This window comes from Conger conger, chromosome 7 (genome assembly GCF_963514075.1).
Source record: "Conger conger chromosome 7, fConCon1.1, whole genome shotgun sequence".
Classification (NCBI taxonomy): Eukaryota; Metazoa; Chordata; class Actinopteri; order Anguilliformes; family Congridae; genus Conger; species Conger conger.
Window position 1 is genome coordinate 48,330,528 of NC_083766.1, and position 142,487 is coordinate 48,473,014.

General features: G+C 42.4%; 9 protein-coding genes and 2 long non-coding RNA genes across 20 annotated transcripts in view; 5 read left to right on the forward strand and 6 right to left on the reverse strand.

The window, feature by feature from the left end:
* Positions 1–367: 367 nt before the first annotated feature.
* LOC133132296 (uncharacterized) lies at positions 368–2,611 on the forward strand. The gene is made up of 5 exons (XR_009709110.1): positions 368–487; positions 759–858; positions 1,001–1,080; positions 2,163–2,217; positions 2,339–2,611. It is a non-coding gene; the product is annotated as an uncharacterized LOC133132296 (long non-coding RNA).
* A 1,414-nt stretch (positions 2,612–4,025) lies between these two features.
* Positions 4,026–15,272, reverse strand: tbx16l (T-box transcription factor 16, like). The gene is made up of 10 exons (XM_061250204.1): positions 15,048–15,272; positions 12,671–12,835; positions 12,123–12,285; positions 11,442–11,544; positions 10,333–10,497; positions 9,149–9,295; positions 8,664–8,734; positions 8,098–8,177; positions 6,646–6,871; positions 4,026–5,688 (listed from the first exon to the last, which is right to left on the reverse strand). Exons 2-10 carry the CDS (start codon positions 12,753–12,755, stop codon positions 5,037–5,039), a joined length of 1,692 nt encoding a protein of 563 aa, XP_061106188.1. The 5' UTR covers positions 12,756–12,835; positions 15,048–15,272; the 3' UTR covers positions 4,026–5,036.
* Positions 15,273–15,761: 489 nt separating this feature from the next.
* LOC133132683 (uncharacterized) lies at positions 15,762–16,743 on the forward strand. The gene is made up of 2 exons (XR_009709161.1): positions 15,762–15,851; positions 16,390–16,743. It is a non-coding gene; the product is annotated as an uncharacterized LOC133132683 (long non-coding RNA).
* A 1,038-nt stretch (positions 16,744–17,781) lies between these two features.
* Positions 17,782–26,945, reverse strand: eral1 (Era-like 12S mitochondrial rRNA chaperone 1). The gene is made up of 11 exons (XM_061248318.1): positions 26,711–26,945; positions 25,939–26,109; positions 25,458–25,585; positions 25,236–25,313; positions 24,962–25,008; positions 24,784–24,845; positions 24,360–24,472; positions 23,526–23,876; positions 21,691–21,840; positions 21,136–21,216; positions 17,782–19,040 (listed from the first exon to the last, which is right to left on the reverse strand). The coding sequence occupies exons 1-11, from the start codon at positions 26,814–26,816 to the stop codon at positions 18,918–18,920; spliced, it is 1,410 nt and encodes a 469-aa protein (XP_061104302.1). The 5' UTR covers positions 26,817–26,945; the 3' UTR covers positions 17,782–18,917.
* Positions 25,899–69,412, forward strand: fam222ba (family with sequence similarity 222 member Ba). 4 transcript variants are annotated; one of them, XM_061248313.1, is made up of 3 exons: positions 25,899–26,170; positions 58,315–58,442; positions 65,885–69,412. In XM_061248313.1, the coding sequence occupies exons 2-3, from the start codon at positions 58,361–58,363 to the stop codon at positions 67,468–67,470; spliced, it is 1,668 nt and encodes a 555-aa protein (XP_061104297.1). In that variant the 5' UTR covers positions 25,899–26,170; positions 58,315–58,360; the 3' UTR covers positions 67,471–69,412. The 4 variants fall into 4 exon arrangements, with proteins under 4 accessions (XP_061104297.1, XP_061104298.1, XP_061104299.1 ...); XM_061248314.1 differs by having other exon boundaries at positions 25,899–26,161; XM_061248315.1 differs by lacking the exon at positions 25,899–26,170 and adding an exon at positions 36,756–36,869.
* A 6,483-nt stretch (positions 69,413–75,895) lies between these two features.
* Positions 75,896–93,112, reverse strand: trpv1 (transient receptor potential cation channel, subfamily V, member 1). Its single transcript, XM_061248418.1, has 17 exons — positions 93,009–93,112; positions 91,822–92,413; positions 90,190–90,390; positions 89,182–89,321; positions 87,711–87,866; positions 87,440–87,577; positions 83,552–83,850; positions 83,103–83,279; positions 82,709–82,864; positions 82,526–82,621; positions 82,054–82,124; positions 81,682–81,847; positions 81,349–81,415; positions 80,539–80,891; positions 80,022–80,134; positions 77,449–77,534; positions 75,896–76,370 (listed from the first exon to the last, which is right to left on the reverse strand). The coding sequence occupies exons 3-17, from the start codon at positions 90,366–90,368 to the stop codon at positions 76,243–76,245; spliced, it is 2,325 nt and encodes a 774-aa protein (XP_061104402.1). The 5' UTR covers positions 90,369–90,390; positions 91,822–92,413; positions 93,009–93,112; the 3' UTR covers positions 75,896–76,242.
* Positions 93,113–98,853: 5,741 nt separating this feature from the next.
* Positions 98,854–106,149, reverse strand: shpk (sedoheptulokinase). 3 transcript variants are annotated; one of them, XM_061248779.1, is made up of 8 exons: positions 106,083–106,149; positions 105,440–105,598; positions 104,312–104,453; positions 103,124–103,307; positions 102,802–102,954; positions 102,170–102,345; positions 101,870–102,070; positions 98,854–101,336 (listed from the first exon to the last, which is right to left on the reverse strand). In XM_061248779.1, exons 2-8 carry the CDS (start codon positions 105,590–105,592, stop codon positions 100,942–100,944), a joined length of 1,404 nt encoding a protein of 467 aa, XP_061104763.1. In that variant the 5' UTR covers positions 105,593–105,598; positions 106,083–106,149; the 3' UTR covers positions 98,854–100,941. The 3 variants fall into 3 exon arrangements, with proteins under 3 accessions (XP_061104763.1, XP_061104764.1, XP_061104765.1); XM_061248780.1 differs by having other exon boundaries at positions 106,079–106,138; XM_061248781.1 differs by lacking the exon at positions 106,083–106,149 and having other exon boundaries at positions 105,435–105,564.
* A 5,133-nt stretch (positions 106,150–111,282) lies between these two features.
* On the forward strand, positions 111,283–112,746 carry emc6 (ER membrane protein complex subunit 6). Its single transcript, XM_061249152.1, has 2 exons — positions 111,283–111,444; positions 111,666–112,746. Exon 2 carries the CDS (start codon positions 111,684–111,686, stop codon positions 112,014–112,016), a length of 333 nt encoding a protein of 110 aa, XP_061105136.1. The 5' UTR covers positions 111,283–111,444; positions 111,666–111,683; the 3' UTR covers positions 112,017–112,746.
* Positions 112,747–112,964: 218 nt separating this feature from the next.
* Positions 112,965–128,077, reverse strand: p2rx5 (purinergic receptor P2X, ligand-gated ion channel, 5). 5 transcript variants are annotated; one of them, XM_061249146.1, is made up of 12 exons: positions 127,456–128,077; positions 125,717–125,867; positions 122,375–122,446; positions 120,558–120,633; positions 119,965–120,049; positions 119,358–119,438; positions 118,052–118,193; positions 117,444–117,577; positions 115,533–115,626; positions 115,358–115,423; positions 114,948–115,048; positions 112,965–113,944 (listed from the first exon to the last, which is right to left on the reverse strand). In XM_061249146.1, exons 1-12 carry the CDS (start codon positions 127,590–127,592, stop codon positions 113,827–113,829), a joined length of 1,257 nt encoding a protein of 418 aa, XP_061105130.1. In that variant the 5' UTR covers positions 127,593–128,077; the 3' UTR covers positions 112,965–113,826. The 5 variants fall into 5 exon arrangements, with proteins under 5 accessions (XP_061105130.1, XP_061105131.1, XP_061105134.1 ...); XM_061249147.1 differs by having other exon boundaries at positions 114,966–115,048; positions 127,456–128,071; XM_061249150.1 differs by lacking the exon at positions 115,358–115,423 and having other exon boundaries at positions 114,966–115,048; positions 127,456–128,074.
* Positions 128,078–130,575: 2,498 nt separating this feature from the next.
* Positions 130,576–134,533, reverse strand: ubb (ubiquitin B). The gene is made up of 2 exons (XM_061248475.1): positions 134,440–134,533; positions 130,576–133,691 (listed from the first exon to the last, which is right to left on the reverse strand). The coding sequence occupies exon 2, from the start codon at positions 133,683–133,685 to the stop codon at positions 130,716–130,718; it is 2,970 nt and encodes a 989-aa protein (XP_061104459.1). The 5' UTR covers positions 133,686–133,691; positions 134,440–134,533; the 3' UTR covers positions 130,576–130,715.
* Positions 134,534–138,170: 3,637 nt separating this feature from the next.
* The window catches only part of cenpv (centromere protein V), a 6,517-nt gene continuing 2,200 nt past the window's right edge, over positions 138,171–142,487 (forward strand). The window contains exons 1-4 of the mRNA XM_061249010.1: positions 138,171–138,325; positions 141,957–142,055; positions 142,188–142,257; positions 142,397–142,487. The exon at positions 142,397–142,487 is cut by the window's right edge and continues 24 nt beyond it. Of these exons, the coding sequence (XP_061104994.1) occupies positions 138,291–138,325; positions 141,957–142,055; positions 142,188–142,257; positions 142,397–142,487 (295 nt within the window). The 5' untranslated portion in view covers positions 138,171–138,290. The remainder of the gene's footprint in view (positions 138,326–141,956; positions 142,056–142,187; positions 142,258–142,396) is intronic.

Here is a 142,487-nt window from a genome sequence, read left to right on the forward strand (position 1 = left end):
CATGTGACGTCTTTCTGACTGCCTGCTGCTTCTGTTGCCCCCTGCAGGTGTCTCACAGATCTGCACTCAGCCAGGGCCAGCCCCAGCCATCAGAGAAAGATCAGCCTGCTGAAGACCCTGAAACAGACCATCACTGCGAACTTCAGCGACTTCTGTGGGGATGAGCAGCAGGTGAGACACATAACACACACATACATACACACAAAAGCCTATCTTCTTGGATAGACTGAGGGTGTAGTGCTGTAAGTAGCAAATGAAATTAGATGCATAATGTAGCATAGATAATTGCTCTAAAGGCTAACACCTTGAAGCCTAACACCCTCTTTTTCCCCCACCTGTAGGATGCTCATGAGTTTCTCAGTGTTCTCCTGTCCCAGCTTAAAGACGAGGGGCTTTCCACAAGGACAAGGGTGGGGCTGCACCCTGACGCAAGTACCATTGTGGAAAACTTTGAGTTTGAGCTCCTGTCCACCAGGACGTGCCTCAGGTGAGCCTCCCATGTGCAGTTTCTCCCACGCACTCAGTTAAACTGAACAGCCATCTCCATTTTGGCTCGGTTTGGAGATTTCCAACGAACACTATACAACTGACGGGTGGAGCCAAAGCAAAGATGCATAAAACGGTGGCTGACGAGTTCCATTTGAATTTGGCCAATTTGTGAAAGTCATCAAATAAAAACAGCAGGATTCATGAGTAAAATTTATTTCCATCCTCAGCCCTGCCTGTGAGTGTTAATTTTGGTGGTTCCTTCTCCATAGGTGTGGGGAGATGGTGTGTCGAACGGAGCCTTCCAACTGTCTGTCCGTGGATTTAGTCCATCAGGGCTCCATAGAAGATAGTTTGGCACTCTACTTCAAGGTAAGTATCCACCTGGGAGACTTGAAATTAAGTGTTGAATGTGTTGCTATGCTTTGTGGTGTGCGAGGTCTGTCTTGAGTGTCTTACTGTGCTTAGTGGCCTGTGAGCTCTGTGTTGAGTGTGCTACTCTGCTTTGTTGCAGGGCTTTGAGGTAGAGTGTAAGTGCCAGGGGTGCTCTGGGCAGTTGGCCTCAGTGGATCAGAGGTTCCAGTCACTGCCTCGGTAAATGCAGGCAGCCTGCCCCCCTTCCCTTTCAATCTTTCCCTCTTTCATATTGCATATCTGGCCTGGCTAAATTACTAACTTACCTTGACAAATGAAGCATTCCTCTGTGCGTCTGTGCAGCGTGCTGGTCGTGCAGCTGAAACGCTTCAGTATGAACCACCGAGGAAGCCTGGTGAAGCTGCACGACCGGCTCCGCATCTCCCCGCTGCTCAGCCTGCGGGCACACAGTCGGGCCAATGTTAGATTGCCAGGGATGCCCAAGCCTCACCTGACCCATGGGGATTGCTTTGAGACCTCCTCCCCACCAGAGGGTGCTGTTCTCGGTAATTTATGCATGAGACAGGACCAGACTGTCAGTCTCCAGTCCTGGGGTGCCAGGGTCTCCTGGTTTTTGGTGTGTTTCTGCACTTAAGCCCTTACTTAGTTATTGTTCTGCCAAAAAGGTCCACACACCTTGGTACCCTGGTCTATATTGGATGCTAGTAAAGAGGAAACCACAGAAATCTGCTGGCACAGTAACCCTGCAGAACCCCTAACTCAGCGTCAATAATCCAATGCTGAGGCATAAATGTGTATAGTCTGTGGTAGTGAAGATGAGGCAAGAGGTCTGATGGTGTTTTTGGATTTGTTTGGTTTCCCCTGAAGCTGAAAAGAAGAGATCGGCGGAGGGAAGTACACCCAGCATGATAGAGCAGGACAGCTATGCTATGGTGAGGAGAGAGAGAGGGAGAGATGAACAGGAGAATGAGGAGGTCTAGTGAATGAGTAGAACAGTAGTATTAAGTCTGCTCCTTCCTGGGACTACCCCACTAATTCTTCTTAATAATCAGTCATCAACAGGGATTTGAAACTGCCATCCTGCAGTGTTTGGGTGACCTGCTGGTCTTTTCTGTATGCCACATATTGCTTAAGGAATCTGAACACATTGTTTTCCAAAGCCTAAATCAGCCTAAGCAATATTGTTAGCGCTGAGGCATAATAATGGTGGTCTGGGATTGGGTGAAATGGGGTGGGGGGGGGGGGTTAGGGTTTGGGTGTGTACCTCTTCTGACGCCAGATCTCTACCTTATCTCTCCTAGAATGAGTATAGAATCACCAGCGTGCTCTCCCACATTGGATCGAATATGAGACACGGTGAGAAACCGAATATGAGATACACTGGCCCTATATCCTCAATCTGATCCAGAAATTATCAGTATATTAATTATCCCCTATTAAAGGCACATTGAGCAGAAAAATCTGTGTATTTCTGCAGGCCATTACATCAGTGACAGCAGCGACTGCAATGGACGCTGGCTGTCATTCGATGACGAGCGAGTGACCCCGACGGACCAGAAGTCTGTGCTGAAGCGGAGGTCAAACTCAGCCTACATGCTGTTTTACGAAATGGTTAAAATTCAGCAGATTACAAAATAGAAAAGGCTACTTGGGGCAGTCTGTCTTGCATTAAACAGCTCAATGTAATTCTAGCTTTTGTGGTCAATTATCATTTATATCAATTTTGAGTTATCCTTGAAAATATTTTTATCTGTGGGTCCATTATGTCTGTGAGTGTCTGTTTTTGTTTCTATATGAGGTTCACCATTAGTATTCGCTGTATGTCTTTTTGTCTTTGTTCTTTGTATATAATAACATAAATATAAATAATTTAGAATGCTAGTTCAAAACAATAAATATCCATAATCTACCAAACCTTGTTTCGTTTAACTTTTTCCTCAGATAAACCTGAGTTATGCCACCAGTGCTTTCATTCCAGTGGATTTATACACTCACCAAGCACTTTATTAGCTCATAGGGATTGAATGAATGGGCCTGCCCAGTCACATAGGGAATGAATGAGCCTGCCCAGTCACATAGGGAATGAATGAATTAGTCTGCCCAGTCACATAGGGATTGAATGAATGAGCCTGCCCAGTCACATAGGGAATGTATGAATGAATGAGCCTGCCCAGTCACATAGGGAATGAATGAATGACTCTGCCCATCACATAGGGACTGAATGAATTAATGACTCTGCCCAGTCACATAGGGAATGAATGAGCCTGCCCAGTCACATAGGGAATGAATGAGCCTGCCCTGTCACATAGGGAATGAATGAATTAGTCTGCCCAGTCACATAGGGATTGAATGAATGAGCCTGCTCAGTCACATAGGGAATTAATGAATGAATGAGCCCGCCCAGTCACTTAGGGAATGAATTAACCTGCCCAGTCACATAGGGAATGAATGAATGACTCTGCCCCGTCACATAGGGAATGAATGAGCCTGCCCAGTCACATAGGGAATGTATGAATGAATGAGCCTGCCCAGTCACATAGGGAATGAATGAATGACTCTGCCCATCACATAGGGACTGAATGAATTAATGACTCTGCCCAGTCACATAGGGAATGAATGAGCCTGCCCAGTCACATAGGGAATGAATGGGCCTGCCCAGTCACATAGGGAATGAATGAGCCTGCCCAGTCACATAGGGATTGAATGAATGGGCCTGCCCAGTCACATAGGGAATGAATGAATGAGCCTGCCCAGTCACATAGGGAATGAATGAAAAACTGACAGCTTGTGTGCTGCTGTTTCCGCCCCCAGTGGAAAAACGGAGGAAGCCCTGTGGTCCACAGATCACTCAGCCTACCTCATTCACTTTAGACACAGTGTCCTGGAAGTAGTGTAATAGTGACATATTTTATTATGTCACTTCCTGTCAGTCCCTGTCCTCACCCAAATGTATTCACATCGTCTAATTCTTTCATAAGTGCAAGTGCAGCCGAGCCTTTAATCCCCACAGAGGCAATTGGGGACTGAATAATAAGATTTATATAAGAAGATGGTTTATATAAGATGGTATATATAAGAGGATGGTTTATATAAGAAGATGGTTTATGAGAAGAATTATGAAAAAAAACAAAAAAACAATATGTAGCATAGATTGAACATTGGTATGTGAGCAGAAATATTTTTTATTTGCTGTCAAACATGAATGGAGTCCAATGGGACTAACACTTATGGGTGACATCATATCAACTGGCGAAACTAATAGCTCTAAGGCTGGCCCCTTGCTGTTAAGGGAAGGGAAATGGAGGCAGTCACGTTGTTTCAAAAAGTGGATTCCTGTTCAAATTCTAAGCTTTGCATAGTGAACAGGAAGCGGTACTTGTTGTGTGTGCGCAAATGGAAGTCCTTGAGGGTTATCCTACTAGTTTGCAAAAATTCTGGTGGTCGTGCATACGCAGTATTCATCTTTGAATTGTGTGGATGGCCATGACCATGAGTTCACACGCTTGACAAGCTGCACTATAAGGATGCACATATGCGTATCATACAATGTTGCAACTGAAGAGAATTATACTGCAGTCGACATGCCACACGATTGAGCCCTCAAGGCAACTGCCGAGTAAAGGATGTGGTGAGTACACGACTTTTCTGTGCCCGCTGACCGCCAGTTGTGTTTGCATTTGAAATGACAGCCGAGCATTTTACCCACTGGCACCATTTTGGAGTTTATAATAAAGCTCTTCTCACAGCCACAACCCTGGGGGGGCTGTGTTACCAAGGAAGTACTACAAAGAGGTTTCTTTCTATAACCTCAGTAGGACATGCTAAGAATCATTAGATTATATATTTTATACTTAGGATATATTTATACTGTGTATGTTTTCTCTAAGGATAAAAAAAACCTCCATAAAGTCAATGCTTACAATTAATGCTACTGGAGTACTGAAACCTTTTATAAACCTCCATTAACACCTTTCTCATCAGGCAAAGGGATACGCCTTGAGCTGTAACAAACTCAAAGAGCAAAGGAAGGGAAATCTGGTATATACACCTTAAAGTTTCCAATTTACCAAAAAAAAAAGAAAAAGAAAGAAACAGCACAATTGTACTATCAGTTGCTGGGGGTGTCTCAGGGTCTCTAACTACAAAAGCATGTCTCTCTGATACGTCTGTGGTCCTCATTTCCTGGTGAAGTCATTCATGTAGAAGTCGAGCAGGGGCATTTTGTAGGGGTAGTCCGCGGGCAACAGCGGCACTCGGGCGTCTGCGGGGCCGCTGCCCGCCTGCGCACCGGCCGCCGTGCCACTCGGGTATCCCAGCATGCCCTGCAACACCAGGGGCTCGCCGCTGTGGTCGAACGGCGACTGGTACGACTGTGCCGAGGCCTCCTTGCCCAGGAGAAGGGGCGGCCAGGTGGCCTGAGCCGGCGGGAGTTTCCCCGGACTGCCCTCTCGCCTCCCCCGAATCCTGTTGATGATGTCCGCGAGGGGGCGGGGACTGCTGGGGACGCACGGAGCGGTCATCTCCAGGCTCCGCAGGGTGCTTTCGGGGAGGTGGACCCTGCTGACTTTGGGGGGGTACGGGAGAGAGAAGTCGAACCCCGGCTGCCTCTGGAGCTCCCCCTTCGCCGCCGTGCCGGCCTCCAAGATGGCGGGAGGATGGTTGCCAGGGCGCTGCGGCTGGTTGTCAGCTCTGCTGCTCTCAGAATGCAGAGCCTGGGGCGGGTGGGGCGGGTGGAGGAGGTGGGGGAGGCCCCCGCAGCCCAGGCTCTCTGAGCACAGGCCCTGAGGAGGAGGTCGGGAGAGGCCGATGGTTTTGTAGCAGCTAGAGCTGAAAGAACAAAGAGCAAGGCTACAGACTGACAGGCTGAAAGTGCACCCTAGCCATTATGAAACCTAAACAGACACCAAAGCTTAAACATTGCAGCGAAGGGCGACATGCTAGTACTTATGGAAACAATTTATTTTACTAGCTAAACTCATTTTACTAGATATATTCCAAGCCAGCTATGAGCAGCTTGAAATTACCAGCTACAAGCTTGAACTGTTCAATGCATGTTGAGTGTAGAGCTGGCCTGAACTGGTCAACCAGCTACCTTTTTTTTTTTTTTTAAACCTAGCTTGAGCTTTTTTAATCAGCAGGACAGTGTCATGTGACATGAGCAAGCTCTAAATGCTGCTGTTTGTGATTACCTATTTGTTTGCATGTGAGAATGGGTGTTTTTTTATGTAGTCACGGTTCTAGGTAAGGTAATTGCATGCATGCATTAATTGCACATATTTTAATTTGCTTTGGTAAATGGTAAATGGCAGGCATTTATATAGCGCCTTTATCCAAAGCGCTGTACAATTGATGCTTCTCCATTCACCCATTCATACACACACTCACACACCGACAGCAATTGGGGGTTAGGTGTCTTGCTCAGGGACACTTCGACACAGCCCGGGCGGGGGATCGAACCGGCAACCCTCCGACTGCCAGACGACTGCTCTTACTGCCTGAGCCATGTCGCCCCAATGTGCTTTTTCACTTTGCATTCTCATTGTTGTCTTAGTGAAACAAAATTAGGCATAGCATAGGTCAAGAAAGCTGTTGAATGGGAATCAACATTCTGAATACAATAACTGAATACTGGATACATTAATTCTGGTGGAAAGTAGCTACTGCGGTTGGCTTAATTGCACCAGGCATGATTAAGTGACCACCGAAAAGCATTTGCATCCAAAACAATTACATATCTGACCAGTCTGGTCCAGAACAGGTCAGATCCAGAGCTGGTTCCCCTACCTGGTATAAGGTGCGGCAGGGAGCGTATCCTGGTTGCTGAGGTACTTGATGCCCTCTGTCCATTCCTCCACACCACAGGCAGTGTCTGCCGCACAGCGCTTCATGAACGCGGAGATGAAAGGGTTCGGGGCGTTCCCACTCTCCACCCGCGATGCCGAGCTGAGGGCGTCTTCTGAGCTTGAAACGGTGAGGTCCGCTCCATCGCCTGCATCAAACGCCTTCACCGCTAAAGAAGCAATTACAATAACAGCCCAAGAGGGAAAACGCAGCTTAAATTGGCTCCTTGCATTTGTGCAGCACTTTTTGCGTCATGTCTTTAAAGGCTTTGCAAGGCCAACACCTCAGGCCCACTTTCAGCTGGTGGTGGCCAGAACATTTGCCATTTCAGCAGCAGAGACAGGGATTGTTCAGTTGCTTTGACCTGAACAGAATACTATTTGACTGACAAATTTTCATGAATTTACCCAGGGCCCAGGTTGCCACTTCTGCTTTGTGTGAAATGTACAATCCATTGGCTTCAGAAAGTTGTGGAAATGTGTCTCATTCAAAAGAGCCACTCCAAGCAGCCTGACACTTAGGACAGCAGTAATTGGTAAGGAGTGCCCTCTACTGGCTGACCAAAATCCACCTTTTCCCCATCTGAGGAATAACTACCCAGGTCAAATCCACAATACATTATGTATATAGCACCTAGCATAGGATAAATAAACATGAATAAAACATGATAACAAATGACAAAATGGAACTAGACAAAAGCCAGTCTGAATAGATGGATGTGAACTGACCGTGCCTTGTATGTGATGACAAGAATCTTAAACTCAACTCTAAATCTGACAGGGAGCCAGAGCAAAGATGGGCAAGATATGACACCTAATAGGACCTGATCAGAAGCCTAAATGCAGCATTCTGGACCACTTGTAGGTGGTCAAGGGATGACTTGCTGAGAAAAATGTAAAAAGGGAATTACAATCATCTAGAATAATCCAAACAAACAAATGGATAATCATCTCCAACACGGGTTGTGACACAATAGGCTTGAGTTTGGCAATGTTCCTGAACTGGTAAAAACAGACCAACAATTTAATATGCTGATCAAAGCTCAAAGCCTGGTCAAAAATAACACCTAGATTTGTACGGCCAGGCCAAACAGACGAAGAAAGGGAACCAATACACTGTTTAACCTTTGCTAGAAAATAATCCAATTTTGCCCGATATTATGTTTACATAACCCTGAAGAAGTAATTCCATTTGTATCCATCCTATCTGCTGATTTTCCATCAGCAGAGGAAATAATACCAAATATGGTATGCTTTCCAGCATGCTCAGTTGTTCCATGTTCAGCAGTAGTAATGAGGAACTAAAGGTTACCTGTGAGTGTTCTGCAATGCGCCTGTACAGCAAATACATTCAATTAATGGTTGGAGCCCCATATTTAAACAAAATGAGCAGTACCTGTCTGGCTTTTGGGTCCTGATTCAGGTGAACTATCTGCTGGCTGTTTCCTGGAGTTCTGGAATGGCCTCTCCCTCTGCCTGCAATCAATCAATCAATCAATAAATGAATAAACATTTCAGCTGCAATGTCAAAAATCTATACAGGCTTCTACCACACAGCAATATCGCCTAAAATATTCCACCTTCAAATGTGAGATTCAATGTGTCATTTGCAATGTATGAATACAATTTTATACACAAAAGGGAATAAATAATAATGTATTGTTGAGATATCCACCATATTCTCACTTAAATTATATACTTTCCAGTTTACCATCTAGTTGAACTGATCTAAAACAGAGAGCTTATACAGAATCCCACTCTTTGTCACACAGGATGGTTTTTTAATCTAATGTGAAGAAACTCAATGGCTTGAATTAAGATCAGTAATCAGTAGAACAGAATGTGACCTCTTCAAACAGAACAAATTGTGTCATACTGATTACTCCAAAACAGCGAAAGAACTTCCTCACTTTAAACCACTCATCCTTACAGAAATTAAGCAAACTTCCAGGTGTCTGTTACCTTTTACTGTTTAGCCCATGATCACGAAAGCCTTTTGCAAATGGGTTGTTGTCTATCTTAAGTTTTGTTATCTGAAATGCAAACAAAAGAGAATTTGACAGGTGCTCTCAATGAAGCAAAATCATTATAACTTAATAATGCTTAACTGCCAATGCTAACACGATAAGATGAATATGCTGGAAATTAGTAATAGCAATGATGTTATTATGTTTAAGTATAAAGCCTACAAAGTATGAACACACAACAAAGTTTAAACCATTGCTTTATTTGCCACCAGATGGCAGAAGCGATAAGAGAATAGCTTTAGCTCGAACCTATCCCTATTAACTACACTGAAAACCTGTGTCTGAAGCTAAATGCTGAACCCAAATATGAACATATATTTTGCTACCAAACATTCCCGATGGGCACACAGTCTTATTTGAACTCCAGCCCTCTGGCTATATCAGTCAGTTGCATGTGGGTCAAAAGGTAGCGGGCAGTACCTGGGGGTTCTGGTAGGCGGTTGCGGCGATGAACGCGGCCTCGGGAAAGGTGAAACGCAGGTAACCTCTGGAGAGTGGGCTGCAGGGGTCAGGGGTCGGGAGGATGTGCAGGCGGGGCTGATACTTGTGCATGGAGTGCAGAATCACCTGAAACACGGGACGCGGGGGCATCAGTTCCCTGTGGCGTGGGAGAGGAGGAGCGCAGTCGACGCGCTCCCCTGACCGCCTGTGAGTGGGCCGTGCCTTTGAGCCCGAGCTGAGAGTACACGGGTCACAGCTGGCTGGGGGAGCCAGGGCTCTGCAGCAACATTTTATTTGTACTCTTTTTTTGTTTATTTTATTGTATTTTATTCATAATTGTCATTGCCTTCTGAGGCAATGAAATGTGTCCTCTGCATTTATTTAACCTGTCCTAATTAGCAGTGGGCAGCCACAGTGCAGTGCCTGGGGACCAACTCCAGAGCTGAGGCCAGTGCTTTGGTCAAGGGCAACGACAGGAGCACACCGAGGGTTGGCACACGTCAATTTGCTCCTAAAATGGGAGCACTGTACAACCCTCTGGGTCGTCAGGTTTTTTCAGTTATAAAGACATTGCTTGTATGCTGTACACCAAGCCAGGCAGCGAGTGAGAGTTTTGTATCACCATTCTGGGTGAGCCCACTCTTTCACCTCACAACGAGTGTACGTACCAACACACGGAGCTCAGAAACAGGCCTGTAATTTTGTGGATATTTCTCGGGTAACAAAATATTAGGGATCAGTGTCCCCCTCGCCAGACCTGCTCCTGTTCTCCCCAACCAGACTAATCACGCTCAATTCTCTTTGCCCTTTTTCCCCTGCGGTCTCTATGGTATAATGCTGATATACTGGTTTAATCCAAATCTCAGTCCCTTCAGCTCAATGCACATTAAAAGACATTGGGCTATGTTAGGCAATGTGGGCCAAAATGAGTCTATGTAGTAGGGCATTGGCATTTAGCTCTCTCATAAAAGCCCTGTAGCATGTCTTGGTGTGAGAGGGAGGCAGAAGTGGGAAGTAGATTTAGCTGCATGTTACATTCATTCTATGTAGCTGAAAAGAATATCTGGTTTGGTTCATGTTGGTGCACACGGTCCTATGGTCTGTAAATGTGATCTCACAAGGTGAGTGTGTGACTGTGCAGTGTGTGGACCCTTCAGACTAACCAGGCCGTTGGTGTTGAGGGTGTTGTTGGTGAGCTTGAGTTTGTGGAAGGAGACCGGGTACTGCATCCACCTCTCCCCAAGAGCAGGGGAGTCCGGGTGGATGAAGAAGCGGTTGGGGAGGTGGGGTTCCGTCACGCCGTTCACCTCCCATCTGTCCTTGGTCCACTGCAGGAGAGGCTCAATGTCAGTTATCGCTTCGAACACACATATAAACATCCGTCTGTCCCTGTCTAACCTATGCACCTCGGCGGGCCCGATGAGTTTAGAATTACGTTTTTCTCCACACTTTTCAATTCAACATTTCATTCACTGCCGCATACAAAGCAACAGTTGCGGGCTCCAAATTGACTCAGTGAGCATATTAGGTATTTATTAGACCAATTTTTTAGATGAAGTCTTCTGCTGCTGTAGTCCATTTAGAGGTTTGACGTGTTGTGTGTTCAGCGATACTCTTCTGCATGCCACTGTTGCATGTTTGCTGTACTGTCACCCTCCTGCCAGCTTTGACCAGTCTTGCTCTTCGACCTCTCTCATTAACATGTTTCTGCCTGCAGAACTGCAGCTCACTGGATGTTTTTTGTTTTTGCACCATTCCCTGCAAAATCTAGAGACTGTTGTGTGTGCAAATCCCAAGGGTTCACCAGTTTCTGAGATACTAAAACCACCCTGTCTGGCACCAACAATCATTCCACGGTCAAAGTCACTGAACCTCTTGAGCACATCTGCATGCTTTTAATTTCTGCCACATGATTGGCTGATTAACAAGCTGGTGTAGAGGTCAGCCTAATAAGGTGCTCAGTGAGTGTATATAACAGCTGAATAGACTCAGAGCAGGTCATAAGTAGGTCATAGACTATGCAAGAAAGAAGAAAAATTGCCCTCAATTAGGTTGAAATTGGAAATCTATTCCACTAAGCAACATAAGATAATAACTTTTAACAAGTATTAGTGACAAAGTCATCCATGCAATATATGATGCCTATTTCACGGCAAAGCTTTTTATCTGTACTGTTTTTGGTAAATTAATGGCTTATTGCCAGTTTAAAAACATAGTCCACAGATGCAGTCTGATCCCGCTTTATGTGGAAGATTATGTCCTTATACATCACCTTGTATTTATTGTCATCAAAAGGCACCATGTCCATCATCAGCACGTACTTGGTCTTGGGGTTCAGTCCAGTGACGCTGACTTTGCAAGCGGGAAACATCCGCCTGAAAAGCAACACAAAATGTCACACTAGACCTCAGCATAAAGCACATCGACTTCCACAATGCGAATTGAATTTTTTAAATCCAGTTACACCTAGGAAGCTACGTGGGTAGGCATATAACAGGATGTAAGCGTAGACTAAGTGGTGTTATTTAGCCTACTCTCAGTTTTATGACGACGGATACTGCTTTCAAGCTATATCATTTACAGTAGCAAATCACACATTTGAATTATATCCGAACAGCACACATTTTTTGGAATCCATCACTTCTTAAGAGCTGTACCCTATTACTTTGTTGAAGCATATCGTCGACGAACTTGTTTGCCAACGCATCATTATAATGCTTTTTGCATCTCAATTTTAAGCACTATGCCTTGAAATAGAATATCAACGTGTAAAAAAAGGAAAATCATTATGACGCACATAGGTCAGTAAAGCCATAAAAGAAGATTTACTTGGTTTTCCATTCAGGTCTTCAACAAAGCCAGGTTTTATGTGCATAATGGATTTTGTGACCGTTTCATATTGACATTTATTACATTTTAGAATGGTAGAATGTTTAACTCAAGTGAAACGTACCTGCCAGCTTTTGTGATTATCATCTCCGTTCCTATGTCTCGGAATCTGTCCCATAGTTCGCGGCCCTGTAGCGACACCCGTGTCTGCTGAGCGCAAATTTCGGCCTGCGCTTCTGCTTTCATAGCATCCCGACATTGACTCCTGAGAACTGCATCTTTCCATTCTGCGGACCGAAAGGAAATTTCCGTGAGTCAACTTATGGATTACGCGATAGGTTTAGGCCTACTCTCAGCAATTTCACCGGAATCATGGCGGTAATGGAATCACATCGTTACTTCTATCACCTCCTTCCCCCCACCAGAGGAAAAAAAAGAGCATCCGATATTTTATTGTACCCAGTGGAAAAATACATATCCGCATTACGGCTGTGGCCTCTACCACATTATTACTGTAGGAGCAGGAGCACTGCCACTGAGCAAAGAGGCCGTCAGGTCAAGCCATGAATAGCAATGGGAAAAAAATTCATTAAAATGACTCCTGCATAGGCTATGATCTAATCAATAAACAATAAATATTAGCTATTTTCAACTGTCATGAAAAAAGCATACCTGGGGGGCAGGAGGTGTAGCTGTTCTGCTGAGGGTTGAGGGGCAAGGAGTAGTCACAGAATGGCCTCTCTTCATGCAGAAACATGGCCTTGGAGCTAGCTGTGCCAATCCCAGTCTAAGGAACTTCAGATGCTGATGCTGTTGTTACTGGTACTCACTGAGTATCTGATTGGATGGATAAAATGTCATGCCTTCTATCTTGTACATGCAAGATCGTGGTGGTGGCTGTGTGGGGGGGGGGGGGGGGTGACAGCTGGAGGCGGGATACAACAACAACAACTTTCGCTTCCTTTGATCTCTCTTCCCGTCTCTCACAGTTTGGGATTGGCGCTCGAGTAGTGGCCACATCAGAGACGCCGGGCTACTCCACTTCAAAACCCCTCTCACAGGCGCTAATCACCTGAGCAGTTGTCCTGCCATTACTACAGGAAGCCAGCAGGCCCCGGGTCCTTTATTGATAGAGTTCACATGCTGCCTAGACACAAGGCAATGGTGTGTAAATGGAGTGTATATGGAGTGTATTAACTGTTTGCATGACATTTTCTCAAGAACTTTCACTTGCCTTCCCTGTAGTAGAGGTAGGTAGGCATAGCTTTATTGTTTTAAAATAAATGTTGCATTCAGTAAATGGATCAGGGTTTGCTTGAATGTTCAACCAAATTACTGGAGCATTTGTGCATAATGTATTTTTCCAAATGTACAAGTATATGCACTGCGTTACATTTCAATGCATTTCACTCAGAGAATGTTTTTTCCCCACTAAGCATAATTAGGTAGTCAGTTAGCTTTTGCAACTTTGTCTGAGGTTTGGGATATAGGCTCTGTATTTGAGACATTCCCTGCTCAGTATAATCCATATAAATTGTTTAATAGTTAAAAAAAAACAACTCTGCTTAATTTTTACAAACTGCATTTCCAGTCAAATGCAAATATCAAAGTGAAGACTAGTTGTAAAGTGAAGAGTCTTTGCATTCGACGTGGCAATGTAAAATAAAGAGTAGGCTTCCTACAAACAGGGACACTGGGATTTTGTAAATGTTAGTTTTCAATAAAGAGGAACACAACAGCTCCTGTGCAGCGCAATGAGTATTTGTGTAAAGTGCTGTGGTTTTCTATCCACTGTGAAATGTCTGTAAATTTACATTTAATTGGCCCATTAAGAGACAGGGGCTTTCACTTCCATTAACTGCAGCTTTAAAACACACTCACACACATTCCACAGTGCTGAGCTGGTTTACCAGAGAAATTTCACTGAAGCAATGCCAATTTAGCAATTTTATTTCTGCAAAGCACAGCAAGAGGGTTTAAAAAAATAATAATAATAATATATATATATATATATATATATATATATATATATATATATATATATATATATATAGATGCCATTTCCTTAGTTCTGTTGAATGTTTATATAATCAATGTTTTTAGGGACATTAACCAATAAACAGCATTTGGTGTCATTCCAAAGACAGCAAACCACTCATAAAGGAGAGAATATCATTAGTAATATGTATAATCTACCATAGTTATTATATAATCATGCATGCATATTATCTGATATGTATAACAGCATTTTCTTTTCTTTTTTACAAAAAGCCAAAATACACTACTGTGTCCATCGTCAGTATTAATGCTGATCTTCATGTGCAATAGCAACAGGATTACAGTTTTTTTAATGTAGAGGGCTGCCCATTTTTAATAAATAAATCTAATACAGTTCTGGTATGCTTTTCCTAAGAAAAGACTAACTTTCATTTGAAGTATCAAACAAAAACCTGAAATGTATTTCCATAAGTGATAAAAAGCTGTATGCTGCTGTGAGGTTGCAGCCGTGAGATAGGCCACTTCTCACATTATCTGTGGGTCCAACCCAAACACCCAAGTCCCCACCCATATGCAGGATCTGGTTCCTTTGGCAACAAGATGGTCTCCTCTGTTAATTGGTATACCGTCTATGAATTGTGTGTGTGTGTGTGTGCCAATTTGTTCCTATTGCAATAGTCGCCATTATGAACATAGTCCATATTACAATACCAAAGAGCCCCTTGAAATGCATTCTGTTTATACAGGGTATGAATATTCAGTTCATGACTGCCAATAACCAGTAAGCGTTTCTTAATTATTGCCGTCATTTTGCTGTGAAGCAGATCATACCAGCAATAGTCATAGCTCCACAGAGCAGTTTTTATTTTTTTAAAACAGATTCATCGCAGCCTGTTTATATTCCATTCTCTGGAGGGTTTTGGTGGTTTGAGATGAGGTTATCGTTAAATGCACTTGAAAATATGGACAAAATCATTGTGTACCAAGAGCTAAATAAGTGAAGCACAGTCTCTTGATCACATATTCATTGGTCTCTTCATTGCCTCTTTACCTTCTGTAATGCAGACCACAGTGCCGATTGTCCACAGGTCAGACTGAAGGTTTTTGAAGGAACGGTTCATCCTCAGGCAGCACTTTAGATTGAACAAATGAGACATGGGAAGATTGTAGTTCATCGAATGTGCTCACAGCCTATGAGAATATTTGAAATACTTAAGCTGGACAGTATTTTTAGAAGCCACTTCTCTCCACGCGCTTCTGCCCAGCAGAGTCCTTTCATGGACGTCTGGCTAAATTATTCAGTGTACAGCGCTAGTCTTTATAACATGCATTGGTCTAACCCCACCCTGTAGTCATACTTCAAAGAGGGGCTCCTTGTATATTGCATGTTAGCCAAGGCAGATCTGTGTCATATCCTGAAATTGCCGATACAGGTTAAAAACAGCAGAAAAATCATTTGAAACCGATTGCTGTTGCTACTATAACCTATCACAACATAGGACTACCTATCACGACATACAACTCCTTGAAGGAGAAGCCCAACATATACCGTCTGAAAATTTGGGGAGCAGAGGGTGCAGGGGGACACCACGTAGCATGAAAAAACGTGATGTTGTGCAACTGCTTAGCCTCAGATATTGGGAAGGCTTATCATTGGTCAGAAACAGGCCAAAGGAAAGTAAATGGGATGCCGAGGTCATCGCAGTATGCAAATGAGGCAACACCGTTAAAAGGAGGACTGGGAGGGTCATGCAATCTGTCGAGGGACCGCGAACAGCATGGAGACACGGCACAATAAAAAGGTGTAATTAAGCCATTCATTAACACTTGCTTCAAGAGGACCACAGACACAAAGGTGAGCACTTAAACCAGTCAATATAACTTCTAAAGCTGTCAAAGGCTTCATTTGAGACTCCTAATTGTGTGTAAGAATGTTATGTCCAAGTTTTTTTGTAATAAGAAGTAGAAGAGAAAGTAAGATTTCCTGGAAGCACGGAGGCAAACCACAAATGACTCAACTAAAACTGCACTTTTCAGGGGAATCCACTGTCACTGCAGTTATACAGGCAGACCATATACATTACTAGCAATAGTGATAGCAGAGGACAGATATAGATAATTAATGGGAAAAGCACTACACAGTAAACGTTACTTACAAGGGCAAGCTCTTTAAGCCAAGTTTCATTTTATTTTTCTTTAAAAAATATTATTTATAGGGTTTTTCATACACATAATCCCAAAGCGATAATCCAAGTTTGTCATGCATGGCTTGCGTTCAAGTTCCAGAATGGTCAGATTACTTTGCTTTTTCAGGGTATCAATTCCACCGTGGACAATCGTGAATTTGCATAACATTAAAATCGACAGTTTGCACACAATTTCTCTTGTCACAGGATGAATCAGGTACCTGGGCCTTTCAAGACCATTCTGTGTTGTACCCTGGACAGGATATCACTGTATACTGTGAGTTCATTACTAAGACACTACAGTATAAATGATGTACTATCCAGGGTCACATTCCCCCATCGGAGCGAGCACTATACCACACCAGCAGAGGCCTCACAGAGAGGGGCGGTGAAACCGTTACCATTACTGAGTTTTTAGCAATGGTAAGGGTTAAACAGCCCCTTCTCCCTCTCATCTGAACCTGCAGAAGTAGGGAAGTACTCAAGATGGATGACACAACTTTAACTGGTCTAAGGAACAATGCTTCAATTGGGTCAAAAATAAACATCTAAAGCTATAAATCACGGTGTTCTGACACTCCATAGTTGAAATTATAATAACTACACACATTTATTAGTCATAAAAAGTTGTATTTGAAAACAAAAATTAAAATGATTACATTGTCAGTTTCCCTGCAATACGCCTGCTGGAACATCTCATGGTTCTTGAGACACTCTTTGCAGCAGTATCCTTTTGCCATTATTTTTGTTATTTTTATGGCAACTGCTGACTGACATGCTCCATACACAGAATACAGGGCCTGATAATATGACCTATTGTGAGCTTGTATTATAAGGTTAGTCCATGTCAAATGCTACACTGCAGAGAGCAATACAAACACAAAAAAATCAATTTATTACTCATACATTGCCTAATGAGTTCCGGGCACAACAGTGCAGAACATAGACAGGACATTCTTGGGAGTTGAAACCTTTCAGTGTATTGTACCGAGTATGTTTATAGAGGGGCAAGGTTTAAGCAATAAGAGGTCATTAAACCAATAAAATCCTCTCCCTCTCATTTGCTTTTAGAGGCGTGTTCAGAGGACATAATGAGTGCAGCGATTCACCCACATGGGTGCTGTACATGAATCAGGATTTTTTTTTTTTTAACATGTAATTAGTTTAATTAAACTTTTAATTAATGCATGTCTTTAGGACATGAAGTATGAGTATCAATTAAAATTAGATGAGGATCACTGGAATGTTTCCCGCAGTACACAATTGGCTGAAATGGCCACCTGAGATCACCATGGTCTGAATATATAAACATTTCTCTCTTGTAAAATTCAGGACCTGATCAAAGTTCTTTAATAAAAGGAAATTGTTATGGCAAGGATGATGGAACCCAATGGCAGTTATCTGTGCGCATATATTCATAGAGATTAAAGATATGCTCCCATCCTGTTACATAAAAACACTGGAAGCTGGATTTTATAGTACCATCTCCCTCACTCACCATTCAGTCTTGTGCAATAAGGTGCATCAAATCCAGTGACAAGGAAAATGTGAATAAACGCTGCAATCCGGGTCACAGAAAAAATCCACCCAAAAACCATGTTAATACGAAGATATTTATTGAGTTTCAGTGTAATTGTTTCGTTTTTTTAAGACCAAAAATTTTATTTATTTATTCGTAGTTTATTTTACAGGCATTCAGACTCCGTATTGTCATAGATACCTACATTTTATATCACAGGGTCCTCCGATTTGTATGATGGCTTTCAAAAGTCCCCTGAGGAGACTGGGGCCTATAGCCTTGGCCGAGGCCTCAACTGAACCATTTGGTTAGTCAAACAAAATGGCCGCTTCTACTCAGCTGCATGAACTGGAATGACACTGGGGTGCTCACAAAGCAGGAACCGCTCTGTACGCTGGCTTTGGGCTGCCTGCTCCAGTTATTCATCAAGATGGCCTTGATGAAGTCTCCATAAACGCTAAAGGACAAAAGTCCTGCTGATCTGTATTATCTGACCCATTTTGTGGGGCAGGTTGCATTCCATTAAGGAGGTAATTCAGTACTCTGGGACTGAGTGTTTACATTATAGCTTTAAAAAGGGGGGGGGGGGGGGGGGGGTGGACAGAGAGCGGGGGAAGGGGAGAAAAAGACAGAGAGGGGGATAGGGATAGACCACTGGGGCTATGGGCTGATCCCAGCTCATGAATGTGCCACAACCAATATATTTATCTGCAGGCACTCTGGTTAGCTGGACACTACTGGTGAGGGGCTGATTCCAAGGGCTGCTGTGGCACAGATAAAATAAAATAAAAACCTTTTTCAAAAGCTCGACCAACCCCTGCCCCCCAGCCCAAACACCCTCCGCCTCTCACACCCAGAATTATCAGCAACTCTGTCAGCCACCGTCCTCTTGACCTACCAGTCCCCGCACTTTAGGGGCTTAAGGTTCACACATCAGACCCACCGGGAAGTTACAGCATCTCTGCTACATCAACTTACTTTTGCAATTCGACACTTGAATTTGCACACACACACAGACACACAGAAGCAAGCGCCTTTGAACTGTTGAACAGTTGTCAGTTCAGTGGCACACACGCACAGAGAGACGGACAGATGTGTACGCACGCACGCACACACGCACACAGGTCTGTGTTAATAAGGATGTCCTCATCAAGTCTCAGAAGAGCCAAAAACAAGGGAGGGAGGAGGTCTTCTGCTCCCCGCCCTCTTCATACTCTTATTTTTTTAAATGCACAGATATCTTCAGCCTGACGTCACACAGGAACACATTAGCCAGATCCTCCCCAGCCTCCCGGGCGATCCGACCAACTATCTCACCGCCCAGTCCAATCACCATTTTCTGCAATCCAAGGGAAAGTCAGTTAATAACAGTGGTTTCCTTCTGGTAATATGGCACCAAATTGATCACAAGGCACACGTTCAGCATAAACAAGCCCTTTGGTTCCTACTGTTGCTTTCGTGCATCAAATTTCACATGTTCCCAGAGGTTCATATTTAAATTGATTTTTCCTAGAAAGATTCGGATTCAAGTCATACTCGAATTAGGTATGCGTAATAAAGTATAACTTTGCGGTAAACTACTGACCTTTTTTTTTCTTTTCTAAATAACCCTGTTGCTTTCATTTTAAATCTAGGGATCTGGGCTACATTGTTTCTTTTCCACTCCTGAGACTCATTACATTACATTATTGGCATTTGGCAGACGCTCTTATCCAGAGCGACGTACAACAAAGTGCATACCCATAACCAGGGATAAGTGCGCTGAAAGACCCTAGAGGGAAGTACAATTTCAACTGCTACCTGTACAACAAAGATAAGGACGAGGGCCAATTTTTTTTTTTTTTTTTTTGGAACAAAGAAACAAACAAACAGAGCAAAAGTGACCAAAGTTAATTATCCAAACACTGCTTACCTAGCCAACTAAAAATACCGATACACAAAGCAAGTCACAGACAACAATTACGGTTCACAGGGAGGTAGGGAGGGATGGGGAGAGGTGCTGCTTGAAGAGGTGTGTCTTCAGCTTGCGCTTGAAGGTAGGGAGAGATTCTACAGTTCTGACCTCAACGGGGAGTTCGTTCCACCACCGTGGAGCCAGAACAGACAGTAGTCGTGAGCGTGAGGTGGAGGTTCGGAGAGCGGGAGGTGCCAAGCGGCCTGTGAAGGCTGAACAAAGAGGTCTGGCAGGGATGTAGGGTCTTAATTTTTTTGTAGATAAGCTGGAGACTCGCATTGGTAACATCACAGTCCTGATTTACTCCACTGTGTAACCAATGAGAGCTATGATCCATAATAGACAAGAGCGTTTGGAGGGTAGGAGCGGTTTGGGTACACTGATCTGCCGATACTTAAACCTTATCAGACAGCCTAAGTAACAGCGGGAGTTGAAAACACACAGGTTATCTGAGGGCTGCAGTAGAACTGTCCCATAACCCCTCACCAAACGGCTGGACCCTGCCGAGTTGTGCTGTGCGAGAACCTAGCTGGGCCTGACTGACAGGGCAATACCCAGCCTCTAATACGTCACATGAGTTTGAACCAAAACCACATGAGTTTGACACCACACAAGACGTCTGTTAGGCATATAGAAATTTGAGCTTTTCGTTTATACGCAAATGATTAGCTACCATGACAACATGAAATAAACATGCCGTTAACTTGCTACACTTCTCATTGATCTTACATCAAATATAAAGCTGTCTGCGTATTTTGCGATAATGGTTACATAAGATAGCACAGCTATCACTAAACTTGTTGCCATGCAGGATAAAAGCTAGCGTTTGCTGAAGTCAGACAATTGTTGCAGGGTGGGCTGGGAGTGCAGATAGCCAAGTAGCCGGTCACACCTTGTGGGATATCAACTAAAAACCTCCCGTAACACTCCCTGCACACAGCTTTGCTGCTCGCTGATATATCCACAGCACACGGTTTACTGACCATCCCTGCGTATGCACGGCTGGGCTGAAGATACAGCGCCAGTGAAAGGAAAGAGGGGGGGCAGTTTTTGGGGCATGGGGTGGGGGGTGAGAGTCTTGGTGGTGGTGAGGGGGGGGCGGGGGTAAAGCAGTTTCTTTTTGGGGTCTACGAGAGGGGATTAAAGATGGCGGTGAAATAGGGGGTCAATTAAGGGGGGCTGCTTAGATTAACATACAAACGGCCCTGGTGGGACAGTGTGAACTGCACTGAACGGGTCCCACACTCAGGCCCGTCTCACAGACTGGTGAGAGAGCGGCAGCTGCAGAAGCTGTGATTGGCTTGACTACATGCGCACTACGGCGAGATGACATCACGGCCCCTGGAGTCACATGACCATTTATCCGCTTCTCTTGGGAAGATGGAACCATAAGACTCTTAGGAAGTGTCCGCACTTCTATTTTGTAATTTGAGCTGAAAACAAATAATGGAGGAACACTACAAAGGGTAGGAGGTCTCACCATGTGACTGTCTTTCTGCATATAGAGCTTTAGCAGTATATCCAGCTGGCCATTTTCTTTCTCTTGCCACAGCTCAATAACCTGAAATATAAAAATATAGAGAGGAAAAATTAAGAAATTTGTACACAGTTACACCAAACCTACTTATGCTATACTCTCATAAAGGTACTGCTTGCCCCTGGGGCAGTACACTATAGGTGCATGTACCTCTAGCCAGCAATCAATAACTAATTTGTACCTTTCTTGCTTGAAAAATGTACTCGCTTGTCATTTTATCCTTAACGAACTAAAAAGTACCTCCACTGTCACTATTTCTGAGCGTGAATGCCCAGACATTTATTTGAGAAACTTGACTAAATTAGCAACTCAACTGCTGTGAAAGAGAGGGTGTAAACTTAAATTTTCCTAGAAAATTTACTAATAATCGCATGCAGTAGTCGGTTGTGTACAATCCCTGTGGTCGTTCCAAAAATCAAGCTGTGTGGTGAGATAGCTCTTTGACAGTTTAGATGTGAGGGGGGCTCCCCAGTGTGTGACAATGCGTTGTACTTTCACCTGAGTGACACTATAGGGAACCTCCTGGGGCAGGTACTCCAGAAGCTTCTCTCTCACAACGTTGGTGCAGATGTCCTGCGGACTCTGGTCTGTCAGCACTCCACTGTGGTACTGCCATGACCCCGGCTTGGCCCCGACCACTAGATACCTCTGTGGGTCCAGAAGGCCGACAGTGTTAGTCACATGCCCTGCCATAACCCAAATGTTTCTTAATGGCCCACACACATATTTTGTCTTTTTTAGCTTTTCATATCATCCTGGAGTTTCGATTTCTGTTCCATACTGATCCAAGTAAAACCATTGCAGATATATAATAGGGTCCAACTGCTATTTTTCCAAGCTGCTTGTCAATGATTTCTCACGTGACATGACCGACGTTTTTGAATAATTATCGAATGACGTTGCTAAATGTTCAGCCCAGGAAGCTGACCGTAGGAGGGAATTGGGCTCAGGGGGCAGGGTTAGGGACTTAAAAAACCTACGTGACTGCACCATGCAGGGAATAAAGCAAGAAAAAATTGTGAGCCTGAAAAGTTGTCCAGGAGGACATGTGTACAATGTATTGCATTAAGTATTATATGAATTTAAAAATGCTCTATGCCAGAAATCAGGCATGGTGCCTGACAATTTTAAGCCCTGACTATGCAAAGGTTTTGTGGGAATTTTCTGATACTAAACCCAGGAAGAGAACAGGAATATGTGTGGGCCTAACTGAATGCTGCTGTAACACTACTGACCTGCGCTCAAGATAGCAAACGTTAGTTAATGTTCAGCAGTATATTCAAACTTTTTTCTGTTTGCCACGAATGTTAGTCAGTTTGAAAAGGTAAGTTGATCATTATTTGTCTGTTTTTTTTTTTTGTGGAAGCGCTGATCTCGGATCAGGCTTACTTGTCTATATCCAAAACTTATTTATTATGTTTGCCTTACCAAAAGATTTTTCATGTATACTGGTGCCAGAACGGAAAAAAGAGACTGGTGATTTTTGTGTTTTGAATGCAAGTGTCGTTCAGACATTACCAATCAGAATCACTATGGTCAGTTCTTCAGTTGGAAGAAGTCCTGTCAAAAGCCCAGAGTCCTGTCAAAAGCACTTTGCAGCTTCAGTTGGATGGTGTTTCTTGTTTCATCATTACTGTAAAACATTTCTGCCCCACGCAATCCATCCATCCATCCATTATCTTAACCCGCTTATCCTGAACAGGGTCGCAGGGGGGCCAGAGCCTATCCCAGCATACATTGGGTGAAAGGCAGGAATACACCCTGGACAGGTCGCCAGTCCATCGCAGGGCACACACACCATTCACTCACACTCATACCTAGGGCAATTTAGACTCTCCGAGTAGCCTAACCTGCATGTCTTTGGACTGTGGGAGGAAACCGGAGTACCCGGAGGAAACCCACGCAAACACGGGGAGAACATGCAAACTCCACACAGAGAGGCCTCGGCCGACGGGGATTCGAACCCAGGACCTCCTTGCTGTGAGGCGGCAGTGCTACCCACTGCACCATCCGTGCTGCCGCCCCACGCAATGTACAGTAAAATGTACATTGCATGGGGCAACATTGGCTCAGACGGCAAGAGCAGTCGTCTGGCAGTCGGAGGGTTGCCGGTTTGATCCCGTCCCTGAGCAAGACACCTAACCCCCATGCTCCTGACGAGCTGGTTGGTGCCTTGCATGGCAGCCAATCGCTGTTGGTGTGTGTGTATGAATGGACGAATGAGCAGCATCCATTGTACAGCGCATCCAGTTGGATAAAGGAGCTATAGAAATGCCAAACATTTACCATTGACCATTCAGGTGATATTCAGAGGGAGGTTTAAGCGAGGGTACCTTCAGAGCCTCCACGTCCTCTACGTCCAGGGCAGACAGCATGAACACATCCCGAAAGTGGGGCCAGCCACGTCTTGATTCCAGCTGCCTCAGCTCCTCTTTGCTCAGCTCCTGAGGCCCGCTGCCGTCAGGGAGGCCCCGGGGGGGCCCGGCTGGTGTCTGAGAGGAGAGGACCGTGGGCTCCTGTGCGCCCGTCTCTGCTCTGTCTGCGGTCACCTTCGAGTTTCGGCTGCCCGTCTCAGGCCCCGACCTGGACCATGAACGCACTCTCATCCTCCTGCCATTGACCATTCCTTCCGTCAAGACCGTGGCAACGTCCAACAGCTTATTTTTAGCCCGCAGCAGATCTACCTGCACGAGATGACAGTTGCTCCATCATCAAAGGGGCAGTTGTAAGTCGCATTTCTCAGCAAATCTCGAGATTTTAATATCACCAGTTTCTTAACACAAATCTCGAGATTTTAATATCACCAGTTTCTTAACACAAATCTCGAGATTTTAATATCACCAGTTTCTTAACAGCAAATCTCGAGATTTTTATATCACCAGTTTCAGTGTATGAGCAGCAAAGGGTGCATACATTTTGGAGACACACAGATCTTGTAGTACCTGATATTTCTTGAAATCAGGGCCTTGCTACTAGTTTGACATGCCAGACTTACTGAGCCTACATTTACCATGTGAACTAGGCTTGATGTTCATAACTGATACTTACTATTCATAACTGATAATTGGACCGTATATGACCTCTGTTGTGTCAATGACCTTCGTTATGCACTCATTGCGTGCCGCTTTGGATAAAAGTGTCTGCCTGATAAATACAATGTAATGTACCTTATTCAGGACAAGGACCGCTGGGATGCATGGATTCTGAGCCAGACATTTCAACACCTCGGTGTTCAGTTTATCGCAGGACCACTTTTCTGACACATCAATAAGGACTACAACTGCAGAGAGGAGAGGTAAGGACAGTGAGGGGTAAGGGCAGCCTGTAGCCTAATGATTAAGGTACATGACTGGGACCCGCAAGGTCAGTGGGGTTTGATCCTTAGTGTAGACACAATCCGCACAGCTGTCTTAGTCTAATCCACTAAATCACTTTGGATAAAAGCGTCAGCTATGACATGACATGACATGACATGACATGACATGACATGACATGTAATGAACCTCCAGGTCTGAAACACAGCCTCTACAGCACACAGATTCTGTCCTTGTCAGAAGTGCTGCATTCGCTGGAAAGTCCCGGCAATCTTACCTAGGTCAGCCTCCTGAACTGAATCAAAAGGATCCACAAGGAGAGTCTTCTCCAGCTGGTACCTGTGAAAAAACAAAAAAAAACAAAAAAAATACACTTTTAGAAAAGTCTCATTTTGAACTTAAATAGGAACTCAGCCACAGTACTAACTCAATATGCACTGTGTATATGAACACACCTTTTTGCCTTCGAAGGGGTAATGAGACCAGGAGTGTCTAGTAAGACCTACAGGGAGAGGCAAAGAGTCAGAGAGAACATATGAAACTACAGTAATCCTCAGCAATACTTGTTTGGACTAAAGGAATTGTGTACTATCACCATATAAAATAAATTGTATCCTATATTGTGTTATATTTTTGTTGAGTCAATGGTAACAAAATGTATTTTGCCCAAGAATTTTATTTTAAAAAGTCAAGTATTTTCTTAAAGCAAAAAAAAAACAAAAAACGTACAATTTGGGTGTTATCTTCTGTGAGGACGCCTTCAGCACTAGACCTAGTTGTATGTACTTTCTTTGACACAGCAAACACCTATGGAAAAATAACATTCATAACTTATTTGGAAAACAGATTCATATGGTTGAGCTTTAAAACATGCTATATAGGACAGTTCAACGTGAAGTGTTCTTAATGGCAAGGCATTACTTTAATGCTCTGTGAGCAATTCACACGTACTTTTCTTCCAAGGATCTGATTGGACAAAGTTGATTTCCCTGCATTTGGGGCACCAATGATGGCCACTTTCAATATCTTTGCATTTTCAGGTTGATCCGGATGGTTAACCAGCAAAGACATTTGCTCAACTGAAAGAGAGAAGAGTTTTACTTGGGTTTACATTGCCTGGGATGATGTCTGCAATACGCTGGAAAGGCACATGCTGATACGGCATTCCTCACCACCCTTCCAAAAATGTTTTTCAGTATAATAAGAACAACATCAAAAAGGCATGAATTGCCGTTGTGACTGCTACAAGAACACACAAATGCGTATACCATTATTGTCTGCAGGGAACGTGTATTGGTAAAAGAGGTGGTGCCGATTAAAACAAGGTGAAATTTAACAATCAATGCAAAACTGTAATACACTGATCTCAATACGAACATCAGTCATGTCCACTCGTAAAGCAGGTCGCGTTTTGCTGAAACACTGAGATTACCGTTGTTAGGCGGAACCGAGGCTGGACGGTGACAAAGGCTGTCATGTGTTTCTACAGTTTTGCCTTGTACCAGCATTTCCGAAACCGCCTCCGATGCAATAAAACAGACGGGAGTGAAGTGAAGATAAATTTGTCCACTGGTCCTCAGACGGCCGAAACCACCACCTGATCCTGAGAAAAAGACATTGACAACCATCTATGCTGGTGACTAGCTACTCCTATGGTATGGCAGGTAACTTAATAACCGGTCACGTAATCTCACCGCTAGCTAGCAAACTATCTATAGACATACACAGACCTTTATAACTGCAACAGAACCAGACTACGTAGCACTCAACACTGGACGTTAGCTAGCGTTAGGCCATCCAACTAGCCAGCCGGCCAATACACGTGCGTATAAGGTAACTCCCTTAATTAACATTAGTTAGTTCAACGTTTTTCAAAAATTCGAACAGCATGGCAAAAGGTTCACCATTATTAATTCGATAACTAGCAAATCTGCTTGGTAGGTAAAGTTACTCGAATAATTTGTCGTCAACAAGCTAACGTTAGAGTTGCGGTTTTAGTCTGGTAGCTAGCTTTTTGGCTAGTCAGTTAGCAATAGCTAATTTCACATGAATTACCTGCATAGATAGCTAGCCTGTCAATGTAATCCCATATCTAATTTCTCAACATTTGCTTCCATTAGGTATATAGACGCTAGTGTATCAACATAACCAAACTGTCTTAAGTTGATTCTATAACGCTAGCGAGCACTACGTTTGGGACTGACCTGTGTTCGGAAACCATGACGCATTTTCAACTGGCGCAGCTTTGTGAAATTTAACAGAACACCGCAGAAAATTTCGAAAAATTAAGCTGCTAAAACGCAAGGCCATGGTTAACGGTTATTACAACCCAATGATGATGCAGGCGAGCCGATCCACCTATTTTACACGGAAGGTTAATTGGGTTGTCATGTTTGTTTACTTCCACATTATCCATAGGGCGCAGACATGTTGCTTTGACTAAAGAACGACTGACTTGGTTAAGAGTGTCCTCTCAGTAAATGTATAAGCAGGTCTAATCTGCAGTGACATCTAGCGGCCAAGAGGCAGCAAGACTCCTTGCTGAGGTTAAAATGCCAAGAGCAGATCCCCGTGGGTACTCTAAAACAGGCACCGTGACAGTAGGTTATACAAATTAAGTTGCAATTTTTGTAAAACTACCATAGTGAAGAAGTATAGGATGCATATCTATAAACAAATCCTAATGCTAGTGTTTATATAGGCAATTGAAATTCATCATTGACCGGTGCTTCAGGCCTTTTAGCTCTGGAACGGTTCTCAGGTCATATGACTGCATGCCTGCAGATACTTTTGTATAATATAGTGGCACATACATTTGGCTCTAAAGTATTGAATAGTGACTGTCATTATTTTCTAGGTAATGCCATTGCAAATACGCAATATGTTAGAAAAATGCATGTATTATAACCTTTCCTATCTTCAGACAGTGCCATAATTGTGTTTTAAAACCTCAAGATTCAAAAGAGATTATAAAGGGAGCTGGTGGTTGGAAATGATCAATGGGTTGAGTGCGTATTGCATTTTTGAAGACCTGTCCTTTTGCTTTTTGTTCTCAATTACTTTTTGACCAAGAAATCTGGGTTTATAATGACATATTATATCATGGGATGCTGTTTGTTTTGAAGAAAGCTAAGTTCATCGTCACATGCTATTTGTTCTGAAGAAGAAAAAAAAAAGAAATGGCACAGAATTTATGAAGGTTTTGCAGGCATGAGTCAGAAAGGATAAGTAGGCACTGCACGCATTAGTTGTTTCTGGGGTAGGAAAAACACATTTTAAACTAAAACTCCTGCTTGTAAAGTACCCATTATTAGTATGCAATGATTAATTCCGGCCCGTCATTAAACCATTATAAGGATGGAATGTTCTGGGCCATTTTGCATGTCTGCAATATCTCTGAGATGCCACAGTTGTCTGCATCGGCTCCTGAAAGCATCGGATTCTCCTCGGCAGTTTAAGTGGCTGACCCATTAGAAGCCAAATAAAGCGCCCTTGATCTCTGGCAATTCCACAGTGCAAAATGGCCTCTGGGCCAGTTGGCTTGTCATGTGATGTCCTAACAAAATTCTGGTGAGGCCATCTTGCAGCCTTTGTCTCACAGCTTTGATGGGTAAGTCCTGTTTGGTTTGTGGTGCGGGGTCATGAGACACACGGTGTGGTATGCGTCAGCGTCTCTTCACCCACACAGGGCTAAGCAGACCGAAGCTCAAGGCCTTTATGCGCAGGGAAGGCTATGATAATGAGAGGATTGAGACGCCATCTCAAAACATGTATTGCAAAGTAACACAACAGAAAATGCAACACAAAGGTGACAAAGGAAACCACTGCAGAGTTCCACAAAAGGGTCCCTATGCAGGCGACATGCAGTATTTTCAAACAAGATATTCAGTTCTAAGAACAAAGCTCTGTGAGGAAAAAAATCGACAATGGAGAGAGCGCGAGAGGCAGGAAGAATGGCTGGTTCCTCTTTCTCTTCACCTATCGAACATCCTGGCTGGCAGTCCTTCAGGGCCTGCACTGAGCTGGACGACCCGCTCCTGTGGGAGGGGCGCAGGATATCAGGTGGCTCGCAATCTGTCATGATCCACCTTTGAAACGGAAAATGAAAGCGACCGCAAAAAACACACTGTAATGCAAATGCAGTGAAAGGAATTCAAAATGAAAGACCCAAGAAAATTGATTCTAGACCTTTGGGACACAAAAATAAGATAAACTAGAAGACTGCCTCCCAATTAAAGGTTTATCTGAAGGATGGCCTTATTTTTCCAACACACACACACACGCACACACACACACCCAAACAGGAGGTGTGTATAAAGGCCCTTAATCACATGGCCAGTGCATGTGTAACATTATTAGAGTGCTTTTTGAGGTAATTTAACCGCATTAGCTTTACCCTTCAAACAAGCAAAATGGCACACTCAAAAATGAAAGGACTACTCTTGCAGGGGGAACCATTTAATCAGCAGGCACAACAGTGATTTCAGGTCGAGATTACAGAGCAGAGCTGGATTAAAAATACAGTCATGAAAAAAGATCACCGCCCCCCCCCCCCCCCCCCCCACCCGCACCCCCCAAGTCCTGTTCCTGTGCAGAGAACAGAATGAATTTAAGCTCTTAAAAAATCAGCAGAGCGTGATTCAATCAGGGATGCTTCCCTTTCTGCATTTCCTACAATGCAGGCCCGCAATCCGCTCCCGACGAGCATTGCTGAGCGGCGTTCCCTTTGTTCGTGACGCCTTTGTCGGCTCCAGAAGAGAGTGGCCGCTGTCACGTCTCATTTTTCCGCGAGCCTCATATCTGCCCATTGTAAAGCCGCAAATAGACCTGCAGTCAAGCAGCTGCCACAGCACCATTCCGAGCTCGCTGCCGGTGAGGAATAACAAAGTTAATGAAACGATAAACACTAGACACGAGTGTGACAGAGACTAGCTGTAGAAGGATCGCTACACTGTACAGAACACTCACTCGTCCATTACAGATGACTGCTTCTCATAATGCAGGCAGTGCAGCTGCTGCATCCTTTATTAGGCTGACAGTGAAGTGCTTAAAAAATAAATAAATATATAAAATCCTGTGCTCACATTTGTTACTGATTCTCAGCCCCCTCCTCCCCCCATCGAAAAAAAGTACAAAAGGGGAAAAAAACTTATATTCAATCCAGACATGCAATCAATATGACTTGTCTGTGAAGTGGATCGATAATGCCTTCCTTTGAAATCATCAATCACACCCGTGTTGAATATAAAAAGCATAATTAGGAACGCTGTTCTTAAACATCCTGTATTGACTTCTTTCAGGGTTGAAGAAAGACACCATTCTGCATCATTAACTTTGTATTATGGTCTGATGGAAGCACTGCGGTGCACTTCCCCCCAGCGTTCCCTGATGCTGTGTGATTGGGATTTCAAGCAGCGCTTTTCGCTAGATGTGCTCCCAGGGAAGAGGTAAAGCGATGCTCTGAGACACAATATGACTAGAGGCACCATTAAATGGCCTGGTTTGGAGAGCTGCCATGTGACTGCTTTGGTTTACCTTGCTCAGTACGGTCGAGATAAAATCATCAGGAGACCAGTAATGTTGAACAATAATGCACATTTATTTGGCGGTGTTCTGGAGGGGTAGTACATGCTGTGCTTTTTTATCGCGAGGAGCATCCCAGCGGATGCCGTCCGGACCAAAGCTGATTGGCAAGTGACAATGTCCAGCACTTGGCCCGTGTTTTACCAGATGTCCAACTGCAGCAGTGGGAACAAGTAACATTGACACAATTTGATCCTTCTTCTCAATATCATTTTGAGAGTTTTGTGTGTAATCAATTCATTTTCTTTTGTAGGGCATTATTCAAAATAACTCACCCAGCGAAAAAACTTAACTACTTATATATTTTAAACGTTCATACATTGCAGAATACATACAAGAGAGTTTTTCTTGTGTCCAGTTAATTGTGTAAAACAATGTGTATTCTATTCATCATACTTTGTATCCCTAATATTCAGTTATAAGGATTATAATTCCCAGACCATAATTTAGTTGTAAATGGATTGTTTTAAGCGTATAAATGGAGTTGGACAGATACAAAGTATACGGAGGATGGGCTGTGTTTCACCTTGCTTTTACCTTCTTATAGGCCCTGTTTTTGGCTCTGATGAATAATGCTGTTACAAAATCATAATAACGTGCTGCAGTGTTCTGCTAATCACAGAACCTGACCTCAGCAAAATATGATCTGACAAGAATGCATATAACCCACTCCAGAGATGCCCTCTCATTTGTATGCTGTCTCTGTCCCTGGCGGATAGAGGTTCATTAATAACACTTACTGTACAATAGCATAATGGCATTCCATGAAAACAATCTACAGTAGGTTCTTTGTTAGCAACGGTAATAATTCTGCCCAGGTATCTCTTTCTTTGTAAGTATGTGTACAGATATTTACCCACTGTGTCATCTTAAAAAATATATAAACTATTTATAGATAAAACATACTTTGTCATACAAGTCTCAGTGTACTGAGCCTATATGTTCCAGCTACAATATGAATCAATACTGTAAAGAGAACAGCTGGGTTGGTGTAATTGTGTAATTTATTTCAGTTGTCATAGAAATATAAGTCCTTGACCAGAGATCCTTGCAGATCTGACTCCACAATCAAGCAGTATATCAAATCACACGCTATATGACAGTATTGACAGTGGGTTTACAGATTGATCTGTGAGACATTTCATTGTGAAACTGGATAATGTCTGAAAGCTGGCTCTACACGTTGGCCTTCGGTATGAATGGCGCATGCTTTGTCAGGAGACACAAGCAACAAAATCACCCGGCATTGGCTTAGCTGTGGTTACCTCGTAATACTTCTTGTGAAGCTTGGAACAGTATTGCGGACACTACAAACCCCAAATTCTCCAGTGTGCTGTGTTGTGGATTTGGTTAACCCTCCTATTATGTTAAGATGTTATGACCAGTTTTAAGTTTGGGGTCAAATTGAGCCCAACAGATGAAATAAACTTATATAAAATATACTTTTTTTTTTGACACATAGTGTGTCGCCTTCTTATTGTCTCCCAAATTACTAGCTTTTGATTAAAAAAAAGCCCATCTCATTTAGAGCCTAAGGAACAGTAAGTCAAAGTGGCACCTGTATAGGAAAGTGCCACCAGAATCATTCAGAAAGACATCTGAAAAAATCTTTTAAATGGTTGTATATTTGATACAGTTACAGGATCAAAATGACACTGCACAACACATCTATAGGCCAAGTTGGCACAGGACTTCACATAGCATTATGTTTATTGCATGTTTACTATTTAATGCCATAAAAAACCATACAGTATCAATATGAAAAGTTAAGTGTTTTATGTCAAATCGACCCCAGAAATAATAAAGTTAATTAAATTGTGCAAACACTTTTATAATCTTAAAATTAATGTGAAGCTCTAGTAGGATACTATTTTAAAATATCACAGTAAGATCAGGATGTTGTTTTATATATTTTTACAATGACCTTGCATGTCGGACAACATATCAAATGAAAATGTAATCTATATACACTCAGGAACCACTTCATCAGATACCTAGGCTTTAATTAGGCTTATTGGTCTTCTGCTGCTGTAGTTCATCCACTTCAAGAAGGTGTGACGTGTGTTCAGAGATGCTCTTCTGCATACCACTGTTGTACCCTTTTTCTCATTAACAAGACCTTTTTGCCACACAAAACTGCTGCTCATTGGATGCTTTTTGTTTTTAAGACTCAAGACTGCTGTATTTGAAAATCCCAAGAGATCAGCAGTTTCTGAGATACTCAAACCACCCTATCAGGCTCCAACAGTGTGTGTGTGTGTGTGTGTGTGTGTGTGTGTGTATATGTATGTATATATATATATATATTCAGTGAGCATTTTATTATGTATTTATTTCACTTATTTTTTAGATGTATTCATTCTTCTGCTGCTGTAGCCTATCCAGTTATGATGTGTGTTCAGCGATGCTCTTCTGCATACCACTGTTGTAATGCGTGGTTGTTAGCATTACTGTCACCTTCCTGTCAGCTTCAATTAGTCTAACTCTGCTACTCTGACCTCTCTCATTAACGCGTTTGTGCCTGCAGAACTGCTGCTCACTTGATGTTTTTTGTTTTTCGCACCCTTTTCTGCACGCTTTAGAGACTGTTGCGCGTTAAAATCCTAGTAGATCAGCCGTTTCTGAGATACTCAAACCACTCTGGCACCAACAATCATTCCACAGTCAAAGTCACTTAGATCACATTTCTTCCCAATTCTGACATTTGGTCTGAACAACAGTTGAATCTCTTGACTATGTCTGCATGCTTCTATACATTTAGTTGGTGCCAATTGATTGGCTGATTAAATTCTTTGGCTCTATACACCACCACAATGGATTTGAAATGAAACTAACAAGATGTGCTTTAACTGCAGACTTTCAGCTTTAATTTGAGGGTATCCAAATCAGGTGAACGGTGTAGGAATTACAACAGTTTGTATATGTGCCTCCCACTTTTTAAGGGACCAAAAGTAATGGGACAAACTAACAATCATAAATCAAACTTTCACTTTTTATTACTTGGTTGCAAATCCTTTGCAGTCAATTACAGCCTGAAGTCTGGAACGCATAGACATCACCAGATGCTGGGTTTCATCCCTGGTGATGCTCTTCCAAGCCTCTACTGCAACTGTCTTCTGTTCCTGCTTGTTCTTGGGGCATTTTCCCTTCAGTTTTGTCTTCAGCAAGTGAAATGCATGTTCAATCGGATTCAGGTCAGGTGATTGACTTGGCCATTGCATAACATTACACTTCTTTGCCTTGAAAAACTCTTTGGTTGCTTTCGCAGTATGCTTCGGGTCATTGTCCATCTGCATTGTGAAGTGCCGTCCAATGAGTTCTGAAGCATTTGGCTGAATATGAGCAGTTAATATTGCCCGAAACACTTCAGAATTCATCCTGCTGCTTTTGTCAGCAGTCACATCATCAATAAATACAAGGGAACCAGTTCCATTGGCAGCCATACATGCCCACGCCATGACACTACCACCACCATGCTTCACTGATGAGGTGGTATGTTTTGGATCATGAGCAGTTCCTTTCCTTCTCCATAATCTTCTCTTCCCATCATTCTGGTACAAGTTGATCTTTGTCTCATCTGTCCATAGGATGTTGTTCCAGAACTGTAAAGGCTTTTTTAGATGTTGTTTGGCAAACTCTAATCTGGTCTTCCTGTTTTTGAGGCTCACCAATGGTTTACATCTTGTGGTGAACCCTCTGTACTCACTCTGGTTAAGTATTCTCTTGATTGTTGACTTTGACACACATACACCTACCTCCTGGAGAGTGTTCTTGATCTGGCCAACTGTTGTGAAGGGGTTTTTCTTCACCAGGGAAAGAACTCTTCTGTCATCCACCACAGTTGTTTTCTGTGATCTTCTGGGTCTTTTGGTGTTGCTGAGCTCACCGGTGCGTTCTTTCTTTTTAAGAATGTTCCAAACAGTTGATTTGGCCACACCTAATGTTTTTGCTATCTCTCTGATGCGTGTGACTGATGTTTAGATTTTTCAGCCTAATGATGCCTTGCTTCACTGATAGTGACAGCTCTTTGGATCTCATATTGAGAGTTGACAGCAACAGATTCCAAATGCAAATAGCACACTTGAAATAAACTCTAGACCTTTTATCTGCTCCTTGTAAATGAGATAATGAGGGAATAACACACACCTGGCCATGGAACAGCTGAGCAGCCAATTGTCCCATTACTTTTGGTCCCTTAAAAAGTGGGAGGCACATATAGAAACTGTTGTAATTCCTACACCGTTCACCTGATTTGGATGTAAATCCCTCAAATTAAAGCTGAAAGTCTGCAGTTAAAGCATATCTTGTTCGTTTATTTATGAACCTGACTGTATATATACTGAATTAATGGCAGTGGCACCTTTGATACATATGCACAGAAAATACTGTAAACTATATATATATATATATATATATATATATATATATATATATATATTATATTTTATTTAAGCTTTTGGTTGATTTGGTATTATTTGTTAGTTTACAGTATTTTCTGTGCACATATATACATATATATATATGTATCTACAGTATATATATATTATATATATGTATGTGTGTGTGTATATATATATATATATATATATATATATATATATATATATTTCCAAAAAAACAGGTTTCACTATTATTGGCACCCCTGGTTTAATACTTTGTGCAACCACCCCTAGCAAAGATGACAGCCAAGAGTATTTTCCCATAATGTGAGATAAGCTTAGAGAACACATTTGAAGGGATTTTTGACCATTCCATGCAGAACTTTTCAGATTCATTGATATCCTTGCGTTTGCTCTCATGGACGCCACTCTTCAGTTCAGACCACAGGATTTTGATGGGATTTAAGTCTGGGACTGAGATGGCCATTGCACTTTGTTTTCACATAACCATTTCTGTGCGGATTTTGATGTATGTTTGGAGCCCTGCTGAACAGTTTACCCATCAGCTTCCTAGCAGATACAGCCAGACTTTCCTACAAAATTTGTACTTGATTTATTTGAACCACTTAAGCAGGGCCAGTGAAGCAAAACATCTCCAAAACATCAATGACCCTCTGCCATATTTGACAGTAGGTATGAGGTATGCATTCCTGTTTTGCCACCAAACATGTAGATGGTGCGTATGGCCAAAATGTTTAATTCATCTGACCAGCACTCTCTTCCAGTTATAATTCCAATGAGGTTCGGCAAGATACTTGGTTTTGTTTTATTGTGCTCAGTAAGGCCTGTCTTCATGCAACCCTTCTAAAGAGTTTGGTGATATGGATGTGCTATTTTATAGTTCTTTTTGAGACTTGGTCCCCAACATGCAACCAATCTCTGCAATCTCAGGATGCTTTGGTTCTTTATGGCCTCCCTCACCATCCCCCTCAAGGGATTTTGCATGGTTGCTATCTCATGAAACAGGTGATGGAATAACACAATTTAGTTAATCTCAGTCTAAAGGAACTATAGCATAAGCTATAGTGATCCCTCTTTTAACACAAGCTTGAAAATGACATACCCAAAATAAAATGGTTACTGTTCTTGAACCCTTTTGACTACAGGCACAATCCTGGTCTCTGGGGTTTGCTTTTGAACAGTCACAATTACTCTAAATATTACTAGGACAAAGTTACAGAAGCTCAAACACAGTGGAAGTTTTTTTTTTGTTTTTTTTTCAATTAAATATTTTCTGTTTTTGAGTGGATACAGATTATTGTGGCTTTGTACAATTAGAAACTATTATGCATTTGGTTCACATGACTCTTGGTTCACTGACATTACCTTGATGTGAGTAGTCTGTGGACTTCCAAAATGTGTTATTACAAAATAAGGAACTGTTGTTGCGCTAGTGGTTTAACACTTTCAAATGGTATATCCTGCTCCCATAGTGAATGAAGATTGCACTAAAAAAATAAATGAATGGAAAAGGGTTAAGTCATATTTCATTGTCAATTTTACTTTGTTTGATTTTATTCACAAAAATTGTTAGGGGTGCCAATAATTTTTACACCTATGGTTTTTTTTAAATCATGAGATGAAAAACATTGAAACATGAGAGGAAATGTATTATGTTAAGTAAAAGATTTTTCCAATATGTTTCAGCATAAAATATAGATGATTTATCTGTGTTTATTATATACAGCCATTTTTATTGCGGATGCCAATAATTCTGGAGGCCACTGTAGATATACATTGTATCATTGAATGCTGCTCTGACATTTGGCAAGCAACTACAGTCAGTGGTATGATCATTTGCTAATTGTAGAAAACTTTGAAATGTGGTTCTGCAAATAGAGGCATATTCAGTTCAAATTTCTAGGTTATCAGTTATAAAATAATCACCAGGAGCCTGTCTAAAAATAGGTGAGTCCACAACCAAAATACCAATACCCAACACCAAATACCACATTTAGAGAAATTAATATTGTTCAGAATACAGTATCATACTTGGGTTCTTATGGAAGATGTTGTATCTGCGTGTGACTGCATATTCAAATAAAAAGGCAAAAGATCGAAATAAACTAAGACCGTTGTGTATTTTACCCAAAAAGCTTTCACTAAAATGCACTCTGTGGTTTTCCATCAGGCGACAGACAGGCACACTCAATCTTGAATTATGCAGAGGGGTGCCGAAATCGTGCCTGATTTTGTTGCGCTTTTTATGACTGCGCATGCGCCGGAAGTTGCTGCCGCAGACAGCAGCAGTGATTCGGCAGTGAACAGCAGAAAATATAGGTGTTTAGCAATAAACCATGATGGTGTTTTAAACTATGCCTTCTGCGGTGGTTTATAGAGGGTAAGTACAGCCGCTCGAAATGTGATTTACAGCATCATATTTGCAGACTATAGCTCTTACCATGTGGAAAGCTGGTGACAGCAACAAAGAAGTAGCTAGCTAGCTTTTTAAACCTGTGCACGACAGCAGCTTGCTAGCTACCGTTAGTTAGCATTGCTGTTCAGCACGCAGTGGTGTAGCTAGCTAGAAACTCAACTGAATTATCTAGAATCACAATGCAGGTACCTTCATAATTATGTGGCTAGGCATTCTTGTAATCTGCCTACTATTGGCTAATATGTTGTAGGGTTTGTCAACCCAAGGCTGACCAGCAGATGTGATTGTAGCCACAATAGCTTTGATGTGTGGTCTGTTTCAGTATTGGTTTAGATGCCATGCTTGGTTTCATGAAGAGTATCATCTGTCTGTATCATCTGTTGGGCAGCTGTCAAGTGGAGTGGCTAGCTAGCATACTTGGTGGCGAGTTAGAACATATGTTAATCAGCTGGATGGTTCACTTTCATTGTTGGTTTATTACTAGTTCTACGTATCTAAATTAACGTTGAGAACTTGCACGAGCAGCACATTTGGACGTTTTAGTCAGGGGGGTCAAATTACATTGCTAGCTCCGTTTGGGCTGATTAAGTGGTGAGCTACATTCGAGTGACACGTTGACATTTGATGGATGGATATTGCCCCATGCAATGATCTTTCCAGAATACAAGATGCAGTGTTTCAAAACATCGTTGAGTTTCATACTGGTGGGAAGATTTGGCAGCATCGGGTGGATATATTTCCTTTTAAACTGGGTCTCGCTCATGTCATATTCTGAATAGTTGAGGTCCAGTAATAGTGACTTCATATGGACAAACCTGGTGGCTCCTTTGGTAAATAATAAAATAACTTGTTATACCATTGGCAAATATTAAAAAGCAATTTACAGGAATTGTGCTCTATATGAACTATAGCCTATTTGACTGAATACACATACATTTACAGCATTTGATTGTACTGTTGTCGCATTATTTGCATCTGAACTAACATTAATTGGATATTTGTTATGTTTCGCATTCAATTTATTTTGCAGTCTGCGACTTGACTAGCCAGTGACAGCTTTTGGTATGTTGAAATTTGAATGTGCTGTCAAGAGGCGTTGTGGTGCATTCATTTTAGACAAACGGTGTTTCCCTTAGAGCCTATGCGTTCTACACCATTCATTCTCCTATCGCAATTAATTTCCTTGGAATCCTGTCGCACGAACTCCATCTAGAGGGGTCGGCAAGGTAACAAAGGGATGACGTCATGGTTTTATATCCGGCTGCATGACCTCGAGTCCGGAATCCTTACCTCTTCTAGCAGTAGTTGAATTTCCGATTGGCTAAAACATACCGGTTGCAGCTTTCTGTGTGATCATAAGCCTATCGCCAAGACCCAATGCGTGACTTCCGGGTTGATGTCAGATTTGTGGGTTGAGTTTGTAGACTATGGGAGGAGGAAAGACTCCTAAGTGTGCCTAAACCAGGGCAGATCTGGTCTGCGGTTATTTTGAGGGCTGGATGTCTGTTGTGGCTGCGATCGGAGGAATTTGGAATAATGCATTATTTAGGTAATGGATCAGAGTTCAATTGCTGAAGTTCTTACACTTTTAAATGCCGATAATTGTTAAGATTCGTGTGTGTTAAGGTTAGATTATTGGCTTGCTTGCTAGCTTCTTTCCTTATGTTGCTCGTCTAACGTTATTCCAGACAGACTGTTTAAGGAGGGACGTAACGGTGTCGGATGTGGGTAAAAAAAAAAACATCCTTTCGTGAAAAATCATTTTGGGGGTAATTTAAAGAAAATGCCCCAAATTGACAGCAGTATCTAAATTCGTAAACTTCTTGTTCTTACTCGCGTATTGCTCTTATCTATTAGCAAGTGTACGTCAACCTCATTCCCAGCAATTCATGCGTTGCAAACTAGCTGCAGTAATAACTGTCTAGTTAGCAAGCGCTAGTTAGCCGCCGATGTTTGGTTTTCCAAATGGTCATACTTTCAAACTGCGCTATCAGTTGTTATGGCATGAATAAACTGCCGTGATGTACCTTGTAGGCTACAACCATTTAAATATTTAGTTTTTACTGGAAAGTGGCGTGACAAACTAGGTGGTGAGTTTGTTGCGGCGCGATTTAGTCCCTTTAGAGAATAACTAAGGATTGTGGAAGTCACCAAGTACAATGTAGCTATATTATGTATCAGGAATTACTTGCTGTAAAAATCCGATCATATGAGATTTCCGATTTAAATTCTTTACACGGATTGTAATACGCGTGCTAGTAATGATGTACTGACTAGTCGTCTGATCGCGGTTAAAGTGTAATGTCGTTTGACCTGAGAATGTTTTTTAATTTTTATTTTTTACAAATGTACGATGATATGCGGTAATGTTATCTTATTTCTGATTTGTGCTACCACGTTGCTAAAATGTGAACCTGACATTTGTTCGTTCGAGTGCAATTTGCCGTCGTTGCGCAGTTATTGTGATGCCCTACATTTTCCAAAGGGTGGATAATTACATTTCTGCACTTGTTCCCCGAGAAACGGTGGCTTCAAATTCTCAGTACGATTGTAGAGAATAAGCCAGTGTTCGTTTCGACGTTTGGGTGTAACGTTTCCTCTCACAATGGAAATTCATTAAATGATTCTGCGTATGGGTTTTCAAAATAAATAAGTTTTTGTTTTGATATTCTGGAGTTTATTTTGTTTGTGATTTACGGGCCCAATATATTACTTTAACTTTCTGCGTTAGACATTTTCATTTATTTAAGTGTCATTAATTCTCTGAGCTATACCTACAACAACGTTTATTGTTGTTAATGTAATCACGAAGTAATCATTCGATTTTCAGTTCTTACTCCTAAACATACGCGTGATTTAACACCCTTAAAGCAATAGTTCTTTAAGACAATTTAAGATGAATGACTTATGCATTTTAATGGTGATTAATGAAAATTAGCTAATGTGTAATAGCTTGCCTTTTAGATTTCTCGTTTTCGATTTTTACTTTTTAGTCGTGGAAAAATGAACCTTGGCATATTTTGAAATCTTTTTACTTTATATAGCCCAGGATATTTAATTAGCCTAAATTTCCAGAATGAACAGTTAAATCATAATGACAGTATGCTGGGTGCATATGGGAAAGTCTTATTTTGAAGGAATGAAATATGCACTGTGTTTTAAGTATAAAGCATCACAATGTTTGGTAACGTCATGGTGCATCGTAATTAGATTTTGGTTCTGTCTATAGGCTCATAACTGTTGTTGAAACCAGTTTATGTTTAATTGATTAACCAGAGCAAAGTGTGACTAGCTCCAGGGACAAACACAATGCGGCCTGTTTAAGTTTTTCTGCAAACTACTGCAGGCTAGCAAAGCACTTCAGTAAATATTAATTAAAGGACATGGATGGTTGTTGTGTGTGCTGGACCTGGTGCAGTAATGTCATTGTGACTAAGTGGCATTTATGCATGGAGGGATCAATAATCTTCTGCTATGTTGTATAGTAGTGTTAGCTGCCTGTTTCATTTTTAGATTGTGGAATCCCTTGTTACAGACTGGAAAACAGTATTTTAAATCTGTGACTTTGATGTCCTGCAATGTAATATTCTGTAATCCTGTCTTTTGTCTGTCTGAAACCAAAACTGCCATTAAACAGACAGGTTGGGTTGAGTTGCTTTATTTTAATTGGATGACAGTTTGGTTTTAAAGGATTTCAAGCCGAGTTCAACTGCCAGAACTCAATGTCCGGGATGTAATGTATACAGTACAGCAACAAAATTAGGATTAAACGACAGCAGATGCTTGGATTTACTTTGGGACCCTGGAGGAATTCTGAATAATAAAGTGAACCAGAATTTCAAAATAGTACATAAAATATGAAATGATATATAACATCCGCACTGAAATATTTTTGCTCGGGCATTGATTCCATGGGAACTCATCAAGACAGTTTTGACAGATTGCTGAGGCCGAGTAATAATTCAATATTAGCGTTCTGGGGCTTTGTTTTTCATTATTTTGTAAAGCTGCTGATTTGTCTGTCACATAGTCAGTTTAATTTGAATACAAGCCTGATCTAATGCTTTACTGACACAAACCACGTCCATCTCTTAAAGTGCTCCATTTTGTAAATGCATGCTTTTATATTGTGATTTCATAGCACCTCTTTCTGATTATTCAAATGTACGTTTTAACTTTTAATGTACAAATGTTCATGTTCATGTTCAAATGTACGTTTTAACAAGCCTGTACGTTTTAACTTCCTTATTTAACAAACCATTTCTTCCTTACAAGTTGTATGCTTCTCAGTTGATGCGTGGGAATGCTCTCAGCGAAAAAACAAAATGTCCATACAACGTTACTGGAATGTTTTGTCAATGTTATAACATTGCCACCATATGGCTGTAACATTATGAGGATGTTGATATCTATGTCAGCTCCTTGTGGCATTGCATAGGCCTCGAAGTCAAAGTTGGTTGAAAGATTCTGAAATGTGAGGCTTTACACATCATTGCATGTGACATTTAGGCCCAGAAATGGTTGTGTGTTCCATACATTGATGGAGGGAAAAAAAAGAGCTAGTTTTTAACCGAAAACAGGTCAGGTTTTACTGTACTATGGGTCAGATGTCTCATGCTGTGTAAGGATCACGTGCGGTTGATTGAGCCATTTCTTCTTTGGTTTGAAGGATGTTTTCAGGCTATGTCTGCTTTATGCTTTGGCATTTTAAGAGCATTTAGCTATTTGCTGGATGTCATTTGCACAAAAGAAAAGGCAAAAATGATAATTTACTACTTCAAGCCCTTCAACTCGCACGCCGCAAGAAACATCAAGCTAAGAGTTTTTCTTTTTGTTGAATTAACGAAAATGCAAAACCAAGACCTGGCAGGGGCAAGCTTTTCTGCAGGGGTTTTCTGATGTTCCATTTCGTATTGGCCGGAGGGGACATACTGTTGTGTGGAAGCCCAGATAGTATTGACTGCGAGCGGTATTTGCTTTTTTCCCCTTATGAAACAGTTAAATTGTACAGTATAGGAAACAAGTTTGAAAGGTTTCCTTTTTTCGTGTGAATTTTTTTTGAGAGGTGGTGAGTGAAAGAGGTATATGTCTGTGTGTCTGTCCATGTGTTTTGTTTATGCCACTCAGTCTGACAGGAACATCAGTGGAGGGGCATAGACTGTTATCTGCTTATGGCATGAGATAAGGAGGAAGAATGGATTGCTGACCCGCTCCTGAACCCTGCTTAATGAGTGGTTGCTAGGCGAATTGCATCTCAATCAGTTTAATCCTTAAGATGTCACTTGCAGGTCTGCACTTTGTGATGGCTAACCGCCTCCATGTACACGTACACACACACACACACACACACAGGGGGTGTGTGAATCAAGGGGAGGGGGGCGTTGCTTGACTGCTGCCCAAGCAACTCTGGAATAGCTTTTGCAGAGCTGGTGGGGCTGTCTGGCTCAATCAGGTCCCCCGAGTCCCAGGGCTGCCACTTCATGCAGTCATGCTATCTTAGAGATCAAGTGATATGTGAGAAAGAGGGGGGGGGGGGGTGAGTGCGATTCCTGCCGTGAACTTCTGAGCCCTTTGCCCCCTCCACCCACCCCCCACCCCCCACCCCCCAATCGCGGTTTGAGAAAGTTTAAGCCTAGAGGATAGAGAGAGAGTTAATGGTTTCATGGACTAATGCTTCAGATCGGTCTCGCGATATTAGAAAGCCAAATGTTTTGAGTAGTTTCCCTACCACTAGGCTTTGTCTGTTTTTGCATATGATAACAAGCTGCAATGGTGGAAATTCTGACAAACGTGTCATTCCCCGGGGAGCAGAACAGGCACCTGACCCATTTAGGAAGGTGAAAAATCAATCATTCATGACGCGTGTTTCAGACCGGCCTGAAACGGAGAATTAACCGCAAATAATTTAGCGAGTTGCTTAAATGTCTCGTCCCGGCGGGTGAAGGGTTCGCCGGTTTCGGCGTAAATCTGTTGGAAGCGGCAAACACCCCTGTTCGCCCCCCTCCCGTGCGAATCACAGCGAGCCGCGGTCTGGTCGTGTGGGCCGGATGAGCTGATGAATTATGCGCCGGGGTAACCTCTCCGCATTGATACCTGCCGCCCTCTTCATTTTAATAAATAACAAGGTGTCCATCAAAATGGACGACTTCCCACCTAAAGCAGAATGGATTGATTGCATTGCCTACAGCGTGGGCATACAGCGCTGAGACTCGCAATTAATTGGGGGTGGGGGTGGAGGTGTGGGGGATGGGGGGTGTAGTCTGTCAGAATGATTGAATTTCAGTCTTCAACTTTACTGCTGTATCAAGGGGTCATTGAATTTAGGGCACGAAAGGCAAGACCAGGCCCATTTGAATGAGACGTCTTCATTAGTGCTTGGGACTCTAGGGGGCTGACTAAAAGATTCATACTTTTTTGGCATTGAAACTTTTAACAGACATTGACACAGGTTTTTTTTTTTTGGTGTGTGAGGGGGCGGGTAGGGGGGGAGTATCACAGGAAGCAGAAATGAAGGTTTGATTGATGGAGTTCATACTTCCTGCTCAGCTTACGTTCTAGATAGACCCCCCCCCCCCCCCCCCCAGTCAGGCCTGTCAGTCAGAAGCGGGTGTAACCGTGGGGTGACTCAAGCTGTCATTACGGGACCTACATTTCTGACTTGCACCTGAATGCAGGGAGTAGCCTGCATACCGTACAGACCTCCCCGGTCAATTACAATTGCATGCAGCTCTAATTTTCTGCCATGTTTTCAATAATCTTTTCACATGAATGACCTTACATGGCGTAGATCTGGATAAATGGGTAAAAACCTTTAGGACCTTGTAGTCCACCTTGAGAAATGTCAGACGGCAAGGTGACGGGCACCCAAAGAGCAGATAGTTTTATCTGAATTTCTCCGTCAGAGGTGCGAGACTCACCGTGAGCATACACGGCAACCGCACCATCCATGCTTATTTCAGTTAGGTGGATGTGCCTACGCTCCACCTTCTAAACTAACACAAATCAGAGATGGTGTTAGTATCTCACTTCAGCCCTGTGTTTTTTGACTTGCGCACAATGGCAGGTCGTGTTACAGTTGTTCGTTTTTAACGCCTCGTTATTTTAACACCCTTAAATCTCATGAATTTGGCAGTAAACGTTACTGCGGGCTTTTGTCACGGGTTAGCGGTTAGCAGTTTACGATATTTGCTGCTCGGGCACTGTATTCATGCTGCTGATAAAAATTACATAACCGTTTCATTGTGCCCTCTTGTCCTGTGCAGGCTTTTGTGGTAATTTATTGTAGGTGCAGTACCATAGGACTTGCCTGCAGCTATCTTCTGCCTTCCTCTTTGACAAACAGTTCACCTCCTCCTTATGTACAGTGTGCACTTGCTAAGCCAGCAAAGACACTTTAGTGTGCCATGCGAGGAATGTAAAATATTTTGTCCTCGTAGTTATGCTGAAGCCTGCCGGTGCCAGGGTTAATCAAGTAGATCTAAGCGGGCTTTTAAAAAAAAAAACGGCTTGGCGGAACATCGAGATCGTCACGGCCGTTTGGGAACGGCTTGCCCTGCGTTGGCAGTTTGGCATTGTTTCGCCTGTCGATGGATGTGGCTTAATGTGATCAAGCCGTGTCTTTGTAGCCGCGTCTTTTGTCAGGTGATCTGCAGACCAGCAGGTTGTTTAAATTCTAAAGCCGGGTTGGCCTTCCACCACAGGCTCCTATCAGTTACAGACAGAGGTATGAACTAAGACCCAACATTTCACCTTCCCCCGCCTCGCATTCCAGCTCTCCGGAGGCTCTAATGGATTAATGCTTTTCTGAGCGGAGCGCTCGATGCCAAATTTCTGTTGTGAATCGGCGTTGTTTGCCTTATCCGAACATCTGGGTCTAAATTTTAGCATCAGGACTCAAAAACAAATTTGGCTTTATGCTGTACGTCTGCGCTGCTCGCAGCCCGTTCCATCTGTGTACACACGTGTGCACGGCACATCTGTTTGGCAAGTGTGTGTGGGCGCTTTTCATATTCGCAAAATGCAGCATCGAGCGGTTGTGCAAATGAGCAGAAAATGGAGAATGGCAAAAAACGATTTAGGTCGCTGTGAGCTGCCATTTGACGGAAATAAGGCAAACTTCAGCTAGGTTCCAGCTGGTGGGAGAACTTTCGATCTGACCTCTGACCTGACGACCTCTGACCATGTTTGTCTTCACACTGAGAATTAAAAAAAAAAAAGATACGGCATGAATGTGTCCTGTACAGTGGACATGCGTATGGCTACCCCCCACCTTTGTTACAGTACAGTGCCCTGTTTTAAAGTGATAGTCGCTGTGTCTGAAACCGCATTTGTTTAAGATAAGAACTATAGAAAGCTTGCAACAGACTGAAAAAACAAGCATGTCTGTTTTCCTTCCTTAATCTTTTCTTTTGCTGAGACACTGGCGTGTTTGTTCTGTTTGGTGCTTTTATTTTCTTTTGAATGTTAAATCTGTTATCTGAGACGGCTAAGCAGCATTGTTTTGGTGGGATTGAGCTGGCGAGGATCAGGGCTTCTGAGGTGAGGAGGCTTTGCTTAGATGTCAGTGTGGGGAGACCTGGTTACTTAACTGTCTGTGGATCCTTTGAGTAGAAGTGTGTGTGTGTGTCTGTGTGTGTGTGTGTGTGTGTGTGTGTGTGTGTGTGTGTGTGTGTGTGTGTGAGAGAACACAACTTGGCCCTAGAAAGGAGGCCTTTATCTGGCCTAACCCTTGTCCTTGTTTGGGACCATTGTTATCAATAGCAAATGCTATCTCCAGTGGTGAAAAATAACCAGATGACATTCTTCCCGTCGTAAAATGTGGCTGCCATTATTGTAAGGGCTGTTGCAAAGGGTACATTTTGACCTTCAAAGGCTGAGTCAGAACACATAATGATTTCAATGGTCATTTGTTTAAAACTTGCAAAGTGGCAATCTGCATAATTCAAGGACTATGCAGCAAAATAATTGCCTGCAACGATTTAGCGTGGTAAAATTAAGGCTGTCGTTGAAAAATGTGCACATTTGAAAAGCAATAATGTGATTAATTGTAATTTAACATTCATTTAGAAGCTTCCATATGTCGCTATGCATACATTTCTTTTAATACTCGAAGACCTATTTTGTAAAGTCTTTATTATCTTTGGTTGCTTATCATCATGGGGTTTTCCCGGTTCATCCTAATGATCCGCACATTTCTAAGGGAATAATGGAAAGATTTACGCTTGGGCAACATTTAAGGTGATTTGGCATTCAAATGTTGCTGAAAGCTTTAGCCTACATTAAGCGACCCGGACTCAGCGATGCCACCTTATCGCACTTCCATGTATTGACACAGAGGCTTTAAAAGTCCCACGTCACAAACAGCCCCTCGCACAAAAGCCCTAATTACCGCTCCGTGTTTCCCACCCCCTCCGTGCTTGGGAGCGTGGACCGGGTGGGGGGGTTGGGGGGTGGCGTTGCACAGCCGTGGAGCGGAGTGACTCGGTACGTGCCACAGGGAAGCCTCGCCGTTTTGTTTGGCCCCCTTTGTTCCACATCTTTCAGCAATCAATGATCACAGTATCTTTTGCCATTTCCCCCCTTTTGTGCGTAGCTGGGGAGCCCTGGAGCGAATAATAAAATCGTCCATTACGTTAGCCGGGGGCCGCGCGTATAAAAGAGTTGTTTATAAGGATCCGTCGAAGGGAAAATGTCAGGTTTTATCTGCCAGCTCATAATCTTGTAGGACTGGACTGGAGATGGGAGAAAATGCCTGTGAGTTATTAAAACGCACGGTTTTGTGATTGAAGGAGAAATGGAATTTGGAGCAGGCACAGTCCTGGCGGTGCCTCCAAAAGCCCTGTGTGTGTTTAGTCCTTGGGCACCATTTATCACCCCATATTTGACATTCCAGGGTCCCGTTGCATGTCTACCGCCCTGCCATGTCAGCCCTGTGTAATTAATTGTAAATAGCCCCGGACCCAAATGGGCGCCAGGTGGTTCGGAAATCTCTGGAGTGTTTGAGAAACTGAGAAGCACAGGTGTGTTTAGCAGCTATCCTGGAGAAATTGACAGCAGCCCAACCCCCCACCCCCTTCCTACTCAGCCTCTTTCCCCTCCCCTACCACTCCCCCCCTCCTTAGATATTACATGTAGAAACAGGTCGAGCTTATCTTCTCAGTTGGGGGAAAAAGTAATTAAATTCTGATATGGTCTGTGAAAAAAATAAATAAAATAAACATTTTTTTTGTATGCTTCCAGTGATGACTTAGCTGCTGTATTTGAATACACGAATCCCTTGGTTCGGTCAGCATTCAGAAACCCATCCATGGCATTATAAAAAGCTTTCCTTTGTCCCTTGTTGCATAGGCATACTCTGTTTTGATTGCTTTCTCCCACCTGCTCGAGTTTAAGACGGGGAGAATAAGTAATGATGTGTTTACACGAGAGCCCATTCAGGTGCTCCTGGACATGGCTAGCACTTCTGTCATATTTATAACCTCCAGAGAAACCCAAGCCTGGCTCAGAGCTGGCCGGGCTCCTCTCATTGTCTGAAATGGTTTTATTTGTATCTAAAAAAAAAAATGGTGCTGCCAATAAGACCAAATTTCTTCTAATGTCACTAAACGAAGTATCTGGATCTTTCCTAGCTAAACTATGGTGTACGCTTGTTGCAAAGTAAATAAAGTTAACTCAATAGAAATTCAATTCAATTTGGTTCAATTCAATATTTAGTTTTATTTGTATAGGCCTTTTTACCAAGGGCATTGTCACAAAGGCGCTTTATAGAGATATGGGCCTGGAAGTAACTATAACAGATACACAGAGTCCTGCAGCAGTTTACTGCTAAAATGAAGTTGCAGGAGGAATGGAGGGGAATTGATTTGACCATGTTTTTTTTTAATCAGGAACGGTGTTGTGATGAATATCACAACATTGTGTAGGAATTCTGAAGGCTCCATCATGGCAAGCTGCATTTGCTTTGGTGAAGTTGCTGGCTGGCCTGCAACATGTTCAGGTTTTCCGTAGAGAGGCAGTGCTCCTAACCGCGCGTGCGTTGCTTTCCTGTTCATAAACCATTCATATAGCTAATTGGGCTACCCGTCATAATAAAACCCTTGAATTCTTTACATCAACAGGTTTCAAATGGACTTGCATTACGGTCATTATGCTCATACATTACATCCATTGGTGCCAGCTTCAGACGGAAGTGGGGTTTCGCTGTGCCAGCAGTAATCTGTAAAGAAGCCGCAACGCCTCTGACGCCGTAGTGCTGTCGCTAAAACGCTTCGCCTTTCTCAGTCTCCGCTATTCGTTAGCCTTCCCGCCAGCTCCCACACGGGCTAGCGTTCGCGCACAAAGGGGAAATTGAAATTCACAAGCAGCACTCTGTCAGGCTGTATTAACAGCTGGCGTGTAGGGGCAGCTGACCACTGAGCGGGCTGGAATGGGCCCCCAAGGTTAGGCATGCCTGCGGAAATTCAAAAACCCCCAAAAAACTGAGTAAATTACCATTTCGAGCCACTTTATTCTCCTGGCTGGAACACCGTAGGCCAGCTCTGCTTAAACATGTCCGGTGAGGATGCGGCGTAATGTTTCTCTTGGAAGATCCACACGAGAGAGCTATGCCCTGCATACTGACGGCCAGTATTAGATTTGATCTACTGTAGCTGGTTAAAGGCAGCAATATTCCTGATGTAATTATCCACTGGGCGTCTTCGCTGTAATTTGCAATCTAGCTCCCCACCGAAAGCTGTGTAAGGAATCCTGGGTAATCGTTCAATCAGCCTTTACAGCTCTTCGAACATAGACAGCCTCTCTCAGCATATGGTCGATACATGGTACGGACCTATGTGGGAGAGACAAATGTGGAACGACCCCACTTCTGCGTTTATGATTTCTTTTAAAGAGAATGACCTTCTAAGAATCGGACACAAGCGGCTGGGGGCGTATTTCACGAAGCGGCATTACTGATTAAGTTGGATGACTGCACCCAGAACCGTATCTCCAAATCTGGAGCATGGACTGAAGTAAAAAGGAGCTGTTCCGGGTTTTACTCGGCGCAGTCATCCAGCTAACTCTGTAATCCTGCTCCATGAAATATCCCCCAAGTTTGTCTGGTCTTTGTCACATTCTTGTTTGAAAACTTGGGACAATGGACAAATGTGTTTCAAGCTTGACAACTTTTGACACTGATGAGCACAGAAACAATTTTTTTCCAACTCTGGATCGGGTGTTTTTCCAGGCCACTCGGCAAAGTGATAAGTGTGTATTTGTATCCGGTGCAGGAGAGTTTACTGGATTCATTTATTAACGGACAATTTGAGGTCGAGATTAATCGGGTAAAGGCATTCCGAAGTTCTGTGAATGTGAACAGATTAAATTTGCTTGCAGGCACGGCCCAGCTGAGCCAGTTTAATTTGGTGTGCTCAATGGGTGCCTTACCCCCGGGCTGCCACTTGACTGATCACTAAAAACAGTGCTCCCTCAACCGTCGTCAAAGGGGGGGAAAAGGTGCAATTTAACATGCACCGAGAAGCAACACTGACTTGTAAATCTGTTTTGTAAAGCAAAACCTAAAAGGCATAACATTAGTTTTAAATCCGAAGCAACGGTGAGAGATCATTCGCTGCTGAAGACTCATGCGTTGCGTTTGTTATGAACGGATTTTAGCCTGAATGTTGTATGGCTGGTTAGGTAGCTGGCTAGATTGGAGCATCTGCTTTGTTAGAGATGGCTTAAATGAAGGTGATTTTCCCTCTATTATGAGTGGCCTTTTAAATCATCCAGTTAAGCGCGGAGGTGCATTCAGTTGGTTTTATTGTCGTTATTTATGGATCTCGGTAGCAGTCTGCGTCCTCTGTTATGCTAACGCCGCTGTAATGTTACCACAGAGATTTATACATAACGTTTTATTTCCATGCGCCGTATTTCGTGGCGCACTCATTAACATTGTCTCCGGAGGTAAACTTCCGCTTCGGTTGTATCAGCCAAGGCTCTGTAGTGCTCCCATTTTGGGAGCATTTGCTCCTGAAAATTGATATGTGCGAACTGTAAAAATATTTTTCCTAATTGGGATGCATTATTGTGTTCCTAAATTGATGAAATTAGGAGCACACGTGCTTCTTGAAAAGAATGTTAGTGCACAGCCCTGTCAGTAAGGGCATGGTATATACACCCCCTACTTTTGTACACTTGGCCCATGAGACACCATGTCTGGGATAATTTAGGGAAATCCTGCCAACGAGGTCTTGCCTCCATCGTGCTGGTAATCACCGACATTGCAGATGATGCTTGTTAGCTAAGGCATCAGTAACCACAGTGGGCGGAGCGCCACAGTAAGGTCACTGCTTGGCCAATGATGCGAAGCCGAGGCCGTTTGCCCCTCCCACTCGGGCAGCAGTTTGTACCCTGTCATCACACTGTGGGTGGAAAACTGCCATATTCCCCTTACCGGCTTTGAAATATGAGCGCACCTTTCCCGTTTCAAAGCCAAAAACTATTAATATCCCCTTCCAAAGGTTACCGTAATTTATTGTAACGTCGTCTTTTGAAGACTGCAGCACCGGGTCCTTGCGATCGTTTATCGTGGTCTCTTCCAGGCGCTTAACTCCGCCCTCGTGGGCAAATGTCGTCCTTGTATGGAGTAGCAGATCGATTCCTCCCCCACCTGCCCCCTGCTAGCAGCGCGACCCCCGAGGTGCCTGTTTTCCACCCATCTGCCCCGCTCAAGACCCGACAGGCCCCATTATCGAACCCTGCATACCCCATCGCTGGACGACCTGGGTCGACACCGCACCACGCCCCGCTCGCACTAAATCACCGGCCTCACGTCACACATGATGAAGCGGTGGCCAGGTTTCAGTGATCTACGAGCGCTCGGAGGATTAATTTACCCCACACTGCCTTCGACTCGGGGGGGTTGACTGGGGCTGCTTTCAGAGACCCCAATTAGCACATCCACGAGACCTCCTGATGTTTTCCACGGGCTGGGAGGAGAAGTCTTGTTTTTTTCTGCCGCAGCGCAAGAAAAACTGGCGCAATTCGCTTTGAAGATCTCAGCTAAGGCTTCCCTAGCTACCGGTTATGTGGGTACCAGACTTGAACGGGCCCATTTTCCCCCCATCTGTGTCCGTTAAAAAGGGGAAAAAAATGCGGTAAGGCCTTAAACATAGGTTTAATGCAGCGTCGCAGTTGCAGGCTGTAGTTTGGTTTTAGTGAAGTAATTCACCAGCTGCTTATATCATAGGTGTTTTTGAAGTGGAGAGATCTAAGTTTGTGTCATGCGGCATTAAGCATTAACTGTGTCTTATTTTTATTCATGTCATACTTCGTCACCCACTTTTAAGTTGCGGTTATGCGTTTGGAACTACCCCCGCTCCGTTAAGGTTGGAATACTTTGTTGACTGCTGTTTGATGTTTGTATCGCTAATGCTAGAAAGTACGTTGATCGGAACATCTGCTCTTGGTTGCAAATACTATTAGGTTTGCGGGCCTTTGATGACAGCCTTTCCTGGTATTTGGGAACAGTATTCCGACTGAGGCCCCGGTTTGATATTCATGAGATGCGGCATTTATCGGCTCTCTGAACAGTTTTTAAGTTAATAACTTTTTTTTTTCTTTTTTTTTTTTTCTCTCCAGGAACCTGCTTTGGCCACCTTGCGCCATTAACCACACTTTGGTTTTCATGTGTCGTTGCGCATTCAGGGGAAGAATTTGCCATCTATGTCCCGGGGTGCGATGGGTCCCACGGCGTACCTCTCCCGCCGAATGCAAAATGCATGGAGGTGCATCTGGGGCCTACTTGTGTGCTTTGGCAGGGAGCGGTTATCCACAAGCTTCTCGGGAGGGCCAGATGTTCCTCTCGGCTTATGGCCGCGAAATGTTTGCTGTCGGGACGCGGCGCGGACTGTGTTTGCCTATTCTCTCTGCACAGGCCTGGATGGAGGGGGGAGGTGACAGGGAGGGAGTTGGTTTGGGGGTTGAGGTTGAGTGAGCCATCTCCTCAAACAGGAGGGGAGCTAACCAGCAACATAACCCCTTTAATTCCCTCCGTGACTCTTCCAACAGTCATCCTGTGTGAAAGTGTTTTCTGTCCATACACTTGTTTTGAAGCAAGCGTTTAGCTTGGAGCGCCATATTACAGATGGCTGCTACTGACACTCAAATGTTTTCTGCTGCCGACATTAGAAACTGGGAAAAACAGTGGTGGTGGGGATGTGGTGGCACCTGTAGAGTTGCATAAACTGTCCCAATCGTCAAGCTTTAGCTTCTTTGAGAGTGTGGTTTTGTGTTCTGGCTTTTAGGCCTGGGTTATAGTAGTAAGAATGTGGAATCATTACCTCCTGCTACATTAGGCTTAAATGTCTTGAGCTGTTGCCCTGACCAACCTCCACCCCTTGGGCAGGCTGACGTTGTTGTGAGGAGGTGGGTGGGGGTTTGGGGGAGTTTTCAGGACCAGGATGGGGCTTGAAGAGTGATGACATGTTGGGGGGGAGTTGAGAGGACCCGGATGGGGGGAGTTGAGAGGACCCGGATGGGGGAGTTGTGAGGACCGGGATGGGGGGAGTTGAGAGGACCCGGATGGGGGAGTTGTGAGGACCAGGATGGGGGGAGTTGAGAGGATCGGGATGGGGGAGTTGTGAGGACCCGGATGGGGGAGTTGTGAGGACCCGGATGGGGGAGTTGTGAGGATCGGGATGGGGGAGTTGTGAGGATCGGGATGGGGCTTGCCGAGTGTGGAAGGTAACCTGAGGGAGGCCAACACCTGGAGAGGGGGGGAGAGGCTGTGTTCCGCTTGCACAAGCATCGCTGCCGGCCGTTTAACTGCAGACAGAGCAGATCCTAATCATGCACTTAAAAAGCGGTTTCTAATTGCGCCATCCATTTGTCAGCAGAATGTCCAATTTGGAATGAGAGAGAGAGGAGAGAGAGAGAGAGAGTGTGAGGGAGACTGACTATGTGGGGGGGGATACAGATGGACGCACCTGTTCATGAATTAAATCAACCCTCTCCCTCCCATTTTTTTCCTCAACCAGAATAATGGCTTTGTGCATTAGCACCAAGCTCTTAACGTGTTTATTGCAACATAGAGCTTGCACAAAACACTACACTGTATTTCTGACAGGTTGTGGGGGATGGCTGGTGTTTTTCCGTCTTTTGCAGCTTCAAAACATCCCTCGCACCCCTCGTTTGTGTGCACGCACATCTAGCGGCGCATTTTCTGATTTTCAGTTTTAGCGGAATTTATTTTCTGCATTGCCGTAATTCCTGGCAAAGTAGCTGTAGAAGGTAATCTCTCTCTCGATCCCCTTTGGCAGGATCGTTCCACCGCTATGTGAAATATTAGGGCTTATGAAACGCAACTATGGTTGCCTTTCAGCGGATTGCAACTTCCTGGTGATTTATTGCCTGGGCAACACCAATCTGAATTGTCAGGTTAAAGCGATTGCGTCTCCTCTCTGCTTGTGGGTGTCAATATCTATCTACATCTATTTTTGTCTCCCTCGTCAAAATGCGTGTTATTTTTCATTTTCAAAGGTCTGGCACACACAGCGCAGGTTCAGAAGTGGTGTGTTTTGTTGTTTATTTGAGGAATGTGAAATTAGGCCACCCGGAAGTAACAATGCAATTAAAACATTTGCTCTACCCCTTACCCCCCCCAGGGCACCCCTGGCTTTTGCCCTTCTGATTTTGTTTGTCACACATAAATTACTTTTCCAGTTCATGCTTAAAGAGTTGGGAGGTGTTCCAAGTGTACTTTGGAGTTTTACGAAAGCCCAAAAGCAGAGCCCTCTCTGTGTCACTGTTGCATTGTCAGACATTCATGGCTAAATATTTAAGGTTTGTGCAGAAATGTTTAGAGATTTACTGCTGCCGCTGTATTTTTTTTTGACATCGCTGAATGAAATGTGGGGGCTGGATGTTTCGAGCCCTGGCAGCAGATCAGAATGCAGGGCCAGCGGGTGGGAGCACCCTCAGGTATGTCCAGTCCTCCCTGCCCTTGCTAGAGATGGAAATAAGTAAATAAATAAATATCACCACCTTCCAAGCTACATCGCCTTTATCTGGGGTCAGCCCGTCAAAGAGCACATTTTCACCAGGAGTAGGCTATACACGTCTGTCCTTTGACACTTGTGAGGCCTGTAATTGGTATTCCTGTCAAGATACTGTTCTGTTGACCGCCCTGGTTTCGTAACCAGTCTCACACTCACACACACACACACACCTCTCCTAGCTGCCACGGTCAGTCAATTACAGAACAGAATCCTGGGTGGCCAGCAGTGGCTGGCTGAGAGTGGGGAATGCCAGAGGGCCAAACCCCCCCCCCCCCCCCCGCTGTTCCCTCACTCTTGAATCGGTGTTACTAATGATGTAGCCGCAGGCAAGATCAGGCCAGGACACAAGTTAATTTATAGACATGCACCACCTTCATGTGTTGCATCTCTGAGCAAGCATGTCCAGGCACCTCTTGTAGAGAGAGAGGAACGGCATGCTGGGTTTAAGGCAGGAGCCGGTAATAAAAAATCTAAAAAACATCCATCAAGAACGAGCCTCGTGAAAGATGAGAAGGCGCACTACAGGGATTTTCTGCATCTGTCGGGCCCGTGTGCTTCCAGGAGACTCTCGACTTAATTGTGCAGAAATGCGGTTTGTCAGCGTTTCGGCTGAGCGACATCTCGACACAATGTTTCCTTTCCCGGTGCTTTTTTTTTTTTTTTTTTTTTTTCTCAAAAAATAAATTTGTCTGTTTTTCATTCACCTTTAATTAAAAAGTGTCACTGACTCATTAGTTATTTCTCCTTAGTGTTTTATCTCTTTTGAGATTAATTTCACAGATACCCACCCCCGAAGTTAAACCAGTGAGATGTAATTCTCTCCTCTTCTGCTCTACAACAAAGCAATTTCCTCATTTGACAGGTTTATTTCTGACACCCTTTGTGTTGTGTATTTGGAAATGGTGCCCCCCTCCACCCCCCCACCCCCACTCTTGAACACTCACTCCAACTCCTTTGTTTAAAAATAACATTCCTGATAGACGAGGGTTTCTATGGTGAAATGTCACGGCTCAAGCACCCGTTTCAGAACTGCTGCAGTCGTTTGCTTCTTTTATTTATTTATTTATTTATTTCCGTTGGATAGAATTTGAACGGTGGCCACCACAGGCCCTCCGACAGTAACTGAACACCGCGTAACAAATCCCGCCTGCTTTATTTGTGCAGATTTATGGCGTGCTGAAGGCGGAATTGATGTGAAATGTGCGAGTCGCAGTGGCGAGAGCTTGCTGAGCAGGGAGTTTGAGAATGGCTCGATTTGAATCCTGGCTAGGCTTATTCTTTCTTTTCAGAAAAAGAAGAATTGAACGCTGGTGTAAACAGAAAGTAATTTCATTCCGTGGGCTGTTTTGTGTTCTGCTGAGAATGTAAGTGCCAGCCCGCATAGAAATTCATGAAGCAGATTTTCCTCGCCGATAATGGGCCACAGTGTAAACATGGAATTAAATCATATTGGGCCGTTGTGTTAACATGCTCCTTAGACGACATACTCATTGCAGATAACATACAGTGCCGCAGCCTGCAGGTCTTCATTTTTGCATTATTCAGGGTAAACCATTTAAAACTGAACATTAATAATCTGAATGGATTGCTTTGATTCGTTGTAATTCATGGTCCATTTTTCTATGCTGTGGAAAATGGTTAAAGGGTCATTTTTCCGTAAGATGGTTTACTTCACCAGGAGGCCAGGGTCATTTTTCTATATAGAGACGTAGGAGTCAGTTTTACACGGGGTCAGATTTCTGTATGGCACCCGCTTCATCATAATGCTGATCCGGCCCTGCCTCTGGGCTCGACTCATATAGACCGCACCGGGCCTTTTATCTGACACGGGTAGGCCCAGGAAACGATGTCGCCGTCTCTTTTCTCCGCCGTGAAACCTTTTCGGAGATGAGGTGGCGCCGGGGTAAAGAGAGGTGGAGTCGCGACACGTTCCGACCGTCTCGAGCTGTCGGCATCAAAGCGCCGGCCGGCCGCGGTTTTGCCGACGCCCGGGTCATCGCTGCGGGAGCCCGGCTCTTCTGCTCCTCTCCTTTTGAACACTATCCTCCAGAGTTCCTCTCCGTTCGCTCGAGGAGAGACTCGGCAAGGTTCACTTCGGTCTGCCTGTGTATGTTCCTGCCTCTCTCTATCTCGCTCTCTCTCTGTCTCTCTCTACCTCTACCTCTCTCTCTCTCTCTACCTCTCTACCTCTCTCTCTTTCTCTCTCTCTCTCTCCATATGTCTGATCACTGCCTTTCCTTATTCTGCTTGGGAGAATTCATCCTTTTCCTTTTCACTGAATGGCAAGTGATTAAGTGGATGTTCTTGGGGGAGAAAAAAGAAATATATATTTTTTCTCTTCTCTTCCTGCCCATATGTCCTTATTTCTCGTCTGTCAGAGATATATCCACGGTCAGACTCTTCATTCTCTGCCTCTATCCTTATCTGCTCCTCCGTGGATACGCTTCTCTAATCTGTCTCTCTCTCCCTGTGATGTGGGAAGGGCGCACCCAGGTCGAAGAACATATTGCTTATTAGGAATTTCACCCCTCCTCCGCCTCCTCCTCCTCGGCCCTGCTCTGTCTGCAGTTTCTGATGTCCACATGTTTATTAACCTTTCGGCGCGCTAAAGCAGCGAGGTGTCTGCAGCGGGGCATTACCATAGCCTGACCTTTGCCGCTCCCCTTCCTCGCGTTCTGACATTCAGAGGCCCGCCGTGCTCTCGCCGCCCGCGGATAATTCCCGCCGTCGGAAAAGGACCCGAGCGGCCGGGTCCCCGGGCGGCCCCTGCCTGCCTGTGTGCCAGCAGAATGGGTAATCGCGGCAGCTTAACGCCCCCTGCCCCCACCCCTGCCAGGGCCCGGCAGACTCCTCCGGAACCTTCCGCTGTCATGCATAAGGAGACGCTTAAAGAGACCAGGCCAAAGAGCACCCTGTCGTCTGTGCTGCTTTAGAGCATAGTTTCACGGACACACACACGCACACTCACACACACACACTTACGCATACACATACTGCTATTTGTCCTTTTGCCATTTGTTGTAATTTACTTCCCTTTTTTTAAATTATAAAAAAAAAAACATACCGACTTTGTGTGTGTGTGTGTGTGTGTGTGTGTGTGTGTGTGTGTGTGTGCGCGCACGCTTAAAACCCTCTCCTGCTGCAGGCCAAGCCAGCTCCTAAACCTCATTGAAATATAAAATATTGGGCCTATTAAAGTTAATGCCTCATGACATATTAAATCAGGGACAGGAATTGTGGCCATATGGCACTGGCGCTGTAATTTGGGAAGCAGGGCTTTTAGAGAGGCAGCCGCGAACCAGCGGCAGAAAGCGGAGCGAAATCCTTGGATCCGACTGCTACAGTATGAGCCAACCAACACCCCCCCCCCCCGTCCCCCGTCCCCTCCCTAACACCCCCCTCTTCTGTCCCCACAGGTGCAGAGCACTTAGGTATTTATGTAACCCACGGCTTCATTAACGCTTGTTTTCCTCACTGTGAGGATTAAATGAGCTGTCAGCCTGACCTTTTGAGGCTTTAAGTGAGTTCGTTTCTTTACCGCTGACGAGGAGAGCGGCTCAGAGCCGGTCGCCAGAGGTCCGCCGCGGTGCCAAGGTTATTTTGCGGTAATTGCCTCTCATCCCGGCATTTGTCTGCCTTTCGCCAGCTCGGGTTTTTCGGGCGTCACGCTGCGGTGGGGGGGGGGACTTAAATTGAGAAACTGTGTTGACTTAATCTATTCCCCATTCCCCAGGACTCTCGCTAGCATTATAGCCCACAGCATGTTAATTGCTAGCTGTTTTCCTTATATTTCTTTTTTTTTTTGTGTTCAAACTTGTAAGTGTGTGTGTGTGTGTGTGTGTGTGTGTGTGTGAGACTTTTTGAAATGTCAGAAAAACAAAAAAAAATTAATTGGGGGAGAAATCTTCCTCCTTGTTAGTCCTGCTTTGAGGCTAAAGGAAATCTCTGACCAAACTCAAGTTTAATTGCACAAGAATCTTGTTTTGGTTCTCATCAAATGCGTTGTCTCGTGTTGTTTACAAAAAAAAAACTGCAAAAATAAAGCAAAACAAAAGTGACTTATGTTTTTTTGGTCTTTTTTTTTTTTCTTTTCTACAAGTCTGTACCAGTTGTACATCCACAAAAAAAAAAAAATGTTTGAGTTAGTTTGTGTTGGCCGTCGATATTGAACTTACAGTGTGGTGCAATGTCTGCAATGAAATGCTGAGAAGGGCAGTTCACTGGGCCGGGGATGTGAATGTTTGTCTGGTGGGATCACAGTGAGGTGTCCCTCCGTAAAGCCCTCTGGTGCTGTGCCCCCTCCCGCACCCACACCCCCCTCTGCAACGTCCGAATGCTTACCCCGGTCTGCGTGTTGTGTGTGTCTCTTGCAGTGTGACGAGGAGCAGATGTCCCATGTTGCATTAGTGCCTGTGTGAAATGCTGGCCTGTCTGCCAGGACCAGGTGACCTCTCCTTCCAGCTTCTCTCCCACACGCAGATGAACACTGGACTTCAGAAATGTAAGTGTCTGCCCCCCCCCCCCCCCCCCCCCCCTTCTCCCATCCTAACCGCCCCCACGGCCTCAAACACTCTGCTGCTAAAATCCGTCCGTCTGCCGAGCTCCTGTGCGGGCCTAGCTTAGGGGCGTTTCGGTAGCGTAGCCTTGCTAAAAACAGAGACGGCCTGCAAAGAATTAACCCGCTAATGCAGACCCCCCCCGCCTCGAGGAATCGCAGGAGGGAGACGCGCCTTTTAATAAACCTCCACGGAGCGCCCCTCCCCGAAGGGCTGGCTACACAGGGGAGCGCCCCGATGCTAATGAGGAGTCGACTCCTCAGGAGGAAACAAAGTTCTACAAAGACGCTGCTGAACAGTCACTCTGCTAGCATGGCGTTGAGCGTTGGGTCAGGGGTGGAGGGTCTTATATAGATGTAGTTTATTCTATTTTTGTCCAGGCTCCACCGATTACCCCCCCCCCCCCCCCACTGTGCAACCCCCCCCTTTCCTACACGGCGTTGATGTCACACATCGATGTCGTTATTACATTACTTATTACATGTCATTTAGCAGACGCTTTTTTTTTATCCAAAGCCACTTACATTTGATTAGACTTAAACAGGAGGCAATCCCCCCAGGAGCAATGTGGTGTTAAGGTTCCTTGCTCAAGGGCCCAACAGCTGCATGGATCTTATCGTGGATCGAAACACTGAACGAGCGATCTTGCGGGTCCCAGTCATGTACCTTAACCGCTAGGCTACGGGCTGCCCCGTTCAGATGAGAACCTGCGAACCTCAGGGTTGTCCATTGAATGTGGTGTCTCCCAACATCCATAGACCGCTCTGAAACTAATATTTTAACTGTTGATTAGTTTTATGGGTTCTAGTGTACTGGGAAGGAGACTCTTCTGATAACTCTCCTACAACGATTTTATTTAACATTTTTGTCTCCCTCTCCCCCGAGACCGTTCTCCCCCCACCCGAAGGTGGCAGGAAGCCGGTTGACCAATTCCCCTGTGTGGATGAATTTTAAATGGAGCCTGACCTACTTCTTTTTTATTAATTTAATATGGCCTCTCTGGCTCGTCAGTAACTCCAGAATCTCAGCTCTCAGCTCACCCCTGGGAGTTTGTAACGTAAAAGCGAGTTAATCTTGAATCGTTGTCGTGACAGCCCAAATTCGCCTGTTCTGAAACCCCCCCGCCTGCCTGGGCTGCTCCATCAACTCCCTCGCCCAACCATGAGCCCCACCCATTCCCCCCCATTTTTTATGTATTTTTTCTTCTGTGGCCTGTTAAATGATAATGTCTGCTATGTTTTGTATTCTCCCGTCCTTTCCCTGCACGTCGGGTTTGGGTCGAGCCAGTGTAATGTGTGTAACCTTAGGGAGAAATTGTTTGGCATTTTTCTGTGACTGAGTAATTTCCTCCAGTCTCCGGCAGTCCTTTTCATCAAATCTGAAGGCATCCCTTCAGGAAGAGCCCGTATTAAGCGAGTCACAGTTCTGCTTGTGGATCACAGGATTCATGGGTATTTTAGAGAGATGGTTCCCTCCCTCCCCTTTGCCCCCCCCCCCCCCCCTGTTCTGTCGTCTCCGCAGAGCGTGCGTTCTACCAGATGCGTCCACCCCCCCCGAGATGCCAGAGGCCTCACTCGAAAACAAGCCGCTTCTCCTGGTTTAAAATGCGTTTCCCATGCAAGCGCAGAGCGCACTTCTCCGAATAAGCGATTTAGCGGAACGTTCCGGGGGTTTTTCGCCCCCTGAATCCGGGAGGGCTTTATTCGTCCCCGAGGCTTGAATCGAATTCCCGTGGCAGCTGCACGGGAAATTAAGAGTCTCGAAAACCTTCCAGGCGGCCTAATGAAAAAATTGCGTCGAAATTCATCGCCCGGATTTAGATGCGAGAGATATGAAGGGATTTCAGGGGTTGTGCGTTTTTTACATTTTTTTTATTTTTATATCTAGTTGCTATGCTCATGAAGTATGGCGTGCCTTACACTAACAGACACAGGTTACCGAGGGGCCAGAGACACTCAAATATTCAGGGCACTTTGCAGCCCCTGTCGCCCGGGCCTCTGCAACGGCCGAGCAGTCTGCATCAGAATTTCGCTCCATAATTGCTCTTCATCTCGGGACTGTGGCGATCTGCAGCCCATCTGTCTCTGGGCTATCAATACATGCCGCAAAATGAATTGCTTCTCTGGGGCGCGATTTGTCACAATGACTGAAATCTAATTTGACAGCCAGCCTTTGGAGATACATGCGGCAGACTTCTTTTTTTTTTTTTTTTTTTTTTTTTTTTTTTTTTTGGGTGTGGGGGCAGGATGAGAGAAGCTGCCACAGAAGACGCTACAAGTTTGAAGGTTACGGTCTATTCCTGTAAACATAAGCAAATGTTTGTACGCAATGTTTCTGCAATGTTTGCACACAAGACGAAACATGCCCTTTTGACCTGTCGCAGCATTGGCCTCTCTTGTTGCCTCTTTTCAGTTGTTCAGTCATTTCAGCTCACACCTGCCTGTTAAAACGCATTCCTAGTATGAATAATTTAATTAACAATTCGTTTTTTTTGTTTTTGTTTTTTTGAGGTGGGCCCTTTACAGGATGAGGGGGACGATGTACCTTTGGCTTTCTCATTGAAATTAATGAGGAAGAACTGATACGAGTCAGTTGGCTGGAAAACTGAGTGCTGGGTAAAGTACGGCTCAGCTGTACGTTCCTGCGGTCAGTAGAACCTGTGGTCTGTATGTCCCTGCAGTCTGTAGAGCCTGCGGTCTGTACACTCATGCGGTCTGTGGAGCCTGGGGTCTGTACGCTTATGCGGTCTGTAGAGCCTGTGGTCTGTATGTCCCTGCAGTCTGTAGAGCCTGCGGTCTGTACACTCATGCGGTCTGTGGAGCCTGGGGTCTGTACGCTTATGCGGTCTGTAGAGCCTGTGGTCTGTATGTCCCTGCCGTCTGTAGAGCCTGCGATCTGTATGCTCCTGCAGTCTGTAGAGCCTGGGGTCTGTACGTTCTGCAGTCTGTAGAGCCTGTGGTCTGTACATTCTGCAGTCTATAGAGCCTGCGGTCTGTACGTTCCTGTGGTCTGTACAGCCTGCAGTCTGTACGTTCTGCGGTCTGTAGAGCCAGAACTGTAGAGCCTGCAGTCTGTACGTTCTGCTGTCTGTAGAGCCAGAACTGTAGAGCCTGCAGTCTATACGTTCTGCGGTCTGTAGAGCCTGCAGTCTGCACGATCTGCGGTCTGTAGAGCCTGCAGTCTGTGCGTTCTGTGGTCTGTAGAGCCTGCTGCAGCACTGGAGGAAGCTGAAAGGCTGTGAGAGAGGAAAGCGCGTTGGCGGCGGGGCCATATTTCCCGTTCCTCCAGACAAAGAGAGGTGAATACAGAACGCCGGCTTAGCCCCCAGCAGCGGGCCACAGCCCTTTCGCTTTGATTATATCCCATAATCCTTCTGTCGGGGGGAACACAGAGGCTTTAATTCGGCCCTAAACCGCTGAGATGACACCTATGGCAGCGTCAGCCAGCACGCCCCGGCTTTCGCACTTCACAATTAATCCCTTTTAATGGGAGAAGCACGGGCCTTTTGTTCTCCCTCTGATTAAAGAAAGGAAAAAAAACAAAAGAAAAGTGAGCGGGGGAAAGGCGCGCTCTGTTCTCCGCGGGCTGTGATCCGTACCGCGGGGTTGAAAGGAGCGGAACAGGACTCTGGTAATCTCGTCGGGGGAAGTTGACTCGGAGCGCCTTCACAGACGGGCAGCTCCGCTCGGGCGAGCGTGGAGATCAAGGGCAGGTGCTGCTCCGCTGCAGGGCCCCTCTCGCTCACTCACCCCGCCATTTTGGGAGGCGGCACTCTTTAGAAATTCAATCAGTTTAGTACGTGGGGAAAGGGAAAAGTACTGTGGTCCCATCCCTTTCAGTATACGTGAGGTTAGCGTGAACCTCTTTGCTCAATAATGCCCGACTTCCTACAATTTCTTAATTTGCTCTGTGTGTGTGTCACCTCATCCACCACAGGATGCTTTTTGGATTTTGGTCCAAAACCCCCCCCTCCCCCTGCCATGAAAATAAGAAAAACACGCTCGTTTGTTGCCTTAAGTTCTTCCAATTAGAGAGTGCTGACTGGCCGGTAATCATCCTGTGTAGCACTCGGAGCGAGGTAATTAAGGCTGCAGTGGCGTTGCCTGTTTACCCATCATGCACATCTTTCATGTGGGACCTGCGGTGGAGGTACCTGGCCCCCTGAGATAACCCTCTTATCTGGAGCCGCCCCTCCTTAGCGCGCGGGACGGGAGAGCTTTGAAAGCCCCTCTGGGGACTCATCCGAGCGTCCGCTAACTTTTATTATTGTCTGGGGCAAGCGGCTCACACACATCGAGGGGAACTTTCTGTCGGCGTGTCTCTCAGTGTCCAAGTGCAACGAGGCTTTTAAGCGAATCCCGTCCGTCGGCCTGACCTTGACACGCTGCCGGTTAGTCACCCTCGCTCCGGACAACGCTGCGCATAATGCAGCCGCCGTGCGAGGGAGCGTGGGAATGAGCGAAAGGCCCACGGGCGCGCCAGAGCCGGTAATTCTGTGAGGAGGCCCGGCCCCACGTTCCCCTTGCCTGCTCCATGCGAGACACGAGCGCGATGCGCCTTCTCCGCGGTTCCCCCTGAAACAACGGATACAGAGCCGTCTTTCGCTAATTGCTAATGCAGAGTGCCACTTCTCTTTATTACCGCGCGTTTCAGATGTGCTCAAGCCCCCCTCTGATGCAGCTTGATTAGCCGCGGCCACGCCGCAGACTGGGTCGGCCGCGCTGCGTCTAATAGCCCTGTGTAAATGCATGCAAATGGACGGGAAGTCTCCGGGTTCACCGGGTGGCGGTAAAGTGCAGTCGGATGCATGCGAGCCGGCAGGAACTCTCCCGGCGCTGAGAAAAGGGCGATGTTTTATTTAAAGGGTTCCGTGACACACGGAGACGGCGGTTTTACTGAGGTCGTATATAATTGTCTTCTAATTTAGAATAGCTCGGCCGTCTTTTTTACATTCTGGCGAGGCACCTCGCCCCGGTCCCCTCACCTTTAGGCCATTAAAACGCCTTGGAAACGCTCGCTTAGCATAAGAACCGGAGTTTCTGCGGGGGGAAAATGTGCGTCCGCACGTCCGTGTCACCGAAGGTTGTGCTGCTGAAGGCCTGAGTGGAAGGAGGGCAGGCGCCCTCAAGCGTGCCAGCATGCACGTGCATATGCGCGGGCGCGCGAGCGTGCACGTGCCTTCTCGCCCGCGCATATCCGCGCGCTCGCTCCGGATGAGAGTCACAGCGAGAAATTAATCAGGACTATCTGAAAGCATTGGGCTAAATGGTTGGCTCAGACCTTTTCAGCCCCAAATGCCAGTGCGCTAATGGCCCTCCCGTCAGCAAACGCAGCAGTTAGTCAAAACAGACCCCCAACCCCCTCCCCAGTCTTGCTGCCCATTGTTTCCATGCGGCAAATAAAGATGGGATTAATTAGCGCATTGGCTGGGCTCCTGCCACTCTACCAAATCACAAATCCCATCCACATGGTTAGCTGCCCCCTCCCCCCCAGGAGGCGGTGTGTCGGCAGGGCCAGGCCGTGGTCAGAAAGTGGCCCTGTACGTCCTCCTCCATTGATTAAATCCATAAAGGCATTAGTTCCTCTGCTCGGTGAGGCTCGGGCCTTCTGGACAGGGTGACGGCCCAGGCCTCTCGTCTCCTCTAGGTGGAGCGCGTAGGAGGGTTCCTCTGCCGCACATGTTCCCCCACCAGAAGGCTGGCCGGTCTGCCGGGCGGGTAGCAGAGCGTGTGTGGGCGCGGACGGGGAAAGGGCACGGGGGCAGGGAAGGGGTAACGGCTCTTTGTGGGAGTGGGGAGGCTGTCGCAGAGCGTCTGTGTGTGTGTGTGTGTGTGTGTGTGTATGTATGAGAAAGTGAGTTGCTGAAAGAGAGTTAGTGACAGAGAGTGTGTGTGTGCGTGTGTGCGTGCACGTGTGGAATCTCTGCTCGTTAGTCCTTTACAGCTAGCGCTCGGAGCGAGTTTCCACAAAACACGATTGTTTGCAATGACCTGTTTCCACTTTGGATCGTCTTCAGCCGTGGTTAAGTTGAAGACAATCCAAAATTAATCTCCAGAGTCCGGGCAGGCAGACAGCAGACACTCATACAGAGATGCGCGCGCACACACACACACACACACACACACACACACACACGTCGTGTCAGGCGGACACCTGAGCGTCTCGCGCGACACGCACAGACACAGGAGCCCTGTTAAATATAGCAGAGACGCGTCGCGGCGGTTGCGTCAGGCCCACACTGCAGAGAGGCTGGGAGCGCTCCCAGCGATTAGAGAGATGCCACATGATGACATTCCTCTCCCTTTGGAGCCTGCCTCTGTTGATAGCGTGGAAGAGGCTGACAGGTCGCCAAGGGGGTCGGGTGGGCAGGGTGGAGCACAGGGACTCCTTTTCTTTGTTTTTGTCCCAGTGATTCAGCACAATTTTAGCTTTCTCTTTCAAACTGTTTCTTGCTAACTTCAAAAAGTCACGGAAATAGCATTAACCGACCCGACATCATCATTACAAATTTGTTACAAATATATATATATATCATGGTAATCGTGTGGCAGCAGTGCATTGCATACAATCCTGCAGATACGGGTCAGGAGGCTCACTTAATGATCACATCAACCATCAGAATCGATAAAAAATATGATCTAAGTGACTTTGACTGTGGAATTATTGTTGCTGCCAGACAGGGTGGTTTGAGTATCTCCGAAACTGCTGATCTCCTGGGATTTTCACACTCAACAGTCTCTAGAGTTTGCAGAGAATGGTGTGAAAAACAAACAAAAAAACAAGTGAGCAGCAGTTCTGCGGGCAGAAACGCCTTGTTAATGAGAGAGGTCTGTGGAGAATGGCCAGACTGGTCAAAGCTGACAGGAAGGTGACAGTAACACAAATAACCACACATTACAACAGTCGTATGCAGAAGAGCATCTCTGAACGCACAACGCTTCAAACCTCAAAACGCTTCATAGGGGATATGCTGCAGCATCAGAAGACTTAATAGGTCTAAAAAATAAGTAATAAATGTCTAATAAAGTGCTTACTGAGTTTATATACATACCTTTGTGGGCTCAATTACTGTTTCTTGAAGTCACAAGGCTGTGAGCCGCCCCCCTGCCAAACCCCCCCCAAATCCTTTTTTTCCCAAAAGCAATTGTTTTAGGAATGCTGAGATTTCCAATGTGAGGGAGGGGAGACCTCTGTGACTGAGCTTCCGCTTCTCGGATTACAGCTCTGGTCGGATTTCCGCAGATCCGCACCTGAGTGGTGGGAAGGGCCGTGGCATGACATTGCTTTTCACGGTGTGGCCTTGCATTAACACAATCCTTCCTCTCTCTCTGGCTCTTTTTCCCTCCCTCCCTCTCTCTCTTTCCCTGTTACTGTCCCTGTCTCTCAGGGGACATTACGCAGAAGATGAGATCCGCACAGTATCCAACCCCAGCGGAATTGGATGCCTATGCTAAGAAAGTCGCCAACAGCCCACTGACTATAAAAATCTTCCCGAACAGCGTCAAAGTTCCCCAGAGGAACCACGTCCGTCGCACGGTCAACGGGTTGGACACCTCCGGCCAGCGCTACAGCCCCTACCCCCCTCAGGCCAGCTCCAAGGCGGGCCTCCTCGCCATCGTCAAAGTTCCCGTCAAGGGCGTCCTCAAGGACTTTGACGGCAGCCGGGCGCGCCTGCTCCCTGAGATCATCATGAACCCCTCCGCCGGTCCCTACGCGGCGGCGAGCACTTTAAACATCCCCCCTCAGACTGTCCCCCACCCCCAGGGCCTCCAGAGACCCCAAGCCTTACCCCACCCACAGCAGCAGCAGCAGCAGCCACCACCCCACCAGGTCCTCCGACACCCCCCTAGCATGTCCCAGCCCCCCGGGCTGCAGCCCCCCCACGGCCTGGCCAGGACACAGACTCTCCCCCACCCCCCCAACCTGGGCCACCTGCCCCCAAACATCCTGCTGCAGCAGCAGCAGCAGCAGCTGCCGCCGGGCCTGCATGGGAACAGGAAGATGGCGGACGGAGACGTGCCGCCCAACGTGACCGTGTCTACCTCAACCATTCCGCTCTCGATGGCCGCCAGCCTGCACCAAAACCGGCCCAACCTGAGCAGGATCGTGCACCAGATCAACCAGTTCTGCCAGGCGGGCGCTCGTATCAGCACTACCTCTGTGTGCGAGGGGCAGATCGCCAACCCCAGCCCCATCAGCCGCAACCTGCTCATCAACGCCAGCTCCCGGGTGTCCATGCACCACCCGGCTCCCGGCCTCCTGCCTTCCTGCGCCCACGGGTGCCCCGAGGTGGCCACCGTCGCCCCGGGCAACGCCGTGCCCCATCCCAACATGGTCGCCCTCAACCAGATGCCCGTCTACCACAGCGACGTCAAGCACCAACAACAGCAACAGCAGCAGATGCGCTCCTGGAACCAGCACCAACTGGCCCATCTGCAGCAGCAGAACTCGGAGGGCGGCCACCCCTGCAAACACCCTCCGAGGGACCCCATGGGCGGCGGGCCCACGTTCCCCTGCAAGGGCGTGGGCTACCTGCCGGAGCTGTGCATGGGCCAGCCCTACAGCCTGAAGCCCCCGGTGGACAAGCCCACGCCCTCGCCCCCCGTCAACGGGATGCCCGGCGCCATGGCCTACACCAACGGTCACTACTTTCAGCCGGTGTGGGGCAGCATCCTGCCCACGCCCAACAGTGACAGCTCGGGCTCTCAGGACCTGGCCATGCCGTTCCACGGAGGCCTGTCGGGGGCCTCCATAGACTGCGCTCCAGGGACCCAGTACAGGGGTGGAGCCGGCTCCTCCGGCCAGACTAATCTGATGCAAACCATGGATTACTTGGGCGGGGACTTCCAGCCACCCTGTTACCGAGATCAGAATCTGGCCATGGTGGGGAAGATGCACCGGCCTCCCATGAGCAGAGTCCCAGAGCTGGCTGACAATAGGAATACTCAAATTCAGCACCCAGGGTACAGATAAGCTATAGCCTTGTCGACACACAAGTCACGGATCTCTTTTAGTCTTAAAAATTTAAAGAAATTAAATTAATAAATTAATGAAATGACTGCTAACTTAAAAAAAAACAAAAAAAAGGAAGAATATATTTAATAAGAAAGCAGTGTTTTGTTGTCAGACCTTGCAAGTGATCAATTAGCTTTTTCGAAATAATGACTATTCTAAACACTGTCTGTTTCTTTGAAATTTCATATTGTTGTCATTCCCCCTCTTGTAGTGTAACCTGCCCATTTGTGTGCCTGGTTCTTATGCGTTTTGAAGTGTATGTACTTTGTTGTCTTACAGACCCTTTTTTCCATGTTTTTAAGAGCAATAGATTTACTCTGGAAATGAAGTAGTCCCTTATGGATGCAAAAAAATAAAAGGTCCGGTAAGAATGTTGGACTTGCAGGTCCAGTGCTGGGTGTGTCACCAGTTCCGAACCATTGTAACTTTTAGATTTGACAGAAGCTTAAAAACATTTTCCTCTCAAACCTCTTTTAAAAAAAAAAAAGAGAAAAAAAAAAAAGAAAGGAAAAAAACGAATCATTTTGTATGTTTCTTGTGTGAAAATGTAGACACTACTGAACAAGAAGTGACTATTGTATGCATATGTACGAAGAGGCTGTTGAATTCTTATTTTTTTTATGATTAATTTATTCATGAAATGCAGGATTGTTTTGCGTGAATCTTCTCAGTGTCCGGGCTGGTTTCTCTTTATCTAATCAGGTGCTTTTGGATCATAGATATTTAGATCCTACTAGGAATGAACATGCGAAGCCAACATTGCATTCTCTCACGCTGAAATCCTAGGAAGAATTCAGGGGAAAAAAACTGCTTTGAAAGTAGTGCCATTTCCTTTTTTTAAATCCATTTCGTTTTTACAAATGAAAATTATTACTTGAATTGCAGAAGTATATTGGATTAGGTGTTTATGTATTGGGAAAGGGGCGGAAGGGTTTTTGGGACTGAAGGGGTGGGAGTTTGGTTTGGTTAGAAGCAACTAACCAGAGAGGCTGCTTTCTTTTTTTCTTCTTTTTTTAACCATGTTACAGTCCAAAATATGAACCAGTTCAGTGGTTCAATTCAGCATTTTTTTGGTTTGTTTTTTTCCCCCCATATTAAAGTCTGCTACTGATGACTGAATGAAAAGTGTGTGCATGAAAAAAGAGGCAATTGATCACTTGCAAGTTATGTTGGAGGGAAGGAAAAAAATTACTTTAAAACTAGAGAAAAACAGCAAATGCATTGTTTATTTTATTGTACACTGGCTTAACTACTATACTACTGTAACTTTAAAGAAGTGTATTGATTGTGTATGAATGTTGCCTGTTGGTGTGGGTTTGAGTAATATTGTATGTGGGTGGATCCCCTGACAACACCCAGAAACCTGTTTGCCTCCTTCCCTGCAGCCCTTTAAAAAGCCTTAAGTATTTGGTCCTTGGACTTTCCTTGAACACAAGCATGGTATACACAATACAGAGAAGTGGATAAGAACGAGAGTGATACAACTGAACATAAAATGTTTTTGTTTTTTTTAACTGAAGTTATAGTTGAATAGAAAAACTGATTTAGAATTTCCTAAAATTATTTAAAAAAAGAAAAATATTTTAACGTAATTACGTTTTATAGCTATGTGTAGTACTGGGCTGTAACAAATGTCTTTTTCAAAGTTTCAAAGCTTCAGGTTTGCAATACGTGACTATTTATTACTTGATTTGCTTGTTATTTAAATTGTTTTTCTTTTCTTTTCTTTTATTTTTTTTACACTTTTCTTTACTATTGCTGCGTAAAGGAGTCGAATCCTTCAGCCTCCTTTTGAGTGTCAGACTGTGGCTGTATGGCAGACCAGATGAGACAGGAGTGTGAGAGCTACTTTTTGTAATATTGTAATAATAAAATAAAGTTCTAATTTATGCTTTGAAAAGGCAGCGCTGCATGGGTGTTCTCTAATCTGCCGCTCTGACATCGCACACACCTCACACAAGCGTTTTGACCCTCAGGCTAATGGGAGAGATGGGGGGATGGGGGATGGGGGGGGGGGGGGGGGCGGTGGTGCACTATCCTTCTATAAAACCAATGCTATTGCTTGTCTGCCCACCTGAATTTACCAGCTGGCTGTAGTACTGGCATGGGTCTCCCTTTTTTGCCCTTTAGTTCTGAGCTTTGAAGCATTTTTTTCCCTTCTTTATTTCGTTCTGTTCTTTCCTTTCAAATGAAAATTTGTTACAGCCCGAGGACATAGAGAATGTTGGGTTCAAAGTGTCTCTTGATAATCACGATGCAAAGTGCCTCCACTGGACTGAATAGGGAAACACTGTTTTTCTGTGTGCGTGTGTTTGTGGTTCTAGTACACGTGCGCACACACACCCTGTTGCATTGTAGGTGCCATGTCCACCGTGGGGGCCAATCCACTTAAAGACTGTTGCTGCATTCATTAGTAGAATTCCTGGTATGTTACGGGTACAACAAAAATAAATAATAATACTTTGCCAGTTATATCTCTGATGCTGGAGCACATCAGTGGCAGAGACATAACTTAGACCGTGGACATTTCGTAAAGTTAATTTACAACCCAAGTCCATGGGGTTCCAGGCAAGATTCTGAGCCAAGAGTGGCCTCACTGGCAGATTCTCAATGAAGCCTGTGTGCCTAAGCACACACTACCCCCCCCCCCCCCCCCCTTGTGTTTTTATGTCAACGAAACATCAGGGGCCTGTTCCACAAAGAAGGATTGCTGAGTTAGTCGGATAACTGCACAGAGTAAAACCCGGAACAGCTCTTCTTACTTCAGTCCAAGTTCCAGGTTTCACTCAGTGCAGTTATCCTGGCCCCAGGTATTTTGGAGGTCAATAAAAGGCATCAGCAGGTGATGTAGCCATGTTTTGGCAGAATACGGGTGGGGGTGGGGTACTTTCCCCCTCCTATATTTTTCTCTTCTGGTTCTCCCTTTTTTCTGACAAATGGACAAATGTGTGTTGCACAAACATTCCCTGCTAACCTAACCAAAATAAAGCCTGACTTGAGTTTGTATACACCTTTCTTTCTTTTGCCGCCTCCTCCCCTCTTCTCTTTGCTTTGTTTTGTTTTTCTTGGGACCTGAATGTTATTCAATTTAAAGTGATTGGTCGTATTTCGTTTTTTCTTTTTTTTTTCTTTTTTTTTTTTAGTGGTTCGTATTTGAAGGACTGAGTGGAGTAATGCATTCAAAAGCTCCCTGTGTATGCTGGTTTTTGTTCCAACCACAATTGGAATCTCAGAACTGTAACAAACTGTTAATGTTTTTTAATTATGTGCTATTGCTGTTCAGAGGAATTATTTACCCTCTTAAGCCTGTACATTTATCTTGTACCATATACTTCTCCTCTTACTGGAGCTTTTACTCCTACCCCATTGGCGTGTGCGAGGGGTTAATAATGCATTCCTGCCTAACCCATCTTCTGTCAATCTCTCATCAGGCGGGCCTAGGGCCGGGTCCTCGACAAGCCACATTTCTTCAGACATAGGAATAAAACTCCAATGTTTGTAGTGTGCTTATTGTGCTATATTCCAAACAATTATATACCAAAATGAAGTTTTTTTCAAATGATAGACTGAGGTTTGCCAATAGGCTCATAATTAGGTTACTTTTGCTTTGTTTTTTTAATTAAAATACTTCTTAAATACCTAATAAAGTGCTTACTGAGTGCAAGTGGCCTTTTTTATGTAATTGCTTGCAATATAGCACAATGTGAACTGGGAAATTGTCCTGTTCATAGTATGCATAGCTATTTCTGTCATAAATGAGTATCTGTCATCTGTCAGGGTAAATAATCCCTTCAATCCACAAAATTTAAAAAAAGATTGAACAGCTTGTTCAAATTCTTGTATTCCAATTGTGGTTGCAACAAAAACCAGCATACACAGGGGGTCCAAATTTGAGAACTTTTTGCATTACTGTGCATAAGTGTCTGCTGCTAAAAGATAATGTAATGCCTGGTACACAGGGTCATTCGCTTTCTAAATATGATTGAGCCCAGTCTTAACTTTAGAGCTAGCTCACATTTAGCAAGGAAGTACCTCCCACCGAGTTGACTGTGGGCCCTTCAACTGCAAGGGAGAACAGGAAGTAAACAACAAGGTGTATTTTTGGTGCTCTCTAGTGTGTTGTTTAACTATAAGAAAGAAGCTGAGAAACTGGTAACAGTAGAGGTGGCTGATTACATGAGATCGTAGTGTTCACTATTGGTTGTTGGCCTTAGAGTTAAACAAAAATCAGCCAGTCTTGCTTTCCTAGGGCAAGAGTAAATGTCACTTACTTAAACAAAAAAAACAGAAAAATGATTTCTCCTGACAGGGAGAAACTCAAGTGCAGGTGTAAGGACGATGCATGCTGCAGGTGGTGCCACTACGTACAGTACATGAGAACATCTGGCAAGAATGGCAGGGTGGACTCTGGTTGATGTCTTAACTCTGATGACTCAGATGTGGTTTTTCATTTTTTGTTTAGTTCCACATATCATTGCACCACAGCAAACAAATTCAAAATGGCAGCCTCCTGACTACACGGTCATGTTCTAATCAACTGACCCCCATTGCCATATTCAGCTACAAAATGGGTGCCATGGAGACTGTTTAATAGTGCTTTCAGGTCTGACTGCAGACATTGACAGAAGAGATTCATTTTTGCCAGGAGTGGAGCTGGGTGCTCCATGCTAGACAACAGATTTCTTGAAACAGCCTTCTGCATATAGTGTATACTTGTGATGTGTGTTTGTTCTTCTTTCATCTTACAAAATATGTTTGCTTATTTACTCACTCCTGAAATTTGTCATTTGGTCCCACTCAGAATTATAGCATAGTTTCTTCGGTTTTTAAGTCAGTTTTCTTTGGGTCTTAAAACTGTACATTTTTATCTATGAGTGATTAAATGAAAGGATACAGGGACTTGCAAGTTTCCATTAAGAAAGCTATCCTCTGTTTCTGACTGCGAGTAAGATCCACCTTGATAAATAGTTCAGCAGCTTGGTTGACAACAACAGCTGGGGTTCCCGAAGCAAAGAAAGATAAGTGCAAGGCAGTGAAAAGAAGAAAATGAAACACGGGTGTTTTATTTCCAAGTGTTACCACTGTGCCACATTTGCAGGCAGACAACAGACAATGTGAGCTGTGTGAAATTACTGATCCAGCAAATCATTACAGTCAAACACTATAAATAATAGAAATGCTTAGTTGACATTCTGTAAAAGTGTTCTTCAAGCACAAAGCCTCTAGCAGTCTGATTATCAACTGTAAATATCCCCTCGTTCCCAACATGCTTTGAGCAAGTCGTAGATAATTAACTGTTGAAGTGCCGTACCCATATTTAAATCTCCTGAGTCCTAAATCCCCCCTCCACCCTTCCTTATTGTAACATTTCTGTGACCCTATTCATTTTGACTATAATTTGCGTACAATGTTGCACGTCAGGGTAACTGAAATAATGGTGGAATACAAATGAGCATGTCATAATTTCGTTATCCAAAGTTAGGAACGAGTCATCTTGAAGTAATTAAACTGTGGGCCTGATATGATAAAGACAGCGCCTCAGCAGTGAATGGATGCTAATCCGTCTCTTTTTTTAAACTGCATGAATGTTTCCTCATATAATTATACAGGTAATTCGTCCTCCGAAGCCTTTTAATTTCCGTCAATTCCTGTAAATTTTAACGAGGACATTTTTATCTCAGTCGGGGTCCCAGGAGCTGTAGTGCGGATGTGCACCTCGCGCCTGTGGCGATAATTCCATTTGCTTCTTGCTGAACTTTATTTGGGCTGTGAAATCTCGCCAAGATGAAGTGATGGATTTTTATGGCTGCCAGCAGGGTACTCTGATCGCGCTCCATCTCCGCCCAGACACAGGAAGGTGACCGTCAGCGGGATCAGAACAGCGATTGCCCTGATAAAGCCCTCTGCTCTCCACGATTGCTGTGTAACGGCAATGCCGAGCCGGACGACGGCTGATTACAGCCATTTTATCCAAACCATTCCAATCAAGTCTTGCCGGGCCGACGCAGTCACGCAGTGAGTGCGGCTTTGAATGTCTGGTTAGTAGGCTACGGGCAGGCTGAAATGGATCTGCGCTGTCTGAGGTACATGCAAATTGGTGCTATATAAAGAACGCACAGCGGGGAAGCTGATGAACACCGATGTCAGTTCGGTCTGAGCAGTGCACCAGTGATCCATGTGCACTAAAGTGATGAAAGATATCGATGGTGAAACGAACCGTAAAATACTGTTAAAAAGCACCACATTAATGTTACACAAAATATTTCAAACTGCATAGCACGTAGTATGCTTTTGTGTTGAGTAGTTAACAAAATAATGTAACTTTTTTCGTGAGTTGAGTAATATAATATTAATAGTAATGTAATATTATTTGTGGATGTGGAGTACCCTATCATATGTTAAATTTCACTCTGCATTTGGACACAGAATATATGCTACGATTATTTAAATATTACTTCAGTTTCAACAAACGTACACCCTCGTATTGTTCCATTGTGAATCACCACCAATTAGCAATTGATACCGCAGGGTATCTGTCTCCGTATCTCCGTTTTTTTTTTGTTCGGAAATCTAATTTACTATAGGTATTCATTTGGTGATTTCCTTAATTTGACGTGTTTGATATTAATTATTTGCTTTCAGTCCATGGGCTCAAATATAATTTATCTTAATGGGTGAATGTAATATGCTGTCTCGTCAGTTTCAAACCCTTCATTATCATTAAAAAAAAAGTACTGATGCTTGCAGATTGTATGTAAAAAATAATGGCGTAGATTGTTAAAATGCTAAATTACTAAAACCTCAAACTCAATGTAGGCTCAGTATAAACAGCAAAGCTACTGCTGTCTTTTATCCAAATGATCCACAAGGTGGTAGTATTGTCAACATAATCTGCGAGTCCCTGTGTTCAGGCAACCTCTGACCAAGACACCATTTTGTTGACAAAATGTCAGATTTGAAAACCAGACACTCCTCTGAACAATATTGCTCTCAGACATGTATATGTTTTTTGTTTTGTTTTGTTTTTTGTTTTAAATAAGATGTCCAAGGGTTATTCACAAACGAAAAACAACGTAAATCCTTTTTTTAGTTTTGAATATCCTCCTAATACCCAGCAACTCATTGTTTTGTAACCGAACATTAGTCTCTGGTCTTAATCTCAGTATGTTCCATTATGGTGAAACCTGCACCATAAGGGGCATTCAATGCAAGTAACATAAACAGTATTTTTGAAAATCATTTCACTGTGACGTTTTTCGTTATCCATGACACTGAAAAACATTAAAATACTAGATTTCTTCTGACGGGTCTCAGGAGGATATTGTAATTTAAGATGTTATTCATAGTTCAGTAATATCTATACCTCCATTCATCATATTTGGCACATTTATCAGGAAAGGATTTTTAACTGAGCAGATTTCAGACATTGCACACAAAGGCCCTCTGTCTGGTATCTGGGCACATTATATGAGGCTATAATACACACAATTTCTAATGCTGTGAATATGTTGTGCATCAGCTGGAATTTACCCCATCATGAATGTGAATTCAGCCCTTTCTTCAGGAAACTTAATTAGCCTTTACGGCCATGTAGTCAATCGACTTAGTCTGAAGTTTCAAGAAATATACAACAAATTAAATGACAAAAAAAATATTTTACTCTCTGAAAATAATCTGCCATGTGTTTGTTGAATTGTGAACAAACAAGGTCTGAGGGATAGCTACATTTAAAAAAGAGATGACGATCAAATCAAATGAAGATGGAATGGAGAAAATTTGATGACACCCTACAACATAATACAGTAGGGTAAATATGAGAGAAAATATGAGTGACATGGCAGGGACTGGCAGACTGGCAAATATGAGGGACTGGCAGCTGATATGAGAGAAAAGCGCAAGAGTGGCCTAAAATGGACACTAAAACTCTCTGATATATTTTCTACAACTTTTGCTGCAGGGCTTCCATTTTAATCTTTAGAACTGGATGATATATATATATAGTGGGGTGACATGGCTCAGGCAGTAAAAGCAGTCGTCTGGCAGTCGGAGGGTTGCCGGTTCGATCCCTCGCCCGGGCTGTGTCGAAGTGTCCCTGAGCAAGACACCTAACCCCTAAATGCTCCTGACGAGCTGGTCGGCACATTGCATGGCAGCCAATCGCCGTTGGTGTCTGAGTGTGTGTATGAATGGGTGAATGAGAAGCATCACTTGTACAGCGCTTTGGATAAAGGCGCTATATAAATGCCAACCATATAAACAACAATTTGCAGCAGTACACTAACCGAATCACTGTGTGACTGCCAGTTTCAATGACTTTGACAATTTATATCTATTATTTTGATGCATATAGAGAATGTAATGCTTTATTAATAAAAGGGGGATGTTTCAGTGAAAAATGGAATATCTCAAACTCTCAGAACATACTTTACACTCATGTATGCATTCATGAATAGCATACAGAGGAAATTCTTCATATTTTGGGATAATTTTATTGTTATAGATAACAGATTCAGTAAATATGACCAGAGTGTAATACATACACAGACCCTGGACCGTATTCCTAAACAAAGACTGCAGACATTTTTTTCATGCATATTTAAAGAAACATGAAAGTTTGAGGCCGGTTTCCTTCTTTAAAATACTGTTTTACTGCAGATGCGAATAAAGCATTTTATTATGTATTTTTGTCAAATGTGAAATGAATGCTTGTTGCAGTGGTCCAGTCATCCATCAGGGTGGCATGTGGTATACAGTGGTACCGTCTTGTGAGAAACTGGTAGACATGGAGCTCATCCCGTGGTCTCTGCTCCGATGTTGTGACTTCCTGAGTTGTCTCAGAGTTGGACGCCAGAGGCGCCCTTAAAAGACATTACAAAATTAAGGCATTAAGGAGTGAGATCAGAAACGTGTGATTAGAATGCTCTTAAAACATTTTTTTACATTTTAGTAATTTAGCAGATGCTTTTAGTCCAAAGCGACTTACAGGTGCATAACTTCCTCAACAAGTGGGGTTCCTGTAGCATAGTGGTTAAGGTACATGATTGGGACACGCGAGGTCGGTGGTTCGATCCCCAGTGTAGCCAGTGTAGCCAAAATAAGATCTGCACAGCTGTTGGGCCCTTGAGCAAGGCCCATCACCCTGCATTGCCCCAGAGGAGGATTGTCTAATCAACAGTATGTCGCTCTGGATAAGAGTGTCTGCCAAATTAATGTAATATAATGTAATGTAATGTAAAGTGAAAGGCATTAAATCTATAAATACCAAAACATACATGCAAGCATCTAATGCTTGTTACTGAACACCCTAACCCTACTTTTCAAAGGGTTATGTAAGGGCAGCTTACAGGCTACACTTAGACTTTTCCAACTTAACCAGACTTGGATGAGATGTTCGATTTCATTTTTACTTTTGTGCAGGAGGCCAAGGCCTCTCACTTGTCCAAAGATTTCCTAAAGAAACGCGTCCAGTCAGCTAAGGCAAAATTACCCCTAACCAAGGGTAACAACGTCATTTTGAATTTGGGAGTTATGCCATCAGGGAGCATTGTCATGGTAACCTGCTACAAGCCTTTGCTGCACTTCAGACTGGCGAACTAGCCAAGCTAACCCTGCTGCACACACTCTTCCCCTGCATTCATTTGAGCCAGTGACTATTTTCACACTAAGTCACTGAATACAAAAAAAAGGAAAAAGAAAAAGGAACCCAGGTTTAGACCACCTTACTCCTGACAGGACAAGGCCAACCATGTCTCAGCGTTGAAGACTTCAAGCTTCCAGTCAGTACTAGTTGTCTACTAATGACTAATGACAAGGCTCACGTATGCTCATGTAAGTCTGGTGAGCACCTTTTCAGCCTGAGCAAAGGGGAGGCCAACTTTGGATTCACTTTCATAAAGTATGCAGGCATGTTTTTGGTCTGGAGATTTGGGAACATACCTCTTTCAGCATAGGAGAATCTGCCAGGATCCTCATCAACGATGCCAAGGTCAGTGTTCCATTTGTTCCAGTTGACTTCCTCAACTCTACAGGGACATCAGACATACACTCTGGTTACAGTATTCAACATCTGTCAATATACAGTGGTTTCAGAAAGTCTTCAGACCCCTTCACTTTTTGCACACACTATTGTGTTGTAGATTTGCAAACATTCCTGAAAACATATTTTTAGGAATGTTTATTATATCTTATTTACAGTATTCAGACCATTTGCCATGGCACTCCAAATTGTGGTCAGGTGCATCCTGTTTGCTTTAATTATCCTTGAAGTGTGTCTGGAACTATTGGAAATTTAATTGATTGGACATAGTTTAGAAATGCACACACCTGTGTATACAGTATAACGTCTGACAATTCACACTACATGTCAGGACAAAACCCAAGCCATGAAGTGCAAGGAACTTTCTGTAAAATTGTGGTGAAGAGCAAGCGTATAAATCAATTTCTAAAATGGGAAGGACAAATCTCCAGTGTGGGTCTTGATTTGCCAGAGAGATTTGTGTCCGTAAGCGGGCAGTGTAAGAGTTCCCTTGGGTCACAAACTTGTGGACCAGAGAATGCAGAACAGTGCTCGCCACGCCTTCTCCAAATAATAAAATGAGTAGATCTACGCAATTGATATCCAACTGTGATGCCATGTTGGACAGTTTTTCAGTGTTTGCACAATGGGATCGTATAAATAAACGTCAAAAAGGCATGAACTTAATTGCTCATTCACGGTAGCTAACTAGCTAGCGAGTTTGGCAGAACACCATACGTTAGAGTTCATTAATATTGCATAGCAACTGCCTGCCTCTATTTGGAGCAGCAGGGAACTATTTTCTTTTGTAAATTATTCTTGTAATGACATTGTTAATAAAAAATGTTTTTAATTCAATCTAGAATTAATCTAGAATAGCTATATCTTCATTTTTTGCTACCATTTTATAAAAGTAATAACTCACTCCAGGACATGGTATATTGTAATTTTATCACAGCTACAGGGGTTGCGACCCTCCACTGTGCATCGGGCAGAACAACACCCCTTAGCTGTGATATAATGACAATATGCCACTGCCTGTTATGAGTTATTACTTAATTCTAAAGCTTTGAGTGTTCCCAGGAGCACAGTGGCCTCAATAATTGTAAAAGATTATCTGGTCTGATGAGACAAAAATTGAACTTGGATAGAACTCCAAGCACCCTATCTGGCCACTGCTCATCACCTGGCTAATGAAGCATGGTGGTGGCAGCATCATGCTATGGGGGCATGTCTTAGCAGCAGGGACAGGGAGACTGGTCAGAATTGAGGGAAGGATGAATGCAAACAAATACAGAGAGGTCCTTGAAGAAAACCTGCTCCAGACTGCATGCAACATCAGACTGGGGCGACGGTTCACCTTTCAGCACAACAATGACCTGAAGCATAGAGCCAAGACAATGCTGGAGTGGCTTTGGGACTAGTCTCTGCTTGTCTTTGAGTAGCCCAGCCAAAGCCCAGACATAAACCCCATAGAATGTCTGTGGAGACCTGAAGATGGCAGCTCACAAACGCTTCCCATCAAATCTGATGGAGCTTGAGAGGTTCTGCCAGGAAGAGTGGAATAAACTGCCCAAATCCAGGCGTGCAAAGCTTTAGAGAATTAAATTGAATTAAATGAGAGATTTCAGTTTTAGATTTTTAATAAATTAGAAAAAATGTCTAAAAGCATATTTTCTCTTTGCCATTATGGGTTATTGAGTGTAGATTGATGGGCAAAAATGGTAATTTGATCAATTTAAAATAAAACACAATAAAGTGTGCAACAGGTGAAGGGGTACTTTCTGAAGCCACTATATATCAAGAATAGAAGCAATGCACTATGCAAAGTGAGCACTACTCCTTAGTATGGGCTAAAGCCACAGCTGGCTGGCTCTTCAGCTAGCAGTGTGATTGCTTTTTCATTGGGTTATCCACCACCAGACCTGTAGTGCAGTAAAGTAAACGCTGACATATTCTACCTGAATATCATATGCTGTCCAAGGCTCCCATTTCTTGGCAAATTATACAAAGAAATTTGCTTTATTTCTATCTACTTTCAATGGTATACCATCCAGACCCTGAGCAAAGAATGTTTGTTTGGTTACACCTGAAAGATGGGAAAAGGGTTATAATTCTTGTTTGCCTGGAATAATATTTAACATTTGTGTATAGTTTTCCTTCATATCGACTTCACCTCAATGACAGAACAGTTGATTCTCAATAGTATCATTATCAATAGCTATTGCTATAGCTAAAGCCGGGCTTCATTGTAGACTAGAGGCCGCATCCTCATAGTTTAACTGTGGCATCCCATTGGGATGGCAGTGTTTATCAGATTTGACATCGTTTAAATTAACTCAGGAAATGAACAGAATTTTGAATAACTAATTGAAAGATCAGAATAGAACAGTATGGGCATTTCTTAATTCATTTTCTGAGCTGAAACAGAATTGAGCCTCCCGGGCAATTCTGAGGAGGGAGAGTGGCACGGGGCAGAAATGGAATGCTTCACCTCAAACACCAGCGCTTGTCTTGTCCAGCCAATTGTTTCTGCACACCGGAGCGCATCATGTCCTTCAGGCAGCAGGGCAAGCTCCTCTCCACGTCCAGAGTAGTGATGGCTCTCTGGCACACACAAAAACCCAAATTTCCCCCCTTTTCATTAGTAAGGCCCGTGTCAGACAAGTGTATGTCAAACCCTCCCACCTCTCAACCACTTGTCCCTTCCTTTCTTGACAATACTGGAATGGATTCCAGCAGAGATGGTTGAGAAAGGGCAACATCCATGTGGTGTCGTACTTGGATGGCAGTATACATTATTGCAATAACATTTCATGGTAATCATCATTACAATTATGGGCTTCTGCTTGCAGACAATATAGCTTTGACACAACAAGATTCACAATTTTCAAGTACCATTTCACAGCAGTGTTTTGCATTGTGGGGATGACTACACAACCCTGTGGTCATGGTGTCATGGAGGAGGCTATCGACTATGCTGGACAATGGTGCTAGTGATCTTCATCTACCTGCAGTTTCCAGATGCTGGTGCTCTCCTTGGACATATCCTCTGCCTTCTTGCTCATGAGTGCGATTAGCATGTTCAGCAGGAGGATGTAGGTGAGCACGATGTAGGTAATGAGCAGCACGTAGAACACCACCTTGTTCTCGTATTTCTCATGGAACTCCATGTCTCCCATCCCGATTGTGAACTTGAACAGCTCCAAAAGAGCGAACCCAATGCCGTTGAAGCTGGGCTTCGTGCAGCTGGTCTCCAGTGTACCATCAGCCTTTTTAATATGGGTGGTACCAAATCTTTCTTTTGGAGCCGGGGAAGGGGTAGGAGGAGGTTTAGTCGGCTCATCTAGCAGTGTCACCACAGCTGCAGAGACAGGAAGAGGTTTCATTCAATTACCTGCGGATATTTATGCACAAAGTGCTAGACAGCACCTTTTTTGGTTCAATTATTTGGCTAGATACACTAAACACTCATAGATTTGCATTGTCTAGGCGTCTGACTTGGTGCATACTTTGTCCACTTTAATATAATGCAGCATGAAATTGCTCTGCTGCCCTTCAAATGTTTCTGCCACCTAAAATGTTTCTCTTGCTATGTATCTATTGTAATCATTACTGTGGATTTAACTAATAATTGGACCAACACATTCTTTTACTCAACATTAAATACAATGTAAAAGATTGTAATATTTAAAAGTGAACATGTCAGCTTAGATAAACTTGCACATTGACTAGGATGAAAAAATTTCTGTTGTAGATTTTATTGCGTAGTTCTTATTTTCTATTGCTAGTTACACCTTGCAATACAAAGACGTAGATACCTGCAGAAAATCCAAAGAGGAAGACCATGTAGACAAGGAGAAAGCGTAAAATCTCACTGAGAATCATCTAACCAGCACAGAGAGAGGAAACAAAAAAGGAAGCTCTAATGATCGAAACTGGATTTTTTAAAATTTGTCATTTTGATTATTGTGCATATATGAATTTCTTAAAATGACTTATTAAGCGATTATCATGCATTTTATTTGTCTCTTTACTTCAATAAAATGCACTGAAAAGCTAAACAAATGAAAGTATTCCGTGTCTTACTACTGTGAACACAAGCACGTTTCATCTCCCTCTCCGGCATTAGACTTCATTTGTAGAACATGTACCTTCTGTATCATTACACTGTAGATACCCAAGGACTTGCATCCCCTGGAGAAGTAGAGCACGTTCAGCCAGCTGAGGGCCAGACACACCACCAGGCAGGCCAAATATGCCTCCTTCCCAGAAAGATACAACGTTGCAGTGATGAAGAAGAGAACTGCCTGCAGGAAACTAGGAGCAGAAGACACCACATGATCGAGAGTGCTCTGGGAGAAACACAGGCAAGTATGGGTTTCAGGTGTACATGCTTACTTTGAACAGAGTAGCCATAGCTAGTGAGACACATGTTCTAGGTTATATGACTGACGTGCTTAGGCAGAAGGATGATAATGTGGCGTTAAGTTTGAAGAACTGAAAATGGAAGACTGTCAACTTACAAGAGAAGGTCACTGAATCCATCTGCCAGCACAGCTTTCTGCGTCGGAGGCTTTCGCTTGAAGTCCAAGATCTTAGAATAAGAAAGTTGTGAGTCAGGCACACAATCCACATCACTAGGTAGGATAGAGGGATGCAAGAGTTACATGATAATGTTGCTATAGGTGAACTGTAGCCCAGCAAAAGTCACTTGGGAGGCTGTGCATATATTGCTGGTTTTCGCTCTCCTATCCACCAGCTCAGTGTTATTGCACCAGAGGACAGTATGATGAGCCAGGGGCATAATTGGATTGGCCGCCTGGCAATTCTGCCAGATTGGGCCACGACTGCAATTCCTCCCTCCCTCCACCCACCAATTGCAATCTCTCCTCTGTATGCGATCTCAATCCCCCATATGTGATGACCTACAAGCCCTCCCTCAGCTTTGATATTCATTCTGGTGAATATGCCCATGTACTTGCACACCATACTCACTCCTTTGATGAAGAAAAACAGGGCTCCTACTGCACTGATGATCTGGCCGGTGAGCTGCAGGTAGCCAGAGGTGGAATGTTCAATGCTATAGTGGGGCTGCAAGTCAAGGTGATGTGTCAGTCAACTTCTGGGCAAAAAACAGTCCTTTCCTTTCCTCAAATATGACTCCAGCAAAGGCCTTACCTTATTATCACGCCTGTTGTAAACAACCAAGCTGAAGATAATCAGGTACACCAGATAAACTAAGAAATTGAAGTTGAATATCCATCTGCCAAACTTGTTCCACTTTTCCTCAAGCAATCTGGTAAGAGGTCCAACATCAAGCATCTCATGGCGATTCTGGAATACAACAAATATACAATGAGCTTAAGATATGTGTGTCATAATAGTTTGGTGTCAACCCAGGAATATCTCTACCAGTGTTGCATTGCTTGACAACATGCCACTCAGTCCAGTAATTGCAAATGATTCTCCAATGGATCTCCCAGATAGGTGCTATATATTATGACATCATGCTCTGTTTGTAACAGTGAATGAATGGTGAATGAAATTGAAATTGAGCTCTCAGTTTTCTTACTGGAATTCCACTGCCATACACAATGATCTCCAGCACTGAATTATTTTCATAGGAGTCGATGGATGCCAGGTCATAGAGGGAGCTGTGCACGGGCCCGTAGACCCACTCGGTGAACTTGCGGGACAAGTGTTTACACTCTGCATCCTGGAACTCGCGCTGCATCATGTGCTTAAACAGCTACGAAAGAGAACAGAAGAGATATCAGGTAATGTTGCTTAGAGACAAGAATTAAACTTTTAATACAGGTGCTATAATCAGTTTGATCACTGGGGATGATGGGAGTCTTTAGTAATGATGTCATAGTAGGGCAGTGTGGCTAGGTGTCTGGGGCTCTGAGCTACAGGGACCTGTAGCTATCAGGCCACATATGTCCAGCACAAAGCTATATTTTCATGGTCCAAATTCTCTGCGTATACTTTGGACTACACAGAACAAAAGTAGGAACCTACCCCAATCTTGCCAGTCTTGGCTGCCAGCTTTAGGGGAGTTAGACCTTGTTTGTTTTCAAAGTCCTCCAGTTTGATTTTTGGGTGGAGCTTAGCCGCCCTGGTGAGGACCTTGTCATACATCATGGTGACAAAGTCGGTGTTCTCGGGGGTGTTGTCCGAAATCGTGACCAATGCATGCAACACCATGTTGCCCATGGAGTCTTGCTCCTCCACACGCACTTTCTGATGGGGGTTGTCCATGAGGAATTCCACAATGTTCAGCTGATTGGTACAGGCTGCCAGCGATAATGGCAACTCACCTATGAGTTGAAAAGTTACAGTACACTTTCATGAGAAATTACACTCCAAGGATCACAAAACTAAGTGAACCATTCACAAAATGTCAAACAAAGGCCATATATTTCCAACCTAGAATATGTAACATTTATTTCCACAGTCATGTAAAGTACAGTCAGTAAGTATTTGGACAGTGACACATTTTTGGTGTTTTGGCTCTGTACTCCAGCACTTTGAATTTCAAATCTAACAATGACTATGAAACTGTTTATACAGTTTTATACAGTGGTGTGTTTATATACATTACATTACATTACATTAATGGCATTTGGCAGACGCTCTTATCCAGAGCGACATACAACAAAGTGCATACCCATAACCAGGGATAAGTGCGCTGAAAGACCCTAGAGGGAAGTACAATTTCAACTGCTACCTGTACAACAAAGATAAGGACCACGGCCTATTTGATTATTATTATTATTTTTTTAAACAAACAAATAAATAAACAAACAACAAAGCGAAAGTGATCAAACTTAACTAGCCACACTGCTTTCCTAGCCAACTAAAAATACCGATACACAAAGTAAATTGGTGGGGAGAGATTCTACAGTGGAGTTCATTCCACCACCGTGGAGCCAGAACAGACAGTAGTCGTGAGCGTGAGGTGGAAGTTTGGAGAGGGGGAGGTGCCAAGCGGCCTGTGGAGGCTGAACGAAGAGGTCTGGCAGGGGTGTAGGGTCTGATGATTTTTTGGAGGTAAGCTGGGAAAGACCCCTTAACTGCTTGGAAGGCTAGCACCAATGTTTTGAATTTGATGCGAGCCATGACAGGCAGCCAGTGGAGGGAAGTAAGCAGGGGGGTGATGTGTGAGTATTTGGGAAGGTTGAAGACCAGACGAGCTGCTGCATTCTGGATAAGTTGGAGGGGCCTGATGGTGGACGCTGGGAGGCCAGCCAAGAGGGAATTGCAGTAGTCCAGGCGGGACAGAACCATCGCTTGGACCAGGAGCTGGGTCGAGTAGGGGGTGAGAAAGGGGTGGATTCTCCGTATGTTGTATAGACAGTCCCCCCAATTTTAGGGGACCAAAAGTAATTGGATAATTGGCTACTCAAATGTGTTTTGGACAGGTGTGTCAAGTTTCATTATTAGTTTGTTAAAAAAAGGGTGAGCAAAAGGTCTGAACATGAGGACCAAAGAAGTGTCAATGCCAGTAAGGCAGGCCATCATTAGGCTGGGAAATCTGAATATATCAATCAGAGACATACAGTGGCTTTTTGAACACTTTATTGTATTGTAGATTTAATTTTAAATGGATAAAATTGCTATTTTTGCCCATCAATCTACACTCAATAACCAATTATGACACAGTGAAATGTGACTTGTTTTTAGAATCTTTTTGTATTTAAAATAAAAAATTAACATTAGTATTCAGACCCTTTGCTGTGGAACTGTGCTTGCTTTAATTATCCCCAAGATATCTAGAACTGTATTGGACTCTACCTGTTGCAAATTTAATTGAATAGTCATTGTTTAGAAAGGCGCACAGCTGTGTATGTAAGGTCCCACAAGATGCACTGCATGTCAGGACAAAAACCAAGCCATGAAGTCCAAGGAACTTTCTGTAAACATCTGTGATAAAATTGTGGGCAAGGCAAGGGCAAGGGTATAAAACCATTTCTATAGCTTTGGGTGTTCCCACAAGCACAGTGGTCTCAATAATTGTGAAATGGAAGAAGTTTTGAACCACCAGGACTCTTCCTAGATTTGGCCGTCCAGCCAAATGGAGTAACCTAGCAAGAAGGGCATTGATCAGGGAGGTGACCAATAACCCAACGGTCACTATAACAGAGCTTCAGAAGTCCTCTGCAGAGATGGGAGAATCTGCTGGAAAAATGACCATCTCAGCAGCACTCCATCAATCAGGCCTTTATGGTAGAGTGGTTAGATGGAAGCCACTTTTGAGTAAAAAGACATATGACAGCCTGCTTGGAGGACTCTGGTCTCTGCTCTTATGAGACAAAAATTGACCTCTTTGAGCAGAACTCCAAGCACTATGTCTGGCAAACACCAGGCATTGCTCAAGACCTGGCTAATACCACCCCTGCGGTGAAGTGTGGTGGCAGCATCACGCTATGGGGGTGCTTCTCAGCAGCAGGTCAGAATTGAGGGAAGGATGAATGCAGTCAAATACAGAGTGGTCCTTGAAGAAAACCTATTCCAGAGTGCACGTGACCTCAGACTGGGGCGACGGTTCACCTTTCAGCACAACAAGGACCTGAAACATACAACCAAGACTACGATGGTGTGGCTTTGGAAAAAGTGCTTGTCCTTGAGTGACCCAACCAAAGAGATCTGAAGACGGCAGTTCACAGACTCTTCCCATCCAATGTGAGCTTGATAGGATCTGTCAGGAAGAATGGAATAAACTGCCGAAATCCAGGTGTGCAAAGGTTGTGGAGACTTACACAAGAAGATTCAAAGCTGTAATTTCTGCCAAAGGGGCTTCTACAAAGTGCTAAATTAAGGCTCTGAATACTTATGTAAATGAGAGATTTTTGTTTTTGATAAGAAAATTTCTAAAAACGTTTTCACTTTGTCATTATGGGCTATTTTGTGTAGATTGATAGGCAGAAATGGCAATTTTATGCAGTTAAAATTCAATCTACAACACAATAAAATGTGAAAAAGAAGTGAAAAGGTCTGAATACTTTCAGAAGCCACTGTAGCCAAAAATAATTAGGAGTTCAAAATCAACAGTTTGGTACATTGTTAAGAAACAAGAATACATATTAGAGCTCAGCATTAGCAAATTAACTGGTAGACTACAGAAGTAGGTCACCAGTGTAGTGGATGAAAGAAGAATCCTTAAAATGGTGAATAAAACTCAATTTGTAGCTGTTCAGCAGATTAAGAACACTCTCCAAGACGTACATCAAGAGAAGACTATGCCAGCATAACCTCAGAGAGTTCAGCACAAGACGCAAACCCCTGGCAAGCCTCAAGAATATAATGGCCAGGTTACAGTTTGAAAAAAACAGCTCATGATCCAAAGCATACCGCCTTATCTGTCAAACATGGTGGAGGTAGGGTTATGGCTTGGGCATGTATGGCTGCTACTATAACGCACCATAACTGATTGGGTGGCACTTCATCATGCAGCAGGACAATGATAAAAAATGTACAATTATAGAGCCTTGCATCACCCAGCATCTAGCGATGTCTATGGATCATAGACGTCATGTAGTCATTGATTGCAAAGGATTTGTAACAGAATATTGAATATGATGACTTTATTTCAGCTTGTGTTCATTTGTCCAATTACTTTTGGTTCCCTAAATTTAGGGAAACAATGTATGAAAAGAGCTGTAATTCCTACATGGTTCACACAAGATGGATATGAAGACCCTCAAATTAGAGCTGAAGGTCTGCACATTAACCACATACAGTAGTAGTGAAAACAACACAAAATGTGTGACTGTCCAAATACTTACAGACTGCACAGTAGTTGCTGGCATTTGCAGGTCAATTTGACAATAAATGATTTGAAGCCAGAATTCATGCTTTTTAATCATATTTCCATGGGGAAATGAAAGCTGTTATGGGATGACTTACCAAAATAAAAGCATGCTCCTTTATTTTTCCGGAAGAATTTCCCACAAGCTTTGGCATGGACATCAGCTCCTTTCTGGACAAGCAGCTTCACATATTCAAAGCTCCTTCTTTCAATTGCAATATGAAGGGCTGTCTGGCCTACGTCATTCGGACATACACACATAATGGCCCAATGAAGACATTACTATGCACAGTATAGTATAATGTTTGAGAATATTTTCTACAATAATGTTTCTAATAACAAAACTGTCGTGGCTGACGAGTAACTCACCTTTATAAAAGCTGTCTATATAGGCAGCATTGACAAACTTATTTAAATCTCCCATTTTCTCTGAAATGTCAAGAAGGTATTCTATGGTATCATTTCGCCCATTCCTCATGTTAAGAAGAGCCTTCAGTAAGACATTTTTTCCATTCTTTTCGTGATCTGATAAAAAGAAGGTAGCAGGATCAATGTTTGTATCAATTTCCATGTCTGTTTTTGTACCTATATACTTCCTGTCACATGCTGATAAATAAGTACATGTTGGTTAGATAGGTTACACTACTGCAATGCTGCCTTAAAAAGAAATGAGGACTAGCCACAACAACTACTAAATGTAGTGCCATGTATTCTGACACAAACCAAGAAGAGAGCACATATTAAACCTGCTTTCATATATTTACACTGGCTACCTTTTCATTTTAGAATAGATTTTTAGGTTCTCATACTTTTGTGTTTTGTGATTTAAATGGCTTAGCACCAGAGCACATTGTTGATATTCAAATATCTGCCCTGACATGGCCTTAGCCTGCTGCAGTTTCTGAAGGGTAAACCACAAAACAAGCGAGGGGCCTTTTGTTTTGTGTAGCTAAGATAATCAGCAGATCAGAAAGGCTAAAGCCACTGAAAATGCTGAGACTACGGAAAGCTCTTGTTGAAGACAGACATGGGTAAAATACAATTTTTTTTTTGATTCAAATCATTTTCTGTGCTTCATTGATTTTGCCTGTTGCAACTGAACCAACCATGAGGACCAGTAGGTGGGGTTTGCACTTTTTGAGAGTATTCCAGAAGGTTTCCATATACCAGACAGGCTCAATAAATCTTTGAAAAGTATTTTAATCCAAAATAATTATGTACAGTGCAGTGTACAAGTTATAGGTGACACATTTTAGTTGTTTTCATTCTGTACTCCAATTATATGGTTAATATGCAGACTTTAAGCTTTAATTTGAGGGCTTTTACATCCATATTGGGAGAATAGTATAGGAATTGTAGCTATGTATAAAAAGGGCTGTAATTCCTACATGGTTCACCCAATATGGATGTAAAAACTCTCAAATTAAAGCTGAACATCTCCACTATAATCACTATTGTTTTATTTCAACTGTTTGTTCGCTGGAGTGTAGAGTGAAGACAACAAAAAGGTGTCACTGTCCAAATACTTATGGACTGCACTGTGTTTCACCCAATTCTGGTTTAAGAAGACTTTCAGGTCATTTTCACTAGCTCTCTATTTTGGTCATTGTAGTTTTACATGTCTTCATCTCGTCCTTTAATATGTAAATGTAAATGTCTGCTTTTAAAAGCCTTATAATTTGTTCTACAATAGTTGTTCAAAGAGAGCATTGTTTTGCAGTTATTATATGTAAATATGATGTGAAATATGATGTGAGTAAGACTGGGTGTATTTGCCCCTGGTGAGCTAGATTTATCACAACCCTTGCAAGATGACAAAAATTGAAGCAATCTCCCTTACATTCTGAATTGGTGAGGTATTTAGGGATCCGTTGCAGGTAATCTTGTAACCCTTGAAGCTGGGCAACATCTCCACTTGCAGCTGCCTCAAACAAGTGCTTAATGTCAAATCTATTGGTTTCCCTCCGATCTTTCGGAGGCCTATTGTGGAGATAAAAATAAACATAAATTGTAATTTGCTTCAGTGATTTCAAGCTTGGTTGTGAAATGAAAAGCCATAAGCAGGTAAAGCATTGGTTCTCTATGATGTGCAAGGTATGGCAGTGGTACCATGGAGCAACTCATGCAGACAATGAGCATCACACGTGAAGTGCACAGAGCAGGTTCAGTCAGGGAGCTCTACTGCTATCGACCAATGGTGCCGACATCGCAATCACATACACACCCGTTTTGCAACCAATAAGGTATTTGAACAATTGTGCTGGATTACATTTTTGTTTAAGATGTGATTGCGGCCAGGCCAATATGTCTCTGTTGCAGCTGAGGGGTTGTCATTGGAAAGACAACAATATTGGGTTCTTTCAGTTTAGAAATAGAAATTCTTTTTTTTTTGCTTGTTAGACGAGTTAGACTACAAGGCTTGTTATTCAGCTAATTAGTAAGACTTGCTTAATAACCCATGGCATTTGTTGAGGATACAAAAACTGCAAAAAGATGCACAATAATATTCATATATACCGTAGGTAGTTAATAATGTTGAAAGAGAGTGTGAGGAGCTGTACTTCATGATAAAGGTAACTTGGACACATCCATACCAGCAAAGCCAGAATTTAGTTACTTCAGTTAATTACAGAAAGTAACAGCTCTACCAAGTCTCAAAACTCTTCTATGAAATGATATGCTTATTTGACTGGATATTCCAATTTCCAGAGATGGGAATATGGAGATTGAGAATACCAGGTAGGTCATTACCTTGTTAACCAAAAATTTAATTATCATTTGTTTCATTTTCCTTCTTAAGAATATTAGTATATCAGTGCATAATAGTGCAAGGGACAGGCCAGCTTACTTTCCAAAGTTCGTATTGAATTTGATTTGTTTCTTCATGTCTCCCGAGGCCTCCTGATAGTTGGAGTCCATGGGGGCAGGTTCCAGCTGGTCCATCTTGTCACTTTGCCCCCGTGCCTTCTCCTCTTCAGTCCTGTCATCCATCTCCAAGGAGAAGGGCGTTTCCTCTGAGGTGTTCATATCTCCTCCTTACAGCAGTGGCCTGGCAAAGGAGACAAAGTATATCAACCAATTTTTTTACTTGCCTTAAAAAGCTCTCAGCGCCAACAGCTGAAAAGCGCAGAGGTTGCGTGGCCATATGCACTGCACTGCACTGCTGTATTTTGGGATTTTCTTCATCATATTCTGTGTCACATTTGCAGCCTTGACCTCTGAATACACGTGTGGAGTCTTGTGATGTTGCATCCCAACAGCACAACAAGGACACCATTTATGAGCTGACACGTCCTGTAGTTTGAGTCCTGAAACCTAAATGTTGCTTTGAGGAATTCAAGAACAGATTTATTTGCAGTTTGAAAAGCAACCATTTCCCCCTTTCCCCTGAACTATTGCTCAACACACAATGAAGTTGTGCAAGTTCAGACTTCAGACCCCTTTTGCAGACTTATCATACCACAAGATCTATTTTTAAAGTCAAGCAGTCAAGACACGAGTCTGCCACTCACACTGACTCAGAAAGAAGAAGAAATATCATAAGACCATAAAATTAGGGAAGTTTTAGACAAAAGACAAAAATCAGTGCCTATTCATATGCCTCACCAGTTACTTTTATGATAAACAGAATCAACATGGATATTTCTGGACTTTGCTATGCAATTGGCCATTGTATCAGAAAATAATGGTTCAATTGGTGTTGTAACGAATCTCACATCCTAAAAATAATTTTCTGCATGTGAATTTTATGCTTATAAGGTAACACAGCTGCATATTGGAATGAGCAAGAACAGATTACTGTCAGCTGTGTTCACTGTCTGAACTGAATTATTAATGCTTCCATTTTGTTGTAATCAGATCTGAAACATGGATTGTCCTTGTTCTTGTGTGCTGAGGTTTCAGTGGCTGAATACCATCTCTTTTTTAGCTTTGTTTTTCCCAATGATTTTGATATTACTGTACGATTCCTCTTAATGTAGGACATAGACAACCTAATTGCATGAAAGAATACAAAAGACAATACAAAAACAAAGAAAAGGATGGCATCTGCCTGCCAAACTAAACTTATAATGGATTATTTCTATACATGATGCATTCTGCAAATGATTTCACATTTCATGGCATTGCAGCTGATATAATGGACTTTTACCACATTATCTACAGACCTGGAAAACGTAGCTTATTGAGAAGACATTATAACCTAATTACAGCCACTTGCCTCTGTATACTGGGATAAGATACAGACCTCAATTTGATTATCTTATGTCCTCTGGTGCTGGTTAAGATAATGGCTCACCCAGTATTGTGTTTTGCAAGAAGATAAATATTGGTATCCATGTTAAGTATTAATTTTGTAATATATAAAAACCCAAGTGATGGGTTTTTTAAAAACCAAAAGCAGGGATCTGACAGGAGGATGCAATAACTAACATAGCAGCGGTTATTTTTCACATGCAGATTACAAACAAACTGTACTTACAAGTAGAAGTGCTCTTGGTTGCAAAGTATTTACTGGATGCTGCAGTATCTCGTGCCGTTGTATCCCGCTGTGCTTATTATTTATTTATTCATTGTTTCACATCTGACTTCTCCGTTAAAACATTTTCTTGCCAATGGAAGCAAAGATGAGCTGATGGTTATTGCCACAAGCCAATGCCATTAAAACCCAATATTCACGGGTGTTTTCGGGCTGTGAGGAGCGGCTGAATGAAGCTGTGCAGTACACGGCTGGGCGGGACACTGTTGATGAGCAGTAGGGGCGGGGGGCGGTGCTCCTCCTTGGGTCCTTTGGGAGCAAGAGTGCATTACCAGAGCCCTGATTGTTTGAGCACCTTTGTATTAGGACTTCTTTCTGTTTCACGCTCGGGGAAAATCAATAATTGTGTCTCTCTTGTTACTTTACAGGCACTGGCAGTGAAATCATTACTTTAGTTAAACAAAAAACAAAATAATTCCACAACTCGCCCTGTACTCAGAAGAAGTGGTAATCTTGCTTTCACTTCCCAGTAACAGAAATGTCCCAGTTCCTTTCTCCTCCTTTATGGTTCAGAACTTTCAGAAGATTGGCACCACTGAAAATTGGTAACACAGTATATCAGGTGGAATATACGTACATTACATTACATTATTGGCATTTGGCAGACGCTCTTATCCAGAGCGACGTACAGTTGATTAGACTAAGCAGGAGACAATCCTCCCCTGGAGAAATGCAGGGTTAAGGACCTTGCTCAAGGGTCCAACGGCTGTGCGGATCTTATTCTGGCTACACAAGATTAGAACCACCGACCTTGCATGTCCCAGTCATTTACCTTAACCACTATGCTACAGGCCGCTCACATAAATTCAAAGCCATATAACTCAATAAATTGTGTCTGCAGGAATTTGCCAACATGTTGTAGAATTTAAATTTGGTAGAAATTAGCTTAGCAATCTTTACTGCAAATTTCAATTCAATCGTTTGCACATTTTGTTCTTCTGTTTTGCAACACCTACAGCTGCTAATTAGGCAGGGTGTGATGTGGTTTCATTATCATCACTCATCTCCACACTGCTAACAGTCTTTGCCTTTCAGAAACTAACTAAAACGCTCTACATTATTTTTAGTAAAAAGTACATCTCACAATTTGATTAAATAATTTTCTTAGGTCTTGAATGAGTTTCACTTACTTCAAAAATGGATTTTTCTCATTTCTGTGACTGGCACTTTGCATCTGCACTTAACCACAGTGTTTCTGAACTTCCTGTAGACACTTCTACATAGCTGATGTGGATATGCTCATGTGATCAGCTTAAGATAAACAATATTGTTCAACTGCAGTTGATGTGCTGTTTTTTTTGTAAAGAGAATAACAATTCTGCTGATGTTGTCTTCATTGGGCTCCATATCCATAAGAGTCAGTGGGGGGCTTTTTTTCATGTACTTACAGTGCAGCCCATAAGTATTTGGGCAGTGTATGGTATTTTACAGAAGTGTGCCTCTCTACAGACCCCCAACAGCAAACAGACTGTGTTCACCATGGTGACACAGATTATTTTTTTTCTGTAAGCCCTGGGTATATAGTGGGAAACATGGAATTGTTCAAGGAGACTTGCTAATACATCCTCCTGCGCACCATTTGCGTATAGCCACTCACATTACTCACTTCCACATTTGTATTGTATTTCTACATTGAGCATTCTGTTAAGTAAATTGCATTCATTTTAACCATTGCATTCAGTTTAGAGTCCTAACAGACATACACAATAGAATACAGTGCTCCCTCACCTACTCTAGTGCCATCATATTTCTTTGCCTCTCAGATACTTCCACTTTTTCGTGTTTTTGGGGAGGTTCCTACAGCAGTGACCCTTTTTGTTATTTTGGATCTGCACTCCACCACATTTGACTTGAAATGAAACAATATGAGGTTAGAGTGCAGACTGTTGGCTTTAGTATGGAATAGGAAGTACAGCCCTTTTTATGTATATTCGTCTCGATCCCCCCTTTTTTGACTGCCTGACCAATATTCTGACCCGTTTTGTGTACCCTGACTTTTTCAACAAATAAGAACACAACCAAGTCATTGAGAACAAAATCTAACCAAATAACCAGCGAGGTCGGATCTGGGACTCCCATCTACAACCGTCCACAACCACAGAACAAGTGCAGAACATCCCCCTTTACCCACATTCTCCGTCAATAATAAACATTCTCCAAAATGAACAACAGCAGAACTCTGTGGCGTGTGGCAGTTGAAATCTACTGTATATTTGATTAATTTAACTTCTTTGGGTACAAGCATCAATTTCATAGTCAGTCACTAATAGCCTATCCTGTGTAGTCCAGGGATAAGTCTGCTACTGTAGGGCATTTTACATAAGTGTGCCTCTCTGCAGACCCCCAAAAAGAAACAGACTGTGTTGACCATGACATGGTGAAAAGACAGTGCTCGTCAATACAGGACTATTGCTCCCATCATTGTGCTGCCTCTGCGCAATTCTGCCACCTCTGTGGAATGCTCCCAGAACTGATGAGTTGAAATAGCACTGTATAAACCATGGGTTTCCACATACAGTGTTTGGTGTCTTTAGGTAGCTAATGACTTGGGAAATAGTTTGGTGTCATTGGTGGTGTAGTACACTGGTTGCTGAATAAAGATCTTGTAGGAATAAACCACAGATAATGCAAGTTACCTGTGAGTCAGCATCCAGCTGTGATACAAAGGTTAACCAGGTTTGCTGGACATACAGAGATAACATCAGCAGGACCATTGTTACCGCCATCTTGTGACTCTTCATTTGATGATTTGTTGTTTTCCTGTATTGTAGAGGGGAACGTGGAATGGTTTGAGGAGACTCGCTAATACAATCCCCTGTGCACTATTTGTGTATAGCCATTCATATTACAACTTGTAATTCTTGTAACACATTGTCATTCTATTTCTGCAATGCACATTGTTTAATAAATTGTATTAATTTGAACCTGCATCCTCTTGGCTTGCACCACTGCACACTTAGCAGTTTAAAGTCCTAACAGACATAGACAACCTAGGATACCTGCACCCCGTAGTCACTCGCCTATACACCAGTGGCATCACAAGATACATAAGTGTATAATTGTAGGCTATACAGGCCACAGGCACGTCCGTGTCTATACAAATAGATAGCGATCATATAGAGCCACACTATTGACAGACATTTGCAGTTCCTTTTGTTGAACTGTTAGAACAGAAGAGCAGTTGAACTTATCTTTTGGAGGCAGATAAACAAGAACCAAATTAAATTAACCCTGTTCCAGTAGCATTGGTCAGACTACACGCATTTCCTTCACCTCTTGGATACTTCCGCCTTTTGGTGTATTTGGGGGGTTTCTTACACTGCTATAAACTACATACAGTGGGCTCCAGAATTATTAGCACCCTTGATAAATATGCACAATAATACCGTTATTGAAATAAACTTTATTTTTCAACATGTGTAAAGTACTGCACCTTATTAATGATTCAATTGAATCAACCAAACTCCTACATGAAATAAATTAATGTAAAAATCCCCCAAAAACAGGTGCCAGTATGCCACAATTATCGGCACCACTAGTTTAATACTTCGTAAAACTACCCCTGGCAAAGACTTTTCCCATAATTTGTGATCAGATTCGAGAACATATTTGGAGGGACTTTTGACCATTCCTCCATGCAGAACTTTTCAGAATCATTGCTGTCCTTGGGTTTGTGTTTATGGACCCCCTTCTTCCATAGGTTGTTCAGGGGATTTAAGTTCTGCCATTGCAGAACATGGATGTTGTTTTCACTTAACCATTTCTGTGTGGATTTCTGAGGTATGTTTGGAGTTATTGTCCTGCAGGACAATATCTATGACCAAGTTCTGCCAAAATACAGGACAAGCTACCTATGTTCTGCCAAAATTTCCTGGCCAAAAGGTTGGTTTTGTTTAATGTACTTAGCAAGGGCTGTCTTTGTGCCACCCTTCCAAAGAGGTATTCAAACTGATTCATGATCCCTGGTATACGAAACCAACACTGTAGTATGAAAAACATCCCCATACCATGATTTTTGCACCACCATGCTTCACTGCCTTCACAGTGTACTGTGGCTTGAATTCAGTACCCGGGGGTTGTCTGACGCACTGTTGACGACCACTAGATCCGAAAAGAACAATTTTACTCTCATCGGTCCACAGAATGTTACACTATTTCTCTTTGGACCAATCGATGTGTTCTTGGCAAATTTCAACCGATTCTGCACATTTATTCAACAATGGTGATTTATGGGGCCTTCTTGCTGATAGCTTAGCTTCGATCAAACGTCTTCTGACTGTAGCAGTTACAGGTCATTGTAGATCATCTTAGATTTTTCTGGAGCCGATGAATGGCTGAATCTTTGCCATTCTGACTATTCTTCAATCTGTTTTAACAGTAGTTGCTTGTTCTTCCGTGTTTTTCGGGTTTTTGTTGCCATTTTAAAGCATTTAAGATCATTTTAGCTGAGCATCCTGTCCTTGCAGCACTTCTTTTTACGTTTTCCCCTCTCCAATCAACTTTTTGAAAATACACTTTATTCTTTGTGCAGCACAAAAATATAATTTTTAAATTATTTGTTCCTAAAAAGTTTCTATGACACAATGTGGTTTTTACTTTTGAATGTGAAACGATAAGAAAGCTATCCTCACCACAGATTAGTGATTTTGACCACATGCAAACAGGAAGATGCATGTGTCAAAACACAAAATGTTTCCAGTCACATGAAAGCTTCCAGTATCTAGTCTTGATTCTAGAATTTTAATCTTTTATTGGCATTTGTCAATATGAGAACCAGAAGGGGAAAAAAGCAGTCAAGAGACATATGTCCAACAACATGCTTCCCAAAAGAAGTAGTTTGGAACATCAAAATAAAAGCGAGCAAGGCGGCATGGATAGTGCAGTGGGTAGCACTGCCGCCTCACAGCAAGGAAGTCCTGGGTTCGAATCCCGGTTGTTCGGGGCCTCTCTGTGTGGAGTTTCCATGTTCTCCCCATGTTCGTGTGGGTTTCCTCCAGGTACTCTGGTTTCCTCCCACAGTCCAAAGACATGCAGGTTAGGCTGATTGGAGAGTCTAAATTGCCCATGAGTATGAGCATGAGTGTATGAGTGAATGGTGTGTGTGCGCCCTGCGATGGACTGGCGACCTGCCCAACGTCTGGTGAATTTTATGGGTTGCAGATTTTAGGCAGTCATCAAATGCAAAGGATTTTCAACCAAATACTAAATATGAGGATGTTAAGATTATGGTAATTTGTTAATTGTAAATACAAAAACAAGAAAAAAGAAAGCTTTCTGAATTTACATTTTACATTGTATCTACATATTGTACCATATTTTACAAAACATATACACTCACCAAGCACTTTACTTTATTACACCTAATTATTCATGCGATTACCCAATCAGTCAATTGTGTGGTAGCAGTGCAATGAATAAAATCATACGGGTCTTTACAACATACGGAGAATCTGCCCCTTTCTCACCCCCTACTCGACCCAGCTCCTAGTCCATGCGATGGTTCTGTCCCGCCTGGACTACTGCAATTCCCTCTTGGCTGGCCTCCCAGCGTCCGCCATCAGACCCCTCCAACTTATCCAGAATGCAGCAGCTTGTCTGGTCTTCAACCTTCCCAAATACTCACCCCCCTGCTTACTTCCCTCCACTGGCTGCCTGTCATGGCTCAAATCAAATTCAAAACATTGGTGCTAGCCTTCCAAGCAGTTAAGGGGTCTTCCCCAGCTTACCTACAAAAAAATCATCAGACCCTACACCCCTGCCAGACCTCTTCGTTCAGCCTCCACAGGCCGCTTAGCACCTCCCCCTCTCTGAACTTCCACCTCACGCTCACGACTACTGTCTGTTCTGACTCCACGGTGGTGGAATGAACTCCCCGTTGAGGTCAGAACTGTAGAACCTCTCCCCACCTTCAAGTGCAAACTGAAGACGCACCTCTTCAAGCAGCACCTCTCCCCGTCCCTCACTACCTCCCGGTGAACCTTAATTGTTGTCTTTCTGTGATTTACTTTTTTGTGTATCGGTATTTTTAGTTGGCTAAGTAAGCAGTGTTTGGCTAGTTAAGTTTGGGCACTTTTGCTTTGTTGTTTGGTAATTTTTTTGTAAAAAAAAAAAAAAAAAAAAAAAATCAAATAGGTCCTTATCTTTGTTGTATAGGTAGCAACTGAAGACGCACCTCTTCAAGCAGCACCTCTCCCCGTCCCTCACTACCTCCCGGTGAACCTTAATTGTTGTCTTTCTGTGATTTACTTTTTTGTGTATCGGTATTTTTAGTTGGCTAGGTAAGCAGTGTTTGGCTAGTTAAGTTTGGGCACTTTTGCTTTGTTGTTTGTTAATTTTTTTGTAAAAAAATAAATAAAAATCAAATAGGTCCTTATCTTTGTTGTATAGGTAGCAGTTGAAATTGTACTTCCCTCTAGGGTCTTTCAGCGCACTTATCCCTGGTTATGGGCATGCACTTTGTTGTATGTCGCTCTGGATAAGAGCGTCTGCCAAATCCCTTTAATGTAATGTAATGGGTCAGGAGCTTCAGTTAATGAAGCCGTCAGAATGAGGAAGAAATGCGATCTAAGTGACTTTGATGGTGGAATGATTGTTGGTGGCAGACAGGGTGGTTTGAGTATCTCAGAAACTGCTGATCTCCCGGAATTTTCACACACACTAGTCTCTAGTTTGCAAAGAATGGTGCAAAAAAACAAATTAATTCCAGTGAGCAGCAGTTCTGCAGACAGAAACGCCTTGTTAATGAGAAACGTCAGAGGAGAATGGCCACACTGGCCAAAGCTGACAGTAATATCTCTGAACACACAACACATCATAATTCTAAGTGGATAGGCTACAGCCGCATCTAAAAAATAAGTCTAATAAATACCTAAAGTGCTCGGTGAGTGTAAATACCATTATACACATACTGTATGCATATTTTATGTAGTGTGTAAAATCAATGGTGAGTGATATAAAAAAATAGCACTGCAAGAATTTAAAATATTAAGATCTTAAATTTTTTATTCAATTCAATGACTACGGAATACTATACATGACAAAAGGCTTGTGATAATATTACAGATAAAATGTTTCATTTCTTAAAACTATGCATAAATTATAATACTCCATTTTAAGACATGGGCTACAAGATAATTCCACAATGAAAATTAAATATTAATCACAAAGAGTAAGCATACTTTACACAAAGCAATTATCATACTGGTTCATGGTAAATCTTTCTAAAGAGTTATACATTGCTTGCAAAATGTGGTCAAATATCCTGCAAGTGCAGGAAGAACTAATTCCCCTAATGAACATAAAATCTATGATTCACACTTTTAATTGAATAATTAATAAATATTGTAGTCATTTACTGGAACACAAGTGGAATGTTGACATTTGTGACTTTTCACAGCCTCAATACAATAGCAAACACTCATAGAATATACCATAGGTGTATACTTTTGCACTTATACAGAATAGCAAATTTTCTCTTTCAGAAATCTCAAGTATATTAAAACTGAGGCAATTTCCACCATCCATATTTAGAATCCACAAAGGTTCTTTAAATTCATTGAGTCGCAAGTAATTATGGTGAGTATAAATTTTTTTTGCCATTAGACAAAATTTTCAAGAATCTTTACCTGAGTTGCATTGGTCCATGTTAAAACACCTTACAATACACCATTCTCAGCTCCTTAACATTTATAAGTAGACACATTAGTGTTAGACTTATACAGCAGCCATGATGCAATTAAAAGTATTTAAAAAGGTAGTATTGTCATTTTATACACACTGGGCCTCATTCACATACATGTACTGTACAGATTTGGTCTTTAATCCCAACTGAGGACACCCTCTGTGTGGAGTGTGCATGTTCTACCCAGTCTGTCTCTCTGTCTGCTTGCGTTTCTGCTGGGTACTGGGGACATGCAGGAGGGTAACTGGAGTCTTCAAATTGTGTGTCTGAGTGAATGGTGTGTGAGCCCTGCAATGGATTAACGATTTGTCCAGGTGCCTTTCGCCCACTGTATGCATGAATAGGCTACCCTCCCCACCACCCCCCATGACCCTGACCAGGTTGGTGGTTTAGAAACTGGATGGATGGATGTAATAGTACAGGTCATCTAATGCAACTCTGGGAGACTGCAGCTGGACTGGCATTGGCATTGACATGCTTCTTAACTTACTTAACTTACTTACTATTTTGTAGATTATTTATTGAAATATATATTTTCTATCCTTTCTCTGAATTTCTTGCATATGAGTACCTGCCCCCTTTTTGTACATGGTTCATAATAAAAAGTAAATAAAATAATATAAAAGTTTTTTAATATTACATAGGCTATTGATTTTAACTATATTAACTTATCTGAATCTAATGTTCCACTCGTCTCAGTCAATGTTAAGAATGAGTTTGCTTATTTTAGTTCAGTTTTAGTTTTTTCATAAACTCGTTTTTGTTTTTATTTTTTGTTTTATTACTGTTTTGCACACCTTGTTTTTGTCTTAGTTTTAGTTTGTCATAAAAAGCTGGTCGGGAATACACGTAATTAATTTAGTTTATAGATACAAGTGACTGATGATGATGATTGATGAAGATATTTAAACACCCGCATGCACACAGTGGAATTCAACTGAACTCAGTAATGGCTGCGTTTGGATTAACTGGATAATTGTCTCTTAGGGAGAGAGTGCAACTTTAGGGACCAAGCAGATGCATTTGCCGGCAGTCATCTTCTGGACTAGGAACATATGCACAAAATCGAAGGTCTGCATTTGTTTCATGAATCCCACGCTGGGTTTTTCTGAGAGACTTTCATAAAGAACAAAAGTAAGAATTCATAAAAAGCTTTGTGAATGAGGCCCATTCAGTGGACTGGATTAATTCCGGTTTAAGACATACAGTATGATTGTTTGTTCATTATAAATTATATCATTGTAAGTATATGGGCTTTAATTGGAATGTGCAAATGAAATCAACCATAAATATTAAGAATATTTCCGTTCAAAAGTACCATCACCTACACCATGGATGCAGGGGGAACTTTCTCCCTTGGTAAACATGGTCAAACTTACGTTTCAGCTTCTGTCGATCACAATCATGGCAGCACCGACGGCTGAATCTACATCTTTCCCAAACAGCACAGGCAGGGGAAATGCCCTCTCTGCTTCCTGTCGAAGCACCTCGTTTCGGGAGAGTGCACTCCCACTTCCCATTATCTGCGTTACCCCCGACTCCAGAAGGGCCTCTGGGGGCAGCATGGAAGCCAGATTGTCCATGATTCCCCGACATAAGGCCCTGGTCACCTGACCGACAGAGATGTTGGAGACAGAGATGTTGCACACTTGACCCAAGGAGCTGGTGTTGTGTCTTTCCCCGAAAATTGTTGGGCTCACTGTCAGGTCACTGCTTTCCTGATCCAAAGCAGCTTTGATCAGCCGGGAGTAGATAGTACTGTCATCCACATCCGTTCCTGAGAATGCAAGAAACAGTCAGGGAAAGTTGCTTATTTAGTCTAAGTGGGTTTCATCAGAGATTGCAAGTTTCCATCTAATAATACATAATAATACATTCAATTTATTATGCGCCTTTCATTTAAAGTAAAATCTCTTTAAAGTAAAAGGTGCAACAGGAAAGAAAACAAGACTTAATATACACTCACTGAGCACTTTATTCGGTAGACCTGTACACCAGCTTGTTAATGTAAGCCAGACAGGGTGGTTTGAGTATGTCAGAAACTACTGATCTCCGACTAAACACGTTAATGAGAGAGGTGACAGGAGAAGGCCCAGACTGGTCGAAGCTGATAGAAAGGTGACAGTAACGCAAATAAACGGACATTACAACAGTGGTATGCAGAAAAGTATCTCTGAAAAAACAACACTTCAGTGGATAGGCTACCGCAACAGAAGACTTGAGTCAAAAAAACAGGTCTAATAAATACCGAATAAAGGGCTCACTGAGTGCATATATCTGATGTGCCCAAAACATTTACATTGTATTTACCTAATTCTTTCATCCAGGAAGTCAGCATTTCCACAAAGGTAGCCATTACGTTTCCCCCATTGAGCGAAGCTGCTACAGCAAGGTAAGTGCCATCAAAATAAGGGAAGTAGGAAACAGGGGAGGAGGGGTCCGGGGTGGTAGGGGGCTCAAAGCCGGCTGGCATGGCATAGGTCAACTGGGCCGAGGTGCTGACGTTCAAAACTAGAGTCAGAACAAGTACAGAAACACAGAAGATATAAGGACATGGTGCATTCATTTCCATGCAATAAAATGCACCTGGAGTCTGTGTGCCCTCTCTACCTGCACTTGTCCTGTCTGTCATGCAGGAGTACACAGAACACTGGAAGTCGCCCAGGGCTGCTGCCACGGGGGTCTGCAGGGGGATCCCATGCCATTCAGCGCAGCTCAGCCCTGCATAGCAGCCAGACTGCACTGGATCAGGGAGAAGATGCACAGGGAAGCCAGAATCTTCCAGACTAAAGCAGCCGCAAACACACGCATGCACACACATAAACATGCACACTCACGCACATGCACACAGGCACAAACACACACACACACACACATATATATACATACCCACACATATGCACACATGCAGAGAGAGAGACAGAAAGAGCGAGAGCGAGAGATGTTATCAGAATGTTGAGAGAGAGAGCAAGATGTTATCAGAATGTTATCATAGAAACCCTGTTCACTTCAATTTATCTTTAAGGGTACAGGATTAGTGCTTAAGTACCTGGATGCATTTCTATTCTGGTGTCCTCTATGATTAAGTAGCAGGATGCGTTTCTGTTCAGACGTTCAGCTTTTGCTAACAAAACTGCATGCACAGCTGACCGGACAGTGCTGCACCAGTACTAAATACAACAGTCCCCGCTATTAATGATGAGCACTCTGAAATGGAAAAATGGTCAAAATAACTCGCATACATGTCCAAGTTCCATTGGTGGGACCTGGTGTTGAAGTATCCCCAGCTAGCAGCATTCTGGGTGGACATGAGGCACTTGTCCAAGCCACACAGCATAGCAACCACGTAGTCATGGATAGTTCCTGCTGAGGTGAATTCAGCTAAAAACTCAGGCCTACATTGAAATACAAGTTCAAAACAATATGGCTTCATTATTTTCATACTTTCAATTAATTGACAGTTACTAAGTTCAGAATTCCAAAAGAAAGAGACAAACTTGTTTTACAACCAGACATGACCATGTTAAAGAAGACCAGCCGTAAAGGCAGACAGCCTCGCCGTACCTGTGCCTGAGATGCCAGAAGATGGTGGCACAGCCGAAGCCAGTTGCCACGCTAAGGTGAGAATTGGGCTGCGGCAGGGTAGACAGGAAGTCACTGCTGCATCGCCCATCCTGCCACGTCATCAGCTGACTCGTCTCACTGGGCCAGAACATATGAACAGCATCTCTTGTTCCCCAGCTACAGCCTGAGGTGATGAAGAACAATAATTGGAGCCAAAGGCCTGACGTAGTAATGGCCAATGATACGCATTCATTTGCTCCTTTAAATGGAAGCCTTCAGTGCATCAGTATTTCAGGTTAATTGTTTCTAACACTTATCACTTAAACATAAATACTGATGCTCCGTAGGGATAAAGAGAACACCACATTAGTAATACGGAGACTGACTAAGAATTGTAGCACATGCAAAACCTTTCAGCACACAGCCAATAACATTACCAATGGTTGGCTGTGGTAATTGTTTTGCACCAATCATTGGTTGCGTTTTCAGTTGTGCATGTATACTCATGCCCATATTGTGAACCTTAAATTATGGGGGAGATAATATATTATATTGTGGACAGCTGAACAGGCCAGATAGTCAGACATTGGTGGAGGGGGGTGGGGGGTTTGGTCAGAGGTTTGGTCAGTGCACTCCAATAGAGCACTATCCCCATAAGTACAAGAGGGAAATTGATTCCAAGAATGGAGGAATGAGCATTGTCCTTGTACAACCCTTTCCTAGAGTATTAGGCCCGTTAGTTATTAGTACCGTACACTCCTGCAGGGGGAGCAGAGAGGAGGCAGATACAAAAAGATAAACTTGTGCAATTAAAATAAGCATGGAAGCTGATGCAATTTCAAAATGTGAATATGCAACAATTAATGAATTCAGCAAACCTCTTGGTCAAACGTTTTCTTGTTTTCACAATGTGGCGAACATAAGACAATAAAAGCAAGGGGGGGTCCAGTACTACATATCCTAGATTACGGCAGGACTGTTATGTGCACTGCACATCACCTTGCCGTAGGCCTTGATTTTAAACTGACATGACCCTTTAAATGAGGGTGTAGGTTAATGTGGTATGTCACTTATTGCAGGAGGTGGTAATGTGGGAATATACTTGCAGAAGCTTTAATTTAGCAGCTATGGGCTTCATGACTGTAAAGATCAGTAGGATAAGATTTTTGCTGAAAGAAATGTTTCTACCTGTTCCTGCTTTCCAAAACATGACCCCATGCATTTGCCCAGAGACCCCAATCTTGGTGACGTTTTGAAGTTTGTCTCTTGGTAAAGCAGCAATGCACTGATTTAGAGTGTCTATTATTCGCTCAGGATCCTGCTCCTTGGCCTGTGAGAGCAGTTTATGGAAACAAAGCAAATTTGTTTAAACAAGTCATTAATTGTTTCTTTTCAAAAGCTGCACTGTGAGTGGTGATACTTTGACATACTCATATGCACCGCTGATCTGACACTGCTGCTCCAGAAATATTGCCGTCTCTGGTAATAATGATGTCTACTCTTAATTATTAAAGTGATGTACAAATATAAAAAATACTTGCATACATGTCCAAGTTCTCGGACTGGTGCTGTTGAAATGGCCAACTGTGTTATACTTTGCCAAATTACAGGTACAATATACACTCACTGAGCACTTTATTAGGTAGACCTGTATACCAGCTAGTTAATGCAAATATTCAGTCAACCATGTGGCAGCAACTAAATGCATAAGAGCATGCAGACATGGTCAAGAGGTTCAGCTGTTTTTCAGACCAAATGTCAGAATGGGGAATAAATGGAATCTAAATGACTTGGATCATGGAATGATTGTTGGTGCCAGACAGGGTGGTTTGAATATCTCAGAAACTGCTGATCTTCTGGGATTTTCACACACAACAGTCTCTAGAGTTTGCAAAGAATGGTGCGGAAAACAAAAAACATCCAGTGAGCAGCAGTTCTGCAGGCAAAATGACTTGTTAATGAGAGGTCAGTGGAGAATGGCCAGATTGGTCAATGCTGACAAGACAGTGACAGATGAGCACCTCTGAACACACAATGTGTCAAAGTGGATAGGCTATAGCAGCAGAAGACAAATAAGTCCAATAAATGTCTAATAAAGTGCTCACAGAGTACATTTTCATTTCTAATATTTATTTATCGAGCATAGGGACACTCAAAGGCCAAACTTGGTGGGCGAAGGCTTATAATTCATTAAAATTCAATCACAAAATATGGAGGTGGGGGGTCTATCACTGAAATGCCCTATTTAGGCTTATTCACAATGTTTGTGAAAATTCATGAGGAATGTAATGATGTAATCTAAAACGTATACCATACGTGTTCGACTGTGTTGCTGGAGTCTGCCTTCGTTGGCAGAGTGTAGCTGTCCGTTATTTCTTTTGACTGAGTGTCAATCAAAACCACCTTGATTGAAGTTGTTCCAAAGTCCATGCCAAGCACATACTTGTAAGAACTGGACGACAGTGCCATGATATCCTGAAACCATAGTAACGAAGATTATTTAACGCCGCGTGTAAAAAAATAAAAAATAAGGAAGCAGAATGTAGCCAGTGGCCTATAATCATTCAGTTTACGAATACCCAAGGCAGCCAACAACATTGATGTGCTGGTAAACTGCCGTTAGCTTGCTAGCCAAATTTCTCGCTATAGTTCCGGTCGTAAAGTGATCACAAGCAGTTCGTAAATTATGGTGTTCATAGTTAACCACAGCTTAGTTTATCGTCTATATAATTTAGCCAACAATATGCAATCCCTAACTGGCTAATGCAACAATCTGTATTAACTGTTAGCTAGCTCGCGTAGCTACACGCAGCGTACCTACCGATTACAGCTCATCAACTAGCTAGCTACACGTAGCTAACAATAATGTGTCACTAATGTTAACATTTTTATTTGACCCAATTTATAAATCATCGTATGAAAAGTGCTGCATTTAGTATATTTATTTCAACGCACTCACGAAAACTAATTCCCCGACGTGCTTGCTTGAGACCTTGCCCAGCCCAAAGATTTCAGCCTACAGCCCAAAGATTTCAGCCTACAGCCCATCAACATCGCAACACTTGTCTCCCTCTGCTGGTGTATCTATGCAGTTAATGCTCATATAGCCAGCCAGTTTTCCCTTTGGGCTTGACAACAAAATAAATATACTTCCACTCATGTATTGATGTTGAATCTGTACGTTGCCGTTTTCTATATTAAAAAATATCGTTTACTATTTTGCCGATTTTTTTTTGGTAACACGCAGACAAAGCCATGATTTTTTTTCTTATTCTCGATTGACGTCATATTTTCGCGCCCTAGTTGGCAAGTGAGCATTGAGGTGAAAAATAATTAAATCATTTTAAATTAAACAATTATTGCTATGGTTACAATATTTGTTGTTGTCATTAAAAATAAAGGCCATTTTATGATTTTAACACAACTAAATTAATCCTCTTGATTTAGATCATTTGAACAAGTTTCACATATTCGAACGTTGACAGTGTATGCTTAGAGTATTCTAATAATAATGTATAGATACAACGGCGCTAATAAAAACCAATGGGGAAAGAATCCGCCACAAAGGATAGCAAATTTGTTGACTGCTCGTGCTAATTTGTGTCCTTTGGATAGAAGAAATCAATTACGCGACGATTAATTGGCTACACCGAGATTATGAGGCTTCTTGTTTTCACGCCTAACTTTCCCTTCGACAGTTTTGTTTATATCCGCATTATGTGTGATCGTTTTTGAGTAACATCATCATCTGTGACTTATCGAAACAGTTGAATCGGACTAGGCTATGGCCACACTCAGCCAATGGTTTATTATCATCTACCTTAATTGAATAGTGTCGTGAGCCACGGACCCCTTGCCGAGCTCAGACCTCACGTTCCCACGAGCAGTACCCCACGAGGAGGTGTCTCGGGGACGAACTCAAGTACTCCGAACGTCCTGGAGCCCTGGTAAGTTCTACTGAACTTCCAGCCCAGTCTCGAAGTGAAGGGTGTGATGCAAATCTGGTATTCGATGTCCTGTATTCAATGTATTCCTCTAAAGAATCTTTATCACATATGATTATAGTAAGATATACTTTATTATAATCAATCAAAAGAATAGAGTTATACAGATTACAGTGTACATATCATCTTTTGCAGTTTGCTAATCACATGCAAGTTACATATACCCCTTTAGCTCTTTCTAATTTACCTTTCCACCTATGATGTTTAAAAATCAAGGTACACCCCTCAAATATCCATCCTCCTCTTTGGCCTTTACCTTATCTTATGGCTCCCCCTTCACGGAGATAAAAGCTACTGAACTTCCATTAATACAATGGGTACGAACACCCCTAAAGTCTACTACTTATTTATATCGTATATAGTATCTTAATGAGAAATAAAAAACATAAAAATAAAAGGAAACTTATAATGTATTACTTCTATGTATTACTTTTCCTACTTCTACAAGTAATATAGATTATAATTACCACCCATGCCTTAAATATAGCCAGCTCGTTTTCTGTGGGATTTGATCCCTCCTCCTTGCTGTTGATGAGCTCTTTGAACAGCTGCATTGGTTTGGGAATCTGGGGCAGGATCAGGACCCAGACTTTCGAAAGACGTGACTTTGCACTTTGTACTTCTCCTGCCTGTTGTCTGGGATGTGCACTGGTATGTCTTCGAACACGTCGGGGGTTTTGCAGTGCAGCCGCAGCATATGCCTCTCCTCACTGACACTGAGGTTAGGGGGGGAGGCTTCAGGTTCTTGCGTGGGTCCAGCAGGAAGGTGTTCTGTAGCGTGGAGGAACCCCGCGTCCCGTCTGTTGGCCTCCAGGTGCAGTTCACGGCTCCAAGCATGTCGTAAAAGCCCTTTAACTCTTTCACCAGCTTTTCTGTATGATGAGGGATGCGCATGAACACCTCTTCGACATCAGTCCCGCTGCCACAACTCTTGGGCTAAGTCCGCACCGCGTACATCACTCTGTTCTCCATATCCATATCCTGGAGTGGCGCGCAGAGGGAGCGCGCCACTCCAGCTTGACTACAGCTGTCTTGCGTTGCTCTCTCTTCAACAGCTCGTAGATATCTTCTGAAGCAAAATTCTAAGATCCCATCCTAAGGTCTAAAAGCTTATTCCTTATATATCTTTTTTGCATACAAAAGTGTACCTTGTTGATAAGAAATGTCCCCAATATTTCAAGCAGGAAGACATTTATCTCTTATGTAACTTGTTTTTTAATGATCATATTAATTATTTCTGTTTTTCCAATTGTCATTTTCTCATACCTCAAAAGAAATTTCCCCAATATTTTATCTCATGTGCCCCTCCGGTTTGGGAATTTCCACCATCTTAATATACGAGTGGAAAAACACTAGCTCTTATGTAATTTTTTAATGAACCTATTCATCACTGGTATTTGTCTCCCTGTCATAATCTCTCCTTGGACTCTCTCCAAACTTTGACTTCATACAAGCCAGAAGTTAGTGCCCTCCACCATCTCAACACACTCTTCAGGTGCCCCTCTCAGTGGCGCCTTAAGGGATCTACAAAGGACATCCAGCTAATAGCTGAGTGTAATTCATCCCCCAACTTCTTCTATAGTCAGTCCTTTGAATCTATCCGATAAATTATTTGCGCTATAATCAGGAAGGCCCTTGAAGCCTCTTAATATTATTTCGGTATTGACATCCCTTCCGTTTTCCTTATTTTTTTTCTTTAGCCAGGCATTGTGCCCCTCCCCTGTAGGGTTGGGGTATTCTCAGTCAGAACTTTAACCTTGCTCCTTAAAACCCTAAATCTAAGTCCCCCGACTTCAGACTCTTCTACTGACAAGTATGGCTGCTCATTATCTGTGAACCACATATTTTTCTTCTTACGGGCGTTCTTACTACCACCTCGATGGCGTGTGCGAGGGGTTAACAATGCATTCCTTCCAAACCCATCCCCCGTCAATCTCTCATCAGGGGGGCCTAGGGCCGGGTCCTCGACAATAGGTTGACTAATTAAAATACATATTAAAGACATTGACTGTAGTAATTATAGTGCTTAATCTAACTTGTTTAACGTTATTTGAGATGATTTCAAGAAAACAAAACTGTGGCACTTCTATCGACTACTCGCTTTTACTGCTCATATTTAGATAAACTGGTGAGATGGGCTCATTGACCTATTTTTTGGAAATTAAAATACCATGCTAACTTTACGGCACATTTTTTAAATTATAAATTTTCATGACTTCCCATGCGCTGGGAAAATCCATCCATCCATCCATCCATTATCTGAACCCGCTTATCCTGAACAGGGTCGCAGGGGGGCTGGAGCCTATCCCAGCATACATTGGGCGAAAGGCAGGAATACACCCTGGACAGGTCGCCAGTCCATCACAGGGCACACACACCATTCACTCACACACTCATACCTACGGGCAATTTAGACTCTCCAATCAGCCTAACCTGCATGTCTTTGGACTGTGGGAGGAAACCGGAGTACCCGGAGGAAACCCACGCAGACACGGGGAGAACATGCAAACTCCGCACAGAGAGGCCCCGGCCGACGGGGATTTGAACCCAGGACCTCCTTGCTGTGAGGCGGCAGTGCTACCCACTGCGCCATCCGTGCCGCCGCGCTGGGAAAATGAAAAATAATATAATTAATTGTTTCAATGCGGTGGTATTATCGAAAAAGCAAGAAAATCGAAGGAATTAATAAAATCGTAATTTGTAACCAATAACTTGCGCACCATAATGGACAAGTGGTTAAACTCACAGGGCATTTGGGAACGCTATGGAGATGTTTATTTGTGATTATGCACTGTACGTTGCATTTATGATTAAACGATAAACAAGTTCATAATATTTTCAGCATCGACAAGAGCAAGTAAAAATGGCACTCATAAAGATAGTCTTTTAAGGTCCTGAAAGCACGTTCCCTTCTACACGCTTTTCTTACAAAGATGGCTCGTTCATTGACAAGGACCTCGCTTACAAAAGCTGAGCTAATTTCTGCTGTTTGAGTGTGATTTCACCAGGTGGTTTATATTGGCTATGTAGGCTGCATGTTATTCTCCTAACGTAACTTTAAATCTGGGTTTTGCAGGTTTGTGCTACAAGCCCGTCTAAATGGTGAAATCCCTTTAGTAAACCGAACGTCCCAAAACATCAACCACAACCACGAATTAGCGACGTATATGAATGGGGCCCTGCATATAAGTTGTGTTAATACCTAATATGATGCTGAAACATTTAGGATATTGTTAATATTTAACGAAAACAAGACTAATTAATGTTTGGATTTGGGAAAAAAAGTGTTGTTTAAAGTCTTTAATCTGTTTTTATTTTCGACATACATAGCCGAAATGGACCACTGTCAATCTCACCAGTCTGAATCCTGAAGCATTATGCGAAAGGATAGTGGGCTTTCACAACCAATTCTCATGTCATTGCTCAGCACCATTATTGTGTCCCTTCTTTAACACATTTTGACACTTTTGAGCATAACTTTTCCTCATTAAAATGGTTTTGCCCCCCTATTTGTAAATGTATACTATGTGCAAGTGCCCAATGGAACAGTCAAAATGCCCAATGGAACATCATCTAGTATACATCTGGGTATGTGGCAGGGATGCCCACTATCTGCACATTTATTTGAAATGCTCTATCTACACATAAAAAACTGCAATGCAGGTATAGACATAATTTTAAACCAACTGGCAAATGATGCTACACTATTTCTTAAAATTTCTGCACAACTCCCTATTGCCTATTTGCAATCATTAGGTCCAGGAGTAGTTCTCAATTGAATAAAACATGAACTAATAAAGAATAAAGATGGCAAGAAGAATGGATCAAGGAAAGTAAGGATCATCATTTGTTTAGATTAATCCATTGGTTGGGAATAAACCATCTGTAGGGGGATATAAGACGGAGGACATTGTTATTACTAGATTAAGGTTAGGACCCACATAGTTTAAAAAATAAACATGCAGATGGAAGATGTGAGGAATAAAAAATGGTCATCCTTGTAGTGTACATTACAGCTGCATCAAATGTCTAAAATAAAAATTAGATTATTATTATTCCTTTATAAAAAAACACATGGCCTAATATTATATTAGAAATCCAGTCCACACTCCAGACCAGTGGGTGGCAGTAAACGCATCATTACAGTTATATTACCAACCTTCTTAAAAAAGGAGAAAGAGAAGAAGACGAGCATTGCGAGGAACAATGGCCGGGTTTGAGTGACGGGTTGCAATTTTTGTGAATTTAACCAACAAAAGTGGCGCATTTATAGCTGAAATCGCACGTAACGTTTTACTTAATTTTCCAACGCCACCCGTAAGTAACCACATTCAAAGATAACATGTATGCTTGTTTCAATGCTGGCATAATCATTCTAACGTCGCTGTGGAGATTTAGCTAGCTAGCATGGCAGTGATTATGTCCATTCATAGCCAACTAGCTAGCTAACCCGTTAACTAGTTTAACTTTAATAGTTATTACATAGGCTTATGCATGTTTTCCACAATCGGTTTATTTGCCGTATTCTTCTCTTACAGTAACGTAGCAAAGAAGACATGGCCGCACTGGCAGCTAAACGGGAAGGACCACAGTTCATTAGTGAGGTTTCCGTGCGAGGTAACGCTGCCGTTTTGGATTACTGCAGAACATCCGTTTCAGCCCTTTCCGGGGCGACTGCGGGGATCCTGGGGCTGACAGGATTGTATGGCTTCATCTTCTATTTTTTAGCCTCGTTCCTCCTTTCCCTCCTCCTCATTCTCAAGGCTGGTCGTCGATGGAACAAGTGCTTCAAGTCTAGGCGCCTGCTTTTTACAGGAGGACTCGTGGGAGGCCTTTTTACCTACATTCTTTTTTGGACCTTCCTCTACGGCATGGTTCATGTGTACTAGACTGAAATATTTATGGAGCAACACAGCACACGTCTTTTCAGAAATGAAGGACTCCATGTAAATTTGCGATTTTACAACCCGCCAATGTTAACCCCCCTTTTGATCTGTATACAGGCTGTAGCCTACAGCAGTAAATATTGTATGACTCTGTATAGATTCAAAATTACACAGGCCACATTTGAAATGTTTTCCTTGATTTCAATAATTATAGCATACTGAAATATTATTTTTTTAAAGCTTGCTCATTGCTTTGAAAACTAGAAAATATGGATGTCATGTCATAGTTAACTGAACGTATGAGAAGTCGGATTAGAGGGCGTGAAACGGGTGGATGTTTTGGTTTACAAGCTGGACCGGGGCCCACCGGTGAGTGGATTCATAGATTAGATGAGGAAATAACTTGTATATCTTACCTTCCAATGGCATGCAAACGGGCCTAACACTGCATTAGATGCAGAAATTAACAAATGGTGTAATAGGCCACAGTAAAGGGGTTGGGTCCCAGAAAATGTACTTGGTAATTAATTGGGTCCTAGGTTTGGAAAGCTTTGGAACCACTGGTTTAACTTGTCTGTTACCCAGGACGGGATGCCAATCTATTTCATTGCCAGTATATGTATCCAGTACTGTGTGTACTGCAGAAGGGTCATGTACATCCTATAGGTTTTTTTGGGAAAGATTTAGGAAATATTGATTAATTGTGCTAATAAATAACCTGCCATTATACATATGCCTGGTGTGAAGTAACTCATGTTTTGTCTTTAAGATGGTGAAAAAATGTAGCCCTTTTTTCTCAAGCTGTGATATTTTGATATCAAATGTAAACATATTTTGATGCATTTAAAAGATTTCCTCTGGCTGTACAGAACTGTGTTGAGTACATGCAGACTAGGATGCAATGTGGAGGCCAATGCCTCCCTGAAAAAAGCATAATAAATTTAGTTTAATAAAATGAACCCACATTTTATTTTTAAGAAGAAAACTAAAACAGCCACTCACCAACCAAAAAAAAAAAAACCTTGCTCTCCATTTAATAAATTACGCATTTTGAAACAAATATAAATAATTATTACTTGTTCCTTCACTAGTTGTGGAAGCAGTTTGCATTTGCACTGTAAAACAGGGAGGACTCAATATTGGCATCAGTCAATATAGTCAGTCAAATATTTGTTATTGAAATTAGCCCCAAGAATTTACATATCATGCATCTTATATCACCATAAATACACATTTGATTTTTCAAATTCTACTTTAAGTACTAGATTTGACTGGAAAGGTTTAATTTCACTGGCATCGCAGGCAAATCGTATTTGATTAGCATTCCATTTCTGACCTACAAAAGATACAGTTGCTGTTGCAAAAACCACCTTGTGTTGGACGGTAAGATTTTCAGAAACGCCTCCGTATAAATCAGACTGCTATGGTTTATATGAGTGACTTCATGCTGAGAGATTATGTCCATCACAACAGAAAAGTCTCACAACAAACAGACAAAACAACCTTTGTGACAAAGGTCAAAATGTACCCTGCTTGTCATTTTCAGAAAACTGCAACAAGGAAATACACAGGAATGGTATTCTCTTTGATGGCAGTTCTCGTTTTCCAGCCGCGCGTTGCAGCCCAGTCAAATCGATGTGTGACAACAGCCTGTCGGCTGAGATATCAGGGCCCTGTCTCTTCCTGTACTGGTCTGTATTCCGAGTGCCGATCGGGGAAGGGAGGAGGAACTCCGACCGAATTCAGCAGCCGGCACTTCACCCCACGCCCGAGACACCAGTCCTGCTCACTGACGGTGCCGGCAAAGCCAGTCTTAGCTGCTCACTTCTGAGTTATTTCTTGACAGATCGATGAATTTCCCTTTCCATACATCCTGTCTATTGGGTGTTCCATCTTCTGGCAAAGGTTTTAGTTCTCTGCTCTTATGTTTCCTGCAGGGAAAACACCATGTTACCCAACAGAAAGGTAAAACAATTTGTCATGTATTTGTGTGCTTGATATATGCAAAGATTACAGAATTCTTGCCGTAAATTAATTGTGGATGAAAGGCACATATGTTGAGCCAGTTTGACTAGTGTGACTGAAAAGGCCAAAGTTTTATAATCTATTTTGGGTAAGGCCCTTCCTTTTCATGACAAATGCCTCTATGTATTCAAAGATTAATCAGAGCCAGGGACCTTGATTCAATGTCCAGTATAAATTGCATCAACATGCATATTTAACTAGACAGGAAAGCTAAGGTAAGCTAGTGTAACCCAGTAAGCCTGTACTGAGCATGTTGAGTGCGAAACATTGGAGCTCCCATTAAAATAAATGGGAAATACCAGTACAGTGCCCGCCATAATGTTTTGGACAAAGACCCGGCATTTATTTATCTTCCTCTGTACTCCACAATTTGAGATATGCATAAAAAAAATTCTAATGTGGTTAAAGTACACATCATCAGATTTAAATAATTGCTCACGCAATTCTTCCCCAAACCTTATGGAGGGCACTGTATGCAATACAATATCTAAATGTGAATAAATATTTCAAACACCTCAGGACCTGAACTGCTATAGATAATGAATTTTATGATCACTGAAAATTTACAGATGAGGTTTTCTTTGGCTCTTAAATCACCTTGATTTTCTACATTAAATTTAATGGGCAGCAAGCTCTTTTGCAATAAAGTGCACAGTTGAGGTTTCCTGTTACTTCCTTTCATAGATTTCACTGCCTGGTCCTTCCTACCCTCTCAAGTTCCTATGTACGCTCTATGATGAAATGTGGCAAGCGTTAAAACAGCGCTCCCATAGCTTCCCTGGGACATGGGCTTCTGAATGTTATACCCGCATCTCCATTTTCACTCCAAAGATTGAACTTTTCTCAGGCTTCATCTGGAAAACTTTCAGGTTTCTTGACCGCTAAAAGTATCAAATAAAATGGCAGTACCATCTGGCGGATTCGTACTTGGTAGTTTCAAATTTGCTCTCTCTGTAGAATGTGCTCTTCTCCATCAAGTACAGCAGTATCATGTCACAGAAGAACACTCCCTGAAGCGACATAAAGCGTGACTTTAAGCATTCAAGTACATATAACATGTTGGTATAACAACAAAGGTAAAGGTCTTGAGATTGCATTACATCTGTAATGCTCCTAACACATAATACAAATCAAGTTTCAGTTCATCTTGTCTTCGTGTCACATTCTCACATACTGTATTAGCAAACATTGAAAAAATTATACAGTAATGCCCCCTGCTGGCCAAACATGGTTATAGTCTTCTTCTACTGCAAAGCAATCAAGTGCAAGGCTCAAGATAAGTGCAAGTTTGAAAAATGTAGTAATATGATGATACTTACTGCACCCATTAAAGCAAGCCCTGAGCCAATATTTACTATGGTGGGGATAATATTAAACTTTCCAGCCTGAAAAAGAACCATACAATTACATAGAGAGTGTTTTAAATGGGGTAGGAACACAGCAATGATTTCACCATGTCAACTTGAATACCATCACCAGTGAAAATGTCTGCACCTCTCCGGTCACCATGATGTCAATGCGGATCCCATACACTTTAAACAGTGTTCGGTAAGTCTGCCCTGCTCCATCTTTGTAATAGCGGGCATATCTGCAAAGACCATGACAAAGTGTGAAAGGGTTATACTTTATAATAAGGCAACATGCCATAACATTGCTATGAAAATTTTTACTGTTAACATTAATTAGTTGATGTACAAATATACACTAAGCGTGACATTAACTTAATGTCATTTGTTGGTGTATTTGTTCATTACTAACCAATTACATGAATATTTAAACCTTAGCAAACTATAGGATACATTTATAATGAGTTCATTTTATAATTTATAATTTTCCAAATACATTAACTGTTCATGGTTTATTCATTCCAATAAGAATTGGCATTAATGTTAACTAATGTGGTTACCATGAATTAATGATGTACAAATACATAAACACAGATGAATAGATTAACTTCAATAGTTAATGCCAGTTCATGTAACCTTATTGAAAAGTGTTACTTATGACATTTTATTTACAAATTATAAGGAACGTTAATCTTTTATGGCAAAAAACTTCAAGGGGCTTTCAACAGCGACTCTGCATAATTGGCTGAATTATATTCCTGCCCCAATCAAAATGCTTAATGTCAAAAGAAAATACATTGCCAAACCATCTGTATTCTTGATTAATGTTCAATACAAGTTTTCTTAAAAGGGGTATTATTAAAAAAGTAACATCTGTATGTAAAAACACTGCATGTTTTTAGTTTTTCGCACAATTCTCTGCAAACTCTAGAGAGTGTTGTGCGTGAAAATCCCAGGAGATTAGCAGTTTCTGAGATACTCAAATCACCCTGTCAGGCATTGATAATCATTCCACGGTCAAAGTCACTTAGATCACATTTGTTCCCCATTTTGAAATTTGGTCTGAAAAACATGCATGCTTTCGTGCATTTAGTTGCTGCCACATTGGCTGATTAAATATTTGTATTAACAAGCTGGTGTTTAAATACTGAATATAAATATTTTTCAGTTTGTTAGTTTTATTCAGGTTTTATTCTGACTGTAGAGCTGTAGAATACTAAGATTGTGAAAGAGTAAGGAAATGGAAAACAGGTTTTAGTCACATGGATTTTGAGAATAATTACTGTGGTGTGTTCAGCATAAGTCAACATTACATTTTACATTTACATTTTAGTCATTTAGCAGACGCTTTTAATCCAAAGAGACTTACAAGTGCATAGGTTCTTCCAAAAGTCAAAGCATCACATCCATAACTAGGAAAATACATAGGAAGTGCTGTTCTAAACATATAGTCATCATAAGTGCAATATTTTATTTATTTATTTATTTATTATTTATTTATTTTAATATATTTTCTTGGGGGGGTTAGACAAGAGGGATAGGGATATCAGAAAGGGGGGCAGGGGAAATCAGGAGGGAGGACTAAGGTAGAGTTTGAAAAGGTGTGTTTTTAGTCTGCGTCGAAATAGGGGGAGGGATTCTGCTGTCCTAACAGTGGTAGGCAAGTCATTCCACCACTGAGGAACCAGAACGGAAAACAGGCGTGAACGTGCAGCTCGAGAACATTTTGGAGAATGTTAAAGATTTACAAACCATATGAGAATTAAGTGAGCTGTACTTTGCCAAAACTAAAGTACTTGTGCAATACCCATTCAAGAAAACTAAACACAATTGCTTGTGGCTCGATTCCTTCAGCTTCCGTTTCTAGTCAATAATTACCTAGCCAATTTAAAACAATAGCTTCAAGCATCTTTGAAAACCTCATTCGCCTCTATTGTACTTCCGCAATTCTTTCTCAATTCAATTCTTAGGATGAATATTTTTTCCAATGTATTACGCATGAGGTAAACCTCTAATATATCTCATCTATCTGCTACTTTGAGTGAGTGATGTCATGTACCTGAAGTTATATCCAGAAGTGATGGAGTTATTGGACTTCACATCGAGCCGAGTGAAGCTGTACTGGGGATTGCACTTTGAGTAATCCTTGTCCAGGTCGCATTTCCACTGTATCAGAACTCCGATTGACCCCCCCTGAATGAGACACATTCTGGACATTGCCTCTGGATATTGTCTGGCACACTAAGTGGCTCATTAAATACACTCTTGATCCAAAATTACATCAATTATTTATGATTTCCAACACAAATATGTCACTTTACAGAAGCAAATGACAATCATAATTAAGGCTGATGCACTAATCACATAAGACACTAATTTGGTGATTCTTTTTTAGTTTAAACTAATTTAATACTTGTTTTAATATGGGGGGGAGGCAAAAGACGAGATAAACTCAGCCACATTGGCGCAGCTAAACCTTGTACTGTACACTGGATAAGTATCACCTTATCTTAAACAATTCACATAGCCTTTATCATGCAACCAGTCAAACTTCTTTCTTTGGAGATGAGACGGGGAAGGTTACTGTACTAATTGCTGATAGGCCCTGTCATATATTTCCCTGTCGGTTCAAACACCATGCCACCGCAATGCAGTCTGAATACTTGCCAGCAAAGCCATGTCCTGAAAACTGTGGCCAGCCCAGTGGACAAGGTCTCCCAGGCGGAATATGGGGCAGTATGGATGCTGGGTCTCATTATAACGGCATTTTTTTAAATACATGTCATCGTTCGTCTCCAGGATATTCGATCTGCGGATAAAGTGGATATACAGTACTCTGCAGAAGTCTTAGGCACCCTAGACTTTATTATATATATGTTCATTTTTTGTTAGTATAAAATAACACATTTGAGATTTCCACATATTAATTTTCCAAAAGATTACATTTTACAGAGACATTTTAGTATTTAATTTAAAAAAGTAACATATTACTGCAAGCATTTAACTACTTTTTACATAAAAACTTCATCAAGGCTGTCAGATCAGAAGCAAGGAGCCAACCAAAGTCTGCAGAAGAACTGTGGCAAGTTCTCCAACATGCTTGGAACAACCTCCCTTCTGATTGTCTTATAGAACTGCAAGACAGCCTTGGCTATCTCAGAAAAGTGATGCAGTTTTAACGCCGAAGGGTGGTCACAAAAAATATTGATTTGATTCAGTTTTGAACTATTCTGACAAATTACTAAAATGTAATGTAAAATGTATAGTATGTTTATTTAGGACCTTTCATTGACTTCTTTTTAAAATCTTATCTGTACATAATGTTCTACAGGTGCCTAAGACTTTTGCACAACACTGTAGATAAGAGGTGAATTTTGACTGTGAAAACTGTTACTCGGGTGCTAATTGCGCTTACCCTTCCGCTCACTCTTTTTGTAAATTTGTGAAGTCCGTGTGTTATTTGTTTTAGGCGCTCCAACTCCAAACATATAATTTGATTATTTCGATTATGTGCAAACATTATGGAAATATCTAAAAGGAAAGCAAACATTTACACAGCATGCAGTAGCAGCATAAAAACAAGACCAAGAAACCTGTGGAAAATGTCTGCCGGGAAGACTCAAGGACACTTAATCAGGTTGATTTATAAATGCTTGATACACCCAAACAGTGAGTTGTCTTGGGTTTAATTTTTTCAGAGAAGAAAATAATTTCCCTTTCCATTTGCCAGGACAGAAGATGTGTCACATATCATGCACGTGACAACAACTACACTGAAATAGAACACCGTGAACCTGACACCTGCCAAGAGCAGTCAAATGAAGGACGATTCAGACCACAACTGTCCCTGCAAAACAGACAGGCCTGGGGAATAGAGTAGTGTCTATACTGCATTCTCACTTCACACACACAACATCTAGCGTCACTGTGTTTCTACAATTTTTGTGGCACAGTGCTTGCAAACACAACTTACTTTGAAAACTGAAATTTAGGAAACCTGATGAAGTTCTTTATGAAGACTGTGAAGTTTTCAGCTTTTCGTAAAATTGCTTCCCTGTAGAGAACAGGAAAATATATTCAGTGCATGATATGCACACACACTTTTAGTACCAATTTCAAGGTTCAACAATTGCACTGAAATCAATGTGTATAGTGGCTAAGAAAAGCAACTATATTATTGTTTGGTTGTCAATTGATGCTGTTACTGAAATGTAGTGGGATCCAGAATTATTGGCACCCTTGATAAATATGCACAAAAATACTGTAAACTATACTCCTCCTATTATTTGTGATAGAGAACATGTCTGGTGGGATTTTTGACTAATCCTCCATGCAGAACTTTTCAGAATCATTGATATCCTTTGCAATTTAGACCCCGCTCTTCAGTTCAGACCATAGGTTTTTGATGGGATTGAAGACTGAGATGGCCATTGCAGAACATGGATGTGATTTTCTCCATTTCTGTGTGGATTTTGATGTTTTATATGCAGTCTTTTTTTCTTCATTTTTATTAAGGGTGCCAATAATTCTGAGGCCCACTGTATACGCGTAGGGTTTCAATTAAGGAAGGGTGTTCTCACTTTGGTTTGTGTCGTTTTTCAATGGGACACCAGCCATATATCTCACATGTACCTGTAGAGTTCAAACAGCGCCCACTCTTTATCCCTGAGGGGGAGAACAAGCGGATTTTACCATGCTGCGTTGTTTCATATGAATAGATATTTTGCCATGATACTGTACGTCACTCATCTCATTGTAGCCACAACGTATTTTAAAATCTCTTAAATTGCCACCAAAGTTTCGACTTCGTAATATTTCAGTCTCAGTGCTCCATGCCCACAGTAACCTAAAAATGAGCTTTTACTGAGAACAAAGGTGGCAGATGTGTGGCAACATACAAGCGATGTGCCATTGCATGTACCGGGTTAGAGAGGTCTCAAATGAAAAATAAATACCATTCACTCGTTTCAGTGCTATTTATATCCTTGGTGATTCAGTTTGAATGGATTAGCTAGCCAAATGCTAAATGATAAACCCCAGCACACGTAACTCTTAAAATATTAGGCAGGCTGAATTTGCTGCCAACAGAAATGGCACACGTCATTACCCACTGCCAATGCCCATCCTTTCACCCAGGAAGCACAAGTCAAACAGCAGGGGATCCAGTACATACCATTTCCAGATATGACTGCCTCCCCTTCAGTGCAGTCTTCATTCTGCCTACAATGACCATCAAGCACCCTGGTGCTCTGGAAGGAAGGGGAGACCGTGTTTAACATGTATTGCTGGTTGGCTCATACCCTAATGAGGAACTGTCAACAGCCTGTATTTATGTTGTCAACAAGGGTTTCAAGTTTCAAATTTTGACTTTCAAATGTTGTCTGCAGGGCTGGATTAAACAATAACAGAATACCTGTTAAAATGGACCTTTCCCCAGAGATCTGACTACAAGCATTTTATTACCCAAAGGTAAAGAGTCTGTATTCATGAACCCTATACAGTAGGACACTATGTGCAGTGCCCATCTAACGTATTGGAGTAGAGTGAAATTTGTTATACTTGCTATACTTAGGCCATTTGTATTTAGGATCAAAAGATGAATACATGACAATAGAGACAATCAGCTTTTATTTCATGGTATTTATGCGTAAATATTTCAATTTAAATATTTTCAGCTGAGTAACAGATGACAGACAGGTGTTAACTTTTGCCTGAATTGCTCAAGAAAAGAGCAGTGAGTGTGTAGTCTTGGTTGCTTTAAGCATACAGCAATGATTCAGCATATACTGTCGGAAATGTAACACATTTCACTATACTGTTACTATACTTTTGGGGGGCACTGTAAATCTGTTTCTCATTGCGTCTGAAAAATACATATCTTGCATTATAATTTTTTTTGTTTGTTTGTTTGATTTGTTTTTCTTCATGTTTAAAGAATAGCCTCCTCTGCAACGTGTAAGCAATTGCAGGTTTCACTATTACAGTGTAAAAGCTAGTGCGAAAGTGATACCATTTACTAATCACTAACCAGAGCCGTATGACATAGCAGTCATAAAAGGACCTTGGTATGATTAGAAAATAAGATAGCTGAGCCAGGAAACCTTTCAACTGACAAACTATTCAGTTGAGGGTGGAATTAACTGGTGCGATGTTGGACAAAGCTGAGGCAGGCAAGCAGTATGCTGACAGATACAGTAGTTCCAACCACAAACACTGTATCTCTAGAGAATCTGGATAGGGAAGGTACTCTTTGTGAGACTGGTTGCAATCAGACTGATTATGGCAAGCTTTTGTCAGCCTTACATTTAAGTCAATGGTTGAGAGCCACACCTACATGATTGATGAGAAAAGGTAACTGGCCACTGATTTAGTAGCATACATTATACTTATTAACCTGACCCTGACAAGTAAAACCAGCTAACAGGCAGGTTCATTCACTCAGACAGAATCTCTAGCAGAGGCATGGAAAGTCACATCAAGCCACTAAGCTGTGATGATTTCCATTCTTGTAAAAAGCATGATGAATATTAAGTACCGTTCCTCACTTAGCAATCAATGGAAAAGCAGTGAGAGTTTGCCAAACTAGGCAATTTCCCCAGAACTGTATTTACAACTAGCTACTGTACCAATGGATTTAGTTTTAATCAGTTTCCCACAAAGAAAATAGGGAATAGGGAAAAGGGAAAAAGTATTGGACTGGCACCACCTTCACAGAAATGAAGCAAGATTCAGGATATAATTTAACCTGCACTGGACCTCAGAAGGTGAAGGATGGTGACTTGCTTCCAGCAGAGTTTCTGGTGGACGTGTAATCTGGCGTCTAATGAACTGCTCTCCTTTGGCTTTCGCTCTCAGTGAACTGACCAGATTGCTGCTGACCTTGCCTTAAAACAGCAGCTCTGCGTGTTGCCCCTTCTGTATGTGTCAGGGATTTTTTAAATTTCACCCTGTGATACGAACCCCTTCCTTGATTCTAGATGAGTATCTTACCTCAGCGCAATAGCCAAGCCTCTGGTTTGGCGTCTCTATGAAATTTGTAATTATGAAGAAGACTCTCTCACCCTGGAGAAGAAAATAATGTTTAAGTGTAAAAAAAAAAAGGAATTCTCAACAGTGTAACAGTGTTATTGTTATAGCATGCAGAGTACACTATCAGCATTCACACAGCATCAGTGCCTTTTCCAGTTTGAAACAAAAAGCTAATATGTGCAGGCTCAGCCTCACCACTCACCTACAAGTTAGTCAAATAAACTTCTGGAAGTACTTCTGGTTTGATGTCACAGGATAGGATGTAAGACAGAAACTATACTATTCAAGAGTAACTACAGCACCTAGACAGAGACATTCATTATATAGGCACAGTATAGATCTTGGTTATATTTCCACACCACCGAAGACAAATCAGGACAAATGCTGCATAAATTCTACCGATATATGATTCCAGCTTTGCATTCGGAAGCAGAAAAGCTGCAGTGCTCTTTTCACCAACAAATTAATTGTATTGGAGACCTAGCTATTTATTGGAAAAGACCTTAATTACACACATTTAATTTCTATTGATTCCGGACTAATGGCTAGATGCCCAAAAAAAACAGCACATGAAAATCAGATTAAAAACATACACCCCAACACATGCCTCTTCTTAACTTTCATAAAACACAAAGTAGGCAGTGCAAACACCGCAGCTGCTTTACAGATCACTGTATCTGTTTAAATATCCTTGCATCTACAATTAGTTAGCTCGCTTGGTATTTATCCAAAAACCACCACAGTCATGCCTGTCCCATCAGTACTGATGAGTATATAGCCAACAGTTAGCTAGATGTACAGTACTGTGCAGAAGTCTTAGACACCCTAGACTTTATTATATATGTGTTTCGTTTTTTGTGTTAGTATAAAATAACACATTTGAGATTTCCAAAAATTCATTTTCCAAAACATTTTATTTTACAGAGGACCTGGGTTCGAATCCCCGTCTGCCGGGGCCTCTCTGTGCGGAGTTTGCATGTTCTCCCCGTGTCTGCGTGGGTTTCCTCCGGGTACTCCGGTTTCCTCCCACAGCCCAAAGACATGCAGGTTAGGCTGATTGGAGAGTCTAAATTGAGTGTGTGAATGAGTGTGCCCTGTGATGGACTGGCGACCTGTCCAGGGTGTATTCCTGCCTTTCGCCCAATGTATGCTGAGATAGGCTCCAGCCCCCCTGCGACCGTGTTCAGGATAAGCGGGTTAGGATAATGAATGAATGAATTAATGAGACATTTTTGTATTTAATTTAAAAAAAGTACCATATTACTGTAAGTTCTTTTTTACATAAAAACTTGATCAAGGCCGTCTGAGATCAGAAGCAAGGAGCCAACCAAAGTCTGCAGAAGAACTGTGGCAAGTTCTCCAACTTCCCTGCTGATTGTTTTATAGAACTGCAGGACAGCGTTGGCTATCTCAGAGAAGAGATGCAGCTTTAACGGCAAAAGGTGGTCACAAAAAATATTGATTTGATTCAGTTTTTAGCTATTCTGCCAAATTACTAAAATGTAATGTAAAATGTATCGGACATTTATTTAGGACCTTTCATTTAATTATTTTTTAAAGAATCTTATCTGGACATAATGTTATACATGTCCCTAAGACTTTTGCACAGTACTGTACAACTACTACACTTCATAAAAACGACTTAACAAGGCTTCATGTACCACAAATATTTGCAGACTTTTATACTTGGTAAGTACTGATTTTCCTGCTTAACAAGCTTTTTAAATGACCTAAACCAGGGGTACACAACTCCAGCCAGTAACCTTCACTTTTGTTTTCTGACTGCTCTATAAACTACACTGGCTCTCTCCTGTACTGCATCAGTAAAATCTTTAGGATACACCTGCAGTCTCTGACTGTAGCTAGTGCTTATACACATATCAGATTTAGACATGATTAAGCAAATGAAATAATCAAGAGCAGAAATTGCCACAAAATCCTGAAACAGATCGGCCCTTGCTGTGCACCCCTGACCTAAACGATGATGGAGAAATCCCAAAATTTACAAGGATTAAGCTTAGTATGACTACTAAATTCCAACCATTTACTAACAGTATGCAAAAGGACAAGAAAAATACCATCCTCATCTACTTCACTGTTTAGGTACATTAAGCCTGGCTAAGCAGCAGATTAAGCAGGAAAAACAGGGCTTAACAAGCATGAAATGCATTTTGCTTGAAATAATTGTCCTTTTGCACACTGCTAGTACTCATGGTGAACTGCATCTCTGTAAACTTTTGGGTCTCTAGCTCTTTGTTTATGTACCTTATTAAGCAGATTGTTAAGCAGGAAAAATAGTGCTTAACAAGCATGAAAGGCATTTTGTAATATGTTTCTCATCCTTGTGCACACTGCTACTAGTTATTCTACACTTGATCTGTTCACATTTTGTGGTTTATAGCTCATTGTTTAAATAAATTTAGCATTGTTAAGCAGTTGTTAAGCATTGTAGAGCATCGCAGAAAAAACTATTTTGTAATATAATGCAATATATTGAATCGGTGTGTAGAATGCATTATGTTTGTGGGTAAATTGTAGGTACTTCACTACAATAAAAAATTTAGATCATTATAAATATACAATATAATTACATATAGACCACAACCAATCTGGCTTGTGGCAATTGTGAATTGACAATATAGCGAATGTGCCATCTGTCTAGGCAACTCACGATATCACAGCCAGAGCTAGCAAGCTATAGTTAGATAATGACAGTTTATTAAGCTGTGGATAGCTGTACCATTTGACTGTACCATTAAGATAGAGTGCACAAAGAGTACTAAGGAGTCCAAATTGAGAGATTTCAAGATTAATAATTGAATCCAAGAGCTGGGTCGCCAGTCCACATCAAAAGATAGATTGTATTTCTCCTTTTTATTTTCAAGTTTAGATAGTTTTAGTCACTCAACTATTTCAGTAAATTCCAGTGGGACTGCTGTAACAGTTGCAAGCTGACGAGATATGTATGATACTTAAGGACTAACAAGCTTCTGTAACTTTACTTTTGAAGTGAGTTAAGATCAAGATTTCTCTGTACTTCAGCCCTTGCAGCCAGAATATTTTTTTTGTCCTCTTTCTGAAACTAGCATTATAAACCTTGTTATAACCTGATAGTTGTATTTTAATACTTTGGAAAATAATGGTTTAAAATGTGAATTTTCATGGATACATTCACTAAGTTGGCCTTTTTGCTCAAGAAACCATATTGTCACTGAAAATAAGACCCTACTTACTAAACGTATCTGCTGAAATAAATAAGCTGGACTTTTCTGCATCGCCCTAAGAAACAGTCTAACAACTCACCTGTGGAGGGATAACATAATCTTCTGCCCCCCACAAATGTACTCCACTATCTGTGGCGTTGGTGAGAGCAACTCCTTTCAGTTTAGTGATCACAGAGCTCTGAATTGCATCATCCCTTTCCTGATAACCTTTCTTTGTCAGGAAGACCCACCTGTGTGGAGGTAAAACACAGAAGAAATCTAGTACAGAAGGAAAGGAAAACATATGGATGAGACATAGTTTTCCTTATTATTAAATAGCTAATAATTAAGTATTTTGGATTATCCGGTGGCATATATTGTAGTTCACATCATTATATTGATTTAAAAAAAGCTCAGTGCCCATCTACAGTGGGTTCCAGAATTACTAGCACCACTGACTGGAAATCCTCAAAAAATACTTAAAAGAAAATAAACAACATAATGACTCAACATAATAATTTCAAAATAGCAACATTTGAAAAATACTGTACTATATTAAAGTTACAATGGAACCAACCAAAATCATGAATTCATTTAATAAACAATACATTTCATCAAGGACCAAAATTGTTCCTTAACATTGTCAAGCAGTACAAGGAAAGACTCCATGCTGTTATCCTTGCCAGTGGTGGATGCACCAAGTAGCCAACTAAACCAGAGGTGTCCACAATGATAAAACCTTGTTTTTGGTTAAATTTAAGCTTTTATTAAATGAATGTATGGTTTTGGTTGGTTCAATTGAAACATTAATGAAGTCAAATATTTTTCACATGGGAATTTTGAGTTTATACATTGTTTTTGTAGTATTTCTTGGGCATTGCCAAGCCATCTGCTCACTTGTCTTCATTGATGATGTGACTGCTGATGTCAGGATTCATTCTGAAGTGTACAAAAGCATCTGTACCAGATCCAACCAAATGCCTGAAAACTCATTGGTCGGAAATTCACCTTGCAGCAGAACAATGACTCCAAGCATACTGCTTAAGCAAGGAGTTTCAGGGCCAAAACGTGGAATAACCTGTCCTGAAACGTGTGTTATTTGCTGAAAACAAGACTGCAGGAAAAGAAAAACCCAAAAACAAACAGGAACCGAAGCAGCACAGGCCTGACAGAGCATCACCCATAAAGATACTCCGCGACATGCACTGGTCACGTACTTCAGGCAGTCATTAAGTGCAAAGGATTTGCAACTGCAACCAAATAAAATATTTAATATTTAGGATTATGGTGAGAATAAAATGTAGGCATGATGGAAGAGGAGGCTGCAATTCCTACACAGATCACTTCAAATGGATGTAAATACTATCAATTTAAAGCTGACCGCCTGCGCTTGACCCTCAGATTTATCGTTTCATTTCAAATCCAATGAGCTGGAGTAGCCTTCAGAGACATATCACAAATTGTCTGTGCGCTGGCGTTTACATTTCAAATTAATATTTATTTTGAAATGATCATTTGAAACAATTGCTACGTGTTTTTCTCTTCAGATAGATGACAGTTATGGTGGCACCTCAGGTTCTTGTTAAATATTACATTAAATAAAATAGGCGACCAGACGAGAAGTAGTTGTCTCAGCCTCGGTCTGTCAATGTTCATTTGACAGCGGAGTGTTTTTACATGGACGAATATTATGCGCAAACAATATAAAACTTAGTCTACATGCTAACACATAGCCCATAGCTACAATGTAAGTTGTGTTTTGGAGATCCATGTGTTATTTCAAGTCAACACGCATAACTAAAAGAAAGATAATGAGATTATGAAATAAATACACCTTACCCGATAATGTAGGCAAGAACAGACAACTGAAAAACCCTGAACAGTACACCAACTTTCTTGTTTTTTGCGATAACATATTTCTCCGTTTTGTAGTCGATGAGTGAAAGGAAAAAGTTCTTCCAGCTGGTATTAGCCATTCTCCTTCGCCAACCTGCGTCGCACAACGGCCTGCCGAAGACTACACTGAAGCCGCTCGTTTTCACTGGTAGGAGTAGCTAACAGTTAAAGCTACAGCAGCAATGGATTCACTAGTAGTTTTCATTTACGTTCTGTAGCCTGGTAGAAAAGTTGTCAATGAAATAGTTGTTTCATAATTTTTCATTATTAACGTTAACGTAGCTACTGGTACTGGAATCATAATCCTAATAAACGTGTATTCATGAAACAGTTTGGGCAATATGATTGGACGAAAAGCTAACCTAATAGGTTATTCGGGTACAAGACGCTGAAACGATTTGAATAAAATGCAAATGTAGAACTGAGGACTGACTTGCAAAGCCAATAAATCACAATCTAATTAGCTCATTTAAACATCTACTTTCAAAAATATCATGGAAACACGAGCCTATTTCACAACATAGCATGTCTATATTTATCGTCACATCATCACTAAAAAGGGGCATTTTACCCTATCTATAGCCCAGCTAGGCCTAATATTGGTGATAGCCAAAACGTTATTAGTTTCATACATTATCTATAACTCAGGGTTAATGTTCAGCCAGCATTTAACACTAGAAAGATCAGTGTTCCTAGCCTATGCATATTCACTAGACTATACCCACGTCTGGTTGGCGGCGCAGGTTAAAAATAAAAACCAGGATACCCGACACTGCCGGGTGGATTTCAGATTTGGTGGGGAGAGTCGCGCTTGACACATCAGCTCACTGCACTGCACTCCCGAACCAGCTACGGTAGTTTTGGTAACCTTTCAAAGAAGCTACCAAAAATAAAAGCCTAAAAACAAATGTCACCATAGTTTGCCAAAATGAGTGACCTAATTCAAAGGACGTAGCTAGACCGTGGTCTATGTAGTGTTACAACAAATTACCTCGTTTCCATTAGATTAGAAACTTCTATATAAAGTGGATAAGAGTTTAGCTTTCAGACTTAACCGCGTAATGAAAAAACTATAGCTGCTTGTACTAAAGAGAAACATGTCTTTATTTTCTGTCATATTTTTTTCTTTCTTTTTACGTATGGTTTTGTACAAATGTTGAATATAATGACTGTTTGTACATTCTTTTTTTTTTTTGATGAATAATATATATTTTTTAAAACCACCCACTGCTATACCCACAGTCTTTACAATACTTTATTTCCCTGTCGTCTGACTCCCGCCAAACCCTTTCTCCAAACTCTTATGTCCCCCTTCACATTAGTTATTCCCAAGATCTCTTTTGCTGCATGCACCACCCCCCGGATCCTCTCTGGTTTTGTTTCACAGCTATAAATGCTAAAAAAACCTTCTTCTGTCAATACTCCCCCAAGTCACACTCCATATTTCAAAGTCCATTAATCCGCAATCCAATTTTTTTCCCAAAATCATACAATTAAGTCGAAAAACCAATCCGTTTTTCATCCATCCATCCATCCATCCATCCATTATCTTAACCCGCTTATCCTGAACAGGGTCGCAGGGGGGCTGGAGCCTACCCCAGCATACATTGGGCGAAAGGCAGGAATACACCCTGGACAGGTCGCCAGTCCATCGCAGGGCACACACACCATTCACTCACACACTCATACCGATGGGCAATTTAGACTCTCCAATCAGCCTAACCTGCATGTCTTTGGATTGTAGGAGGAAACCAGAGTACCCGGAGGAAACCCACGCAGACATGGGAAGAGCATACTCCGCACAGAGAGGCCCCAGCCGACGGGGATTTGAACCCAGGACCTCCTTGCTGTGAGGCGGCAGTGCTAGCCACTGCACCATCCGTGCCGCCCCAATCCGTTTTACAAATTCAAAATGAAAATCCTGCCTTTCCTGACTCCTTTCACCTCTCCGTCACAATGTAGCAGGTATGTCAGACATTTTAGTTAATAAGAGGATTGAAAAGATGATTTCACTTCATTTTCTGTATTTATATATTTTGTTTAATTCGTACAAATGCAGGGGGAAGAGAATTTTACTCAGTCATGCACAGAATATCGGATCAAAAAGTTTTAGGAAACCAGTTAGTCTTGTGTGGAACACAATGTGGAACTTTACCGTCAGATTGTATTGTGTAGCTTTAATAAACATACTGTTGTGATTTGTGTTATTCCAAGCTATTAACATTACCTGTAATGACAAAGCACCTTAATATTGGAAACAGCAGAAATACAATGAAGGAATACTGGAAGGATGAAATGGTAACCAGAATAGTGTGTAATTGTGTAATCTTTGGTGTAATGTTCTTCTTCCACCTGGTGGCAAGAAAAGGCTGTACTGCCACAATGTCAAATCTGGCCAAGGAAATAGGCATGTATGAACAAAATTAAAAGATTAATAACTTGGCAGATCTTCTGATTGAACCAAAACTTTTAGTATCCTCAAGTAATCTGAACAGGCTCAGATCTCCACAATGACAAAACCCATGATTACAGCACTGCAGTTCCATCAATGTCAAGGTGAGAGTCAATATTTACAGAAAATCAGGAGTAGGTTTTTGTAATGCCATATTTGGAAATCCCCCGAGTGACTGAGTTACCATATCCATTTGCTGACTCACAGGTAATTCAGAAGTCACCCTTACTGTAAAGCAGAGCTATTAAACTCAGCCCATGGGACATCCCGTGTCCACAGGGGTGAAAAATTACTGACCCTTACTAAAAGCCCTTAATTTGATTAAACCTGCATCATTATTATTACCCATCACTTAGTGCACTGATTTTAATTTTTTTTAAAGAAAGAAAGAAAAACAGCAAGGTTTAGGTTTTTGTAAAGAAGTCATAAGATTTTCCATAAAGAAAACGGGGGGATTTGACGGATTTGAATTAATTGCAGGAATTTTACAGTGTCATCTCAGGGGTGACACAGTAGAAGGTCAAATTTTTGTTGTCAGATGGCGCTACACTGTTAAACAAATCTATTCCATCAGCAAACTCACCCCACCCCACACAAAATAGACAAGGAAGTTTAGCAGGTTTTAACATGTTTTATTTGACATTAAACATCTTTTTTAAAATTTTTTAAAAACAAAAAAATGAAAGTGAAAAAAAACAAAAAAAAAAACAAATCAGCAAATAAACACACAATGAACAGGAGAAGGGGACATTTACTGGCCCCCTCGGAGACGGAGCACTAAGTGCAGAGTGGATTCTTTCTGGATGTTGTAGTCGGACAGGGTGCGGCCATCTTCCAGCTGCTTGCCGGCGAAGATCAGCCTCTGCTGGTCAGGGGGAATGCCTTCTTTGTCCTGGATCTTGGCCTTCACGTTCTCAATGGTGTCGCTGGGCTCCACCTCCAGGGTAATGGTTTTGCCTGTGAGGGTTTTGACGAAGATCTGCATGCCGCCCCTGAGACGAAGCACCAAGTGCAGGGTGGATTCTTTCTGGATGTTGTAGTCGGATAGGGTGCGGCCATCTTCCAGCTGCTTGCCGGCGAAGATCAGCCTCTGCTGGTCAGGGGGAATGCCTTCTTTGTCCTGGATCTTGGCCTTCACGTTCTCAATGGTGTCGCTGGGCTCCACCTCCAGGGTAATGGTTTTGCCTGTGAGGGTTTTGACGAAGATCTGCATGCCGCCCCTGAGACGAAGCACCAAGTGCAGGGTGGATTCTTTCTGGATGTTGTAGTCGGACAGGGTGCGGCCATCTTCCAGCTGCTTGCCGGCAAAGATCAGCCTCTGCTGGTCAGGGGGAATGCCTTCTTTGTCCTGGATCTTGGCCTTCACGTTCTCAATGGTGTCGCTGGGCTCCACCTCCAGGGTAATGGTTTTGCCTGTGAGGGTTTTGACGAAGATCTGCATGCCGCCCCTGAGACGAAGCACCAAGTGCAGGGTGGATTCTTTCTGGATGTTGTAGTCGGATAGGGTGCGGCCATCTTCCAGCTGCTTGCCGGCGAAGATCAGCCTCTGCTGGTCAGGGGGAATGCCTTCTTTGTCCTGGATCTTGGCCTTCACGTTCTCAATGGTGTCGCTGGGCTCCACCTCCAGGGTAATAGTTTTGCCTGTGAGGGTTTTGACGAAGATCTGCATGCCGCCCCTGAGACGAAGCACCAAGTGCAGGGTGGATTCTTTCTGGATGTTGTAGTCGGATAGGGTGCGGCCATCTTCCAGCTGCTTGCCGGCGAAGATCAGCCTCTGCTGGTCAGGGGGAATGCCTTCTTTGTCCTGGATCTTGGCCTTCACGTTCTCAATGGTGTCGCTGGGCTCCACCTCCAGGGTAATAGTTTTGCCTGTGAGGGTTTTGACGAAGATCTGCATGCCGCCCCTGAGACGAAGCACCAAGTGCAGGGTGGATTCTTTCTGGATGTTGTAGTCGGATAGGGTGCGGCCATCTTCCAGCTGCTTGCCGGCGAAGATCAGCCTCTGCTGGTCAGGGGGAATGCCTTCTTTGTCCTGGATCTTGGCCTTCACGTTCTCAATGGTGTCACTGGGCTCCACCTCCAGGGTAATGGTTTTGCCTGTGAGGGTTTTGACGAAGATCTGCATGCCGCCCCTGAGACGAAGCACCAAGTGCAGGGTGGATTCTTTCTGGATGTTGTAGTCGGACAGGGTGCGGCCATCTTCCAGCTGCTTGCCGGCGAAGATCAGCCTCTGCTGGTCAGGGGGAATGCCTTCTTTGTCCTGGATCTTGGCCTTCACGTTCTCAATGGTGTCGCTGGGCTCCACCTCCAGGGTAATGGTTTTGCCTGTGAGGGTTTTGACGAAGATCTGCATGCCGCCCCTGAGACGAAGCACCAAGTGCAGGGTGGATTCTTTCTGGATGTTGTAGTCGGACAGGGTGCGGCCATCTTCCAGCTGCTTGCCGGCGAAGATCAGCCTCTGCTGGTCAGGGGGAATGCCTTCTTTGTCCTGGATCTTGGCCTTCACGTTCTCAATGGTGTCGCTGGGCTCCACCTCCAGGGTAATGGTTTTGCCTGTGAGGGTTTTGACGAAGATCTGCATGCCGCCCCTGAGACGAAGCACCAAGTGCAGGGTGGATTCTTTCTGGATGTTGTAGTCGGATAGGGTGCGGCCATCTTCCAGCTGCTTGCCGGCGAAGATCAGCCTCTGCTGGTCAGGGGGAATGCCTTCTTTGTCCTGGATCTTGGCCTTCACGTTCTCAATGGTGTCGCTGGGCTCCACCTCCAGGGTAATGGTTTTGCCTGTGAGGGTTTTGACGAAGATCTGCATGCCGCCCCTGAGACGAAGCACCAAGTGCAGGGTGGATTCTTTCTGGATGTTGTAGTCGGATAGGGTGCGGCCATCTTCCAGCTGCTTGCCGGCGAAGATCAGCCTCTGCTGGTCAGGGGGAATGCCTTCTTTGTCCTGGATCTTGGCCTTCACGTTCTCAATGGTGTCGCTGGGCTCCACCTCCAGGGTAATAGTTTTGCCTGTGAGGGTTTTGACGAAGATCTGCATGCCGCCCCTGAGACGAAGCACCAAGTGCAGGGTGGATTCTTTCTGGATGTTGTAGTCGGATAGGGTGCGGCCATCTTCCAGCTGCTTGCCGGCGAAGATCAGCCTCTGCTGGTCAGGGGGAATGCCTTCTTTGTCCTGGATCTTGGCCTTCACGTTCTCAATGGTGTCGCTGGGCTCCACCTCCAGGGTAATAGTTTTGCCTGTGAGGGTTTTGACGAAGATCTGCATGCCGCCCCTGAGACGAAGCACCAAGTGCAGGGTGGATTCTTTCTGGATGTTGTAGTCGGATAGGGTGCGGCCATCTTCCAGCTGCTTGCCGGCGAAGATCAGCCTCTGCTGGTCAGGGGGAATGCCTTCTTTGTCCTGGATCTTGGCCTTCACGTTCTCAATGGTGTCGCTGGGCTCCACCTCCAGGGTAATAGTTTTGCCTGTGAGGGTTTTGACGAAGATCTGCATGCCGCCCCTGAGACGAAGCACCAAGTGCAGGGTGGATTCTTTCTGGATGTTGTAGTCGGATAGGGTGCGGCCATCTTCCAGCTGCTTGCCGGCGAAGATCAGCCTCTGCTGGTCAGGGGGAATGCCTTCTTTGTCCTGGATCTTGGCCTTCACGTTCTCAATGGTGTCGCTGGGCTCCACCTCCAGGGTAATAGTTTTGCCTGTGAGGGTTTTGACGAAGATCTGCATTTTGACCTGGTGGGGAGAACAGAAAAATGAAAAATTACTGCCACCGCAAACATAATTTTATTTGACTCAAGTTTCACAGAAGTTAAACATATTACAACCAATTTCCTATGAAATATTGGTAATTGAAAAATAATCATACACAGTTTAATATTTGGTATACAGTACATGGTCAAAGAATCGGGTCAACCATTTACCCTGACGTAAAATCCAGCTATACAACTTTTTCTTTTAACAAAAATAATTTCCCATCATATTGTTCTGCTGCACATTCACGGACTTAAGCGATTTAATGGGAATGGGAAATGTAAACGAGTCTCGATACTGCGTCACGTTAGAGCGGAATCTAGCTAGTCAACGCCATTTTGACATCCGGGTTCTTTACTCAGTTCTTAAAAGTGAATCAGCATTTTCATGAAGCGAACAGGCTAGGCTAGGCAGATAACTAACGGTTAGCTGGCTAAACAATAAATCAAGTTAAACGCAAAGAACTGAATTTTTTCTACTACCAAAAACAGTCGACCTGCTAAGTTACCACACCAGTACCAACGAATACGTTTCAGCTAACCGTGAAATACAAGTTAACCATTTTAGGTTTAAAAAATACGCTGGCGCACTTCCGACGATATGATTAGCCTGGGAGTTAACGTTACCTTACACTAGAATACATGTATTCTCAACTCGGTAACCCGCCTACCAAAACGAAACAGGAAAACAATATTTTCTATATTGATAGAGATAAATTTGAGCAACTTACCTATTTTTTTTTCCCCTTTCAAATCGCACTGTAGAATTATCTTCTTTTCACGTATATCGCCTTCCTACTGCTCCTTTGTTGAAACTGCTCCCCAGCTCAAGCGCCTACTGTATTTATGCAAACAAACGAAGTGACGTTAGATCGCGTCATATGACATATCCATCCGCTGTAAAAAATAGATCAAGCGTATTTCAAGCGTTGTATCTTCATTTCTAAACCTAACGTTTTACTTAAAATACCAATATGTTGTTGGGACATGTTTTAGAGTTAATTTATTAAAACGTATTGACTCATAATAATACTTTTTTAAGTAAAACAAAATGCGGAGTAATATGCAGTCCAGTTAAAGAAGTCTAGAAAGTGCGAGAAGGATTTCAAGTGAAAGCCCACCCTCAGTCACGGATTGGCCAGTTAGGTTGTTTGTCTCATGTACGATTGGAGGATTGTGTATCATTTCGATGGTATCACCCAAGGACACTATCAAGTGAAAACATTGAGAAATGTTCAGGATCTGGAATCATCGGGAATATATCCTGTTCATAATAAGGGAATATTGCCAAGAGAAAATAATTAGTCTGTCGTTACGTCACCTGTCTGGACGTCATGACAGTTTTCTGAAGATACATGTTTAGCGTCATGAAATGTAGCTACTTATTTTAGTTCATACAGGAGTTACATAGATATCTGAAAGGTTTTAGGTTAGCATGCTAGTCTTACATCAGCTTAATTGAATGTTAGCACATTCAATACATTTAATGTTTTCCTATTTGATTCTTAGTCCTGTAAATAATTGTATAGAATGTAATTATCCTGTATTGCTTGGTAAACTCGTGTTTCGCCTCGCCTAAAACATAGAAACATTGAAAAGACGTTATTTAATGATTATACTGTAAGTGTAACCATGTGGAAGGAATTCCTGCGCTTGTGACTCAGCATATGGCCATTTATTGTCGCCAGGTTGCTATGCAGAAAAACAAAACCTTTCAACTTTGTTGCTCAAAGTCCACACCCTTCTTAGGAACGGGTTCTACGTGTTTTTTGTTTCTAAATGTCACAGATACAGCGGTATACAGACGCTGTATATATCATAGCGGCCATTAGCTTCAACTATAAACTATCCAAACGTCTTTATATAGTAAGTAATGCGCTGCTCGAATGTAGACCGATGGCAACGTGATTCACAAGCATGTTGTCAGCTGACTTGTCTGCTAGAGTAAAGTAGGTCAGCGCTCAAGAAAATGTGGCCCTGTCTCAATCCTCCGCCTTTCCCTTTTGTGAAGCTGTTCTTTCAGTACTGAACAACATTCAATAACCAAAAAGATAACAGCTGTACACAAGAAACCTCAATTACAATTTAACACTTAATTTAGTATTAAACAAGGGTTAAGAAAGTTGCTCAAGACAGGCTTTATTGCTTCACTGCCATTGCAATGCAACCAAAACTGTAAGCTATTTTATACATGTTCTAAACATGTATGTTTATATGTTCTAATGAAAGACTATGTACCAAATTGTATTATGATCAAGGTTTAAGAGCAATTTTTATGTAATGGAGAGTGGAATGGCTCCAAAAGAAGATTCCAAAGTCAGAGTTTGTTGAAAATGTTTCTTGGCCTTCCTGTATTTGCTCCCTGACTTGCTGTTAAACAATTAACCTAACTGCAGAGTCAGGTTTTTGAGGTCAGGTCCTCAAGCAATACAAACAGCTGCCACCTAGATAATCTAGATATCCCTGCTGAGCCAGTATTGCGATATATACAGTATCATAGGAAACAAACAGTTGATATAAGGATTTGTTTATATACCCCCCCTCCAAAAAGAGTGGGATAAGACCCGTTAATTTTTTCATTTAAGACAGAGTGTGCACTAATATTGGACATATGTTGATGGGGATAATTTTGTCCTGTTTCTATATCAGGCTGGGTGACTAATAAGAGAGAGCAGACATATTATTTATAGGGATACTAATATAGCTCAGAATGCAGTCAAGGCAAAGATCATGTACAGTATGTATCTTCACCAAGCATAGGGACATTGAGCCTGAAATGTAACACCTGTTTTTTGTTTTTTTGCACATGAAGTAACAGAAATATCCTGCTTATTTTGGTTTAATGTGTTATGTTTAATTTGATTTAAAGTAAAACAAGACTGGAAATGTGAAGCACAGGAAAAATTTAAAAATGCAGAAACTTCTGAAGTAGACGAATGTTGTTACATAGCTTTATATCAATGTGTTTGTTTTATAAACTCTGACTATTTGTAGGTCTGTGACTATTTGAGTTTCAATTTAAAACCAAATCTCTATGGCAACTTCCAGTTAATGACATCTTTACAACTTTACAATGCTGGAATAAAACATGTTGGATTTATTTATTTTAACCAACCTGTGAAGCCGAAGGCAAATTTCCACAATTGTTGACAATAAAGATTATTATTATTATTATTATTATTATTATTATTATTATTATTATTATTAACCCCTTACACAGTAATACAATTCTGTGTCAAATGACATACATACACAACAAGAAAGACTAAAAACTGGTATAGCATAACTCAGACCCATCATTTTTGCAGCCTTGGCCATTATTCACTTTGTTTATTTTTGGTTGTTCAGAACTAGGAGGTGGCTATTTAGAATGACCATGTGGAGTGACTTGTTTTTAAGAAATGGTAGCAGTGTATTTATTTGTGACAATATAGTCTTGAGACATTATCCATGCCCTATTTTACATGTGAGCCGTTGTATGCCACGTCACTCTTTCTTCAAGGTCAGGGTTGGACTTGTAACTACACAGGCTACTGTTTGTACTTTGTTTGTCCTTTTGAAGGAAAATATTCCCTCCAATTACCTAACAGAAACCTGCTGTACCACATATCACAGCACCAGTCACAGTGCTTGCAGGGAGTGCCTCCTGATAGTCTCATGACTTCTTACCAAGCACTTATGACAAACAGGTTTAAAATGGAAAAGGGATCACAGGAGGCCCACGTGCAATCACAAAAAGAGGTCTTTATTTAGTTCCTTAGGACCAAAAAGGTATTATCTGTTGATCAAACATATAGAAATAGCAAAACGTAAACACATTTCTGGAATACATTTCACGTGTTATGTTAGAGACTCATTATTATTTTTAATTATTAAATGACTACAAGATATTTACTTGAAAAGATACTTAAATTTCTGTAATAGGCCTACTGTGTAATTACCCTGAATTTCATACATTTCTGACACTTTGTCACCTGTCATTGACCTGAGAGCGCCTGACAGCATCTGTCAAAACTGAGACCCCCCTGTAAATGGACTGTCGGATCTGGGTTATCCTCCCTTTCAAGAATCGGAAAAATCCCAATCCGCTGATTAAGTTTGGCATTGCAGTCCCAAACACAACACGATCTCGGTATAGTTAACTCACTTTGTAGGCTATTCATCCACCATTCAGAGTCATATGTTGAGTCACATTTTGACCAAACAAGAATCTAGTGTTGACTCGCGAGGAATAAAACAATGGTCGTTCGTTCGCGCTGATTCTTATTCTTATATGTATTTTGGGTTTAACTGGGCTGAAAATTTGACATCAACCCCCTTAGTTTGGCAGAAAAATGCAGCATATTTTATTTTTTCCATATAGCCTATGGGAAAATTGAGAGTTACTGCGGGTTGGTTTCTGCAACTTCTGGCTCCACCTGCCTCTCCAGTTTCTTATACGCTCTATGGTTCTGTCCAATGGCCATTGCTGACATAACGTGAGATCGCGGAAGGAAGAACCGCCACCTAAACAAGTTTAGGAACAAATGAATGCGGCGTATTGTTTTTATATTATAAAACTTCGTTGAAAAAGATTTATCTCATGGCAAATGCCACAAAAACAGGACTTGGTCAAAGGTACGTGGCTTGAAAGCACGTTGCTTCGCAAATAGCAAACCCTTGAGATACATACGGCCTAGCTAAGCCTATGCTAGTAGGCTACTATAATGCTGTTGCTGCACAGAATCAAATTGAAACATTTATTGAAAATTGAAAGTTAGTTTTATATTCGATACTTGATTTTCGGACTTCAACGGGCTATTGCCACAGTCCTCAAAATACTTGTTTCGTAATCAGGGGAGCTCAGAGAACGCGGCACAAGGTCTTTCATGACCTTTCCTTGCACTTTAATATTACGAAAAAAATATCGTCAACAGTTTCGAAATGACTATTGTAACACATTGTAGAAGAAGTGTGTTCTGATGTAGAGCATTTTAAAATAAAGGCAGAACATTTAATTTATCCATTTGGCTCATGATTTATGAAAGTTAAGAAATAATCCATGGTCATTAAAGGGGTTTAACGCAGATTGAAATGCAGTATTTCACACATCACAAGAACGATAATATCATTTAGTTTCCATGTGTCCTTTCGAACCGCATCAGCCCCAACCACAATATTCTGCATCCATTAAAAAAACTGAAAATCTTTTCAATGAGAAAAAATGCCTCCCCTTCCACTCTGTTTGGGCTTCTATAACTTTGCTTTCATAATAGTTATAGTAATTCTGACTCTTGGAAAACAAACTCGAAAGGGTTGCCTTTCAGAAGAGAATTATGCCTGTAGCAATAAGGGTTCAAGAATAGTAACCATTTTAGCCTGTGTCAAGAAAAGGGGTGATACTTAAGGGGTTAAAGTACAAATAGGTATACATTGACCACAAAAAGAGGTTTTCCCTATGTGGCATGAACAACATAATTATTTGGCATTGGGTTAGTCAGTGGGACATGGACGTTGTTGATAAAAATCCATTACTTTTCATTTGAAATAACAGAAATCTATTATTTCCCATTAAATATCTACTAAAACATTTGATTCAAGGCCCTAGTGTTGGCATTTCAGGCTGCTAAGGGGACTGCCCCACCTTACATACAATGCTTAATCACTCCCTACTCCCCAGCTAGACCACTCTGGTCTACCTGGCGGTCAGGCTGTACGTTCATGCCTGTTTTCCATTCTGGTTCCTCAGTGGTGGAATGAATTGCCTACCACTGTCAGGACAGCAGAATCCCTCCCCCTATTTCGACGCAGACTAAAAACACACCTTTTCAAACTGTACCTTAGTCCTCCCCCCTGATTTCCCCGGCCCCCCTTTCTGATATCCCTATCCCTCTTGTCTAACCCCAAAAAAATAAAAACATTTCACTGATGATGACTATGTTTAGAACAACACTTCATGTGTATTTTACTAGTTATGGATGTGATGCTTTAACTTGTGGAAGAACCTATGCACTTGTAAATCGCTTTGGATTAAAAGCGTCTGGCAAATGACAAAAATGTAAATGTAACATAAATAAACACATATTGACTATAAAAAGACTATAAAGAGCCCTATGAAGGATTAATAGTAGTTACACCTGTTACTAGATTAGATGTGGTCAGATAAGCACATTTTCATATTGATAATAATATGTGTCTCCACTGCAAGCATACATTGGGCTCCGGAATTATTGGCACCCTTGATAAATCTTCAGGAAAAAGTGCTGCAAACTTAAAAAATAATACAGTCGCGTAAAGTAGTGCGCTTTATTAATGATTCAATGGAATTAATCAATGGAATCAAGTAATAATAAAATACAGGTTCCACAGTTATTGGCACCCATGGTTTAATAATTTGTGCAAACACCCGTGGCAAAATAACAGCCAAAAGTCCTATAATTGTGATATGGTTTGCGAACACATTTTTGATCGTTCCTCCATGCAGAAATATTCATAATCAATGATATCCTTGGGATACCCCCCTCTACAGTTTTGTCATGGGATTTAAGTCTGGACACTGAAATGGACATTGCAGAACATGGTTGTTGTTTTTATTGGCTAAAACATCAATGTCAATTAAATTGCTGAAGAAAATTGAGTTTGAGGTCAAAAGATGTACATGAGATGACATGCAAATGTCAGCTTTTATTTCTGGTATTTTTATCTAAATTTGTTAAACAACTTAGAATATATTGCCTTTTGTAGCAGACAACCCAATTTTTAGGTGAGCAAAGCAATTGGAACATGTGACTGACAGGTGTTTCTTGTTGCTCAGATGTGTCCTGTTAGATTGATTGACTAAACAATACATAGTTCTGAATGCCTACTTGGCATTTGGTTTTGCCTGTGAAGACTGCATTTGTGTTATAAAAAATAAAACAACATGAAGACCAAGAGCGCTGTCTTTGGGAGCAAAACAAGCCATTTTTAAGCTTAGAAAAGAGGGAAATCGACCAGAGCCATTGCACAAGCATTGTGGTTAGCTTGTACAACAACTTAGAATGTCCTGAAAAAGAAAGAAACCGCTGCCTTACTGAGCAACAGACATTGAACAGGTCGACCAAGGAAAACAACAGCAGTTGGTGATAGAAATATTGTGAGAGCTGTGAAGAAAACCCCCAAAACATCAGTCAGTGACATCATAAACAATCTTCACAGGGCAGGGTATCTCAATCAACCGTTAAAAGAGAGCAGCAATATATAGGCTATACCACTCGTCAGTAGTAAGAAAGGCAAGATTACAATTTGCGAAGAAGTACAGAGATGAGCCACAAAAGTTCTGGAACAATTTTTTATGGACTAATAAGACCAAGATTAACCTCTACCAAAGTGATGGAATGGCAAAAGTGTGGATAAAAAAAGGGATCTGCTCATGATCCAACACATACAAGCTCATCTGTGAAGCATGGTGGAGAAAATGTCATGGCTTGGGCTTGCATGGCTGTTTCTAGAGTGGGCTCACTAATCCCTTCCCCCTTCCTGAAGGCTGCAGTAAAAGCCTGGAAAAGCATCACAAAAGAAGAATGCAACAGTTTGGTGATGTCAATGGGTCACAGGCTTGATGCAGTTATTGCAAGCAAGGGATATGCTACCAAATATTGAGTGTTATTTACTTTCATTCACTTATACTCTCTGTTCCAATACTTTTGCTCACCTAAACATTGGGTGGTCTAATACCAAAGGTACTATGTTCTAAGTAGGTTAACACATCTAGGTGTAAATACCAGGAAATAAAAGCTGAAATTCTTGTCTTGTGTTCATCTTTTTATCTCAACCCAAAATGTATTCAGTATATTTCCAAAACAAAGGAATTGGCCTTGCTGTTCCAATACTTTTGGAGGGGACTGTATTGGCTAATTAGATTCCGTTGATGGCCAGATGACAAAGCCAGCTCGGTAACAGATAACATAAACCCACATAACCCACAGTTAACAAAGTCACTAGCTGTTAGCTCCATGAAAAAAATATTTTGGATATAAATGAACAAGCTAGCAACAGCAAGTTAAAAAAATGCTAAAAAGCTAATATTGTACAACATATTTCCTGTTATCGTAGCTACTCATATCCGCCTCCACACAAGTTTGGTGGCAATCAAACTTCGGTCAACTCAGATAGCGGCATGACAGACCATGGTGGGGCTAAACCACTGAGCGCTTACTTGTAGGGGACTGGAAGGTTGACAGAATACAAGATTTTGTAACTGTAGTCAACATGGTGAATCTGTTTACAGTGAGAACACGGGGTGCGTGATGCATACCGGCGGATGCCATTGTGGGGCAGTCCGTTTTCAGGTGTGGAGTTCGCCAGATCTACACGTCTTTAATTGCAAGTATGTACAACATCTCATCAGTGATCCCAGCAGTAGAATTAGAGCCTTCAAATAGCACACTGGCCTCTGCTGGTATAATACATATTGAAAGCTTCACAACAGCCACCTTAACATGCTTCTTTTCTCACTCAGCTGCAGCATCTGTACGAAGAAACAGAACCGCCATTTCATAGTACCAAAACGTTGGTTCACTCTCTTGCAGGTAAACAACATGTTTGCAGCATGCTCACCATGTTTTTTTCTAAATATACATTTGTGAAAGCACACACTCACATGTATTTCTTCTGGTCTGCCTTCTCTTTGTCAGTATTAATAACATTTACTTATTTAATGTCCCACAGGGCTCTGAGAATTTGACCACGTACACATTTAACACGCACATCGCCAAGCACACTTTCTGCAAAACTTGTGGAGTTCAGAGTTTTTACACCC

Excerpts from the sequence above, each read along its gene's own strand:
- tbx16l (XM_061250204.1), bottom strand. The coding sequence starts at position 12,755 with ATGTTTCTGCATGAAGAGAGGCCATTCTGTGACTACTCCTTGCCCCTC. Across the intron at positions 10,498-11,441 it reads TTGATGACAATAAATACAAG|TGGACCAAGGACAGATGGGA; the intron begins GTGATGTATAAG and ends CCTCTCCTGCAG. Across the intron at positions 6,872-8,097 it reads AGGACCCAAAAGCCAGACAG|CGGTGAAGGCGTTTGATGCA; the intron begins GTACTGCTCATT and ends TTGCTTCTTTAG.
- shpk (XM_061248779.1), bottom strand. The coding sequence starts at position 105,592 with ATGGCACTGTCGTCCAGTTCTTACAAGTATGTGCTTGGCATGGACTTT. Across the intron at positions 103,308-104,311 it reads GTTTTGGAAAGCAGGAACAG|GCTGTAGCTGGGGAACAAGA; the intron begins GTAGAAACATTT and ends TCATCACCTCAG. Across the intron at positions 102,955-103,123 it reads TTCTGGCATCTCAGGCACAG|GCCTGAGTTTTTAGCTGAAT; the intron begins GTACGGCGAGGC and ends ATTTCAATGTAG.
- p2rx5 (XM_061249146.1), bottom strand. The coding sequence starts at position 127,592 with ATGGCTAATACCAGCTGGAAGAACTTTTTCCTTTCACTCATCGACTAC. Across the intron at positions 120,634-122,374 it reads GGCTTGGCTATTGCGCTGAG|AGCACCAGGGTGCTTGATGG; the intron begins GTAAGATACTCA and ends CCTTCCTTCCAG. Across the intron at positions 120,050-120,557 it reads GGCAGTCATATCTGGAAATG|GGATAAAGAGTGGGCGCTGT; the intron begins GTATGTACTGGA and ends TCTCCCCCTCAG.
- ubb (XM_061248475.1), bottom strand. The coding sequence starts at position 133,685 with ATGCAGATCTTCGTCAAAACCCTCACAGGCAAAACTATTACCCTGGAG.
- fam222ba (XM_061248313.1), top strand. The coding sequence starts at position 58,361 with ATGCTGGCCTGTCTGCCAGGACCAGGTGACCTCTCCTTCCAGCTTCTC. Across the intron at positions 58,443-65,884 it reads GAACACTGGACTTCAGAAAT|GGGACATTACGCAGAAGATG; the intron begins GTAAGTGTCTGC and ends CCTGTCTCTCAG.
- eral1 (XM_061248318.1), bottom strand. The coding sequence starts at position 26,816 with ATGGCCTTGCGTTTTAGCAGCTTAATTTTTCGAAATTTTCTGCGGTGT. Across the intron at positions 26,110-26,710 it reads GTCATGGTTTCCGAACACAG|GATCAGGTGGTGGTTTCGGC; the intron begins GTCAGTCCCAAA and ends TCTTTTTCTCAG. Across the intron at positions 24,846-24,961 it reads ACCCCTTCGAAGGCAAAAAG|GTACCAGCTGGAGAAGACTC; the intron begins GTGTGTTCATAT and ends GTTTTTTCACAG.
- emc6 (XM_061249152.1), top strand. The coding sequence starts at position 111,684 with ATGGCCGCACTGGCAGCTAAACGGGAAGGACCACAGTTCATTAGTGAG.
- trpv1 (XM_061248418.1), bottom strand. The coding sequence starts at position 90,368 with ATGAACACCTCAGAGGAAACGCCCTTCTCCTTGGAGATGGATGACAGG. Across the intron at positions 89,322-90,189 it reads TTCAATACGAACTTTGGAAA|GCCTCCGAAAGATCGGAGGG; the intron begins GTAAGCTGGCCT and ends TCTCCACAATAG. Across the intron at positions 82,865-83,102 it reads TGTATGGCAGTGGAATTCCA|AATCGCCATGAGATGCTTGA; the intron begins GTAAGAAAACTG and ends GTTGTATTCCAG.